Below are 142,818 nucleotides of genomic sequence, written 5' to 3'. Positions count from 1 at the left end.
TGAAGTGTTTTTAAGGTTAAGTTTTATCTACCTCTGCCACTCCATTTTGAGTTAATGCCTAAGGTAAGGGTTAAGATTTGGGATAGGTTTAAAAAACAAAATCTCAAAAACAACTTTGTGTCGCTGGATTTGAGCATGCAACCTTTAGCACCAGAGGTAGATGCTTACGTCTATCCAGCATCCCTCATCCCTGTCCACAATGCCTTGGCAACACCTAAACCTACTTGAACCCTAGTGGCCGGTTTCCACGTCATCTCCCGACGTCCTCAGACATGGATGGACGTCGAATTCTGGCTTGTATCACGGGTGACCTGGCTGTGGGTGAAATTGTACGTGTGTCATGCTCTTAAAATATGATTTACTGTCTATGTCTTATTGATATAATCTAAGAATGAACATATGAGGCCTCAGTAAATCAAACAAAATTTAAATGTTGATTGTGAAACAGCTGTGTGGTACAGAGTGTATGCCCCTAGCGGTGTCAGGGGTTGGAACTGACTCAGGAAGAGTTTAGAGAGATGTGCTGTTCTGGAGACATGACAGGAATCCAGGCTCTGCCCCCCTGCTGACAGAGCAGGACAGACTGGTTACACATACCTTCCCAATCACCCACACTGCTCTCACTTGCCCTGTTGTTTTCTGTTTCTCTGAGATTCTTCCCAAATTCAAAACTAAATGCCATGAAGTCTTTCAATTACACATTTTACTAATAGCAAAATCAACCTTTTTCTGGAAAGTTCTGGTGGTGCTAGAATGATCAGAATTTGTCAGGCGAACCAGAATTATAATTTTATTTGTGTCGGGTTTCTAACAGATGGACTCAACCCGGGTTATTTTGTGTCCATCCCTGTCAGCTCTAGCTCCCTGTCAGCTCTAGCTCCCTGTCAGCTCTAGCTCCCTGTCAGCTCTAGCTCCCTGTCAGCTCTAGCTCCCTGTCAGCTCTCATCCCCTATGTGAATGATGTGTGTTATTAGCTCATGTTTATCCAATAGTAGAACTGCTCTCTTATACATTCCTATCTTATCTGAGAGAACCAGGGCCTCCAGTTTCTCCTCTGTCACAAAGCATTAACACACACAGTGAAAGTAGAGATGTTTTTCTTTGTGATAGTCGTACTGTATGTAACCTTTCAAGTAATCCATTGATCTGTGTGTTCTCAGTGGGTACCAAAGACCAGAAAGTACAGCTCTGTGACCTGAAGTCTGGCTCACGCATCCAGGTTTTGCAGGGTGAGAGCCACACACACCCACCCCTATGTCTTACTATACTTGTGAAGACTTCAAAATCCTATTTTCCCTAAACCTAATTGAACCTTTATTTAACTAGGCAAGTCAGTTAAGAAACAGATTCTTATTTACAATGGCTCCCTACCCCGGCCAAACCCGGACGATACTGGGCCAATTGTGCGCCGCCCTATGGGACTCCCAATCATGGCCGGATGTGATACAGCCTGGATTTGAACCAGGGACTGTAGTGACGCCTCTTGCACTGAGATGCAGTGCCTCAGACCACTGTGCCACTCGGGAGCGTAAACCCAACCCCTAAGCCTAAAATAGCCTTTTACAAGTGAGGCCTGGCAAAATGTCCTCACTTCTGAGTTTTATTTGGTTTACTTTTCTTGTGAGGACTTCTGGTACTCACAAGTATAGTAAAACGTGTCTACACTGACACACACTTCCACTGACTGTCCTTTCTATCCCTCAGGTCACAGAGGTGAGGTCCTATCTGTTCGATGGTCGCCAAGATATGAGCACATTTTAGCTACAGCCAGGTAGGCCGACCTACACCAAACCTGGAGAGATACAACTACCTTGAAGGGCCATTAGATAAATGTCCCTCCCTCATTTCACGCCCAAGTATCATAGAAATTCCAATCTAGCTAATGAAAGGGATTCCACTTTCTATTACCATAACTAGACTGTATCAGTATGTCACCTGAACTCATTGGCACACAGAGAAACTGAACCAGCCTCTATTCCCTGGGAATAACAATGCAGCATATGGCAGGGAGAGAGTACTCCGCTGGTTTATGCCAAATTAGATCTGCTAATTAAACCATTGGGATCAAATCACTGTCCCTTTGGGCTGTAAGTGATTTGAAAAACAACTGAGCAGCATTTCAACTGCTACTGATAACATTGGACAGTGAAGCACACTGTCTTTGAACATTTAGTATGGACTGAGATTCTTTTTTTATATGGAGGACTGTTTTGAGGAAATTTGAGGCACTATTCTATAGCTGGATAATTTAAGGGATTGTGTTGAATTGTTGTAGTGTTACGTTGTTGATGCCCAGTGATGTGAACCTTCATCTGCAGACCAATTAGGGGACGTTTATGTAAGGTTCATTTATATATCCCTATAAGGCCCCAGGGCACTGACACATGTCCCCTGAGGGATGGAAGGCTGTTGATTTTGGCTTCTCATGCGCTCTCTCTGTTGCTCTGTCTCTCTATCTCAATCTCTCGCTCTCTCTCTCAGTACTGACAGCAGGGTGTTGGTGTGGGATGTGCGTCGGGCCTCAGGGAGCCTGTTCTCTCTGGATCAACACAACGGGGACAAGTCCAAGGCCTCGTCAGAGGCAGGTAGGAACACACTGTCACCCCTCCCCCTCTCCCTGACTCCCCCCACCCCTGATAACGGGGTCCTGAGAAGATGTCTACATGATAGTGAAAGCATTGTGATAACGGGGTAAAGAGAAGATGTCTACATGATAGTGAAAGCATTGTGATAATGGGGTAAAGAGAAGATGTCTACATGATAGTGAAAGCATTGTGATAATGGGGTAAAGAGATGATGTCTACATGATAGTGAAAGCATCGTGATAACGGGGTCAAGAGAAGAGATAAAGGGTTGAGTGTCCTTTCCCGTTAAACAATAGTTATATTATCTCATTGGCATTTAATGACGTGTGTGTGTGTTTGCCAGTGAACACAGCCCATAATGGAAGGGTAAATGGCCTCTGCTTCACGGTCGACGGCCTCTACCTTCTCACCACGGGAACAGACGACCGCATGAGGCTGTGGAACAGTGCCAATGGAAAAAACACACTGGTAGGTTCTGTCTGTGTGTGTGTGTGTGTGTATAAGAGAGTTACAGCGAGCGAGAGAGATGCAGAGAGTGAGAGAGGGTCAAAAATGTGTCTGGCGGGGATCCAATGGATGAGGGTGAGGACTAGGCTCTACCCCGAGGCCCTGTCCGAGTGTGCATATTTGTGTGTATGCACATTTCCTGCCCATCCCTGGAGTCCATGTCTGGAACACAATAACATAGCGTGTGTGACTCTTCCAGGCCTTACCCTAAATGATCAGTAGCCATCCCTCTCTGTGACAGCGGCCTCCAGCACTAAGGGACATCATTGTGCCTCTAGCCCCATTAACTTCCATACATAAACTTCCCCTCACTAACTGGGTCTGTAGGTGAAGGCCTCAAGCCTTCACATAATGGTCCTGTGCTGCTTTGGGTTAGGAGAAACAGTTTGCCTGCTTGATGACTTGAAGACATATATCCCTTTTATACACTAAAATCCCACATGTTGGTGTGTCTGAAGGGGGTAAGGAGTAAAAACATGGACAAATAAAAGCTAGCTAAAGACCAAGTCATGATTCATGCATTTTCAGACCCTGTAACCAAAATACAGGAATGAATGGTGATTGGTTCTCTGCTTTTTTGCAGGTAAATTCATGAACACTTCCATTGTTTAATATCGCCCTAATTTGAACTGCAAACAGATCCCATGGTTTAACAACACCCCCCACACCTCCCACTTATATTTATAAAAGGGGTATACCTGAAAATAAATGCTAAGGAAGGGGCTGTATGAAAGGGGGGTCATATAAACATTGCCTTATATTTTACAAGTAACATGCCACATCTTCTGCCTAAAATGAGTTATACAGTACATCTTTAAACAGTTAATCTCGACAAATCCGAGGGAAGCCCACTTTAGCTGGCGTGGTCCGTATCAGTACAACACATGTTGAGGTCTATATTTAACCTGGTTTCTGAATTCTTCCATGCTTATCACCACTCTACATAATGTTCTGTAGCAGGTTGATAGTTGAAGTGCTGTTCTACTGTTAGCTTGGTCATCCGTCCAACTGACCCACCCAACTCCTCTCTGTCTCTCAGGTGAATTATGGGAAGGTGAGTAACGAAAGCCGTAAGGGGTTAAAGATCACGGTGTCTCGTAGCTGCAGCCCGGAGTTTGTGTTTGTACCTTGTGGCAGCTCAGTGGCGGTGTACACTCTACACACCGGGGAACTCGTAACCATGCTAAGGGGACACTACAACAACGTGGACTGCTGCCAGTTCCACCCCGACTACCAGGTGACTGACTGACTGTCTCTGTCTGCCGTCTGTCTGTAGGTGCGTCCATCCTTTATGGCTATAGACTAATAAGAAATGACAGTGTTATTAACATCATTATGTTTGTTCATTATCAATACCTTACGTATGTTCATGTAAATCAGCTCATGTGACGTCATATTGTTCCTAAGTTGAACCAAGGTTTCAGAGACGTGGGTCCTATTCATTAGTGCACACTGTAGCAAACCATAGCAAAATGTTTTGCAATGGAAAACCCGGTAGGTCCCTCCCTGTTTTTTGACCCATTTGCTTCTGTTTGGTTCCCAATGAATATGACCCTAGCAGACCAGAGGCCTTGAAGGCCTTCTGTACATCACAGAGAATCATAACAAATTCCTATTCTACCCTCATTACCAGCGTCCTGCACGTAGATAGCTGACGCATTGTCAGTTTGTTATGGTACAGTTGGCACAGATATGACAACCTGCCTTGGGAGGTACGGAACACTGGCCTTTTACTAATGTTAATCGAAGAAGATACTGAATTGAGACAGCATCCCCTCTTTTGCATTTTCCTGTTAATGGTTAAGGTTAGTATTTGTGACGAATGATTGGATCTTTACATCTGTGTAGCGCAGGACGAGATCTGTGAGTTGCAGTGGGTGTGTATTTGAAGTAGGCTACAGTAGGTAATTTACCCTTGAATAGATTATATATTAAAGTCAACATCCTCATGTAAAGCCATTAGCCATGGCCTAGTCACAGCGGTATGAAAAACAATTGGGCCTTAATGATTATAAAGGTGAAGGCCAGAAATGAGTTTGTTCTCTTTTATGGAGAGTTTTGTTTACTTGTCAAAGTACTGCAATGGGAGGTTTGTTGAAGAACGGGGTAGTGCTATGTCATATAATCTACTTCTACGAAGGCGGGTCTTTCCTTTCTTCACTCCAACTGCTATACCACATAAAGGCTAATAAATTCCCTAATACATGATTATACAGTTTCCGTAGTATCTCATTGTAATGCATATCTTACTCATGCACATCGCCTTTCATACACAGTAGTATTTGTGTTAGACATACTCTAACAGCAGAACTAATATCTGTCTAATGTTCTACTTATTAATCCTGTACGAATGTGGCAGAGCAACTTTGAGTGTTTGTTTATTGGAAAGAACACATAGTTCTGGAATGTCTTTTTGCTTCTTGTCTTTTGAAGTAGGCTAATGCCACATTTGACATTTTAGTCATTTAGCAGACACGTTTATCCAGAGCGACTTGCAGGAGTAATTAGGGTTGAGTGCCTTGCTTAAGGGCACATCGACCGATTTTAATTTAATTTATTATAATATATTTTTTTCTTCTTCACCTAGTCGGCTTAGGGATTCAAGCCAGCGACCTTTCGGTTATTGGCCCAACACTCTTAAACGCTAAGCTACCTGCCACCCAAAAATACACCTCTTCAAATGATTGGCACGTTTGGACTTTATGAACTTCTATTGGTTGTTTTCCTGGATGATGATTGTCATTGTTTTCAGTCGAGTGTTTCATAAGGTAGACACTGCTGTAATAACTATGTACTTCCTCCCGCCATCAACACTGATACTTCGCCAACATGCTTCTTTCCACTTGACAAACTTAGCTATTTTAGGACCGAATGCTAACATGTGTATATGGGATTAGCTAACACAACGTGCCATTGGAACACAGGAGTGATGGTTGCTGATAATGGGCTTCTGTACGCCTATGTAAATATTCCATAAACATTTTGCAGTTTCCAGCTACAATAGTCATTTACAACATTAACAATGTCTACACTGTATTTCTGATCAATTTGATGTTATTATAATGGACAAAAAATGTGCCTTTCTTTCAAAATCAAAGACATTTCTAAGTGACCCCAAACTTTTGAACGGTAGTGTATATATAGATAAATATATGGCTCTGGCCAGGACGTAAAGAGTATTGAGACCCAGGCTAAATCACTCCTCTCTTCTGTGTGTTTCCAGGAGCTGTACAGCGGGGGTAAAGACTGTAACATCCTAGCCTGGGTTCCTGTTGTACGACCACCAGACGTGGAAGAAGAAGGGACAGCCGCCAAGGTAGGAGGCTGCACAGCAGGAACAATTTAAAGCACATTTGGGGGGTAGTAATTATACGCAGGTCCCTGTTCTTGTTCTAAAACGCTGTCACATTACCAAATCAAATCAAATCAAATCAAATTTATTTATATAGCCCTTCGTACATCAGCTGATATCTCAAAGTGCTGTACAGAAACCCAGCCTAAAACCCCAAACAGCAAGCAATGCAGGTGGAGAAGCACGGTGGCTAGGAAAAACTCCCTAGAAAGGCCAATACCTAGGAAGAAACCTAGAGAGGAACCAGGCTATGTGGGGTGGCCAGTCCTCTTCTGGCTGTGCCGGGTGGAGATTATAACAGAACATGGTCAAGATGTTCAATGTTCATAAATGACCAGCATGGTCGAATAATAATAAGGCAGAACAGTTGAAACTAGAGCAGCAGCACAGTCAGGTGGAAGTTGAAACTGGAGCAGCAGCATGGCCAGGTAGACTGGGGACAGCAAGGAGTCATCATGTCAGGTAGTCCTGGGGCATGGTCCTAGGGCTCAGGTCAGTTGAAACTGGAACAGCAGCATGGCCAGGTGGACTGGGGACAGCAAGGAGTCATCATGTCAGGTAGTCCTGGGGCATGGTCCTAGGGCTCAGGTCCTCCGAGAGAGAGAAAGAAAGAGAGAAGGAGAGAATTAGAGAACGCACACTTAGATTCACACAGGACACCGAATAGGACAGGAGAAGTACTCCAGATATAACAAACTGACCCCAGCCCCCCGACACATAAACTACTGCAGCATAAATACTGGAGGCTGAGACAGGAGGGGTCAGGAGACACTGTGGCCCCATCCGAGGACACCCCCGGACAGGGCCAAACAGGAAGGATATAACCCCACCCACTTTGCCAAAGCACAGCCCCCACACCACTAGAGGGATATCTTCAACCACCAACTTACCATCCTGAGACAAGGCTGAGTATAGCCCACAAAGATCTCCGCCACGGCACAACCCAAGGGGGGGGGGGGGCGCCAACCCAGACAGGATGACCACAACAGTGAATCAACCCACTCAGGTGACGCACCCCCTCCAGGGACAGCATGAGAGAGCCCCAGCAAGCCAGTGACTCAGCCCCTGTAATAGGGTTAGAGGCAGAGAATCCCAGTGGAAAGAGGGGAACCGGCCAGGCAGAGACAGCAAGGGCGGTTCGTTGCTCCAGAGCCTTTCCGTTCACCTTCCCACTCCTGGGCCAGACTACACTCAATCATATGACCCACTGAAGAGATGAGTCTTCAGTAAAGACTTAAAGGTTGAGACCGAGTTTGCGTCTCTGACATGGGTAGGCAGACCGTTCCATAAAAATGGAGCTCTATAGGAGAAAGCCCTGCCTCCAGCTGTTTGCTTAGAAATTCTAGGGACAATTAGGAGGCCTGCGTCTTGTGACCGTAGCGTACGTATAGGTATGTACGGCAGGACCAAATCAGAGAGATAGGTAGGAGCAAGCCCATGTAATGCTTTGTAGGTTAGCAGTAAAACCTTGAAATCAGCCCTTGCTTTGACAGGAAGCCAGTGTAGAGAGGCTAGCACTGGAGTAATATGATCAAATTTTTTGGTTCTAGTCAGGATTCTAGCAGCCGTATTTAGCACTAACTGAAGTTTATTTAGTGCTTTATCCGGGTAGCCGGAAAATAGAGCATTGCAGTAGTCTAACCTAGAAGTGACAAAAGCATGGATTAATTTTTCTGCATCATTTTTGGACAGAAAGTTTCTGATTTTTGCAATGTTACGTAGATGGAAAAAAGCTGTCCTCGAAATGGTCTTGATATGTTCTTCAAAAGAGAGATCAGGGTCCAGAGTAACGCCGAGGTCCTTCACAGTTTTATTTGAGACGACTGTACAACCATTAAGATTAATTGTCAGATTCAACAGAAGATCTCTTTGTTTCTTGGGACCTAGAACAAGCATCTCTGTTTTGTCCGAGTTTAATAGTAGAAAGTTTGCAGCCATCCACTTCCTTATGTCTGAAACACATGCTTCTAGCGAGGGCAATTTTGGGGCTTCACCATGTTTCATTGAAATGTACAGCTGTGTGTCATCCGCATAGCAGTGAAAGTTTACATTATGTTTTCGAATAACATCCCCAAGAGGTAAAATATATAGTGAAAACAATAGTGGTCCTAAAACGGAACCTTGAGGAACACCGAAATGTACAGTTGATTTGTCAGAGGACAAACCATTCACAGAGACAAACTGATATCTTTCCGACAGATAAGATCTAAACCAGGCCAGAACATGTCCGTGTAGACCAATTTGGGTTTCCAATCTCTCCAAAAGAATGTGGTGATCGATGGTATCAAAAGCAGCACTAAGGTCTAGGAGCACGAGGACAGATGCAGAGCCTCGGTCCGATGCCATTAAAATGTCATTTACCACCTTCACAAGTGCCGTCTCAGTGCTATGATGGGGTCTAAAACCAGACTGAAGCATTTCGTATACATTGTTTGTCTTCAGGAAGGCAGTATGTTGCTGCGCAACAGCCTTCTCTAAAATTTTTGAGAGGAATGGAAGATTCGATATAGGCCGATAGTTTTTTATATTTTCTGGGTCAAGGTTTGGCTTTTTCAAGAGAGGCTTTATTACTGCCACTTTTAGTGAGTTTGGTACACATCCAGTGGATAGAGAGCCGTTTATTATGTTCAACATAGGAGGGCCAAGCACAGGAAGCAGCTCTTTCAGTAGTTTAGTTGGAATAGGGTCCAGTATGCAGCTTGAAGGTTTAGAGGCCATGATTATTTTCATCATTGTGTCAAGAGATATAGTACTAAAACACTTGAGCGTCTCTCTTGATCCTAGGTCCTGGCAGAGTTGTGCAGACTCAGGACAACTGAGGTTTGGAGGAATACGCAGGTTTAAAGAGGAGTCCGTAATTTGCTTTCTAATAATCATAATCTTTTCCTCAAAGAAGTTCATGAATTTATCACTGCTAAAGTGAAAGTCATCCTCTCTTGGGGAATGCTGCTTTTTAGTTAGCTTTGCGACAGTATTAAAAAGGAATTTCGGATTGTTCTTATTTTCCTCAATTAAGTTAGAAAAATAGGATGATCGAGCAGCAGTAAGGGCTCTACGGTACTGCACGGTACCGTCCTTCCAAGCTAGTCGGAAGACTTCCAGTTTGGTGTGGCGCCATTTCCGTTCCAATTTTCTGGAAGCTTGCTTCAGAGCTCGGGTATTTTCTGTGTACCAGGGAGCTAGTTTCTTATGAGACATTTTTTTTGTTTTTAGGGGTGCAACTTCATCTAGGGTATTGCGCAAGGTTAGATTGAGATCCTCAGTTAGGTGGTTAACTGATTTTTGTCCTCTGGCGTCCTTGGGTAGGCAGAGGGAGTCTGGAAGGGCATCAAGGAATCTTTGTGTTGTCTGTGAATTTATAGCACGACTTTTGATGTTCCTTGGTTGGGGTCTAAGCAGATTATTTGTTGCAATTGCAAACGTAATAAAATGGTGGTCCGATAGTCCAGGATTATGAGGAAAAACATTAAGATCCACCACATTTATTCCATGGGACAAAACTAGGTCCAGCGTATGACTGTGACAGTGAGTGGGTCCAGAGACATGTTGGACAAAAGACTAATAGACAGGCATCTAGTAGGCCCTTTTTATTTGATACCAGTACATGTACATTTTAGACATTTAGCAGACGCTCTTATCCGGAGTGATCAATCAATAAAATGTATTTATAAAGCCCTTTTTACATCAGCCGATGTCACAAAGTGCTATACAGAAACCCAGCCTAAAACTCAATCCGCAAGGAATGCAGATGTAGAAGCACAGTGGCTAGGAAAATCTCCCTAGAAAGGCAGGAACCTAGAAAGAAACCTAGAGAGGAACCAGGCTCTGAGGGGTGGCCAGTTCTCTTCTGGCTGTGCCGGGTGGAGATTATAACAGTACATGGCCAAGATGTTCCAACGCTCATAGATAACCAGCAGGGTCAGATAATAATTACAGTGGTTGTAGAGGGTGCAACAGGTCAGCACCTCAAGAGTAAATGTCAGTTGGCTTTTCTTAGCCAATCATTCAAAGTTAGAGACAGCAGGTGCGGTAGCGAGCGAGTGTCGAAAACAGCAGCTCCGGGACAAGGTAGCACGTCTAGTGAATAGGTCAGGGTTGCATAGCCGCAGGAAGAACCGTTGAAACTGGAGCAGCAGCACGACCAGGTGGACTGGGACAGCAAGGGGTCATCAGGCCAGGTAGTCCTGAGGCAAGGTCCTAGGGCTCAGGTCCTCTGAGAGAAGAGAGAGAGAATTAGAGGGAGCATACTTAAATTCACACAGGACACCGGATAAGACAGGAGAAATACTCCAGATATAACAGAATGACCCTAGCCCCCCGACACAAACTATTGCAGCATAATTACTGAAGGCTGAGACAGGAGGGGTCAGGAGACGCTGTGGCCCTGTCTGGCTATACCCCCGATCAGGGCCAACCAGGCAGGATATAACCCCATCCATTTTGCCAAAGCACAGCCCGCACACCACTAGAGGGATATCTTCAACCACCAACTTACTACCCTGAGACGAGGCCGAGTATTGCCCAAGAAGATCTCCCCCACGGCACGAATCCGAGGGGGGCGCCAACCCAGACAGGAAGATCACATCAGAGACTCAACCCGCTCAAGTGGCGCGCCCCTCCTAGGGACGGCTTGGAAGAGCACCAGTAAGCCAGTGACTCAGCCCCCATAATAGGGTTAGAGGCAGAGAATCCCAGTGGAGAGAGGGGAACCGGCCAGGCAGAGACAGATGGTTCGTCGCTCCATTGCCTTTCCATTCACCTTCACACCACTGGGCCAGACTACACTCAATCATAGGACCTACTGAAGAGATGTCTTCAATAAAGACTTAAAGGTCGAGTCCGAGTCTGCGTTTCTCACATGGGTAGGCAGACCATTCCATAAAAATGGAGCTCTATAGGAGAAAGCCCTGTCTCCAGCTGTTTGCTTAAAAATTCTAGGGACAATAAGGAGGCCTGCATCTTGTGACCGTAGCGTACGTGTAGGTATGTACGGCAGGACCAAATCGGAAATGTACAGTGGGGCTAAAAAGTATTTAGTCAGCCACCAATTGTGCAAGTTCTCCCACTTAAAAAGATGAGAGAGGCCTGTAATTTTCATCATAGGTACACTTCAACTATGACAGACAAAATGAGAAAAAAAAATCCAGAAAATCACATTGTAGGATTTGTAATGAATTTATTTGCAAATTATGGTGGAAAATAAACTTTTGTTATTGACCAAATACTTATCTCAATACTTTGTTATATACCCTTTGTTGGCAATGACAGAGGTCAAACATTTCTGTAAGTCTTCACAAGGTTTTCACACACTGTTGCTGGTATTTTGGCCCATTCCTCCATGCAGATCTCCTCTAGAGCAGTGATGTTTTGGGGCTGTTGCTGGGCAACATGGACTTTCAACTCCCTCCAAAGATTTTCTATGGGGTTGAGATCTGGAGACTGGCTAGGCCACTCCAGGACCTTGAAATGCTTCTTACGAAGCCACTCCTTCGTTGCCCGGGCGGTGTGTTTGGGATCATTGTCATGCTGAAAGACCCAGCCACATTTCATCTTCAATGCCCTTGCTGATGGAAGGAGGTTTTCACTTAAAATCTCACGATACATGGCCCCATTCATTCTTTCCTTTACATGGATCAGTCGTCCTGGTCCCTTTGCAGAAAAACAGCCCCAAAGCATGATGTTTCCACCCCCATGCTTCGCAGTAGGTATGGTGTTCTTTGGATGCAACTCAACATTCTTTGTCCTCCAAACACGACGAGTTGAGTTTTTACCAAAAAGTTATATTTTGGTTTCATCTGACCATATGACATTCTCCCAATCTTCTTCTGGATCACCCAAATGCTCTCTAGCAAACTTCAGACGGGCCTGGACATGTACTGGCTTAAGCAGGGGGACACGTCTGGCACTGCAGGATTTGAGTCCCTGGTGGCGTAGTGTGTTACTGATGGTAGGCTTTGTTACTTTGGTCCCAGCTTTCTGCAGGTCATTCACTAGGTCCCCCCGTGTGGTTCTGGGATTTTTGCTCACTGTGATCATTTTGACCCCATGGTGTGAGATCTTGCGTGGAGCTCCAGATCGAGGGAGAATATTAGTGGTCTTGTATGTCTTCCATTTCCTAATAATTGCTCCCACAGTTGATTTCTTCAAACCAAGCTGCTTATCTATTGCAGATTCAGTCTTCCCAGCCTGGTGCAGGTCTACAATTTTGTTTCTGGTGTCCTTTAACAGCTCTTTGGTCTTGGCCATAGTGGAGTTTGGAGTGTGTCTGTTGAGGTTGTGGACAGGTGTCTTTTATACTGATAACAAGTTCAAACAGGTGCCATTAATACAGGTAACGAGTGGAGGACAGAGGAGCCTCTTAAAGAAGAAGTTACAGGTCTGTGAGAGCCAGAAATCTTGCTTGTTTGTAGGTGACCAAATACTTATTTTCCACCATAATTTTTTTCTTCTCATTTTGTCTGTCATAGTTGAAGTGTACCTATGATGAAAATTACAGGCCTCTCTCATCTTTTTAAGTGGGAGAACTTGCACAATTGGTGGCTGACTAAATCCTTTTTTGCCCCACTGTAGATAGGAGCAAACCCATGTAATGCTTTGTAGGTTAGCAGTAAAACATTGAAATCAGCCCTAGCCTTAACAGGAAGCCAGTGTAGAGAGGCTAGCACTGGAGTAATATGATCACAGTTTTTGGTTCTAGTCAAGATTCTAGCAGCCGTGTTTAGCACTAACTGAAGTTTATTTAGTGCTTTATCCAGATAGTCAGAAAGTAGAGCATTGCGGTTGTCTAATCTAGACGTGACAAAAGCATGGATTAATGTTTCTGCATAATCTTTGGACAGAAAGTTTCAGATTTTTACAATGTTACGTAGATGGAAAAAAGCTGTCCTTGAAACAGTCTTGATATGTTCATCAAAAGAGAGATCAGGGTCCAGAGTAACACAGAGGTCCTTCAGTTTTATTTGAGACGACTGTACAACCATCAAGATTAATTGTCAGATCCAACAGAATATCTCTTTGTTTCTTGGGACCTAGAACAAGCATCTCTGTTTTGTCCAAGTAAAATATTTGCCACCATCCACTTCCTAATGTCTGAAACACAGACTTCCAGGGAGGGCAATTTTGGGGCTTCACCATGTTTCATCAAAATTGTACAGCTGTGTATCGTTCGCATAGCAGTGAAAGTTAACATTATGTTTCTGAATGACATCACCAAGAGGTAAAATATATAGTGAAAAAAATAGTGGTCCTAAAACAGAACCTTGAGGAACACTGAAATTTACAGTTGATTTGTCAGAGGACAAACCATCCACAGAGACAAACTAATATATTTCCGACAGATAAGATCTAAACCAGGTCAGAACTTGTCCGTGTAGACCAATTTGGGTTTCCAATCTCTCCAAAAGAATTTGGTGATCGATGGTATCAAAAGCAGCACTAAGGTCTAGGAGCACGAGGACAGATACAGAGCCTTTGTCTGCCATTAAAAGGTCATTTACCACCTTCACGATTGCAGTCTAAGTGCGATGATGGGGTCTAAAACCTGACTGAAGCATTTCGTATATAATGTTCGTTTTTAGGAAGGCAGTGAGTTGCTGCGCAACAGCTTTTTCAAAAAAATCTTTTTAGAGGAATGGCAGACAGACTTCGCTTTTGTGCACACAGAAATTAGATCATAGGGGTTGTGGCTTGTGCTCCACCTTGCTAGGGTAACTCGGTACACACACAGTCAGGCTGGCTCAGCTTGGCTACATTCCCCAGGTGCTGATGAAATTATGTCTATAGGCATCTTCAGCCAGCTCCAAAAGCAGCTTCACCAGTTCTATTTAGTTTGGGAAACGGAATAATAATTGCTTGCTTGCACTTGGGAAATGTTTTTAATGCTTTCCTGATTACTCAATCGCTTTAACTCAAAACAACATGACAGCGAGAGAGTAAAGTGAGTTGAGAGTATTTTACTGAATGTATTTCTCCATCCCAGGGTGGGAGCCAGGCTACGGTGAATCCTGCTTTTGAAGACGCATGGAGCAGTGATGAGGACTGATGCATAAGCACAACTGTACAGCCCTACTCCATCGGACATAGCTTTAGGAATCTCATCATGGTGCTAGCTTTAGGAATCTCATCATGGTGCTATCTTTAGGAATCTCATCATGGTGCTAGCTTTAGGAATCTCATCATGGTGCTAGCTTTAGGAATCTCATCACGGTGCTAGCTTTAGGAATCTCATCATGGTGCTAGCTTTAGGAATCTCAACATGGTGCTAGCTTCAGGAATCTCATGTTGCATCTTAAGACTTAAAAAAAAAACTACAAATGCAGTTTAACATCTACTGTGGAGTTGGAGAATGAACCTTAATAGACTTTGAATCTCTGTTGTGATATCTGATTTATCTTTTATTTTATATACAAAATGGAAATCTACACTGAATGTATGAAACATTAGGAACACCTTCCTAACATTCATTTGCATCCCCTTTTGCCCTCAGAACAGCCTCAATTTGTCGGGGCAACTCTACAGGTGTCGAAAGCGTTTCACAGGGATGCTGGCTCATGTTGACTCCAACCAACAGTTGTGTTAATTTAGCTGGATGTCCTTTGGGTGTTGGACCATTCTTGATACACACGGGAAACTGTTACGTGTGAAAACCCATCTGCGTTGCAGTTATTGACACACTCAAACCGGTGTGCCTGGCACCTACTACCTCAGCAGCGTACTGTCAGCAGCATACTGTCAGCAGCATACTGCCAGCACAGCATACCACCCTGCATCCCACTGCTGCCTTGCCTCTGAAGCTAAGCAGGGTCGGTCCTGGTCAGTCCCTGGATGGGAGATCAGATGCTGCTGGAAGTGGTGTTGGAGGGCCAGTAGGGGGCACTCTTCCCTCTGGTCTATCTATCCCAATACCACAGGGTGATCACAGAGTGATTGGGGACATTGCCCTGTGTAGGGTGCTGTCCTTCGGATGGGACTTTAAATGGGTGTCCTGACTCTTTGTGGTCATTAAAAATCCCATGCACTTATCGTAAGAGTAGGGGTGTTAACCCTGTTGTCCTGACTAAATTCCCAACCTGGCCCCACCTAATCATCCCCCTCATTCCTAATTGGCAGATATCATTCCTCACCTCTCCAGCTGATGTGTGGTGCGCGTTCTGGCACAAAAATGGCCGCCGTGCATCACCCAGGTGGATTCTACACGTTGGTGGTAGATGAGGTGAGTTTCCCCATACTATGTGAAGAGCTTTGAGTAACTCTGTTTGTAGAAAAGCGCTATATAATTCCAATCAATTATTAATTACCATACCCCGTTCAAAGGCACTTAAATCTTTTGTCTCCCCCATTCACCCTCTGAATGGTAAACATACGCAACCCATGTCTCAATTGTCTCAAGGCTTAAAAATCCTTCTTTAACCTGTCTCCTTCCCTTCATCTACACTGGTTGAAGTGGATTTAACAGGTGACATCCATAAGGGCTCTTAGCTTTCAGCTGAATTTACCTGGTCAGTCTATGACATGGAAAGAGCAGGTGTCCCTAATGTTTTGTACACTCAGTGTATGGTGTTGATGATTCGTGCATTAAAACCTATGGATGGTTATCTGCACTGTACATTGGGCTGTATAATCTGTTTCTATTGTCTGCCTTTGATGCAACATGTACATTGTACTTTACATGGTGTTAAAATCAGCTTTCCATTATTCCAATGATGACCAGAGTAAAACCAGCTGAACTGGAGCCAAACCTTTCCTCATAGCGTCTTTGAACATGACGTTCAAGAGACCCACCTTTCCGTCATCACTTCACACAGAAATATTTGTCAGCCATGTCTCTCTGTCTCTCCCCTACATTTGCATTATTTATTCTGTTGTCATTGCTAAAACCAGCTCTGTATTGTTGTTGTTAGACGTGATACTGAAATCAGACTCACTTTCTCTCCTACTGGCAGCCTCATGTTTACATATGATTGGCTTGAAGGGCATTATTTCCCTATAACTCACGGCATATTTGCATGGTAGAATGTTCATGGTTCAATGGCCATAGTTCATTCTATGGCAAAAGTCGAATTGAAAACATTGATTTTGTTGTATTCCAAATGGCAAGCTAGGACAGATGATTTGGTTAGCTATAGTAAACTTGCCAGCTACTTCAGTGGATGTTGAACACATTTCTACCGGCAAATTAACACATTTCTAGTGAAAAATATGTTCAATTATAGCCATGGTATAATGGAGATAATCAACTCGGGGCTCTATGCGTTCTCTGGAAAATAACACCACTCTGTGGAAGGTCAGTTCCACTCTGCATGGAACACACCTTCCACGTCATTCATTATTTTCCATAGAACGCATAGCCTCACTTTGATTAAACCCTTACATACTTTTAACCTCTAGGAAACCCGACCTACAATTAATCCTATCAGTCCCGAGATTCCAGCAAAAATCTACTTTTCATTTATCTGACGTTAATTTATCTGTAGCCCTTATATTTAGCCTCACAATTAAGTGTTTTACAGTTTTCTTTTCAGGATAACCAGATCTACGGTTGCGTTCATGGGTTTTATTGACATGTCAATAAAAAATATTCCGCCAAAAACATTGAAATGAATTTAAAAATGAATTGATATGAATGCTGTAAGTACTGAAATTGTTTGCTCACTGAGAAATTAATATAAATATCCAACCAGTCAATGACAACTGTGGAGTTTGTGACAGCAATTATGTAAGCTTATTACAGTATTATAAACACTATGTCCAAGGATTTGGTATGCTCTTCTATGTAGAACATTTGACACTTTTACCTCATGCATGTATAATATAATTTCACTGCTTGAGACACCCAGAGGTGTTTGTTGTACACTATATGTACAAAGGTTTGTGGAGCCCTTCTATTTAGTGGATTCAGCTATTTCAGCCCCACCCGTTGCTGACAGTTGTTTGCATTGCTGTGTGCCAGATTTTAATCTCCATAGACAAACATTTGCAGTAGACTGGCCTTACTGAAGAGCTCAGTAACTTTCAATTTCAAAGTGGCACCATCATAGGATGCCACCTTTCCAACAAGTCAGTTCATAACATTTCTGCCCTGCTGGAGCTTCCCCGGTCAACTGTAAGTGCTGTTATTGGGAAGTGGAAACATCTAGGAGCAACAACAGCTCAGCCATGAAGTGGAAGGCCACACAACAGGACCGGCGAGTGCTGAAACGTGTCCTCGGTTACAACACTACCCAGGCCCTGCGTGTCCCAACTCATTTGTTGACTTCTGTGATCAAAAAAGCCTTGGTTTCATGCATGTTAACATCAGAAGCCTCCTCCCTAAGTTTGTTTTACTCACTGCTTTAGCACACTCTGCCAACCCTGATGTCCTTGCCGTCTCTGAATCCTGGCTTAGGAAGGCCACCAAAAATTCTGAGGTTTCCATACCCAACTTCAACATTTTCCGTCAAGACAGAACTGCCAAAGGGGGAGGAGTTGCAATCTACTGCAGAGAGAGCCTGCAAAGTTCTGTCATACTTTCCAGGTCTATGCCCAAACAGTTCGAACTTCTAATTGTAAAAATGAATCTCTCCAGAAATAAGTCTCTCACTGTTGCCACCTGTTATCGACCCCCCCCTCCCCCCCCTCAGCTGTGCCCTGGACACCATATGTGAATTAATCGCCCCCCATCTAGCTTCAGAGTTCGTTCTGTTGGGTGACCTAAACTGGGACATGCTTAACACCCCGGCAGTCCTACAATAAAAAAAGCTAGATGCCCTCAATCTCACACAAATCATCAAGGAACCCACCAGGTACAACCCTAAATCCGTAAACATGGGCACCCTCATAGACATTATCCTGACCAACTTGCCCTCCAAATACACCTCTGCTGTTTTCAATCAGGATCTCAGCGATCACTGCCTCATTGCCTGTATCCGCTATGGGTCTGCGGTCAAACGACCACCCCTCATCACTGTCAAACGCTCCCTAAAACACTTCAGCGAGCAGGCCTTTCTAATCGACCTGGCCCTGGTATCCTGGAAGGATATTGACCTCATCCCGTCAGTCGAGGATGCCTGGTCGTTCTTTAAAATAATTTCCTCACCATCTTAGATAAGCATGCCCCTTTCAAAAAATGCAGAACTAAGAACAGATATAGCCCTTGGTTCACTCCAGACCTGACGGCCCTTGACCAGCACAAAAACATCCTGTGGCGGACTGCAATGGCATCAAATGGTCCCCGTGATATGCAACTGTTCAGGGAAGTCAGGAACCAATACACGCAGTCAGCAAAGGCTAGCTTTTTTAAGCAGAAATTTGCATCCTGTAGCCCTAACTCCAAAACATTTTGGGACACTGCAAAGTCCATGGAGAACAAGAGCACCTCTTCCCAGCTGCCCACTGCACAGAGGCTAGGTAACACGGTCACCACCGATAAATCCACGATAAACAAACATTTCAACAAGCATTTCTCTACGGCTGGCCATGCCTTCCTCCTGGCTACTCCAACCCCGGCCAACAGCTCCACCCTCCCCCCGCAGCTACTCGCCCGAGCCTTAACGCAGACGACATCATTCTGTATACTTCTGGCCTTCCTTGGACACTGTGCTAACTAACCTCCAAACAAGCTTCAATGCCATACCACACTCCTTCTGTGGTCTCCAACTGCTCTTAAATGCATGCTTTTCAACCGTTCGGTGCCCGTACCCGCACGCCCGACTAGCATCATCACCCTGGACGGTTCTGACCTAGAATATGTGGACAACTATAAATACCTAGGTGTCTGGCTAGACTAAACTCTCCTTCCAGACTCATATTAAACATCTCCCATCCAAAATAAAATCTAGAATCGGCTTTCTATTTCGCAACAAAGCCTCCTTCTCATGCCGCCAAACTTACCCTCGTAAAATTGACTATCCTACCGATCCTCGACTTCGGCGATGTCATCTACAAAATAGCTTCCAATACTCTACTCAGCAAACTGGATGCAGTCTATCACCATCCGTTTTGTTACCAAAGCCCCTTATACCACCCACCACTGCAACCTGTATGCTCTAGTCGGCTGGCCCTCGCTACATATTCGTCGCCAGACCCACTGGTTCCAGGTCATCTATAAGTCTATGCTAGGATAAGCTCCGCCTTATCTCAGTTCACTGGTTACGAAAACAACACACACCCGTAGCACACGTTCCAGCAGGTATATCTCACTCATCATCCCCAAAGCCAACACCTCATTTGGCCGCCTTTCCTTCCAGTTCTCTGCTGCCAGTGACTGGAACGAATTGCAAAAATCTCTGAAGCTGGAGACTTATATTTCCCTCACTAACTTTAAACATCAGCTATCTGAGCAGCTAACCGATCACTGCAGCTGTACATAGTCCATCTGTAAATAGCCCACCCAATCTACCTACCTCATCCCCATATTGTTTTTATTTACTTCTCTGCTCTTTTGCACACCAGTATCTCTACTTGCACATCCTCATCTGCTCATTTATCACTCCAGTGTTAATCTTCTAAATTGTAATTCTTCACTACTATGGCCTATTTATTGCCTACCTCCTCATGCCTTTTGCACACACTGTATATAGACTTTATTTTTTTCTACTGTGTCATTGACTTGTTTATTGTGTTATTGGCTTGTTTATTGTTTATTCCATGTGTAACTCTGTTGTTTGTGTCACACTACTCTGCTTTATCTTGGCCAGGTCACAATTGTAAATGAGAACTTGTTCTCAACTAGCCTACCTGGTGAAAAAAAATATATATATAGATATATATATATATATATATATATATATATATATATATATTTTTTTTAAGAATGAAAAAAAAGCTACAGAGTTCCAATTTGCCTCTGGAAGCAACGTCAGCACAATAACTGTTCGTCGGGAATGCCACGTCTTGACATTAGTTCCTTTTTTATGTCTCTCTTTTAGTGTGGTCAGGGCGTGAGTTGGGGTGGGCTTTTGATGTTTTTGTTGTATGTTTTGTATTTCTGCTTTTGGCCTGGTATTGTTCCCAATCAGAGGTAGCTGTCAATCGTTGTCTCTGATTGAGAACCATACTTCCGGCGCCGACAGAGATGGCCGCCTCGCTTCGCGTTCCTAGGAAACTATGCAGTTTTTTGTTTTTTTACGTGTTATTTCTTACACTAGTACCCCAGGTCATCTTAGGTTTCATTACATACAGCCGAGAAGAACTACTGAATATAAGATCAGCGTCAACTCACCATCAGTACGACCAAGAATATGTTTTTCGCGATGCGGATCCTGTGTTCTGCCTTACAACCAGTGTAACGGAGTGGATTACATGCAGCGACCCAAAAAAACGACTCAGAAAAAGAGGGAAACGAAGCGGTCTTCTGGTCAGACTCCGGAGACGGGCACATCGTGCACCACTCCCTAGCATTCTTCTTACCAATGTCCAGTCTCTTGACAACAAGGTTGATGAAATCCGAGCAAGGGTAGCATTCCAGAGGGACATCAGAGACTGTAACGTTCTCTGCTTCACGGCTAACTGGAGTAACTGCTTCACGGCTAACTGGAGAGACGCAATCCGAAGCGGTGCAGCCAGCGGGTTTCTCCACGCATCGCGCCGACAGAAACGAACCTTTCTGGTAAGAAGAGGGGCGGGGGCGTATGCCTTATGGCCAACGTGACATGGTGTGATGAAAGAAACATACAGGAACTCAAATCCTTCTGTTCACCTGATTTAGAATTCCTCACAATCAAATGTAGACCGCATTATCTACCAAGAGAATTCTCTTCGATTATAATCACAGCCGTATATATCCCCCCCCAAGCAGACACATCGATGGCTCTGAACGAACTTTATTTAACTCTCTGCAAACTGGAAACGATTTATCCGGAGGCTGCATTCATTGTAGCTGGGGATTTTAACAAGGCTAATCTGAAAACAAGACTCCCTAAATTTTATCAGCATATCGTTTGCGCAACCAGGGGTGGAAAGACCCTGGATCATTGTTACTCTAACTTCCGCGACGCATATAAGGCCCTGCCCCGCCCCCCTTTCGGAAAAGCTGACCACGACTCCATTTTGTTGATCCCTGCCTACAGACAGAAACTAAAACAAGAAGCTCCCACGCTGAGGTCTGTCCAACGCTGGTCCGACCAAGCTGACTCCACACTCCAAGACTGCTTCCATCACGTGGACTGGGAGATGTTTCGTATTGCGTCAGATAACAACATCGACGAATACGCTGATTCGGTGTGCGAGTTCATTAGAACGTGCGTTGAAGATGTCGTTCCCATAGCAACGATTAAAACATTCCCTAACCAGAAACCGTGGATTGATGGCAGCATTCGTGTGGAACTGAAGGTGCGAACCACTGCTTTTAATCAGGGCAAAGTGTCTGGTGACATGACTGAATACAAACAGTGCAGCTATTCCCTCCGCAAGGCTATCAAACAAGCTAAGCGCCAGTACAGAGACAAAGTAGAATCTCAATTCAACGGCTCAGACACAAGAGGCATGTGGCAGGGTCTACAGTCAATCACGGACTACAGGAAGAAACCCAGCCCAGTCACGGACCAGGATGTCTTGCTCCCAGGCAGACGAAATAACTTTTTTGCCCGCTTTGAGGACAATACAGTGCCACTGACACGGCCTGCAACGAAAACATGCGGTCTCTCCTTCACTGCAGCCGAAGTGAGTAAGACATTTAGACGTGTTAACCCTCGCAAGGCTGCAGGCCCAGACGGCATCCCCAGCCGCGCCCTCAGAGCATGCGCAGACCAGCTGGCCGGTGTGTTTACGGACATATTCAATCAATCCCTATACCAGTCTGCTGTTCCCACATGCTTCAAGAGGGCCACCATTGTTCCTGTTCCCAAGAAAGCTAAGGTAACTGAGCTAAACGACTACCGCCCCGTAGCACTCACATCCGTCATCATGAAGTGCTTTGAGAGACTAGTCAAGGACCATATCACCTCCACCCTACCTGACACCCTTGACCCACTCCAATTTGCTTACCGCCCAAATAGGTCCACAGATGATGCAATCTCAACCACACTGCACACTGCCCTAACCCATCTGGACAAGAGGAATACCTATGTGAGAATGCTGTTCATCGACTACAGCTCGGCATTCAACACCATAGTACCCTCCAAGCTCGTCATCAAGCTCGAGACCCTGGGTCTCGACCCCGCCCTGTGCAACTGGGTACTGGACTTCCTGACGGGCCGCCCCCAGGTGGTGAGGGTAGGCAACAACATCTCCTCCCAGCTGATCCTCAACACTGGGGCCCCACAAGGGTGCGTTCTGAGCCCTCTCCTGTACTCCCTGTTCACCCACGACTGCGTGGCCACGCACGCCTCCAACTCAATCATCAAGTTTGCGGATGACACAACAGTGGTAGGCTTGATTACCAATAACGACGAGACGGCCTACAGGGAGGAGGTGAGGGCCCTCGGAGTGTGGTGTCAGGAAAATAACCTCACACTCAACGTCAACAAAACTAAGGAGATGATTGTGGACTTCAGGAAACAGCAGAGGGAACACCCCCCCCCCCATCCACATCGATGGAACAGTAGTGGAGAGGGTAGCAAGTTTTAAGTTCCTCGGCATACACATCACAGACAAACTGAATTGGTCCACTCACACAGACAGCATCGTGAGGAAGGCGCAGCAGCGCCTCTTCAACCTCAGGAGGCTGAAGAAATTCGGCTTGTCACCAAAAGCACTCACAAACTTCTACAGATGCACAATCGAGAGCATCCTGGCGGGCTGTATCACCGCCTGGTATGGCAACTGCACCGCCCTCAACCGTAAGGCTCTCCAGAGGGTAGTGAGGTCTGACAACGCATCACCGGGGGCAAACTACCTGCCCTCCAGGACACCTACACCACCCGATGCTACAGGAAGGCCATAAAGATCATCAAGGACATCAACCACCCGAGCCACTGCCTGTTCACCCCGCTGTCATCCAGAAGGCGAGGTCAGTACAGGTGCATCAAAGCTGGGACCGAGAGACTGAAAAACAGCTTCTATCTCAAGGCCATCAGACTGTTAAACAGCCACCACTAACATTGAGTGGCTACTGCCAACACACTGTCAATGACACTGACTCTACTCCAGCCACTTTAATCATGGGAATTGATGGGAAATGATGTAAATATATCACTAGCCACTTTAAACAATGCTACCTTATATAATGTTACTTACCCTACATTATTCATCTCATATGCGTACGTAGATACTGTACTCTATATCATCGACTGCATCCTTATGTAATACATGTATCACTAGCCACTTTAACTACGCCACTTGGTTTACATACTCATCTCATATGTATATACTGTACTCGATATCATCTACTGTATCTTGCCTATGCTGCTCTGTACCATCATTCATTCATATATCCTTATGTACATATTCTTTATCCCCTTACACTGTGTATAAGACAGTAGTTTTTTTGGAATTGTTAGTTAGATTACTTGTTCGTTATTACTGCATTGTCGGAACTAGAAGCACAAACATTTCGCTACACTCGCATTAACATCTGCTAACCATGTGTATGTGACAAATAAAATGTGATTTGATTTGATTACTTAGGTAGCCTGTGTTCCCACTTTGATTTGTGGGTAGTTGTTTTCTGTTTAGTGTATGTCACCTGACAGAACTGTTTCGTTTCTTCCTTTCACTTTGTTATTTTGTTTTGTGTGTTCAGTTTAATAAATTAACATGGACACTTACCACGCTGCATATTGGTCCGATCCTTCCTACTCCTCCTCAGACGACGAAGAGATTCGTTACAGGGAGCTTCATGAAATGGGTTTTCATGGCCGAGCAGCCTCCCACAAGCCTAAGGTCGCAATGCCGAGCATCGGCTGGAGGGGTGTAAAGCTCGCCACCATTGGAAATGCGTTCTAATCTGGGTTTGGCGGATGCCAGGAGAATGCTACCTGCCCGACTGCATAGTGCCAACTGTGAAGTTTGGTGGAAGAGGAATAATGGTCTGGGGCTGTTTTTCATGGTTAGGGCTAGGCCCCTTAGTTGCAGTGAAGGGAAATCTTAACACTACAGCATACAATGACCTCCTAGACGATTCTGTGCTTCAAACTTTGTGGCAACAGTTTGGGGAAGGCCCTAATGAGATGTTTGACGAGCAGGTGTCCACATACTTTTGGCCATTGTATGACTGGGATGTAAGTATGACTGATTGCAAAATATATATATATATATATATATGAACGGTAGTTCAAAAGTTTGGGGTTACTAAGAAATAAATAGTACCCACAAAACACCAGTCTCAACGTCAACAGTGAAGAGGCTACTCCGGGATCCTGGCCTTTTAGGCAGAGTTGCAAAGAAATAGCCATATCTCAGACTGGCCAATAAAAAGAAAAGATTAAGATAGGCAAAAGAACACAGACATTGGACAGAGGAACTCTGACTAGAAGGCCAGCATCCCAGAGTCGCCTCTTCACTGTTGATGTTGAGATTGGTGTTTTTTGTGGGTACTATTTAATGAAGCTGCCAGTTAAGGACTTGTGAGGTGTCTGTTTTTCAAACTAGACACACTAATGTACTTGTCCTCTTGCTCAGGTGTGCACCGGGGCCTACCACTCCTCTTTCTATTCTGGTTAGAGCCAGTTTGCGCTGTTCTGTGAAGGGAGTAGTACACAGCGTTGTATGAGATCTTCAGTTTCTTGGTAATTTTTTGCATGGAATAGCCTTCATTTCGCAGAACAAGAATAGACTGACGAGTTTCAGAAGAAAGTTATTTGTTTCTGGCCATTTTGAACCTGTAATCGAACCCACAAATGCTGATGTTCCAGATACTCAACTAGTCTAAAGAAGGACAGTTTTATTGCCTCTTTAATCAGGACAACAGTTTTCAGCTGTGCTAACATAATTGCAAAAGGGTTTTCTAATGATCAATTAGCCTTTTAAAATGATAAACTTGGATTAGCTAACACAATGTGCTATTGGAACACAGGAGTGATGATTGCTGATAATGGGCCTCTGTACGTCTATGTAGATATTCCATTAATAATAATCAGTTTCCAGCTACAATAGTCAGTTACAACATTAACAATGTCTATACCGTATTTCTGATCAATTTGATGTTAATAATGGACAAAAAATGTGCTGTTCTTTCAAAAACAAGGACATTTCTAAGTGACCCCGAACTTTTGAACAGTGTGTATATATTTTTCTAATAGCAATATATAAAGCAAATTGATGTGAGGTCATTGGAAATACTTTTTGCGGTTGATCAGCTTCTGTTCTGTGGGTGACAGTGTGCTCTTATCGAAGGATGGGTCCTGGCCTTTTGAGGGCCTAGGGATCTGGGGGGACGTGTGGTCTGCTGGTCACTGGGATGACAACCCAACTTGGGAGGGGCTTTGGTGGGTGGAGTAGAGGAGAACATTTGGAGGGTTACTTAGTATCATTGCAAATATCATTGTACAGCTATATGGATACTCCATCACTATGGTACTTTTTAATGGTACATTTACAAACATATATTATGATGAATAGATTTGAATCGTATATCTCATTATGGTGAAATAAGTCTAGCCAGTTATAGTAGTAATGGCTTAGCAGATAGTAAGAAAATAAAATCAATATTTACCTGGCTCAAAGAGAAGGAATATAATATATATTGTTTACAGGAAACTCATTCAACAATTTTAGATGGTGAGTGGAAAATGGACTGGGGGGGTGAAATATACTTCTCCCATGGGCAAAGAAACTCAAAAGGTGTGATGAAAATAATTAACAGTAAATTTGATCTGAATGTGCAAATTGTCCCAACAGGTCCGCAAGGTAGATGGATGATTTTAAATATGTTATTGGACCATAAACAGATATGGCTCATTAACCTTTACAGACCAAACAGTGATGATCCACACTTTTTTGAAAATATATATAATAATATATTAAATAAATGATCAACCCTGCAAGCAATACAAGACTATTATTATGGTGGGAGATTATAATACTGTTTTAAATACCTCAATGGACCGTAAAGGAAATCACACTACAAACTATCACCCTCATGCTCTTAAGGAAATCATTAATAAATGGCATGGATATATTGGAACTAGTGGATATTTGGAGGCTTAAATATCCTGACCAAGTGAGATATACAGTACATGGCTGAGGCTCAATCAAGCTAGTCGTCTTGACTTTTTTCTTATGTCATTCTCGTTGGCACCAAAAGTGAAAAAAGTGTTGATAGGGGATAAAATGCGGTCGGACCATCAGATAATTGGCATATACATTACTCTACCTGAATTTCTACATGGGCAGGGATATTGGAAATGTCATCAAAGCCTATTGGATGATAACTTGTTTTTAACTAGGACATAGGAATTTAAAACTGAATTGTTCTAACATAGGTACAGCAAATCCGCTTATTGTATGGGACACTTTTAAATGTGCATTTAGAGGTCATGCAATGTGCATTTAGAGGTCATGCAATTCAGTACTAATTCATTAATAACCAAAAGTAATTTAGGTCAAAGGAGTCCATACCAACACAGGAAATGGGTCTAATTGAACAGATAGATAGCAATAACAACTGTACCTTAGAGGCTAAGAATAAGTTAGAGGATAATAATAAATCAAACTGGATGGGATATGGGGAAAAACGCACCAAATTATTTTTTAAAATCTTTAACATAGAAATGCTACCAAAAATAATTTACTGAAACTTGTTACAAATGACGTAGTCACCTATGATCCACCAAATTATATTTTGAAAGTGGAAGTTAAAGTACTTTAACCATATGTTTTCATTTCAGTCTCCTCCATCTCCTCTAACCAAAACTATTTTTTCTATTAAATATGTCAAATGAACAGCCGTACAGAAAGACTCATTTGAAGGTGAAATTACAGAGGATGAACTTCTTGATGCAATTAAAGCCTTTAAGTCTGGGAAAACTCCAGGGCTGGATGGCATACCAGTTGAGGTGTGAGGACCGTTTTAAACACTCCTTTGTAAATGGTAGATTATCAGAGACTCAAGAAGGTCTGATATTCATTATTACTGAAACAGGATAGAAGTGGGAAATATTAAGAATCAGTCGACTTAAAAAATTGGAGTCCCCTTACACATCAGTGTTGAGATGCAAAATCTATAGTGCATAGAATTAAAAAGGTATTGTCAGACATTATTCATTCTAATCAAACCGTTTTTTTTACATGGACATACATTGTCACTATGAAAAATCTGGGAAACCAGGCCTGCTATTCATAGCAGACTTTGAAAAGGCTTTTGATAAAGTATCACTGGAGTTAGTATATAAATGCCTGGAACATTTCAATTTTGGAGAATCTCTTATAAAATGGGTTAAAATCATGTATAGTAACCCTAGGTATAAAATAGTAAATAATGGCTACTTCTCAGAAAGTTTTAAAGTGTTAAGAGGAGTAAAACAAGGTTGTCCACTATCGGCATATCTATTTATTATGGCCATCGAAATGTTAGCTTTTAAAATCAGATCCTACAATAATATCAAGGGATTAGAAATACAGGGCTTAAAAACAAAGGTGTCATTGAAAACTGATGATTTGTGTTCTTTTTAATCCACAATTTGGATCACTCCACAGCCTCATAGAGGATCTACAGTGAGGGCAAAAAAGTATTTGATCCCCTGATGATTTTGTATGTTTGCCCACTGACAAAGAAATGATCAGTCTATAATTTTAATGGTAGGTTTATTTGAACAGTGAGAGACAGAATAACAACAAAGTCCAGAAAAAAACGTATGTCAAAAATGTTACATTGATTTGCATTTTAATGAGGGAAATACATATTTGACCCCTCTGCAAAACATGACTTAGTACTTGGTGGCAAAACCCTTGTTGTCAATCACAGAGGTCAGACGTTTCTTGTAGTTAGCCACCAGGTTTGCACATCTCAGGAGGGATTTTGTCCCACTCCTCTTTGCAGATCTTCTCCAAGTCATTAAGGTTTTGAGGCTGACGTTTGTCAACTCGAACCTTCCACAGATTGTCTATGGCATTAAGGTCTGGAGACTGGCTAGGTCACTCCAGGACCTTAATGTGCTTCTTCTTGAGCCACACCTTTGTTGCCTTGGCCGTGTGTTTTGGGTCATTGTCATGCTGGAATACCCATCCACGACCCATTTTCAATGCCCTGGCTGAGGGAAGGAGGTTCTCACCCAAGATTTGACGGTACATGGCCCCGTCCATCGTCCCTTTGATGCGGTGAAGTTGTCCTGTCCCCTTAGCAGAAAAACACCCCAAAGCATAATGTTTCCACCTCCATGTTTGACGGTGTGGATGGTGTTCTTGGGGTCATGAGGTAGCATTCCTCCTCCTCCAAACATGGCGAGTTGAGTTGACGCCAAAGAGCTCCATTTTGGTCTCATCTGACCACAACACTTTCACTCAGTTGTCCTCTGAATCATTCAGATGTTCATTGGAAAACTTCAGACGGGCATGTATATGTGCTTTCTTGAGCAGGGGACCTTGCGGGCGCTGCAGGATTTCAGTCCTTCATGGAGTAGTGTTACCAACTGTTTTCTTGGTGACTATGGTCCCAGCTGCCTTGAGATCATTGACAAGATCCTCCCGTGTAGTTCTGGGCGATTCCTCACCGTTCTCATGATCATTCCAACTCCACGAGGTGAGATCTTGCATGGAGCCCCAGGCCGAGGCAGATTGACAATTCTTTTGTGTTTCTTCCATTTGTGAATAATCGCACCAACTGTTGTCACCTTCTCACCAAGCTGCTTGGCGATGGTCTTGTAGCCCATTCCATCCTTGTGTAGGTCTACAATCTTGTCCCTGACATCCTTGGAGAGCTCTTTGGTCTTGGCCATGGTGGAGAGTTTGGAATCTGATTGATTGCTTCTGTGGACAGGTGTCTTTTATACAGGTAACAAACTGAGATTAGGAGCACTCCCTTTAAGGGTGTGCTCCTAATCTCAGCTCGTTACCTGTATAAAAGACACCTGGGAGCCAGAAATCTTTCTGATTGAGAGGGTGTCAAATACTTATTTCCCTCATTAAAATGCAAGTCAATTTATAACATTTTTGACATGCGTTTTTCTGTTTTTGTTGTGTTATATTGTCTCTCTTACTGTTCAAATAAACCTACCATTAAAATTATAGACATTTCTTTGTCAGTGGGCAAACGTACAAAATCAACCTCTGGATTACAACCAAATTATGACAAATGTATTACATATTGGATCACAAAAAAATACTACTTTTACTTTACCATGTAGTTTACCAATAAAATGATCTGATGGTGATGTGGATATACTCAGTATACATATCCGGAAATAAATAAAGGATCTCACTCCAATACATTTTAATAGAAAGTTAGCAAAAATAGATAAGATCTTGCTACCATGGAAAGGTGAATACCTTTGTATTTGTGGAGAAATCACCCTGATTAACTCTTTAGTCATATCCCAGTTGACCTATTTGCTTATGGTCTTGCCTACACCTGTGAACTGTTTTTTTTTTCATTATATAAGAAAAAAGATTACATTTGATTTGGAATGGCAAGCCAGACAAAATGAAATGGGCCTGTTTATAATAAATATGAATTCGGAGGGCAGAAATTATTAAAGCATTAGACCTCTCACTTAAAGGGTACAGTCATAGAAAAGTGGTACTTCAATCCAAACTGGTTCTCTAGCAAATTAATAAGAATGTTTCACCCTATGTTCACAAAATGTATTTTTCCTTTTATTCAGATTACACCTACTCACTTTCAGTTATTTGAAAAGAAAATAATCTACCAAATATCGCTATTTTTAAAACAAGCCATAGAAAGTTGATTGCAATTTCAATTTAATCCACCAGAAAAACAAATAATACAACAAATACTGTGGTTAAACTCAAATATACTAATTGATTATTTTTTTTTTTTTTTATCGTAAATGATGTTATAAATACGACTGGTGGAGTTATGTCATCCATGCAGCTAACTAAAACATGGAAATGTCTGCCCTAAAATGGAAGAGGAAAGTGGAAGGGGAAAAAATTATTATACAAATCAAATTGACTTATAAAGCCCTTCTTACATCAGCTGATATCTCAAAGTGCTGTACAGAAACCCAGCCTACAACCCCAAACAGCAAGCAATGCAGGTGTAGAAGCACGGTGGCTAGGAAAAACTCCCTAGAAAGGCCAAAACCTAGGAAGAAACCTAGAGAGGAACCAGGCTATGAGGGGTGGCCAGTCCTCTTCTGGCTGTGCCGGGTGGAGATTATAACAGAACATGGCCAAGATGTTCAAATGTTCATAGATGACCAGCAGGGTCAAATTATAATATACAGAATTATTGCAACCAAAAGAATGTTATTTATATGGGGGATACAACCTTCCCAGCTCTGCAGTATTTGCTGCGAAGAGGCAGAATCATTAGATTGTTTGTTTTGGTACTGTCCCATATGTAGCTTGTTTTTGGTCACAAGTCCAGGAAGGGCTGAAGAATTGCAATATTTATCTGGTGCTAACCCTTCAGATAGCATTACTGGGCGATCTGAAAAGTCATAGTCAATCGATCAATAATAAAATAATACTTTTAGCAAAAATGTATATTTTCAATTTACAATCTTTAGAAACAATGAGAATGGAAAGGTTCAGAGCTTTTGTGAAACAGCACAGTTGAAAAATATATGGCAAGTAGAAATCCAATATGGATGGTGTTAAGAGATAGATGGGAGGGGCTGATGGAGCTGAAGGTTGAGACTAATAACAAGATAACTAATATAAAACATACGGTGCCTGTAAAACGTATATAGGTTAGGAACTTTTTAGAAAGAGTACAGTTTGGAAGATGTGGAAAATGGAAATCAAATCGGATGGACATCATACATATATGGGAGAGGTTGAGGGTAGAGGAAGGACAATAGTTCAAATAAAACTACTTTAAAAAACTATTGTAAAATAGACTGTGACCATAAAAATGTATGTATAAACTGGAAATACAGGCCTAAGTGTTGTTGTTCACTAGTTTGTTCCAATTGGGGGAGGGTAATAAAGGAAATATATATATTTTTAAATGTGTATGTGTGTGTCTATGTATGTATATATCTAAATGTGTGTGTGTGTATCTATATGTGCGTGTATGTATGTATGTATGTATGTATGTATGTATGTATGTATGTATGTATGTATGTATGTATGTATATATATATATATGTGTGTGTGTGTTTTCACATACAAAAGTGATTGCTTTTGATGAACACGCTTTATCTGCCTCCCAATGAAAACGAATTAGAGAAGATATGTTTTATGTTTCTGGACGATATGTACTACGCTGCCATCTTGACAACATGACCGAGCGGCGCTCCTCCCTCACCGATTTTGCCGGTTCATGTCAAGGGCCAAAGACCGGTGCCCCACGCTTCAAGTTAATATAACTCACTCATTCGACGGCAGTTGCACAGTAGGGAAGCGACTCCCTGGAAATTACATTTGACACACCTGTCGTCAATTGCTTACAGCTGAGCCGGAGTAGTAACACAAGACCGAGTAGGATACTTCTCTCACAATATTGGAGGTTTGTGAATTATGTTCCGGTAGCCTATACCATATTGTGTTGCTACATTATTCATACACTGAATAATAACTTCTGCCTTGTGTACGCAGTCTCAGCAGGATGAAGGTGTCATATTAACTTAGGCTATATACAGTAGGCTAAACGCCTCACTTATTTTTTGCCTTTGTCACACATTGTCCGGCATTTTCTCTTAAGTGTAAACTGAGGTTGAAGGGATTTGCTTGAAGTCCGTGTTATGCGGCATCCATCTTTGCACCTGTTTCGATGCCTGTTCTGTGCTGCTGCAGCCCTTATCGATTCCTGTTTTTATCAGGTATCGTGCCTTTGAATCGGCTGTTGAATCTAACCTGGTCTTCAGGGGTGGCGATAAGGGAGGAAACATTTATTTTACTCAATTAAATACTTTTGTAATCTTGCTTCCCTAATTGATTTGAGATGTAATGTCGACAGTGTGACGCATAATTCATCACAACCCATTGCTGTGGGAAATTAGGAGTTTGATAAACGTTGTGGCAATATTCCAAATGATCAGCGGTGGTTTTATTGGTATTTTCTCCTCGAGCCTTCAGGTCAATTTTATAATTCAGGTGTTGCGCATGCTGTTAGTTTTACCTTATCTTGTCTAGAAAGACTAGGCCTATGATAAAAATACTGAGCTATATTGTTTTCTCCAAACAATGATAATCATTATTTTAGATTTACTAATACAATTGTTCAGAAAGATATTTACGTAATACTTTTCTCCCAAAAAGATGAGTGTCAATTCTTTGTACCTGTTTTTTTTTCAATATTTGGTGCACCCTCTCCTTGCAAGGAAAATGGCACTATATAAATATTGGCGAACACATTTGGGTGGGTCATAATGCCATTCCTCCATACAGAATCTTCCCAGATTATTGACATCCTTCAGTCAGTGTTTATGGATTAGATTACCCCCAAAATACCTCTATTTTAGTTTCATAAAATTATGTCCATAGCGCCTGGTTCCAGTCTAAGTGCCAATACTGTTTAACAAGCTACAGGTGTTTACCTTTGTTGGTTCCTCTCAATATCTTTTGTTTTCTGGCAACCCTTCCAAAGAGCCTATTGGCAGGTGGCATCTAATTATGGCTTAACAAACTTGGTGACCCCAAGATGTGACCAAGTACTGTGATTCTCCAACTATCCGATATACTGCGGAGTGTCTGGATACAGCATGGCCAAAAGTATGTGGGCACCCTTTCAAATTAGTGGATTTGGCTAATTCAACCACACCCATGCTGAGAGGTATATTAAATCTAGCATACAGCCATGCAATCACCACAGACAGACATTGTCAGTAGAATGGCCTGTACTGAAGAGCTCAGTGACTCAACGTGGTACCGTCATAGCATGCCACCTTTCCAACAAGTCAGTTGGTCAAATGTCTGCCCTGCTAGAGCTGCCCCACTCAACTGTTAGTGCTGTTATTGTGAAGTGGAAATGTCTAGAAGCAACAACGGCTCGGCCATGAAGTGGTAGGCCACACAAGCTCACAGAACGGGACCGCCAAGTACTGAATCGCTTGGTTGTAACACTAACTAGTTCCAAACTGCCTCCGGACGTAACGTCAGCACAATAAATGTTGTCCGGGAGCTTCGTGAAATGGGTTTCCATGGCCGAGCAGCCACACAAGCCTAAGATCACCATGCACAATGCCAAGCGTCGGCTAGAGGTGTAAAGCTCGCTGCCATTAGACTTAGGAGCAGTGGAAACGCTTTCTCTGGAGTGATAAAATCACACTTCACCATCTGACAGACAAATCTGGGGTTAGCGGATGCCAGGAAAATGCTACCTGTCCCAATGTATAGTGCCAACTGTAAAGATTGGTGGAGGAGGAATAATGGTCTGGGGCTGTTCTTCATGGTTTGGGCTAGAACCCCTAGCTCCAGTAAAGGGAAACCTTAATGCTACAGCATACATTCTAGACAATTACGTGCTTCCAACTTTGTGGCAACAGTTTGGGAAGGCCATTACCTGTTTCAGCATGACAATACCCCTGTGCACAAAGCGAGGTACAGAAATTGTTTGTCGAGATCGGTGTGGAAGAACTTGACTGGCCTGCACAGAGCCCTGACCTCAACCCCATCGAACACCTTTGGGATGAATTGGAACGCAGACTGCGAGACAGCCTTAATCAACATCAATGCCCTACCTTACTAATGCTCTTGTGGCTGAAAAGAAGCAAGTCCCCACATAAATGTTCCAACAGCTAACGTAAACTCACCCCATTCCGTACAAATGTGCTCACCCACGACATTCAAACGATGCTGCAAAGAAAACTAATTGGACTGTAGCGACTGTGTTGACTTCAAAATCTGGGGTGTGAACTACGTTTCTATTCAAGCGTTGATTGACATGGTAATGGCTCTATAGTATTGGAGAAAAGTTGAAAAAACGGACCCTCCGTTACATCGTGACGTGTCATGCTGTAACGTACAGCATGCATAAAGCAACTATTTCTGTCTTACAATCTCTCTCCACCAGGTGTAGCACTTCTCTCAACCTTTAAAAACAAGAAATGGACAGTGACGGGGGTAAGGGGGATACCTAGTTATTTTTGCGAGCGATCACGAATCTCAAAGCCGCTGTTTACTTCTGAAGATCACTTTAGCACCGCCCTAAAAACCAGATTCAAATTCGACACAAACCTTCAAATATGTATGTAATGACACATTATATAAACTCTTTATAGTGTTTTATTTACATTTTAAAGGTGATAAGTTGGACAGATCAAGTGGGGGGAAAAAGTTTTCCCACACAACATTTCTCCTCACTATCACGCATTAGTTTCGCTTCCCCACCCACCATTTTTAAAAAGACCCAACGGAGCTCATTGCCTTCTTGAATCATACAGAAATGGACAGCGTAGAGGTCATGTAATTGATTATGTTGGATAGGGGAGAAACTGCTTTACAATGGTATTGACATTACAGGTGATCTGGAAGTATTCCGTTTTTGGGGCGCTAAAATAAGGTCAATTGTACGGACCAAGGCGATGTCCAAAAGTGAGTGAGTTTACGTTAGTAGAAAGCCTTCCCAGAATAGTGGAGGCGGTTATAGCAGCAAAGGAGTGGACCAACTCCATATTAATTCTCATGATGTTGGAATGAGATGTTCGACGAGCAGGTATCCACATACTTTTGGTCGTGTAGTTTGAGTGGTATTTTCCTATAAACTGAGAAGAGCAAGTGGGGTGGGGGGGGGTGATGATGAGTTACTTCCGGGATGACTGACTGAAATCCTCTCTGTTTAGCATGATTGATGGGGTCTTCAAGGCCCATTGGACTACTTTAAAAAATGCATTCCCCCTTGAGGTAATCACTTATTTTACATGTCTGGAGAGTTGAACGTAACGCTTCCTCATTTCACCAACCCAGTCCTGTATTTAAACTGTAGTCAGAGCTCTCACTCATGGTCAATCTGTTCTGAGTAGTCTTCAACTTCTTCCCTCAGTAGAACTCAAGGTGTTTCCTCTGGTGTTCTTCGGCCATGACGTAGTCATTTGTGTATTTGGAGTACTGTAGTTTAATTGGGTATGTTTGATGGCTTCATCAGTGGGAGCTGTCAGACAGGAAAGGTGTGTCAGTTTCATAAACTGAAACAAACATGTCAACGCGTGCGTAAGTGCGTCTAATGGGGTCACCATGTCACCCACATTTCTGAATGACTCCGACTAGAGTGCTATCCTCTTGTGTGTAGTCAAGACACCATGCCTTATTGGTCAAAAGAGAAACTTGCATGATCTGACCTTTTAAAGTGCCATGTGTAGATCCATGTAGTGTATTATCTCAAGTAATCACCTACTACACTATACACTGCATCCGGAAATTATTCAGACCCCTTGACTTTTCCACATTTTGTTACGTTACAGCCTTATTCTAAAACTGATTGAATAAAACATTTTCAATCCACACACAAAACATAATGACTAAGTGAAAACTGTTGTTAAAAAAAAATATATTGTAAATGTATAAAAAATAAGTATTCAGACCCTTTGCTTTGAGACCTGAAGTTGCGCCTGTTTCCATTCATCATCCTTGATGTTTCTACAATTTGGTTGGACATGATTTGGAAAGGCACACACATGTCCTATATAAGTTCACAGTGCATGTCAGAGCAAAAACCAAGCCATGAGGTCAAAGGAATTGGCCGTAGAGCTCTGAGACAGGATTGTGTTGAGACACAGAGCTGAGGAAGGGTACCAAAACATTTCTGCAGCATTGTTGGTCCCCAAGAACACAGTGGCCTCCATCATTCTTAAATGGATCAAGTTTGGAACCAGCAAGACTCTTCCTAGAGCTGGCCTCCCGGCCAAACTGAGCAATCGGTGGAGAAAGGGCCCTGGTCAGGGAGGTGACCAAGAACCCGATGGTAAATCTGACAGCGCTCCTCAGTGGAGATGGGAGAACTTTCCAGAAGGACAACCATCTCTGCAGCACTCCACCAATCAGGCCTTTATGGTAGAGTGGCCAGACAGAAGCCACTCCTCAGTAAAAGGCACATGACAATCCGCTTGGTGTTTGCCTAAAGTCACCTAAAGCACTCAGACCCTGAGAAACAAGATTCTCTGGTCTAATGAAACCAAGATTGAACTCTTTAGCCTGAATGCCAAGCGTCACATCTGGAGGAAACCAGGCACCATCCCTACGGTGAAGCATGGTGGTAGCAGCATCATGCCGTGGGGATGTTATTCAGTGGCAGGGACTGGGAGACTAGTCAGGATTGAGGGAAAGATGAATGGAGTCAAGTACAGAGAGATCCTTGCTCCAGAGTGTTCAGGACCTCCGACTGGGGGCAAACGTTCACCTTACAACAGGACAACAACCCTAACCACACAGCCAAGACAACGCTAGGGTTGCATTTCTGAATGTCCTTGAGTGGCCCAGCCAGAGCCCAGACTTGAACCCTATCGAACATCTCGGGAGAGACCTGAAAATAGCTGTGTAGTGACGCTCCCCATCCAACCTGACAGAGCTTGAGAGGATCTGCAGAGAAGAATGGGAGAAACTCCCCCTCAAGAAGACTTGAGGCTGTAATCGCAGCCAAAGGTTCTTCTGCAAAGTATTGAGTAAAGGGTCTGAATAGGGCCTTTTGGTAGGCCGTTATTGTAAATAAGAATTTGTTATTAACTGACTTGCCTAGTTAAATAAAAAATAAACATTATTTTCCCTCTGCTCAACTCATATGATTTGAGTTTTATACAGGGCAACTCTGTGCTTGAACACTTAATGCCAGTTCAGGCATATCCTGTAGACTTACTAGTACTCTGATCTATGTTTTATATAGGGAAGTCTAGTTTTGAATGTTCCATGCATCCCCTTGCTTGGGTGAGAAGGCCCTGGATAGGGTTGAGGTTTGTGCTGAAATGGTAGCTGCTCCCTTTCCCCTCTTACTGTATACTGTTCCCTTAAACCAGTCAGACAGCATTTGATTGTTAAAGCTTACGTTCTTATCTTAAGGTAGTTTCACGCGGTAGGCTTTGTCAGATAACACTGTGTATCCAATACTCTGGAACTTTACACGGGTCTGTTAGATTTCATAACCACCTTGTATACTGTGATGTTGATTTACACGTTTGAGTCTCTTCTATACACAATACTGTATTCAGTAAATGTATTGGGTGTTTTTTTTTGTGTTTTGGAATACTTTAAAGTCAAATACTTCCAAAGGACAATGTGTAGTTTTCAGGCAGATTTGATCTTTCATTGTGTGGATCTTTAGAATTGTTAAGTTTCTTGGTGTCCCCAGTGATGGGTTCTGTTTGTCGTCTCTTATTGATGCCCCTCACAAATCAGACCTTTAACTCAATTATTCAGTTAATTTGAATGGCCTGGGAGGAATTTCGCGTACTTGTGAATATCAAGAACTGAAGTTCCTATTCAAAAAGCCCTACCCCTCTAGGAATTTTAAAGCGACTGCTTCACGTGGTTTGTCTAAATGCAGGCTTGTTGTACTAGTCATTACTTGGGCCTACATGTTATGCTGAATCTTGAAGAGCATTTATAAAATTAACCATCCTCTCCTGCTTGAGATGTATGGCATGATGGCGTAGATATCTACTGGTTTAGTATGCAGGAAACAGTTTGAAAGGAAATCTGACTTGGACATGGTGAACATGTCAGACAGCAATCCAGTTGTGTTGAGTGTTGGCCTAATTGTTATATAATGCAGCTTTGTTCCATGGCTTGGCATTCTGTGTCTTCGGGCTGTGGTATTATTGAATAGAGAGATGATGACAGGATGGTAATGCTCGCCGCATGTAGCTGTTCTCTCTGTAAATGCATGGCATTTATCCTTACCCATTAACAGGGAGGGAGCTATCCTTGATTTACCCACTTCATATGTATATACTGTATTCTAGTCTAGGCTCATCCTATATAACTACTGCTGTATACACCTTCTCCTATTACAATACTGTCTATACAGACCATTTGTGTGTATTATTGCACTGTTGGAGCTAGGAACATAAGCATTTTGCGTTACACCCACGTAGGGCTAGGTGATATGGCCAAAATATCATGTATGGTATTTTTCAAGTTTGACAGTATTTTATGTTTTTGATTTAATAAAAGTTCTACGTGTGACCCTAGGGTGGCAACACATATATTCTAAATTATTTCCATGGGTCTTTCTCCATTTGATTGTTTTATACTGTTCAATTCAATTTCAACCTAAAATAAAATAATTTCCTGCATTTCCTGCACTCATTTGAGATCATTAACACACAGCCACGATATGGGCAAAACAACGAGGCATTATTTTTAACCAAATGTTGCAATTGCGATTTAGATCAAAACACTTAGGTGAACTTTTGGAAGCATGGAAATATAACGTTTATTACAATTCTATAGTTAGAATATAAATAATAGTGGGCACGTTGAATACAGTGTTGTTTGACATGACAATGAATGAAAATGCCATGAATGCGTTACTGTGACAGGGTAGGAACCAAATTGATGTTCAGTGTTTCCTAGGGAACCCTATAATCTTTGGCTACATTAAATATTTATTCATATAGCCAACATATGCATGCTTCGCCTATTCCTCTTTGACTTAGAAGATACTGTTGCACAAACAACATGCTGATTTAAGCCTCCACCAGCACTGGTATCAGGCTGTATTAGCTAGCTACGTTTGCTCTGACTCAGTGCTTTTATTAGCCAGTTAGCTAGTCAGCGGCTAACACGATTTAGCGTAACTTGCTAAGGAAATACAAATTAGCGGTTTGCAGATGTAAGAAACACAAACTAATATTTGTAATTATAGAATGCTGGGGATATATATTAAAATCAAAGTGGAAACATCGGTGTCATCAAGATGGTTCCATGTGCTGCATTTACCTTGCAGACTGAATGAAAGTGTATCGTGGTCAAGCAACAACAACATGCGCTCCTTGAGTGACGGGTGGGACTGGGTCTGTGTGGAAAGCGGCATGGAGAGAGAGAGCGGAGAGGGATGACTCAAGTAGCGGAGTAAACTATAAAAATTGACTTTACACACGGCATATCACATTTACCAAACATTCAAATACCGTTATAGAAGCTAAAGTAAAAACAAACCTGTCCGTGCATAAATACCGGTGTGTGTATAGCCCTACACCCGCGATAATATCTGCAAAATATTTTTAGGCAACCAAAACAATTTTCTTTGACCGATTTCAGTTGTGGTCTTTATCGTCTGTAGCCTAGTGGTTAAGAGCATGGAGCCAGTAGCCAAAAATAATCCCCTAGCCGACTGCGTGAAAAATCGGTCTGTACCCAAGAGCAAGGCAATTAACCCTAATTGCTTCGGTAAATCGCTCTGGATAAGAGCAACTGCTGAATTACTCTAAATTACCCCCCCCCCCCCCCCCCCCCCCCCCCCCCGCTAGCAACAGGTATGTTGTCTTGGGAATGGAATACTTGAGCAATAAGGCCAAAGGAGGTGTGGTATATGGCCAATATACCACAGCTAAGGGCTGTTCTTAGGCACAACGCAGAGTGGTATATTGGCCATATACTACAAACCCCCAAGGAGCCTTATTGCTATTATAAATGGGTTACCAATGTAATTAGAGCAGTTTAACTAAATGTTTTATCATACCCGTGGTATATGGTCTGATATACCATGGCCTTCAGCCAATAAGAATTCATGGCTCAAACCACCCAGTTTTATAATGATATTTATAAAGAAGAGAGATTTTTATTTATTTATTCCCCCCCCCCCCCCCCCCCCCCCCTTTTCTCCCCAATTACATGGTGTCCAATTGTTGTAGTAGTAAAGAGAGAAATGTTGAGTAGAATACATGGGTGATACTGATACTCAACTGAGTTGTATAACATAATTATTATATTCTCTTAATTGAGTGACGCTTGCGTGTGTGAAACTGACTTTGTCCCAATGTGAACATGTGCCACACACTCCAGTCAATGAGTGTTTTGCTGCTCCCTGCATGCTGACCATGTCTGCGTTTCCAAATGGCACCCTATTCCCTATTTAGTGCACTACTTTTGACCAGAGCCCTATGTGTGCGGAACCCTGACTGATGGCCATTGTACTATCAACACTCCTTCCCTAGTTTCCCTCTGAGCTACTGACAGAAGCAGAGAAATGCTGATCCGATTCTTTTCACTTCAACAATAGTCTTTCGCGCATGGCTGATATATTGTGTTATATGACCCGTCCACTTTGGGTCACCATATTTGAATATGTATATTTATTAGAGGCAAATGGGTTATCTAGGACACTATGGCAGTTTTAAAGGGATCCTTCGGGATTTTGGCAATCGGGCCCTTTATCTACTTCCCCAGAGTCAGATGAACTCATGGATACCATTTTTATGTATATGTGTGGATTGAAGGAAGTTGCTGATTAGCATTAGCACAATGACTGGAGGTCTATGGGTATCTGCTAGCATATACCTATAGACTTATAGTCATTGTGCTAACGCTAGTTAGCATTGGCTCTCAAAACTACCTCCAAGTGATATCCACAAGTTAATCTGACTCAGGGGAAGTAGATAAAAGCCTCTGTGTCAAAATCCCGAAGTATCCCTTTAAGAAAAGGGTGTAAGATTGAGATTAAGGGATGTTACTTCACGTGGATCATCCCTGTAGGACTGCCTAAAATGTGTAACTCTGTATTACCTCTGTTGAAAATGTTTTTTTTTTTTCTTCCCCCCCCCCAGTGTTTTATATCTATTTCCACAATTACAAGGTTGGAATAATACTGTGAAAATTCTGGTCTTTTTAGTGTAAGAATGGTTTGAAAAGACTGCCTGAAACTTCAGCCTGTTTGGTGTGATGGAGTTTTGGCCTGCCTGCTTGACACCAGGCGGTAAATAGACCAATAAGAAAGAGTTTTCCAAACCTCTCTGCCAATAACAGCTAATTTTTGGTTTCCCCTCCCCGCTCAAACCACTCCCAGACAATCCAAGCAAAACAATTCTTGCTTGAGAAATTGCCCTTTGCTAAGAAGCCATTTTAGTTTATTTTTGACAATTTTAATTGAAAACACAGTAAGTTAACGGTTTACCTTAATGTGTTTTCTGTTAGCCATAATTATTTGATTATTGAGATGTAAAAAAAACAGCTGTATTGGGCCTTTAACCTATGACCCCAGTGTTTCCTCCAGGACAGCTAAAGGAGCTCCGGGAGACATGGAGTTCAAGGATCTAACGACCAGGGTCGGACTCTGGTATGGGAACTTCATGAATAATGCAGGTGAGGATCCATCACTAACTGCTGTCCAACAACAATGAATCGATTGAGTTTTGGTATTAAAAAGGCAAATTCCTTTTAGGCTACACGTTTCAGGCAAATGGGTCTCCCGAGTGCCGCTGCGGTCCAAGCCACTGCATCTCAGTGCAAGAGGTGTCACTACAGTCCCTGGTTTTAATCCAGGCTGTATCACATCCGGCCATGATTGGGAGTCCCATAGGGCGGCGCACAATTGGCCCAGCGTCGTCCGGGTTTGGCCGGGGTAGGCCATCATTGTAAATAAGAAATTGTTCTTAACTGACTTGCCTGGTTTAATAAATAAAAAATCTATATATTTTTGTATGTTTTCAGTAGAAGCCAGAGTATAACGAATGAAAGCATTATGCAACATTCTCTTCCTATGTTTTCCTTGGTGGAAGTAGACAGATCTTGGCTGTGTATCTAGCTGAGGTTGGTCTTCTGGGGTTGATGAAATAGCGCTGATCATCACAAGCCATGAGAATCAGCTGTAACCTACCCTCTTAAACATATTGTTGGTGCATCACAGTTGAATGCTTGGCTAGATGGCATGATGTGCTTATTTTATTGAATCATATACTCAACCCTTCTCTGTTGTCAAGACCCCAGGACAGAAGACTGGTTTCTCATGTCATCGCCGCTCCCCCAGACCGTAGTAATCGTGGCGTACATCTACTTTGTGAAGCGGCTGGGGCCCAGGCTCATGGAGAAACGCAAGGCCTTCCACCTCAAAGAAGTTCTCATCATCTACAACTTCAGCGTCGTTGCCTTGTCCCTCTACATGTGCTATGAGGTGGGTCTCTTTCTCAATGGACTTCTGACAGGCTCTAGTGTTTTATACTGCCTCATCAAGCAGGACAGTCTGAGGCGAACGGCAAAAAAATGAAGCAGTTGGGATTTCTCAAGTTTAATATGAAGAAGGCTATGCTTCAGGATCACAATGATGCATCATTTCATACTTAATTACTTTCTTCTGATCATTACATTGTCAGCGGCAAGACAAACTTAATCTCAAAATAGTTGGAGCCTTTTTTATTTGCAAGGTGTTTTTATACCAATGGTTCAAACTCAAATCACATACGGTACACATATTTAGCAGTCGTTATTGCGGGTGTAGCGAAATGCTTGTGTTCAAATATCATTGTATTGGTCACATACACATAGTTAGCAGATGTTAATAGGAGTGTAGCTAAATGCTTGTGCTTCTAGTTCCGACAATGCAGTAATAACCAACAAGTAATCTAACAACAACTACCTTATACACACAAGTGTAAAGGGATGAAGAATATGTACATAAAGATATGTGTCCTGGAGGGCAGGTAGTTTGCCCCCGGTGATGCGCTGGGCAGACTGCACCACCCTCTGGGTTCATATAACACATGCGTGAAACGGAAGTAGATTGAGGGTTTTCCCATTGACACTAGTTCATTGTAGGGGCACAGATCAGTGATTTACCTCAAGGAAACAGGAAAGGATGCCTTTTGGGGACAAATTCCTCCCTGTTGACTGGTGTGCAGAACCTGTCTTGAGCAGGAAATGCAGGTCATGATCCATAGGCCATATAGTGAAATGTCTTTTTTGTTCCACTCTTTTGTCAGACTGTCAAGGTTTAATGGTTGTCACCAAACACCAACTTGTACTTGGTATTAAGAAACGTGTGTGGAGGAGGGGGGTGTCGTCATACTTTCTTTAGTTTCAGTGTGAAGACGATACATTTTGATGTCTAATCTTTGCATAAAGGAGAGCCATGCAACAACTAGTGTGCTGTGATTTGGAGTATGTTTTTAATTCATTGCCTCTCCTTCCTGTAGTATGTGATGTCGGGCTGGGGGACGGGCTACACGTTCCACTGTGACCTAGTGGACTACTCGGACTCGCCGCAGGCAGTGAGGGTAAGAGCTGTGGAATGTGACTCTACCTGCAACAGACAGGCAGAGAACTACTACTGGTCGTTCCTCTCTTCTTATGAGCACCCATTCACCTGTGGAATCCCCCACTGACTCTAGCATGCCAACAAGCTGTTGGAACAAAGAAGCATTGAGAGCAGGTCATTCCATAGGAGTGATTCACATCACGTTTCCTGTGTTGCATAATATCATTAGTTGTGTGGTGAGGCCTGTTAGGCCGCCACCATCCTACCAAAGCAGGCGGACTATTCCGGCAGTCTTTTCAAACAGCTCTTACACTGAAAGGGCATTATAATTTTCACAGTATTATTCTAACCTCATATTGTGTAAATGCAATAAAAACAGGAAACTCATATTATTTACTTTAAAAGTTCAGTGCTGTGACAGGTACACGTTTTGCTTATCTGTAAGTAATGTAATTATACTTGTCACTAATAACCTCTCTCTCCTTAGATGGCAGGGACGTGTTGGCTCTACTACTTCTCAAAGTTCATAGAGATGTTGGATACGGTAAGTTGGTTCTTTTTAGAACAGCTTTCTGACTGTCTGTGTCTCACTTGTTCAGAGGGTTTGGGTTAAATGCGGAAGACATATTTTGGTTGACTGCATTCAGTTGTACAACTGACTAGGTTTCCCCTTTTCCCTTCTGTCATTTTCACTCTTGTTCTGTTCTAAATGGCTGAATTCTCCCTCCTGTCAGATCTTTTTTGTTCTGAGGAAGAAGAACAGCCAGATTACGTTCCTCCATGTCTACCATCACTCCATAATGCCCTTTACCTGGTGGTTTGGTGTCCGCTTCGCTGCAGGTACAGTAGACAAGAACTTGAGTTACTCCCATGACTGTATTAAACTACTTACAAATGGGCATACTACCAGATGTACAGTGCCTTGCGAAAGTATTCGGCCCCCTTGAACTTTGCGACCTTTTGCCACATTTCAGGCTTCAAACATAAAGATATAAAACTGTATTTTTTTGTGAAGAATCAACAACAAGTGGGACACAATCATGAAGTGGAACGACATTTATTGGATATTTCAAACTTTTTTAACAAATCAAAAACTGAAAAATTGGGCGTGCAAAATTATTCAGCCCCCTTAAGTTAATACTTTGTAGCGCCACCTTTTGCTGCGAATACAGCTGTAAGTCGCTTGGGGTATGTCTCTATCAGTTTTGCACATCGAGAGACTGACATTTTTTCTCATTCCTCCTTGCAAAACAGCTCGAGCTCAGTGAGGTTGGATGGAGAGCATTTGTGAACAGCAGTTTTCAGTTCTTTCCACAGATTCTCGATTGGATTCAGGTCTGGACTTTGACTTGGCCATTCTAACACCTGGATATGTTTATTTTTGAACCATTCCATTGTAGATTTTGCTTTATGTTTTGGATCATTGTCTTGTTGGAAGACAAATCTCCGTCCCAGTCTCAGGTCTTTTGCAGACTCCATCAGGTTTTTTCCAGAATGGTCCTGTATTTGGCTCCATCCATCTTCCCATCAATTTTAACCATCTTCCCTATCCCTGCTGAAGAAAAGCAGGCCCAAACCATGATGCTGCCACCACCATGTTTGACAGTGGGGATGATGTGTTCAGGGTGATGAGCTGTGTTTCTTTTACGCCAAACATAACGTTTTGCATTGTTGCCAAAAAGTTCAATTTTGGTTTCATCTGACCAGAGCACATTCTTCCACATGTTTGGTGTGTCTCCCAGGTGGCTTGTGGCAAACTTTAAACAACACTTTTTATGGATATCTTTAAGAAATGGCTTTCTTCTTGCCACTCTTCCATAAAGGCCAGATTTGTGCAATATACGACTGATTGTTGTCCTAAGGACAGAGTCTCCCACCTCAGCTGTAGATCTCTGCAGTTCATCCAGAGTGATCATGGGCCTCTTGGCTGCATCTCTGATCAGTCTTCTCCTTGTATGAGCTGAAAGTTGAGGGACGGCCAGGTCTTGGTAGATTTGCAGTGGTCTGATACTCCTTCCATTTCAATATTATCGCTTGCACAGTGCTCCTTGGGATGTTTAAAGCTTGGGAAATCTTTTTGTATCCAAATCCGGCTTTAAACTTCTTCACAACAGTTTCTCGGACCTGCCTGGTGTGTTCCTTGTTCTTCATGATGCTCTCTGCGCTTTTAACGGACCTCTGAGACTATCACAGTGCAGGTGCATTTATACGGAGACTTGATTACACACAGGTGGATTGTATTTATCATCATTAGTCATTTAGGTCAACATTGGATCATTCAGAGATCCTCACTGAACTTCTGGAGAGAGTTTGCTGCACTGAAAATAAAGGGGCTGAATAATTTTGCACGCCCAATTTTTCAGTTTTTGATTTGTTAAAAAAGTTTGAAATATCCACTAAATGTCGTTCCACTTCATGATTGTGTCCCACTTGTTGTTGATTCTTCACAAAAAAATACAGTTTTATATCTTTATGTTTGAAGCCTGAAATGTGGCAAAAGGTCGCAAAGTTCAAGGGGGCCGAATACTTTCGCAAGGCACTGTATATAGTGATGGACTGTCCCAGAAAAATGTCAGTATTCAGCAGGTCATCTTCCTTAGGAGCTGTTGTAGGAAGTGGAACCTGGAAACCTGTCCATCTAGGGTTAGCATTGCCCAATAGAACAGCAAACCATGACTGCTAATTGCTGGTGTCGTCCTCCAGGTGGCCAGGGGACGTTCCATGCCCTGTTGAACTGTGTGGTCCATGTCATCATGTACTCTTACTACGGCCTGTCTGCCCTGGGCCCCGCCTACCAGAAGTACCTCTGGTGGAAGAAGTATCTCACCACCATTCAGCTGGTACGTACTGCACTTCACTACTACACTAGTGGGGGAGTTGAATTTGAACCAATACGAGAGAGCCACCCATAAGTTTTTATGGACAAGGATATTCTGTTGGGCCTCTTGGGATGGTCTCCTTATGTTCAAAACAAGTAATATATAACCTTCCTGTCTGTCCTCAGATCCAGTTTGTGATCGTGACCACCCACATCTGGCAGTATTTCTTCATGAAGGACTGTCCCTACCAGTTCCCCATCTTCATCTACATAATAGGCCTCTACGGCCTGGTCTTTCTCCTCCTCTTCCTCAACTTCTGGTACCACGCCTACACCAAGGGTAAGAGGCTGCCCAAGGTGCTTCAAGCCAAAACTTGGGCCCACCCCTACAATAAAACTAATGGCCAATACAATAGTGAAATAACCAACGGGAATGGTTTCCATCACGACAAGAATGAGTGACAGGGTGTCCAGCAGATCAGGCTAAGGATTGGGGGTTGAATGCATTTGAATATCAGCCTATTCAGCAACTGAAATTAGACATGGATTTCCAATATAAAAGTCAGCACACCTTTGATTTCAAAGAGAATTGACACCAACCCTCTGGACCTTCTGATCTCTTCTGTTCTCTCTGCTAAGGCGCAATCTCTTCTGTTCTCTCTGCCAAGGCGCAATCTCTTCTGTTCTCTCTGCTAAGGCAATCTCTTCTGTTCTCTCTGCTAAGGCAATCTCTTCTGTTCTCTCTGCTAAGGCGCAATCTCTTCTGTTCTCTCTGCTAAGGCGCAATCTCTTCTGTTCTCTCTGCTAAGGCGCAATCTCTTCTGTTCTCTCTGCTAAGGCGCAATCTCTTCTGTTCTCTCTGCTAAGGCGCAATCTCTTCTGTTCTCTCTGCTAAGGCGCAATCTCTTCTGTTCTCTCTGCTAAGGCGCAATCTCTTCTGTTCTCTCTGCTAAGGCGCAATCTCTTCTGTTCTCTCTGCTAAGGCGCAATCTCTTCTGTTCTCTCTGCTAAGGCGCAATCTCTTCTGTTCTCTCTGCTAAGGCGCAATCTCTTCTGTTCTCTCTGCTAAGGCGCAATCTCTTCTGTTCTCTCTGCTAAGGCAATCTCTTCTGTTCTCTCTGCTAAGGCGCAATCTCTTCTGTTCTCTCTGCTAAGGCGCAATCTCTTCTGTTCTCTCTGCTAAGGCGCAATCTCTCAAAGCTTTGACCCAATGCTGTACTGTACTTTTGTATTACATATTTTCAATTTTTATACCTGTGCATTCCTTTCCTGTTCAGGGTGAGTCTGTGTTTTTAATAAACAGATTTTGAATGTTAGATAAGTGTTAGGTTAGCCAATGGTGAGACCGTTCAGTAGCTTTGTCTAGTTCTGTCAAACCAGCCTGAATAACCCACACTTCCTATGACCTGTTCTCCTCTGCTGTTTAGAATTGGTGCTGAAGCTCTCTAGTTTTGGCTGCAGGATTCAGCTTTGTGACCTTGCGTTCAGCTGTTTTTTATTTTTCAATACCTGTAGTTTTTATACATTTGTTTGTACATTTAATTATAAACATTTATGTATTATGTTATTGGAGTCTAGCCTTGAGGATGATTTTGTCTATCGGCCATCTCCCAGTAATGGCCTGAATTATTTCCTGGGCCTGTTCTCATGGATGGGAAAAACTCTGGGCCCTACCCATAGTACACCTGTAATGGTGGAGGGGTATAGGAAAACCATTGTGCCAGTAAGAACTGATGTTTACATGTATACTGAGTGGAGCATATTCGTGGTGACCCCCTCTTTTGTAAATTCCTCACCCACTTCTCTGGTTTGAGCCACAGCCTCTACTGGTGCTGAGAAATGTTCAACGCCAACCTGCTCCTGATGACAGTTGTTGGCCTACTTTAAAAACTGTATTTATGTCCAACAGAAATGACGGTGTGTATTTGAAGCCAGATAGGAAGGAGGTAGTGCAGTACTGTTCTTGCAGGATCCGGAGCAGAGCACAAGTTTAGCTTTAGCTCTGTCACAAGCATGGCACAATATTTGAAAAACAGTAGCCGTTGTTTACCACTACATGCATATTCGTTAAATCTTCTGTTCCAAATTGAGTTCAGTTCAGTTATGACTTGCTATGCCATGCTTATGACAGTTTAAAGTGGACTTTCTCATTGAGTGTTCATATTTGGTGCTCTCCTGGTGATTGAGGACACCGCATTAGCTGAGTGTAGGATGGGCCTCCACAGGTGTAGTAAAACACCAGTGCCTTGGGTGCAGGCTGAGTCCAATAAGCAACAGCGATCTAGCTGATCTGCAAATGATTTGCTGATGTTACCCATGTGGGTTACGTACCATTCAGTGCCTTTGTCAGAGCCCCTCCAGCTCCTTGATGTAGTTATGAGTGTCCTCCAGACATGATGCCACAATCATTCTGTATAAAAAGTCATTTGTAAATGTAATATTTGTATTTATGATAAAAATAAATGCTCTTTATACTGTTATTATACATCACCTGTGTGATTTTTCTATTCCTGGGGCTTAATTCCTAGCAAGGATAGAAATTCCCTTCAAGGCTTTGCTTGAGCATATTTAACTGTCTAATAAGCGGGACAGATATTAGTGGTAGTAAGAACTTTAAAATGGGTGAATCTTGACCTTTTACAAGGCAGCATTATCAACGTGACATTCTACCTGACACACCAGATGCCAGCCATTGAGCATTAAACCTTGGTGATCCTTGAGTTTGGACGCTGCCATTGGATGTGACGCAATGCGGGCAGTACCGCAGCTTTTCACTGATTTCAAAAGGAGTGTTCCCTCAATGGCTGAAGCACAGAACAATGAGACCGATCATTCACCGGATGTATAAAGTTGGCGTTTCCACTCACTACCAAAGATGGTGGTGAGAGGAAGCTGGTGGCCTGCAGTGGGAGAATGAATCACATTCTGCTAATCTTCTCATCGATGAAACATTTGATCTCAATACAGTTTTGTTTCTAAAATGAAAATCTGTTACGAACAGAGTGGACACATTTTTGTAGACTTTACCCTTTGCACTTCCCAGAGTAGACATTCCCTAACGCAAATACATGCTAGAATGCTCCAATAGGCTCGTGTTTGTCTCTGCCCACAACAGGAGGTTGGTGGCAACTTAATTGGAGAGGTCTGGTTGTAATGGCTGTTGCGGAATGGTATCAAATACATCAAACACATGGTTTCATTACCTCCCTTGCAGCATGAACTAACATGTTGTCCACCCAATCAAAGGACCAGAGAATTAATATAGTACTGAAAGCATAAGGTACTGCATAAAAAGTGGTGAGTAGTTGACATGGCGAGAGAACAGTTTTGAACAAAAAATTAAGAGCGAGAGCTATATTTAGTTGTATTTCTTTTAAACTTTCAATTACCTAGCTTAGCCTACTCAAACAAAATCAAATCAAATTGTATTCGTCACATGCGCCGAATACAACCGGTGTAGTAGACCTTACAGTGAAATGCTTACTTACGAGCCCCTAACCAACACTCCAGTTTTAAAAAATACAGATAAGAATAAGAAATAAAAGCAACAAGTAATTAAAGAGCTGCAGTAAAATAACAATAGCGAGACAATATACAGGGGGGTACCGATACAGAGTCAATGTGCTTCCGGTTAGTTGAGGTAGTATGTACATGTAGGTAGAGTTATTAAAGTGACTATGCGTAGATGATAACAGAGTAGCAGCGGTGTAAAAGGGGGAGGGCAATGCAAATAATCTGGGTAGTCATTTGAGTAGGTGTTCAGCCTCTTGGACCTAGACTTGGAGCTCCGGTACCACTTGCCATGCGATAGCAGAGAGAACAGAGAGTCTTTGACAATTTTTAGGGCCTTCTTCTGACACTGCTAAGTATAGAGGTCCTGGATGGCAGGGAGCTTGGTCCCAGTGATGTACTGGGCCATATGCAGAGGAAAGGAGTATGGTATGGACTTGTACACATCAATATCATAGGGATGTTACTAGATGACATCTCATGCATAGATGAATATTAACAATTTACCTTAGTGAAATATGTAGTGCCTTGCGATCGGAGGCCGAGCAGTTGCCATACCAGGCAGTGATGCAACCAGTCTTGATGGTGCAGCTGCAGAACCTTTTGATGATCTGAGGACCCATGTAAAATCTTTTCAGTCTCCTGAGGGGGAATAGGTTTTGTCGTGCCTTGCAGGCTTTTATTTTGAAACAAATAGTATTCCCAGGGCCACCTGCACCTGTCGGGTGAGGGTGGGAAAAAACAAACAAACAAAAGGCGCAGAGTGAGGGATGGTATGTTACCTAGCTGGCTATAGCTATCCAACACTGGAACTCTTGCTGACTGTACTGCATGATTATAGCTGGTTTACTAACGTGTCAGTTCTAGCAGCTATTTTAACCCTTATTTCTTGTTGAAGGTATTTAACACTATCTCCACCGGAGGACTTGTGGGTTCGACAGAAACAAATAAAACGTGTTTTAATTTTTTTTTTTTACTCTGTGCCTTTTGTTTGTTTGTTTATTTTTTCCCACCATAACACGAGAGGTGCAGGTGGCCCTGGGAATACTACTGCTTTTAAAATAAAAGTCTGTGTACCATGACATAGTGATACACATCCAATTCCAAGATCCAATGTCCTGTCCTTCCTGTGGGGTCACTATCCACTGGACATTTCTTGAGGCTGAGTAAAGGCTTGTGGTCTGTTATAACTGAATGAACTGCCGGACAGGAAATGCATAACATTTCGGACAGTCCACACAACAGCCCATAACTCACGGTCATAGGTGGCCAAATTTCTGATGATGAGAGGGTGTGACTGGCATATGCTATGACACACTCCCGGTTGTCTTGGCAATGTGCAAGAACTGCCCCAACGGCAGCCTGTGATGTGTCAGCGTAGAGTAGGAATGGCTCTGTAAACACTGGGTGTGCCACAATGGGGGGGTTAGTGAGAGTGTTTATAAGTGTGTGAAATGCTTCCTCACACTCAGAGTTCCAGTGGAATCTAACCCCTTTCTGTGTCAGAGCATTCGATGGAAGCACAACAGAAAGCAAAGTTCTTAACAAACCTTGTGTAGTAGGAGCAGAAACCTGTGAAGGCTTGCACTTCAGAAGACGTTCTGGGTGTGGGCCAGTCTTTGAACTTGTCCAGGTTCTTTCAGTCAGGCTGCAAGCCATCCACATATTTTTTTTTGTTACCTTTATTTAACTAGGCAAGTCAGTTAAGAACAAATTCTTATTCTCAATGACGGCCTAGGAACAGTGGGTTAACTGCCTGTTCAGAACGACAGATTTGTACCTTGCTACCCTGCCGCCCCCACATCAAGGTAGATGAGACACACGTTCCAATGTAGGCCACGGAGTACAAGCTCCATTAATCTCTGAAAAGTGGGAGGAGCAACCGTGAAGCCCACCGGCATGACCTTAAAATGGTACAAGGAGCTGCCAGTCGTAAAGGCAGTCTTCGGTCTTCCTTAGCTAGTTCAACTTGCCAGTTACCACTAGATAAGTCCATTATACTGAACCAGCATGCACCTGATAAGCTGTCCAAAGCATCTGATGTCCGTGGCAGGGGATGATGTCCGTGGCAGCTTCCTGAAATCAAGGCATTTGCACAACAGGAGAAGCCCAGGGGCTGTTGCTCTCCTAAATAAGGTCTGGAACTAACAGCTTTCAGCTTGCCTGTACAGTTCTTTTCTCACTTTGGGCGACGTCCTGTATGCACACTGAAGGATGGGCTGTGTTCTCCTGTGTTGATAGTGTGTTTGATGAGATCTTTGTGTCCATGGTCCTGATCATGAGCACTGAAGACAGAGTATTTGTGCACCAAGCTGTCCAGCTGCTGGCGCTGCTAACTGTCCACTGGTGAGTGCTGGAGGTCAAGTTTAAGAAGAACCTGTGGTTTTGCCTGCACATTGTTAAAGGCGGTCTCAACTACAATGTATTCCTAACAAGGTGTCACTTGGGATACGACGTTCCTCATTGGTGGGGTTCATTACACAGATGAATGTGACACCTTTTTTGACTTGGGACAAAGTATGTGCCACATACAGATCTGGGAAGCTGCTAAGTTCAGGTTCAAGTAGACCAACGTAGTTGGAGGACATTGACTGATGCTCAGTTGGGGGTCGTACTTTAGCTAAAATGTTCATCTGGAACATGGTGGGGATGTACAGGGGAGCTAAAGTAACAGCATTGCATCTGAGTGGGGCATTGTGTCTAGAACACAGCATGGGACCAGTCCAATTCCACAGCCGTAACTGTTTCTCTCCCAGATCTATTACAGCGTGATGTGAGCAAAAAGTCCCATCCCAGGATGAATGACTGACTAGTTTCTGACTACTTGTACATTAAGGGTGAACATTTCTTCTCCTATTCTAACAGCAATGGAGAGGGTACCTAGGGTATCAAGACACTCGCCAGTCACTGACTGTGCTAACACATGGGATTTTTGGAGTGGTTTCTTCCTACGTGAGGGGATTGACATGCGGAGGCTCTCACTAATAAGGGAGATTTCTGAGCCTGTATCAAGGAATGCTTGTACTGCAGCGTCCTCAATAACAGCAAAAACATAGGATGTAAGCTTGTCAGGCTTATTTTCTTCAACAGCAGACTCGATGCTCCTGCTCCCTGGTGGGTTGTCACTGGTGTGAAGTCTCCTCTGCGTTGAAGCAGACTCGATGTTCCTGCTTCCTGGTGGGTCGTCACTGGTGTGAAGTCTCCTCTGCGTTGAAGCAGACTCGATGCTCCTGCTTCCTGGTGGGTCGTCACTGGTGTGAAGTCTCCTCTGCGTTGAAGCAGACTCCATGCTCCTGCTTCCTGGTGGGTCGTCACTGGTGTGAAGTCTCCTCTGCGTTGAAGCAGACTCGATGCTCCTGCTCTTGTGGGTCGTCACTGCCTGGAGGAGGGGCTGGATGATCGGTGAGTGTCCTCAGCTGATTGAGAGTATCCGGCACATTCACACCGCTCCGGGTACATGGAGTAGCGTCGGTGGTCAGGACTGTAATGTCTACAGTCATTGTAGTTGGAAGAACTTTTCCCCTCCCTCGGTCTCTTGAAGTGTAGCGGCTGTGAGGAGAGCCGTCCTGGCGAGGGGGGACTCTGCCCCTCTCTGAACGGAACCAGTCAGGAGAGTGACGTCTCACTCGTTCTGGTGACTGGGTGCAGAGGGCAGTTGTTACTGTGTTTGTTTCAGATGACTCCCATCAAGTCAGTGCTTTAACGTCAGCTGTGAGATCCTGAATGGCCTGCATTATTCCAGGGGATTGGTCAGTGTGAGCTGTGGAGGACACCAGGGTAGACAGCGGTTGTGAATAGTCAGGCAATGTCTCTAGTGTGAGTAGTGTTGTGGGGCTGGCCTGATTGACTGGGGCCATTTTCAGTGGCTCTTGAGCACATTCACACTTACATGCCACTGCCAAGGCCAGCTCTAAGGTAGCAGCTCCATGTTCATAACATTTTGATTGCAACACTTGGTCAAGACTTACTAAGAACCTTCTGAAAAGTTCTGTTTCCCTTGTTGACTGGCCATGGTCAGGGAATGCCTCTAGCACAAGACTAGTTATTTATGCTGCATATACCTCTAGGAGTTCTCTGGGCTGACGCTGCCAGGCATTGATGAATATTTTAAAGTGATGAAAAAATTCCTTTCTTCCAGAAACCCCATTCAGTTTAGTTACAGCCACTTTGTAGTCACCCTGCGTATCTGGGGGTAGTGAGAGCCAATAGCATCCCCACTCTGCACAGAGAAAAACTTTCCTTATATTTGCCATCTCCATGAAAACTAGAGGGGAGTGGAACCCAGGGGTTGTAAGGGCTTGTAAGTAAGCAATTCACGGTTGTTGTATTCCGCACATGTAACAAATATAATTTGATTTGATTACCCGTGTGGTATTATCAAGTGGAGCCAGAGGCACATGTCCCTCCACATGCAGATCGCCATCCCCACCTTGTGGTTGATTGTCATTCTCGGCTTCTTCCATGGTTAAAATAGTGCTGGTGTTCACTACTTGACAACTAAATTCTTGCCTTGAAACAAACACTCTGGGTGATGTATTTCCAATGTCCACTCACCACTAGCTAACGGAGTCGGTCAGATAATGCAATCAGTGTTGATGCTGCCTTGGTTGGAGAGAATGCTAACTTAGCCTAGCCAAGTACCGCTGTCACCAGTCTGTAAACCTTATTTCTTGTTGAAGGTATTTAACACAATCTCCACCCGAGGAATTGTGGCTTCGAAGGAAACAAATAAAACACGAGTTACAACGGAAAACTATTACTTGTGGTTGTATTTCACCTGGACAAAGAGTTACAGCCAAGCAGTCTCGGTGATAGTCTTTTGTTTTGTTCCCACCCTCTCTCGACAGGCGCAGGTGGCCCTGTGAATACTATTGCTTTCAAAGGAGAAGTCCCCAGGAACAAAAGAAGTGCCTCAATACATTACGCCAAAATAAGTCATAACAAAAGGCTACACAATGATGTAGGCTGTATGCAGCGGTTAGCGTTTATGATATGAAAGTTTGACTTGGAAAGATTATTTTTCGACTGGTCACAAAAAGTTGATCCACAAGCGAAGGGAAAATGTTCGTGGAGGAGAGCTTGTAGATGTGTGAAGGAATACAACGATCAAAGGGATCATGCTTTTATGTGGCTGCTGTGAAAGTGAACTTTTGGCATGTGATCAGGGGTGGATTCATTCCGACTTTTCTGTTAACGGAAGCAAACAGGACTAAACGGAGTTAAACATACCTGAATTTTTCCAATAGAAACTCTAGTTTGCAACTGTGGGACTAATGATTACACCCTAGATCAGCTAGATGCAGGCAAAGTAGAATTGAATGTGTCAATGTCTCTTACCTTGATTACTCAAATTTCTCTTTCGACTGGTCACAAAAAGTTGATCCACAAGCGAAGGGAAAATGTTCATGGAGGAGAGCTTGTAGATGTGTGAAGGAATACAACGATCAAAGGGATCATGCTTTTATGTGGCTGCTGTGAAAGTGAACTTTTGGCATGTGATCAGGGGTGGATTCATTCCGACTTTTCTGTTAACGGAAGCAAACAGGACGAAACGGGGTTAAACATACCTGAATTTTTCCAATAGAAACTCTAGTTTGCAACTGTGGGACTAATGATTACACCCTAGATCAGCTAGATGCAGGCAAAGCAGAATTGAATGTGTCAATGTCTCTTACCTTGATTACTCAAATTTCTCTCGACCTGTGCACCTACTTTGTAGCAACCTCATGATGGGTACAGGGAAAATTCAAGTGTCATGTTGTAGCCTAAAGCTATCGATGTTACATTGAACTGGGTGAATGGAATATGAGTCATCCAATATGCTGTAATAGACATATGGCCATGTTCACAAAAATAACGATCATCCTCCCTCATCACCTACCGCCACTGATTTGTATCTGCAACGTTCAGCGTGCCACGGATTTGAAGTGTGTGACGTTAACTCATATAGGGTCTACTCAAACAACAAAATCATTCCTGAAAATAAGTAGACCTAGGACATCAACTTTGAATATATTCTCAATTTTCCTTAGTAGTCTATCAGCTAGGCTACTTTAAGTGTGCATTGAGGATATATGTATAACCCATCATAAGTGAGTATCAGTGAGATCTCTAGAATGGTCTGAATGTTGGAGCTGTCCTTCAGCACCAATAAGTTCACCATGACAACTGCCATGTCTATACATGTCGTTTAGCGGCGCTGTCCTTTCAGCACCCCACATACTCATACTGAGGATACACACGATATGAACAGAATTGTTTGAGAAAAATGTGTATGTAAAAGCTGATTCAAATGTATAATATCTTTCAACATTTACAACTTGTTCCTCACATCTTAAATGACAGTCCAAACCAAGACTGTTACAGACAACAAATAAAACAGACCACCACTCCATTTGGATTGTTCATGAATTTAGTTTTCATGAACAATGCATCCCTTTGATAGAGTGTATGCTTCTATAGAAATACCCAAAAACACACGACCCACATTACACAAGGAAAACCACGATTCAGGTAACAAAAACATTTGAAATTATTAACACAGTATCAAGGAAAAAATACATTTTTTCTTCTCTCATCTCTCTCTGCTACTGTACAAATATATAATAAATAGATCTCACATCACTCAGCCAATCTATAAATCATCCATATGAGTCCACATGTGTAGCAGCATAATAGCAAAACAAACTAATAGAAAATGAAACTTTTCCCATGAAAATCTTATGCCAATCCATAAATGATCACATCTACCTGTCCCTCTCATCTCAGCCAATGATAGACAGCAATGTTGCATTGTGAAAATAACTTAGGGACCGTTACTTTCCCCAGTTTGTAAAGCAGTGATGACAACCTATCATGATTTAAGACAATCAAAGTATTAGAGCATTTGGAAGAAATACATGAATAATTTCCAGAAGAAAAGTGACAATGATGATGTAATATTTCAATATGCTGTTTGCACATGCAGTGAGAACAAAGCACAGAGGTAGGGTTTGGGAAGGGCAACTAGGTACTGTAGCTTCTCTCTCTTTGAATATGTACAATCAATGAAACAATAATAAACTACACATCACGTACCAGCATATTTCATGGCTGTTTACCATAAAAATAACCAATGAAAGATGAGAGAAAACGGCTGTTGGGATTGTCAGAAGCAGTGTGTTTCCAGACCAGGGTCAGACAGAGGAATTACACAAGGCTTGACAGACAGCAAGGCACATAAGTTATGTTTTATGTGTCCGGATGGGAAGAGAGTGATGTTTAAATCATTAAAAAAAACACACTACTGATGTTTGATTGTCTGTAGAAATGAATAGAAAAACAGTTGTTTGAACTAGTATGAGTCTTTTGAGCAGAGTTGAAATTGATAAACTCATGGGGACACAGCAGAAACAGACTGAGGGTGGCTCCTGGAACCTTCTGTAGTGTTGCCATATGGAGGGAGAAGAGGATGGGACCAGCACTGACTGGGATGGACTTAACATCCCCTTTTCGTATCAGCATGCACCAGAGCAAAGGTACACTGAAAACACAGACAGACTTCGTCATGATTCATCCAATGTGTGTTTAGGTCAATGGGATGTGGTAAGTAGTCTATTGCTCAGGGTTGTGTCACCGGGTTGAGCGTCGTCGGATTGAGCTTCTGAAAATACTATTTTGGGAAAACTGCTCCCCCTGTTGGAGATGGGCAGGAACAGGACTAGGTGTGTCAGGTTTCATTTGTTCTCAGACAGTCCATCTCTTTGTCAAGCGATGGGAGGGAGACAACCCTTTTCCTCTTTCTCGTTCTTTAACTTCCATGATCCTCCACTCCTCTCATCCATGCTCCCTCCATCCTAAACTTCAGCAACCTACTCTGGGTATCCCATCCTGTTTTAGCCCCGTCCCCCATACTCTTCATCCCTTTTTTTAATTTAACCTTTATTTAACTAGGCAAGTCAGTTAAGAACAAATTCCTATTTTCAATGATGGCCTAAGAACAGTGGGTTAACTGCCTTGTTCAGGGGCAGAAAGACAGATTTCTACCTTGTCAGCTCGGGGATTCAAACTAGCAACCTTTCGGTTAATAGTCCAATGCTCTAACCACCAGGCTACCTGCCGCTCCCTCTATTCTCCCACCCCATTGCTGTCGTTATCTCTATGTGAAGGTTGGAGGGAGGGGGGTCGTCTAAACAGGGAGAGGGGGAAGAGGATGGGGACAATGATCAGGATTCCGTGGGACGGTCTATATCCACTCCGACTGGCTTTGGTTGCATCGACAGGATCGCTTCTGCTTCCTCGTACATCTAAGGGGGCAGGATGTGACATCAGCATGAGGTCGGTCAGAGGTCATATGAGATACATATTTCTGATGTAATCACAAGTGTGGCAGAGGTGAGACAGTTGCTCCTCGACCCTTACGCTACGAACACACCGACAGCGTCATTGCATTTCAGTACACCAGAATTACATTCATTTCCAATGAAACGCTGCTTTTGCCTTGCAGCATTGCGTTGCAGAGGCAGTTGCAGTACGTTCTGTGTGATGGATACGTTGGATTTATCGAACTTATGCATCAAACTGTATAGGTAGACGGCTTGACAAATGGTAGCAGAACGTAAATGTTGAACTTCTGTTGCATACATATCCAGGATGATGCTGCGTACTATTTTGCTCAATGACGCTATAGGTGTGTTTGAAGCGTTAATCGACGTATACACTATGAAAGTCCAGCCTACTTCCTGGTTCAAGTCCTGTACTGTTTTTAGAATGGCTTCAAGCTTATATCAAAAAGAAAGAGTTCCTGTATGAAGCGTCGAGATGGCAGGCGGAACATACAGTGGGCCAGAAGTGAGACACCTCAGAGTACAAACACATATCATCAAACGCATAGGGAAACTTCTCCTTTAACAGAGTAAGGCCGTGTGTTGCCAGGGACATTACGATACAACCACGACACTTACAGTAGGTGCCGATAATACAGTGCCTTCTGAAAGTATTCAGACCCCTTTAAATTTTCCAAATGTTACAGCCTTAGTCTAAAATTGATTAGTTTTTCCCCCCTCATCAATACACACACAATACCCCATAATCACAAAGCAAAAACAGTTTCGATTTTTTGCAAAATAAAAAACGGAAATATCACATTTACATAAGTATTCAGACCCTTTAATCAGTGCCTTGTTGAAGAACCTTTGGCAGCGATTACAGCCTTGAGTCTTCTTGGATATGACGCTACAAGCTTGGCACACCTATATTTGGGAAGTTTCTCTCATTCTTCTCAGCAGATCCTCTCAAGCTCTGTCAGATTGGATGGGGAGCGTCGCTGCACAGCTATTTTCAGGTCTCTCCAGAGATTTTAGATCGGGTTCAAATCTGGGTTATGGCTGGGCATTCAATCAATCAAATGTATTTCTAAAGCCTTTTTACAGCAGCAGAGACTTTACATTCAGAGACTTGTCCCGAAGCCACTCCTGGGTTGTGTTGGCTGTTTGCTTAGGGTCGTTATCCTTTTGGAAGGTGAACCTTTGCCCCAGTCTGAGGTTCTGAGCGCTCTGGATCAAGGAACTCTGTACTTTGCGCCGTTCATCTTTCCCTCGATCCTGACTAGTCTCCCAGTCCCTGCCACTGAAAAACATTCCCACAGCATGCTGCTGCCACCACCATGCTTCACCGTAGGGATGGTGCCAGGTTTCCTCCAGACGTGACGCCTGACATTCAGGCCAAAGAGTTCAATCTTGGTTTCATCAGACCAGAGAATCTTGTTTCTCATGGTCTGAGTCTTCTTTAGGTGCCTTTTGGCAAACTCCAAGCGGCCTATCATGTGCCTTTTACTGAAGAGTGGCTTCAGTCTGGCTACTCTACCATAAAGGCTTGATTGGTGGAGTACTGCAGAGATGGTTGTCCCTCTGGAAGGTTCTCCCATCACCACAGAGGAACTCTGGAGCTCTGTCAGAGTGACCATTGGGTTCTTGGTCACCTCCCTGACCAAGGCCCTTCTCCCCGATTGCTCACTTTGGTCGGGCGGCCAGCTCTAGGAAGAGTCTTGGTTGGTTCCAAACTTCTTCCATTTAAGAATGATGGAGGCCACTGAGTTCTTGGCGACCTTCAATGCTGCAGACATTTTTTGGTACCCTTCCCCAGATCTGTGCCTCGACACAATCTTGTCTCAGAGATCGATGGACAATTCCTTCGACCTCATGGCTTGGTTTTTGCTCTGACATGCACTGTCAACTGTGGGACCTTGTATAGACAGGTGTGGGCCTTTCTAAATCATGTCCAATCAATAGAATTTACCACAGTTGGACTCCAATCAAGTTGTAGAAACATCTCAAGGATGATCAATGGAAACAGGATGCACCTGAGCTCAATTTAGAATCTCATAGCAAAGGGTTTGAATACTTATGTAAACAAGGTATTTGTTTTCATTTTTAATACATTTGCACACACAAAAAAACATTTCTCACTGTCATTATGGGGTATTGTGTGTAGATTGATGAGGAAAAAAGTTATTTTTTAAAGGCTGTAACATAACAAAATGTGGAAAAAGTCAAGGGGTCTGAACACTGGAGAGAAACTGCTCTACAAATGGGTTGGAGAGGTGCTCTATAAGCACAGGGGTTAAATGTATCTACGAGGGGGTCCGCCCACCAAGGCATAGAGATGGACATCCTGCGGTGTGGCTGGACAGCTGACCCTCTTAGCAGACAACCTGAGAGACCAACACACACACACACAGCTATTATTGCTCTGAACCAGAAGAGACACACCGTTGCTGCTAAAGAGGACTAATAACCGGTGGCGATACAATGCACAACACACACACCAGTGCTGCTACTAGAGACTACAGCTAACCCTTTCTCAGACAAGCTGACAGCACCATCACATCCAGGTATCTAAATGTGGGGTGGGTGGAGAGGTCCACCCACCGAGGGACGTAGACTTTGGATGGCCTGCGGTGTGCATCAGCGAGGCTGGAGCCTGGACAGCTCACTCTCTTAGCAGACAACCTGAGGTACTCCACCTCAGTCTGCTTCTCTCTGTCTACCAACCAAGATTGGGCTGTAGGGAAGAACCCCTCAGGAGCCCAATCTGAGCTAGAACGATCAATGTCTTCACAAACACACACACCTGGCCACAATAAAGACACACAGATGAAAAGGAGAGTGGAGAATGATTAAACAGAGCAGGAGAACATTGATTTGACCAGACACAGAGACAGACAATCATGTACGATTGAGAAAAGCATCTGAGCTGACAGCTAGCAGCCAAGACGGCAGCTAGCAGCCAAGACGACAGCTAGCAGCCAAGACGACAGCTAGCAGCCAAGACGACAGCTAGCAGCCAAGACGACAGCTAGCAGCCAAGACGACAGCTAGCAGCCAAGACGACAGCTAGCAGCCAAGACGACAGCTAGCAGCCAAGACGACAGCTAGCAGCCAAGACGACAGCTAGCAGCCAAGACGACAGCTAGCAGCCAAGATGACAGCTAGCAGCCAAGATGACAGCTAGCAGCCAAGATGACATTGAAAACCCAACAGGAGAAGCTGTGTATTACCTGTCTATGTTAATGTGTGTGTTTGTGCGCATATATTGCATTACCCATACATGTATGTGTGTGTGCAGCACGAGTTACCCTATGTGCATTAGTGTGTGTGTGTGTGTGTGTGCAGCATGAGTTACCCTATGTGCATTAGTGTGTGTGTGTGTGTGTGTGTGTGTGTGTGTGTGTGTGTGTGTGAGAGACCGAACTGACCTGCGCACCATCAGCCTCGAGTCCAGACTACCAGTCTTCATAGTGATAGCGTCAGTGAACAGTACGTCTTTAGCAGGCGACGCTAACACCTCGCTATGAGACAGAGACGGGTGGATCCTCTGCTGCTGCAGCTTCCTCAGAGTAGCATAGCCTAGTGCATCCCGCGGGCTGGTGTACATGAAACTGCAGTCCGCCAGGCTATTAATAGCCGCCATGGAGGGAGACTTGAGACTCTGGGCTCTACGGGGGAGGGTATGTGAGTAGCTAGTGGGGAACAGGGAGACAGAGTTAGAATTGGAAAGGGGCAGGTGGTTAGTCTGGGCCTGGGTTGGGCTGAGGGAGTACAGCGTTTTTACGGTCTTGGCCGAGACCACTGTGTAAAGGCTGACGCAGTCCGAGGAGTCTGGTTCGGGCTCAGGGTTTCCAGTGGTCTCACGGGAGGGGCTGGAGCTCATGGAGCTGATGCCGCTAGTGGTGGTGTACGTGTTGAAGCTCTGACTGCGGCTTTTAAACTGAGTCCCCCCCCCCCCCCCCGGAGGAAGAGGAACCACCATTTCCTCCCGCTAGACATTCCCGGCTACTCTGATCCCTGGAGGGAGGCTCTCCAGGACCCCCCAGCCCAGTACCCCCTCCACCAGCCTGGTCTAGCCTCCTCTCTACCAGCTGCTCCTCTGACCCCTCCACAGAGCCGCTGGTCACCACAAAGGAGGTTTCCAGGCTGACTGTGGGACTCTTGGGTAAGCCTCTCCCATTGAATACAGACGTAAACACATCTCCCTGCGACGAGGAGTAGATAGAGGGCTCTGTGACCATCCTGTTCCTTCTCAGCCCCCCCAGTTTGGGCTCGTGGGGGTGCAGCTGCACTTGGTCACTGGTGGAGCGCAGCTTCTTGCTGGGGAGGGTCAGGGAGTTGAGGAAGCGGTTGTGTACGAAGCGGGTGGAGGCCAGGATGGTGAAGGGGCTGCGGTCCTTCCCGGGTTTGGAGTGCAGGTAGGCATCGTTTGATTGGTCCAACATGTCACACTTGTAAGGTACATGTCTGAGGACACACACACACAGCAATGCTTTTTCTGCCTAAGAACACATATCCATAGTATATAAAAGTAGAATAAAAAACTAGGAAAGAAAGAGCTGCTGAGTACTTGAAGGAAAACTATCCTTTGGTATTTGTGTCATTAGTCCATTGCTCATGTGATGCTGTGTTTTGTATCATACGATGTATTTTAGGTCATATTATGCAGTGTTTTGTATCATACGATGTATTTTAGGTCATATAACGCAGTGTTTTGTATCATACAATGTATTTTAGGTCATATAATGCAGTGTTTTGTATCATACGATGTATTTCAGGTCATATAATGCAGTGTTTTGTATCATACGATGTATTTTAGGTCATATAACACAGTGTTTTGTATCATATGATGTATTTTAGGTCATATAACACAGTGTTTTGTATCATACGATGTATTTTAGGTCATATAACGCAGTGTTTTGTATCATACGATGTATTTTAGGTCATATAACACAGTGTTTTGTATCATATGATGTATTTTAGGTCATATAACGATGTGTCTTGTATCAGCAGCAGTAGTGGCAGTAATTAGTAGTAGTGATAATAGTAGTAGTATCAGCAGCAGTAGTGGCAGTAATAGTAGGAGTCGTGATAATAGTAGTAGTAGCAGCAGCAGTAGTGGCAGTAATAGTAGGAGTAGTGGTAATAGTAGTAGTAGTTGTAATAGTAGCAGCAGTAATAGTAGGAGTAGTGGTAATAGTGGTAGTAGTAGTGGTAATAGTAGTAATAGCAGCAGCAGTACTGGCAGTAATAGTAGGAGTAGTGGTAATAGTGGTAGTAGTAGTAGCAGCAGCAGTAGTTGCAGTAATAGTAGGAGTAGTGGTAATAGTGGTAGTAGTAGTGGTAATAGTAGTAATAGCAGCAGCAGTAGTGGCAGTAATAGTAGGAGTAGTGGTAATAGTGGTAGTAGTAGTGGTAATAGTAGTAGCAGTGGCAGTAATAGTAGGAGTAGTGGTAATAGTGGTAGTAGTAGTGGTAATAGTAGTAGTAGCAGCAGCAGTAGTGGCAGTAATAGTAGGAGTAGTGGTAATAGTGGTAGTAGTAGTGGTAATAGTAGTAGTAGCAGCAGCAGTAGTGGCAGTAATAGTAGGAGTAGTGGTAATAGTGGTAGTAGTAGTGGTAATAGTAGTAGTAGCAGCAGCAGTAGTGGCAGTAATAGTAGGAGTAGTGGTAATAGTGGTAGTAGTAGTGGTAATAGTAGTAATAGCAGCAGCAGTAGTGGCAGCAATGTCCGACAGATCTCAACTCATTAAAAGGAGGAAATGGCCACCGCTCGACCTCACTGATTTCTCTCCCCCAACTAAATCTAATGCAGCCATTGTATGCGTCCACAAATCAACGCAAGTCCGCTGAATCTTTCATCTGAATTATTTGTTGCGCTCGGGAGAGCAGGCCATCAGTTACTGTTTATAGTTCTAGTTATTTTGGTAAATGTTACCCCTTTTTCTCTCCAATTTCGTGATATCCAATTGATAGTTAGTCTTGTCCCATCGCTGCAACTCTGATGGACTCAGGAGAGGCGAAGGTTGAGAGCCATGCGTCCTCTAAAATACGACCCTGCCAAGCCGCACTGCTTCTTGACACACTGCTTGCTTAACCTGGAAGCCAGCCGCACCAACGTGTCGGAGGAAACACCGTCCAGCTGGCTACCGAAATAGGCGCCCGGCCCCCCACAAGGAGTCACCAGAGCGCAATGGGACAAGAAATTCCCAGCCAGCCAAACCCTCCCCTAACCCGGACGATGCTGGGCCAATTGTGTGCCGCCTTATGGGTCTCCCGGTTACGGCCGCCTGTGACATAGCCTGGGATCGAACCCTGGGCTGTAGTTACGTCTCAAGCACTGAGATGCATTGTGCCTTAGACCGCAGCCTGTTAGGACTGATTTATTACTGGAGTGGCACTGCTACAGGTATGAAGGAAGGGGGAGGAGTATCAGTTTGCACAGACAGGATGTGTTGGAGAGAGAGGCTTTAGAGAGCTGATGAAACTGATCACTGTAATCTGCCTGGGAAAGAGAAAGACAACCCAAGGGTGAATCTTGACTGGCATGGCTCACAGCCTAGTGGCTGTCTCTCAATGGTCTACACCGACTTCCTCTCCTTTCCTCAGCCTGCACTCATGGGAAAAAACTGGACAGGTGAAAGCCAATTCCCCAAGAGGTATCTTCCCACAGAAATGACTACGAATGCACCATATTGCTTTCACCTATCCTGGAGACGGTGAAAGAAAGCCACCGTAGACTGACAAAGTGTGATGTGTTGGGTGTGAACCTCGAGCTCGATGCCTGTGTGTAGATATTGGCACATGACTGGGTGTGTGTGTGTGTGTGTGTGTCTCTCTCTCTCTCTCTGTATTAGGGCTGTTACAGTGACCATAATACCACCACACCGGCGGTCAACGAATCATGACCAGAGTTAAATTACACGTGACCGTTTACTCACTGTAATTAGGCTTCTCCAAAACTGTGCTCTCATGCCAAATGGTCATCAGTAACCTACCAAACATTCTAACTGCCTGATGCTCAGCACTCCATTGTCCCTCTAATCACTCTGACATCAATGCAAATGTATTCAAAAATCATATCCAACACTTCATGAGAACCCATGAGCTCATGTTGCGTAACCTTTCTATGGGCTATGCAATTGCATGAAAAAGAGTATTGATGGCCTCTATTAAAAAGAGTAGGATCCCATCAGCTTTCTATAGGCTAGGCATAGTATATTTATTTTTCAACTTTCCTAAATATTAAGCACATTGCTTCGCTTTACAACAGGAGTATAGCCTACTTGGCTGGCATGAAAATGAACCACGGAAAAAGCGTCCTCCATTCGCTATTTAAGTGCATAGATGACATATATTTTTTCCCCAGCCCCTGATCCGAGACAGGTGCATGATATTGGTCCATTCTAAATCAAAACTCATTTCACAAATGTATTATTTAGAATATGTAAAGACAAAATAAAATTAAGACTGAAAATATTATCACTTTTGAATGATGTCTTTATTATCACTTGTGAATGATGCCCAGGGTGTGAAGTCAAGAAACAGCGCATGCCTTTTTTTAAGCAACTTTTCAAATCATAGTCGCACATGTTTTGATAAGGTTTGTATCACAACTGAAGTGGCCAAATAACTTCTTAAAAATAAACAAATGAATCTTCTTTACAACCGGTGTAGAGCCTAACTGGCATTCATAGGCTGCGAGTGTGTTTTAAGTTTGGGGAATGCACCTTTATAATAAAGCATTACATGCATGACTGCATTTCTGATCACTTTTGAGAACTGTGTTTTTTCCACTAATTGATTTTGCAAAATGAGTGTTTATAGCCTATGTGTGTGATGTGCGGTTTGCTGCACTTATGTGAATAGCCTAATATTTTATCAACATTTTAAGCTAAATGTTCTGATCTGATGCATCAGCTTCATTGCTTTTAAATAATGTGAGTTGTATTAATTTGGGATCTTTCACATCCCACAACTGTCCCAGACTATGTTTGGAATATTTCTCTCACACACAGAAGGAGAAGTTGACCAATAGAATGTCTATGGGGGACTATGATAGTAGGTTTACATAGGCTAGTGGTTTTGCTGTTTGTTAGGCCTACTCATCTTGTTGGCTGATGAAAACTAAAATGTGGACAGTTCTTCACTTGTAGCCTACTTTGGAGCTGAGATGCCGGTGATAAGGACCCAATCACATGACGGGCATTGGCTAATAAGAATTAAGATATCTGAGAGAGCCATGCTTCAGATAATTTTTTTATTTTTTAAAATCTTTATTTAACTAGGCAGGTCAGTTAAGAACAAATGCTTATTTTCAATGACGGCCTAGGAACAGTGGGTTAACTGCCTGTTCAGGGGCAGAACGACAGATTTGTACCTTGTCAGCTCGGGGGTTTGAACTTGCAACCTTCCGGTTACTAGTCCAACGCTCTAAACACTAGGCTACCCTGCCCAATTTGCCATTTTGACAACTCAAGAGGTTATGGTTGGATATAGCTGACCATGAGTATTTACTAGCATCCATACTCTCATATTGTCCCTGATGCCACTTCCTCTCCCACTCTGAAGGCACCAGACTGTGTCTGTGTAACATAACTTTAGTCCGTCCCAAACTCTCTCTTGTCATCCAAAAAGTTGGCCCAACTTTGACGTCATCGCCCCCACCCTTCCCAAGCACCTACGGTCCTGGGAACACTTCCTATGCCTTCAGCGCGGTGTCCGCTTTCAATGGGGCTTCTCATTGTGTGATTCGCGCGCTCACGAGATTAATGATGTACCGAAACCTTTCGGTCGCGCGAGAATACAGGTTACTCTCACGCGCAATCTGCGCCTGTGCTATCTTCCTTTCAAGATTGATTAAACGATGCGTGTGTTTCTCTTTGTCCTGAGAATTGCGGTGAAGCTATATAGCATGCTAACGCTGTGTTCTGAACCAAGTTTGACAAGTTTAGTCGACATATAATATGAATTTCGACGTTTTGGTGCGAACTAACTTTACTTTTTGGCTGCATTTCAAACGAAATATGTCGTGTTTGATAACCGAAAGACACAGACTTCAAAACTAAAGCTGTTTTTGGTAAGTATAAACCCTTCCAGGTCTTCTGATGGAAGAACAGCAAAGGTAAGGGAACATTTATGTGTTAAATTTGGGTTTCTGTGGAGGAGCCAAAATGCTAATTCCTGAGCGCCGACTCACATTATAGCCTAGTGAACGAAATCTGTAAAGTTAAAAATAAATGTAACACAGCTGTTTTATTAAGAAGAAGTGTATCTTTCTAAGTATATGTAGAACATGTATATTTAGTCAACGTTTATGATGTGTATTTCTGTTATCTGGCAGAGTTACCATAATTTCTCCAGGCATTGTTGTAGCATTTTTTTAGCCATGACCTTCTATGTAAACCGTGATTTATGGATATAATTAGCATATTATTGAAAAAAACAAATGTACTGTATAACATGTCCTATTCCTGTCATCTGATGAAGACTTTCAAAAGGTTAGTGAATTATTTTACTTTTAATCCTGCTTTTGTGATAGCCATTTTGTAGAACAATAGATGCAATGTAAATTAGCCTATCTTTGGTGGTGGTTTGACATAAATATGTGCTATGTTTTCGCCGTAAAACATTTTAGAAATCTGACTCGGTGGCTAGATGAACAAGGTGTTTATCTTTCATTTGAGCTATTGGACTTGTTAATGTGTGGAGGTTAAATATTTCTAAGAATATTTTTTGCGTTCTGTGTGCTACTGTGTCAGTTGAGCAGTGGGGGGAGGTGCCCTAGCGGGACGTGTGGTGCTAAGAAGTTTAACGTTAGGCTGCGCCTCTTTGGTGCTTGCGACTCGGAAAGCTGGTTATCAAAGAATTCAGCAACCAATAATCAGTAGAATGCATTTTAATAGATTTCCCAGCCTCATCATCACCATAAGTTGCTGCAAACAATATCCATTATTACAATAATAGCGTTCACTCCGTATGAACCCCTAACGTTAAAACGACTTAACGTTACCTCTTGTCAGATCTCTTCCCCGCTGTCATTCCGACCTGTCCAAGACAACCGGGACATTGTAAGGCTACCCACCTGGGTCATCAGAAAGAAAAGCAAATAGTGGCATAGAATTTCAAGTTCATAAAGCTTATGTCGGGGTGATATTTCAGGCTTACCTCGCATCCGAAGACTTCGGATAGAGCGGCCACGGATGCGTGCCGCCATGTTTCCAGAAATATACACAACAGCGGAAACTTGGTGAATTCTCGTGAGAGAATAGGGGATTGGGTTTATCGCGCCGACACTACTTTCGTGCCGCATATCTCTTGTGCCTCCGGTCTGGTCAGTGGTGGAAAAAGCACCCAATTATCCTACTTGATTAAAAGTAAAGATACCTTATAGAAAGTGACTAAAGTAAAAGTCACCCAGTAAAATACCACTTGAGTAAAAGTTTAAAAGTATTTGGTTTTAAATATACTTAAGATCCAAAGTAAATGTGATTGCTAAAATATACTGGAGTATCAAAAGTAAAATTATAAATAATTTCATATTCCTTATATTTATCAAACAAGACGGCCCAATTGTATTTTTTTATGGATAGCCAGGTGCACACTCCAACACTCAGACACAATTTACAAAGAACCATTTATGTTAAGTGAGTCCTGAGTCTGCCAGATCAGAGGCAGTAGGGATGACCAGGGATGTTCTCTATATAAGTGCGTGAATTGGACCATTTTCCTGTCCTACTAAGCTTTCGAAATGTACTTTTGGGTGTCAGGGAAAATGTATTGAGTACAAAGTACATTCTTTTCTTTCGGAATTTAGTGGAGTAAAATATGTCAAAAATGTAAAGAGTAAAGTCCAGATATCGCCAAAAACTACTTAAATAGTACTTTAAAGTATTTTTACTTCAGTACTTTACACTACTAGGTCTGGTGAATGGTCTGAGAGCTTATTTGAATTGAAATACCAACTAAAATACATAGTGAATGTTTCACATTCAAAGAGATATCCATTCATTCACATTGCAATCCAGGTTAAATAAACAAAACAACCATTGTATAGTCAAGGCACATTTATCTATAGTTATTTCAAGACAATCAATTAAACAGTTGAAGTAATGTGTTTTTTCACCAGATAAAATAAAGAAAAGAAAAGCAATGCATTGCAGATTCAGTGCTGGTTGTCTCAGTACATTCTGACACAGAAGTCTCAGTCATTGTCATAAATGCAGCCTGTAAGAAAATAAACAAGTAGAACCATGTTTGAAAAATGCATTGCATTCCAAACAAATACAATAAAAAATAAATGTATGAAGGCCTACAGTTGAAGTCAGAAGATTACATACACCTTAACCAAATACATTTAAACTCAGTTTTTCACAATTCTTGACATTGAATCCTAGTAAAAATTCCCTGTTTTAGGTCAGTCAGTCACCACTTTAAGAATGTGAAATGTCAGAATAATAGGAGAGAGAATTATTTATTTCAGCTTTTAATTCTTTCATCACATTCTCAGTGGGTCAGAAGTTTACATACACTCAATTAGTACATACACTCAATCTGCCATGCTTCTCCACCTGCATTGCTTGCTGTTTGGGGTTTTAGGCTGGGTTTCTGTACAGCACTTTGAGATATCAGCTGATGTACGAAGGGCTATATAAATAAATTTGATTTGATTTGATTTAGTATTTGGTAGCATTGCCTTTAAATTGTTTAACTTGGGTCAAATGAATTTGGCCCATTCCTCCAGACAGAGCTGGTGTAACTGAGTCAGGTTTGTAGGCCTCCTTGCTCGCACACACTTTCAGTTCTGCCCACAAACTTTCTATAGGATTGCGGTCAGGGCTTTGTGATGGCCACTCCAATATCTTGACTTTGTTGTCCTTAAGCCATTTTGCCACAACTTTGGAAGTATGCTTGGGGTCATTGTCCATTTGGGAGACCCATTTGCGACCAAGCTTTAACTTCCTGATTGATGTCTTGAGATGTTGCTTCAATATATCCACATAATTTCCCTTCCTCATTATGCCATCTATTTTGTGAAGTGCACCAGTCCCTCCTGCAGCAAAGCAGCCCCACAACTTGATGCTGCCACCCCCATGCTTCACGGTTGGGATGGTGTTCTTCGGCTTGCAAACCTCACCCTTTTTCCTCCAAACATAACAATGGTCATTATGGCCAAACAGTTCTATTTTTGTTTCAGAGGACATTTCTACAAAAAGTACAATCTTTGTCCCCATGTGCAGTTGCAAACCATAGTCTGTCTTTTTTATGGCGGTTTTGGAGCAGTGGCTTCTTCCTTGCTGAGCGGACTTTCAGGTTAAGTCGATACAGGACTCGTTTTACTGTGGACATAGATACTTATGTACCTGTTTCCTCCAGCATCTTCACAAGATCCTTTGCCGTTGTTCTGGGATTGATTTGCACTTTTCGCACCAAAGTACATTCATCTCTAGGAGACAGAACGCTTCTCCTTCCTGAGCGGTATGACGGCTGCGTGGTCCCGTGGTGTTTATACTTGCGTACTATTGTTTGTACAGATGAACGTGGTACCTTCAGGCATTTGGAAATTGCCCCCAATGATGAACCAGACTTGTGGAGGTCTACAATTCTTTTTCTGAGGTCTCAAAGAGGCACTGAGTTTGAAGGTTGGCCTTGAAATACATCCACAGGTACACTTACAATTGACTCAAATTATGTCAATTAGCCTATCAGAAGCTTTTAAAGCCATGTCACAATTTTCTGGAAGTTTCCAAGCTGTTTAAAGGCACAGTCAACTTAGTGTACGTAAACTTCTGACCCACTGGAATTGTGATACAGTGAATTATTTGTTAAATAATCTGTCTGTAAACAATTGTTGGAAAAATTATTTGTTCATGCACAAAGTAGATGTCCTAACAAACTTGCCAAAAACTATAGTTTGTTAACAAGACATTTGTGGAGTGGTTGAAAAACAAGTTTTAATGACTCCAACCTAAGTGTATGTAAACTTCCGACTTCAACTGTATATTATTTCATCAGCCTACTTCTGTAAGTAGGCCTGTCTTGTCTGCAAACTAATATCTTCAAAGCAGTCCGTACAGCTGACAATGTCATTGTTTAAACAAAGTGTTAGTCACAAATAATAGTAAAGCTTTATTTGGATAGTCTGTAGAGCATCTGCAGGTGGACCATCTACAGATTATCAGTAACATTTAAACTATCTACTAACCCTAGCTCTAACCTTTATCCTAACCCTAACCCTTATTCTAACCCTTATCCTAATCCTACATTTAACCCTAACCCTTATTCTAACCCAAACCTTAACCCTTACCCTAACCTTAACCCTTATCCTAATCCTAAATTTAACCCTAACCCTTATTCTAACCCTAACCTTAACCCTTACCCTAACCTTAACCCTTATCCTAATCCTAAATTTAACTCTTATTCTAACCCTAACCTTAACCCTTACCCTAACCTTAACCCTTATCCTAATCCTAAATTTAACCCTAACCCTAGCCTTAACCCTTATCTTAACCCTAAATTTAACCCTAACCCTTATTCTAACCCTAACCTTAACGCTTACACTAACCTTAACCCTTATCCTAATCCTAAATTTAACCTTAACCCTTATTCTAACCTTAACCCTTATCCTAATCCTAAATTTAACCCTAACCCTTATTCTAACCCTAACCTTAACCCTTATCCTAATCCTAAATTTAACCATAACTCTTATTCTAACCCTAGCCTTAACCCTTACCCTAACCTTAACCCTTATCCTAACCCTAAATTTAACCCTAACCCTTATTCTAACCCTAGCTTTAACCCTAACCCTTATCCTAATCCTAAATTTAACCCTAACCCTTATCCTAATCCTAAATTTAACCCTAACCCTGATCCTAACCCTAAATTGAACCCTAACCCTTATTCTAACCCTAACCTTAACCCTTATCCTAACCCTACACTTAACCATTACCCCAACCCTCATTTTTAACCTAACCGTAACCTTAGCAAGCAGTTTCTTATCAAGTTTGTTGATAGTATGATAATCTGTAGATCATATACAGATGGAAAATCTGGACTATCCAAATAAAGTAGGACCCAGATCATTTCTAGAATGGTTTTAAAACATACTTTCTCCTATGTCGTCATAAACATCTCCACCATCCCTGTTGAAGTAAAATCATATGTCAAAATATTAGTTTTGTGTTTGTGTGCACACATGTGCATGAACGTGTGAATATTTTGAGTGAGCGCATGAGTATTTTAACAATCAGAAATAACTTGTGAACTTACTGTGCAACATTGACCATGGACACATAACCAACTAGAAAAGAGGAATACAGATTGCAATTAATTGTTCATGTTTGATTGTGAATAATTCATCCATAACAACTGATGCCAACTTACACTTCCCGTCTCTATTCCTGCCAATCAGTTTGCCGTCTGTTGGCTTCACAATGACATCGATCACCTCTCCTGGCTTCAACTGTAGGTCTTTATTCCCCCATTTCTTACTGTCCAAGGTAGGATCTATGGTAACATCATATAACACCTGGATCTCCCCTTCAAACTGACAGTGGAAGATTTCAACACAGTTACTACTACTCAAATCATGTAAGTAAGTACAATATAAATCTGACCATATAAAAAAGATACATTCATTGATTATCAATATTTTAGAATGTTATCTGGGAATAACTGTGATTTTAAAATGTTTTTTAATTGTATTTAGGTTTTCTACTTTATTCAGATATGGATAGTTTGAAACGAGACGGGAGACAGTAATGTGCCCGGCTCAACTAAATTATGTCATTGTGCTTTCTCCTGTCACAATTAAACATTTTACCTTGAATTTTTTCCTGAATTCCTTTTCCTCTTTCTCAAACTTTTTTTTCTTCTTGGGGTCCATCACCTCTTGCTTTCCCGTAGGTGTCAGCTGAGGGAGACTGAAATGAAGAAACACAAAATGATTTAACTTAGGTATTGATTTCAAGCTCATTTATGTCTGAACTGACTATTCAAGAGTATAGCTGAACGGACTATTCAAGAGTATAGCTGACCCAACTCTGGCACTGTGACCCTCTTCTCACCTGTTGGGAGGAGGAGGAGGGGCAGTGAAGCTCTGGGACTCCACGTCATCATAAATCTCGTCTATGGACATAAAGACAGACAAATGAAGCAACACACTTCTTTAACTTGATTACACAGTACACACCATTCAGTACAATCAATAGAATGGTGATTTTATTTAAAGAATACAGGGAAATAATTTGACTGGGAAATAACTGGGAAGACTGTTGTTCTCTTTCCCAGTGAACAAGTGACCATATCATTACCTCCCTCTTTAGGTAGTGGAGGGGGAAATCTGAGAATGAAAATCAAACAGTTATTGAACAAAAAGATCAAGCTGGTGTATTCACTGTATTGACAGTATACATGCAAAAGGTTTCAGGTGTCATTCATAAAGGTAAAGCAAAGAAGGGATGAAAAACTATGTGTCAATGTAGCTCTGTTCCAGCATCACTTTTGCAATAATACTTCTGACCACTAGATGTTGCCAGTCAAATACTAAGCAACGATCGATTGCATATACCTGTTTTGATTGGATCCATCCACATCATCATAGATATCACCATCTTCAGCTGTCATAAGAAGAAAACAATGACATGGCAAAAGGCTTGTTATTGCTATGCGACTGGCTGAGTAACAATCCATGCTTTGAACGCTGCATATGCTGCAGTCTAGTTGTTTTTTGTCATTTGCTATTTTACTGGTCTGTTATAAGTTCTGATGAATTATAGATAATATCAATGTGAGACTTACCTTGTTGGACCTTGACCCCACTGAAAAACAAAAATCTAGACTATTGAAGCATAGACACCAATGGGTCACAATGACACATCACATAGACAACAAAGTAAACAACATTTCAAAGCTCTAACATTTAACATTTAGTTTCTTTTTTATTTTACCTGCAGGCATTGTCCAGGATGCCTACATCATCGTAAACCTCAGGCTTTTCCTCAGACTGGTTAGGTAGGGGTCCTTTCTTCTGCTCCTTTATAAGGTCATAGTCAATGCCCACTGCCTCAGTCCTTACATAGCCATCTACAACACAGCAAGGAGGAGGAGGCCGTGAGAACAGGAAGAGAGAGGGTGGTGTGTGTGTATGTGTATGTATGCGTGTATTTACTGTATGTGTATACACCCACAGTTTCCCTCATTGTTCCTGGCCAGCCAACGTCCCTCTGGGTTGTCAGTGATGCGTATGATATCTATAGTCTCTCCCTGTGTTAGTGGCAGGTCAGTCTTTCCTCCTTTACATTCCACCTGAGCCTTGGCTTTGTGAATCACCTGAATCGGCCCTGAGAGCTACAAACAGGGATAGGTGTTACTCCACTACACATGGCTGTAATAGATATAACTCCAGATATATGCATATCCTGCTTACCTTGTACTTTTTCTTTGCCTCTTGCTCCTTCTTCTCTCTGGATTTCTGCATTTTCTTCTCCTGCTCTAGTCGTTTCTTCTCCTCTTTGTCGCTCTTCTTCTCTTGCCCTTTCACTTCGTTGGTTTCTTTCAATCCTTTAGCCTCCTGTTCAATCCTGTCGTGAGAGAGAAAGAGAGTAATTGTTGGATAAATAATTATACTGGGGTTGAGAATCAAACATATAAACTCAGCAAAAAAAGAAACATCCCTTTTTCAGGACCCTGTCTTTCAAAGATAATTCGTAAAAATCCAAAGATCGAAAATTGTCCGGGAACTTGCAGGTGTCTTGGTGGAAGACTGGGGTAACATCTCACAGCAAAAATGGGCAAATCTGGTGCAGTCCATGAGGAGGAGATGCACCGCAGTACTTAATGCAGCTGGTGGCCACACCAGATACTGACTGTTACTTTTGATTTTGACCCCCCTTTTGTTCAGGGACACATTATTCCATTTCTGTTAGTCACATGTCTGTGGAACTTGTTCAGTTTATGTCTCAGTTGTTGAATCTTGTTATGTTCATACACATATTTACTCATGTTAAGTTTGCTGAAAATAAACGCAGTTGACAGTGAGAGGGCGTTTCTTTTATTGCTGAGTTTAGATGATAATACTACAGAGGTGTCACTATTATATATAACATCGTTTTACATTCTATTCATTATTTTTCTGTGATAAAGATTCCTCTCACCATCTCTCCTCTAAGTCTTCATACATCTCTTCATCACTCAACTCTGCCTATTAGAGGATGGGACATACAATATTACAATCAAGCATTAAAGTGAAGCTGCAAACTAACAGAAATTATTGTTATCAAAGACGGATTAAACTTGTTGTAGAGATTTGGACTGTAAACATACTGTATCTAAATATGTAAATGACATTCAAACACATTTTCAGTCAGAAGTGGCTTACTGAAGCTACATACTGCAAGGGTCTAGATATCACTCTTAACCACTTCCTCTTTTCTCCCAGCATGTTATTTCTACAACTATATGTGTCACACTTACTTTAACACCAATCATGTGCCCTGTCTAAATGCATGCTATGTACAGTGCAGTAACTAGTTGTACAGTTTCGAAGGCTCCATATTACCGTCATCAGGCAAATCAGATATTATACCTCAATTTTTAGGTTGGGATGTCCTGTAATGAAAACCAAACAAACATATAAGTCATTTTCAGTTCTATGTTGATTATTGACATCATTTCTTATGTCTTAGCTTGTATCCACAACATTGAGTATTAAACACATTTTTATTTCTTAATTTGAAACAATCATCTTTGTTCCACCAAATGATTTAGGGCCTAGCTACACATATTATTCACAATGCCACGTAGCGCTCGTATAGGTGAGGTTGTGTAAGAATGGAAGCGGCACCTCCAGGGGGAAGGGGTGAAGGGAGATTCATGACCCCAATGTCGTCATAGCTATCCTCCTGGTTGGGCTGGATTCTGATCATCATTCATGGTTAGAAAGACACACACACACACACATACACACACGGTCATTCATGTTATTATCACAACACCAAAGACTTTAGAACAGGGATGGGCTACTTTGATGAGGGTGGGGGCCACAAAAAAAACTGAATTTAAGAATAACCAGTGTTGTGTTCGAGACCACCTCAAGCAAGACCGATTCAAGACCAACACCGGAGCGAATCGAGCCCAAGTCAAGACCAAGACCGGAGGGGGAGCGAGACTGAGTGAAGACTGGGAGGGGGACAAGAGGTCTGAGATTGAGTCCATGACTGTAATATTGTTAAATCGTCACTATAATAAGAGTTCAACATTTCCAGTATTTCTGTAATAATATTTCAGAAGAACATATGGATTCTTTATACATTCAGAATGGTAAAAATAAATGCATGCAGAGGGCAAATAGAGACGCTCTGCAAATGTTTACTAGCACAAACACAGCAGGGAACAATGAGGACCTTCTATGCTTTCAGAGAAAGGCTAAGGATTTATAGCATAACTATATTATTTTAAATGATGTTCTGATTTAGTCTCTTCAATTTTTGTTAGAAAGGAAAAGGTTAAAACTGAAAAGAAAAAAATATCCAATCAATATTTTTCTAGCTAGCTAAGTTAGCCACTGGCTAGGCCATCTGAAACTTGATAGAATGCATCTGCCATTCAACTATATTAGGGCAACATTTTAGAATGACAGTGGAATCAACCAATCCCATTGACTTGTAATTGACCCAACAGGTCAAAGGTTTTCCCACGGTTTAACTAGCTAGCTTAAGCTATAAGCTAGTTTGCAGCGGCTGCAGTGGGTGTTATCGAAGTGGATGTTGTTGCTCATTTTTTAGCTTCTCCCCTTCTCCCCAAGAATAACTTTCAACAAGTAGTTAAGTTTCAAATGATCCTCATCTGGTGGAACTGTGTTTTTTTTTATTGCAGCTCACATACTGTTGATAACCATCTCTTTGAAAATAACATATGTGTGTTTAACACATTGTTGCATTTAAACTTTAGATCAGGGGTTACTTGGGGTGCTAAATGTGTTTTTTTTTTTGCAATGGGAAGTAATAGTTGTACATTTCGATTGGGAAATGCTTACCCAATGGTTGTGTTTTTGTATTCTTATGATTGGGACCTACTGGCTTATTATGTCTCAGTGAATGGACTGCTGTCTTTCCATCAAGCCTATGCAGTGGTGTAGTTGTGCCTGGAAAAGTGGGTCCTGTGTGAAGCAAAGGCGCCCTTGGGAAAAATCCTATGTTTTCCTATTGGATTTTTCAGGTTTTCACTCTCAAAATCACACTTTTTTTAAATAACGCCAAAAATGTGATGTTGTAAGTCAACAACAATGCTTAAACCACACCAGGAGACCACTGTTAATGTCTGGGAAAAATCGAGAATTTTTAGGGAAGAGGATATAGTTGCCCTTTAATTCAATTGAGCAAAACAAATGCCTTCCCCATAGATACAAATCAGCATTATATCATTCTGTCAGGTAGGCCTACATTGCAGTCAACATTTAATTGGGAAGTTTTTTTGTGAAAGCCTTTAGAAATGTTCATGCAAACAGCACATGATGACTGGATTACACATCGCAAATAGCCAACTGACCAAGACTGAGGACCAAATGGGGGGGGGGGGGGGGGCTATAGGGGTGTGTGGTATGCTAGTGAGTTAGCCTACGGTGGTTAACGTTTGTATGCTAAGGAGTTTCTTCTTGAATCGATGATTTTCATAAGCAAAGTATTGTACTTACATAGCTGCAGGGGAGTTAGAGAGGAGGCAGGGAGTCAGAGGTGCAGGGAAACTGCTGGTGTGGGGAGGAGGAGGAGGCCCCGCTGCGCTCAACTCAGGACCTGTCACACAACAACAAAGCAATAGAACCATGCTTGTGTGCATGTTTTCTCCTAATGGTTAAGGGTAGAATTTGAGGAGGGTAAGCTGATTCTAGATCTGTGCCTTAGCTTCTACCTCTGGGTCTGTCATTCTCTTTATGAGACATGATGACATATTTAAGGAAGAGGACTGGGTCTTGTGACATATCAACTAGACCCAATAATGAGGTTTTAATGTATTTTGGGTGTACATAGAGGAAAGGAGAAGAGATCTCACCTTCAGTCCTAAACATCTGTAAGGTAACATGGGGAGGCCTGTTGGGTTTCAGAGGAGGGTCCCCCAGAGAAAACACATTAGGCAGGGGTTTCTTCTTAGGGGCAGAGGGATCATCATTCTCTTCATGAGGGACCAGTTCATCCCTCGCTCCAGCTTGCGCTGTCAGGAAGTTGGGTTTCAGAGTGAGAGGAGGTTGGGGAGGCATACATTTGCTAGAGTTCAAAGTTGGGAGGCTTGCTTCACTTTCCTGTCTAGAGAGGGAGTTCTGCTGGGTGTGGGGTGGAAGGAATTTGGACATGGAGATCGGGCGCAATTTGGGGGTGGATGGTGTTGGATGTTCCGTCGGGGTCTCTTGGTCAAGGTTGGACTGCAGTGATGCGATGGAGATCTTTGGTTTGAGGGCTAAGGGCAGTTTAGGGAGTGTAGGGGTGTTTTCTGACTCACTGTCCTTTACCCACGGAGGTTTGGCTGAGCCTGAGGCCGGAGCCAGTTTGACCTTGTTGTCCGGAAAGGCTGTGTTGACAGGTCTTTTCAGAGGAGGTATAGTGAAAGAGGACGCAGGCCCTGAAGACTCTGTGTCCCTGATGGTCTCCACAGGCCTGGGTTTGAAGGACTGGGGTTTGGGGAACAAGGTTCCTACATCTTCTCTGGCTGTGGTCTCAAATTTCTTCTGAAACACAGGCTTAGTTGCAGGGGAGTTAGTGGTGGTCAGGGCTCCTCCTGATCGGCTCTTCTCCAGGGCAGCTAGCTTGGCTAAGAGAGGGGAACTAGTGGAGAGGCTGGAGTGGGATGCCAGTTTAGGGTGAACCCCTCCCTCCATGGGGCTGCCTCCTCCTGTGTTGAAGCGAGCCATAAGAGCCCTGACGTCTGATCTTTCCTCCTGGGTAGAAATATGGTGAGATAATTACATACATTGTGTCATTTGGGCGTAACTTTGATTGTAAATAAGAATAAATGTTTCTGAACAATTCTACATGAATGTGGATGCTACCATGATTACGGACAATCATGAATTCATCATAAATAATGATGGTCACACCCTCAAAAATCATGAATAAAGATCGTACCTCCCAAAAAAGCTAACCTCTCACCATTACCAATAAATGGGGAGGTTAGCATCTTTTCAGGGGTATGATCTTTGTGCCTCTGTACCTTTCTCACTCATCATTATTTACCATTCATTCATGATTATCCATAATCATGGTAGCATCCACATTAATTTAGAATTGTTCAGAAACATCTATTCTTATTTACAATAGAAGTGACTCCAAAATTAGACAATACAATTATTCACCATTCCATACTTTTTGGGCACAAAATCATCTGAAACACAACCAAAACAAACAGCAAATGATTCCAACAAGTGTGTAGTCACAAGCTTGATGTAGTCATTGCATGCTAGGAATATCAGACCAAATACTCAACTTTTGACTACTTTAATACACTATGAGTGAATTTGTCAGAGTACTCATGATGACTTCTTCAAATGGGGGGTGCAGAAACATAAAGTCCTTTCACTTCCCAACGATAAAATAGATATGTATGAATTCATGAAAATACACTCAACTAAAAGGTAACATTCTGTACTGTCGCCTCCTATGAGACATTTTAGCTTCACTGTCCAAATAAATACGGAAGTGCATACTGTATTACATTTATCTCAATGGCTTCCTCTCCTTTAATTGCACTGATCTGAAAACCAAGGACAGGACAGATGAAACCACGAAGGTGATGTTGATTTTGCCTGTGCAGTTCTTTCCAATCAGTGAGGAGACTAGATGATTCCTCTGTAGACCATTGGGATACAGATGCAACCATATTTTACCCATACCTTTAATTCACGGCAAAATGAATAATACATGTGACTCAATGACTGTTCTAACAGACCTTAAAAAGGTTTCCTTTCAGCTTTAGTTGGCAGGCAAATGTCTGTAAGAGACGTCCACAACCATGGTACATCAGAAATAATATAAATAACTAAAAGGTAACTTCAAATAAACCAGAACGTTCTTTGGGAAAGTAATTCTGAAGACTTTGTAGATATACACTCTCACAACACTCACAAATCAATTTCCTCCCATGGCATCCACCCTGACACAATCACTCACCTAATCTGTCCAAGTCTCTGCATACACTGTATAGCCCTGGCCTTGTGTGGGTCTGGAGACAATGTAATACTATCCTGTACAAAGACCCATGGTTTTATACATACACAGGAAGTGTACGGGCTATTACTATTCTGATCAAGGGAGGTGAGAAATGAGAAGTGCTATCAGCAGTCTGTACAGTTTATATGAACACAACCACTGTCATACCAGTGCTAAGCAACTGACATATATTGGCATTTTAGCTACCAAACCGTAGCTGCTTTGAGCCAACTGGTACAGTGGCTTGTGAAAGTATTCACCTTCCTTTGCCTTTTTCCTATTTTCTTGCCTTACAACCTGGAATTAAAATATTTTTTTTGGGAGGGGGTTGTATCATTTGATTTTCACAAGCCTACCACTTTGAAGATGCAATTTGTATTATTGATTGTGAAACAAGAAATAAGACAATAAACGTGCATACCTCTTCACCCCCCAAAGTCAATACTTTGTAGAGCCACCTTTTGCAGCAATTACAGCTACAGCACCCCACCATACCCCTGTCTGCACATTATGCCCTGAATATATTCTACCATGCCCAGAAATCTGCTCCTTTTATTCTCTGTCCCCAACGCTCTAGGCGACCAGTTTTGATAGCCTTTAGCCGCACCCTCATACTACTCCTCCTCTGCTCCACGGGTGATGTGGAGGTAAACCCAGGCCCTGCATGTCCCCAGGCACCCTCATTTGTTGACTTCTGTGATCGTAAAAGCCTTGGTTTCATGCATGTCAACATCAGAAGCATCCTCCCTAAGTTTGTTTTACTCACTGCTTTAGCACACTCTGCTAACCCTGATGTCCTTGCCGTGTCTGAATCCTGGCTCAGGAAGGCCACCAAAAATTTGGAGATTTCCATACCCAACTATAACATTTTCCGTCAAGATAGAACTGCCAAAGGGGGAGGAGTTGCAGTCTACTGCAGAGATAGCCTGCAAAGTAATGTCATACTTTCCAGGTCCATACCCAAACAGTTCGAACTACTAATTTTAAAAATTACTCCCTCCAGAAATAAGTCTCTCACTGTTGCCGCCTGCTACCGACCCCCCTCAGCTCCCAGCTGTGCCCTGGACACCATTTGTGAATTGATCGCCCCCCATCTAGCTTCAGAGTTTGTTCTGTTAGGTGACCTAAACTGGGATATGCTTAACACCCCGGCAGTCCTACAATCTAAGCTAGATGCCCTCAATCTCACACAAATCATCAAGGAACCCACCAGGTACAACCCTAAATCTGTAAACAAGGGCACCCTCATAGATGTCATCCTGACCAACTGGCCCTCCAAATACACCTCCGCTGTCTTCAACCAGGATCTCAGCGATCACTGCCTCATTGCCTGTATCCGCTACAGAGCCGCAGTCAAACGACCACCCCTCATCACTGTCAAACGCTCCCTAAAACACTTCTGTGAGCAGGCCTTTCTAATCGACCTCCCACCGTACCTTCTCCGCTGTGCAATCTGGTTTCCGAGCCGGTCACGGGTGCACCTCAGCCATGCTCAAGGTACTAAACGATATCATAACCGCCATCGATAAAAGACAGTACTGTGCAGCCGTCTTCATCGACCTTGCCAAGGCTTTCGACTCTGTCAATCACCATATTCTTATCGGCAGACTCAGTAGCCTCGGTTTTTCTGATGACTGCCGTGCCTGGTTCACCAACTACTTTGCAGACAGAGTTCAGTGTGTCAAATCGGAGGGCATGCTGTCCGGTCCTCTGGCAGTCTCTATGGGGGTGCCACAGGGTTCAATTCTCGGGCCGACTCTTTTCTCTTTATATATCAATGATGTTGCTCTTGCTGCGGGCGATTCCCTGATCCACCTCTACGCAGACGACACCATTCTATATACTTCCGGCCCGTCCTTGGACACTGTGCTATCTAACCTCCAAACGAGCTTCAATGCCATACAACACTCCTTCCATGGCCTCCAACTGCTCTTAAACGCTAGTAAAACCAAATACATGCTTTTCAACCATTCGCTGCCTGCACCCGCACGCCTGACCAGCATCACCACCCTGGATGGTTCCGACCTTGAATATGTGGACATCTATAAGTACCTAGGTGTCTGGCTAGACTGTAAACTCTCCTTCCAGACTCATATCAAACATCTCCAATCGAAAATCAAATCTAGAGTCGGCTTTCTATTCCGCAACAAAGCCTCCTTCACTCACGCCGCCAAACTTACCCTAGTAAAACTGACTATCCTACCGATCCTCGACTTCGGCGATGTCATCTACAAAATAGCTTCCAACACTCTACTCAGCAAACTGGATGCAGTTTATCACAGTGCCATCCGTTTTGTCACTAAAGCACCTTATACCACCCACCACTGCGACCTGTATGCTCTAGTCGGCTGGCCCTCGCTACATATTCGTCGCCAGACCCACTGGCTCCAGGTCATCTACAAGTCCATGCTAGGTAAAGCTCCGCCTTATCTCAGTTCACTGGTCACGATGGCAACACCCACCCGTAGCACGCGCTCCAGCAGGTGTATCTCACTGATCATCCCTAAAGCCAACATCTCATTTGGCCGCCTTTCGTTCCAGTTCTCTGCTGCCTGTGACTGGAACGAATGGCAAAAATCGCTGAAGTTGGAGACTTTTATCTCCCTCACCAACTTCAAACATCTGCTATCTGAGCAGCTAACCGATCGCTGCAGCTGTACATAGTCTATCGGTAAATAGCCCACCCATTTTTACCTACCTCATCCCCATACTGTATTTATTTACTTTTCTGCTCTTTTGCACACCAATATCTCTACCTGTACATGACCATCTGATAATTTATCACTCCAGTGTTAATCTGCAAAATTGTAGTTATTCGCCTACCTCCTCATGCCTTTTGCACACAATGTATATAGACTCTCTTTTTTTTCTACTGTGTTATTGACTTGTTAATTGTTTACTCCATGTTTAACTCTGTGTTGTCTGTTCACACTGCTATGCTTTATCTTGGCCAGGTCGCAGTTGCAAATGAGAACTTGTTCTCAACTAGCCTATCTGGTTAAATAAAGGTGAAATAAAAAATAAAACAAGTCTCTTGGGGTATGTCTCTATAAGCTTGGCACATCTAGCCACTGGGATTTTTGCCCATTCTTCAAGGCAAAACGTCTCCAGCTCCTTCAAGATGAATGGGTTCTGCTGGTGTACAGCAATCTAAGTCACACCACAGATTCTCAATTGGATTGAGGTCTGGGCTTTGACTAGGCCATTCCAAGACATTTAAATGTTTCCCCTTAAACCACTCGAGTGTTGATTTAGCAGTATGCTTAGAGTCATTGTCCTGCTGGAAGGTGAACCTCCGTCCCAGTCTCAAATCTCTGGAAGACAAACAGGTTTCCCTCAAGAATTTCTGTGTATTTAGTACCATTCCTTTAATTCTGACCAGTTTCCCAGTCTCTGCCGATGAAAACAACCCCACAGCACAATGCTGCCACCAACATGCTTTACTGTGGGGATGGTATTCTCGGGGTGAAAGAGGTGTTGGGTTTGCGCCAGACATAGCGTTTTCATTGATGGCCAAAAAGCTCAATTTTAGGCTCATCTGACCAGAGTACCTTCTTCCATGTTTGGGGAGTCTCCCACATGCTTTTTGGCGAATACCAACCGTGTTTACTTATTTTTTTTCTTGAAGCAATGGCTATTTTCTGGCCACTCTTCCGTAAAGCCCAGCTCTGTGGAGTGTATGGCTTAAAGTGGTCCTATGGACAGACTCCAATCTCCACTGAGCTTTGCAGCTCCTTCAGGGTTATCTTTGGTCTCGTTATTGCTTCTCTGACTAATGCCCTCCTTGCCTGGTCCGTGAGTTTTGGTGGGTGGCCCTCTATTGGCAGGTTTGTTGTGGTGCCATATTCTTTCCATTTTTTAATAATGGATTTAAATGGTGCTCTGTGGAATGTTCAACGTTTCGGATAATTTTTTATAATGCAACCCTGATCTGTACTTCTCCACACCTTGGTCCCTGATCTGTTTGGCGAGCTCCTTGGTCTTCATGTGACAGATCAGAACAGGCATAAATATACTGAGATCATGTGACAGATCATGTAACACTTAGATTGCACACAGGTGGACTTTATTTAACTAATTATGTGACTTCTGAAGGTAATTGGTTGCACCAGATCTTATTTAGGGGCTTCATAGCAAAGGGGTTGAATACATACGCATGCACCACTTTTCCATTTGGAATTTTTTCCATTTCACTTCACCAATTTGGACTATTTTGTGTATGTCCTTTACATAAAGTCCAAATAAAAATCTATTTAAATTACAGGTTGTAATGCAACAAAATAGGAAAAACACCAAAGGGGATGAATACTTTTTCCTTTTCTATGTATAAGCAATCCATAGGCTTGTAGGAAAATAATTGGGTTGATGTGGTCTGGCCATCATTTTTGTCACTTAATAATTTAAGTGACATGAGAAAGTGTGACCTCCATGATTCTCTGAGGAGAAAGCAGTAATACAAGTTTTTCATCACAGCTCTCTAGTTTCTACAGTTCCTCCCATTGCTGGTGGTAGACATTCAATAGCATTTTCCTCAGTGCTAAACACTCACATCATCAGCAGTACAAAAACACAACTAGCCTATTCTACTGTAAGACATTCTGAACAGTTTGGCTTTATTCATGAACATACACTAACAATACAAAACATCCTTCCATGACATAGACTGGCCAGGTGAACCAGATGAAAGCTATGGTCCCTAATTGATGACACTTGTTAAACCCACTTCAATCAGTGTAGATGAAGGGGAGGGTTAAAAAATGATTTTTAATCCTTGAGACAATTGAGACATGGACTGTGTGTGTGTGCCATTCAGAGGGTGAATGGACAAGACAAAATATTGAAGTCCCTTTGAATAGGGTATGGTAGTAGGTGCCAGGTGCACCGTTTGTGTCAAGAACTGCAACGCTGCTGGGGTTTTCAAGAATGTCCACCACCCAAAAGACATCCAGCCAACTTAACTGTGGATTGGAGTCAACATGTACCAGAATCGCTGTGGAACGCTTTCAACACCTTGTAGAGTATAAATGACACACATCCTGTATAGCACAACACAAAACATTAGTCATTTCCAGCCACTTCCTTCAGAGTTCTTCTTTCCAGTCCTACTGAAGTGAGACCACCATGAACTGATGAGTGATTCAAAATGGGGAATCATGGCACTTATTAAACTGTACACTTCGAAAAGCACTGACAACAAGGTGAAATGTACACGACAGATGACTTAAAATCGTTATTACTTGTGATTGTCACTGTACAATACGCCTCATGATATCAGATGAAGACAGTACAGGAATTGCAATAAGATGGACTAAGTATTTTTCAACAAACTATTGCCTAGCTTCAACACACCACAACCATCATCTTTCAGAGTCTGGTCTAACCACTATGTCTAACCACACATGGGTTGAGGCTGTTGCTGAGCTGGAGGACAGTGTTAGACACCTTGACCTATATCTGAGCCTCACAATAATAGAAAACTATTTTCTTTTTCCTGCAGTCTGTACTTCAACTGTAAGTAAAGCAATGAAACTGCCACTAGACAATGCTTACTTAGTGATCCTGAAACCAATGAATAATTCTGACTGCTTCACATGTTCCTCATTTGCAATAAGTATTTTCTGACAGCAAACCCGACATCACACATCACGCAGGACTGTAATTATCCGCTGCCCTGCATGACAGTGTCTCTAGAAAGTAGGAGGTTGTCGATATCCTGGATGGTTTTGGAGGTTCTCTGGAGGGCCTCCGCAATGCTCTCGTTGACCGGCTCACAGTGGGCCACGTGCTCTTTAGAACCACAGCCCACCACTGTAGAACCCCTCTGGGCTTTAAGAAGATGACTGTTTTCCAATAGAACTGGGTAGAGCTGGTTAAAGAACACACATCATCCACTGATTAGCCTATTGTTAATCAAGGACAGGTGCAGTGCCTTAAAATATTCATACCCCTTGACTTATTTTACATTGTGTAACAACCTGTATTTAAAATGGATTAAAATTGTTATTTTCCCCCCTCACCCATCAACACACACACAACCTCTCAATGACAAAGTGAAAACATTCTCATAGAAATCTTCACTAATGTATTGGAAATTAAAAACATAAATATCTCATTTACATAAGTATTCAAACCCCGAAGTTAATACTTTGTAGAAGCACCTTTGGCAGTGATTTCTGGTTAAATCTCTAAGCGCTTTCCACACCTGGATTGTGCAACATTTACCCATTATTCTTTTATAAATTATTCAAGCTCTGTCATATTGGTTGTTGATCATTGCTAGACAACCATTTTCAGATCTTGCCATAGTTTTTACTTATATCTACAAATCTAACTCAGCCACTCAGGAACATTCACTGTCTTCTTGATAAGCAACTCCAGTGTATATTTGGCCTTGTGATTTAGGTTATTCTCCTGGTGAAAAGTGAATTAATCTCCCAGTGTCTGTTGGAAAGCAGACAACCAGATTTTCCTCTGGATTTAGCTCCATTCTGTTTATTTTTTTTATCCTGAAAATCTCCCCAGTGCTTAACTATTACAAGCATACCCATAACATAATGCAGCCACCACTATGCTTGAAAATATGGAGAGTGGTACTTAGTAATGCGTTGTATTGGATTTGCCCTAAACATAACATGTTGTATTCAGGAAAAATAGTTAATTGCTTTGCCACATTTTCTGCAGTATTACTTTAGTGCAGAAAATGTTGCAAACAGGATGTACAGTGCATTCGGAAAGTATTTAGACCCTTTCCATTTTTCCACATTTTGTTACATTACACCCCTATTCTAAAATTGATTAAATACACCTTATTTCCATAAGAATTCAGACCCTTTGCTTTGAGACTCGAAATTGAGCTCAGGGCAATCCTGTTTCCATTGATCATCCTTGAGATGTTTCTACAACTTGATTGGAGTCCACCTGTAGTAAATTCAATTTATTTGAAAAAGGCACACACACCTGTTTATGTGAGGTCCCACAGTTGACAGTGCATGTCAGAGCAAAAACCATGCCATGAGGTCAAAGGAATTGTCCGTAGTTTTCCAAGACAGAATTGTGTCAAGGCACAGAAAAATGTCTGCAGCATTGAAGGTCCCCAAGAACAGAGTGGCCTCCATCATTCTTAAAATGGAAGAAGTTTGGAACCACCAAGACTCTTCCTAGAGCTGGCCGCCCGGCAAAACTCAGAAATCAGGGGAGAAGGGCCTTGGTCAGGGAGGTGACCAAGAAACCGATGGTCACTCTGACAGAGCTCCAGAGTTCCTCTGTGGTGATGGGAGAACCTTCCAGAAGGACAACCATCTCTGCAGCACTTCACCAATCAGGCCTGTATGGTAGAGTGGCCAGTCGGAAGTCACTCCTCAGTAAAAGACACGACAGCCCACTTGTAGTTTGCCACAAGGCACCTATGAGAAACAAGATTCTCTGGTCTGATGAAACCAAGATTGAACTCTTTGGCCTGAATGCCAAGCATCACGTCTGGAGGAAACCTGGCACCATCCCTAAGGTGAAGCATGGAGGTGGCAGCAGCATGTTTTTCAGTGGCAGTGACTGGGAGACTAGTCAGGATCGAAGGAAATATGAACGGAGCAAAATACAGAGAGATCCTTGATGAAAACCTGCTCCAGAGCGCTCAGGACCTCAGACTGGGGCAAAGGTTCACCTTCCAACAGGACAACAACCCTAACCACACAGCCAAGACAACGCAGGAGTGGCTTCGGGACACGTCAGAGCCCGGACTTGAACCTGATTGAACATCTCTGGAGTGACCTGAAAATAACTGTTCAGCGATGCTCCCCATCCAACCTGATAGAGCTTGGGAGGATCTGCAGAGAGAGAGAGAAACTCCCCAAATGACCAGGTGTGTCAAGCTTGTAGCATCATACAAGGCTGTAATCACTGCCAAAGGTGTTTCAAACAAAGTACTGAGTAAAGGGTCTGAATACTTATGCAAATGTAATATTTCCGTTTTATATTTTTAATACATTTGCAAAAAATTCTAATAACCTGTTGTTGCTTTGTCATTATGGGGTATTGTGTGTAGATTAATGGGGGTGAAAAAACAATTTAATACATTTTAGAATAAAGCTGCGATTAGGGATGCACGATATATCAGTGAGAATATTGGAAATCTGCCGATATTAGCTAAAAATACCAACATCGGCCCGATGTCTAGTTTAAGGCCGATGTGCAAAACCGGTGTCAAAGCTGACATGGATACGTATATGACGAAGCAGATGACGTAATGACGCCACAAAAAATACAGCGCTACACAGTAAGAACACACTTCCAACAACTAAACAAGTTCAAGTCGAGCAGTCATCTGAAAGAGTAAGAACATTTCAGCGAGACAACTCAAAGGCGAAATCCATTAACTCCAAGATAATGGAATTCATTGCCCTTGACAATCAACCGTTCTCTGTCGTGGGTGATGTTGGCTTTCGCAGACCAGTCGAACAACGGTACACACTAGCAAGTAACCGTGGGGTTAAAACGTAAAAAAGTACTCCAGGCTGTGAACAAGCGATTCGGTGGCATTTTCTCTGAGCCTCTTTACTGTGTCGCCACCATGCTTGATGCAGGCATGGTGGCGAAATGCTACATACACATCTGGATGGAAACGGACCCGGCGACAGTGGAAACAGACCCGGCGACAGTGGAAACAGACCCGGCGACAGTGCAAACAGACACAGTGACAGTGGAAACAGACAGTGACAGTGGAAACAGACACAGTGACAGTGGAAACAGACAGTGACAGTGGAAACAGACACAGTGGAAACACACAGTGACAGTGGAAACAGACACAGTGACAGTGGAAACAGACACAGTGACAGTGGAAACAGACACAGTGACAGTGGAAACAGACACAGTGACAGTGGAAACAGACACAGTGACAGTGGAAACAGACACAGTGACAGTGGAAACAGACACAGTGACAGTGGAAACAGACACAGTGACAGTGGAAACAGACACAGTGACAGTGGAAACAGACACAGTGACAGTGCGCGCCGAGGAAGAGAGGCCACGGACAGACAGAGCTGAATCCTAGTATTGACTGAACAATTGAAGAACGAAACAGCACAGCAAGTGAAATAAATCGGTTTTGATTATGATTTACTGGTAATGGCGATGTATGTAAATGCTAACAAAATAACTTTTTGGTCAGTGTGGTGTGTGTAACCTTTATTTAACTAGGCAAGTCAGTTAAGAACAAATTCTTATTTACAATGACAGCCAAACCCAGACGACGCCACCCTATGGGACTCCCAATCACAGCCGGATGTGATACAGCCTGGATGCGAACCAGGGACTGTAGTGACGCCTCTTGCACTGAGATGCAGTGCCTTAGACCGCTGCGTCCATGTGTGTGTGTTTAACTATTTAACTGTACTAGAATGCTGAAAAGCCGTAAAATGTTAAATATCGGTTATCGGCCAAAAATGTGATATCGGTGCATCCCTAGCTGTGACGTAACAACATTTTGAAAAAGTCGGAATAAATCAAATATTCCAAAACATTCAGGAAATTATGTACAGGCTTCCTTCTTTTCACCTTGTCAATTAGGTTAGTATTGTGGAGTAACTACAATGTTGTTGAACCATCCTCAGTCTTCTACTATCACAGCCATTAAACTCTGTAACTGTTTTAAAGTCCCCATTGACCTCATGGTGAAATCCCTGAGCGGTTTCCTTCCTCTCCGGCAACTGAGTTAGGAAGGATGCCTGTAGGCAGTCACTGTAAATAAGAATTTGTTCTTAACTGACTTGCCCAGTTAAATAAAGGTTAAATGTATCTTTGTAGTGACTGGGTGTATTGATACACCATCCAAAGTGTAATGAATAACCATGCTCAAAGGGATATTCAATGTCTCCCCCCATCTACAGTACCAATAGGTCCCCTTCTTTGTGAGGCATTGGAAAACCTACCTGGTCTTTGTGGTTGAATCTGTGTTTGAAATTCACTGCTCGACTGAGGGACCTTACAGATAATTGTATGTGTGGGATACAGAGATAGAGGTAGTCATTCAAAAATCATGTTAAACACTATTATTGCACAGAGTGAGTCCATGCAACTTATTATGTAACTTGTTAAGCACAATTTTACTCCTGAACTTATTTAGGCTAGTGATAACAAAGGGGCCAAATACTTGTTTCGAAAAACCTGATTCCACTTTGAGATTATGGGGTATTGTGTGTAGGCCAGTGACAAAAAAATCTAAATGTAATCCATTTTAAATTCAGGCTGTAACACACAAAGTGTGGGGTCTGAATACTTTCTGAAGGCACTGTAGCTGTTAGCCTGGATGCATTAGCCTAGTCTGTTTCTTCCTAAGCCAATGTGGTCTTGTCTTGCTAAAGACAACGATGTAGATAGTGTTGTAGAATTCAGAAACAGTTATGTACCCTACCCTGGCTTATTACCCATAAAAGCCACCCAGAATAGTGACACTAAGGATACAGTTGAAGCGTTTGATCTTCTCCAGCTCTTCAGCAACACAGTTAGGCCTGAAACAGAAAACAAATAACATTTTACTAAGCAAAAAATTGCTATGCTAGTAAGCACAACACTTACAGTTCCACCATTTAAAAAGACATTTCACTCAATACAACATAGCTGAGCATTAATGTCTAAACTTTGATGATTTTGGTACATAGACCTGCTTTATCTTACCTGCTTTGTCTTGTTTCAGTGGTATTAATGTAACCAGACTCAGAAATGTGGACTTCCTGTATAAAGGGCTCTGAACTGGTCTCCTGCACAGAGAGAGAAATACAATGCATCTCAATGCAGCAATACACAAATGACTAACACACACACAACTGTATGGATGGATGAAACATGTGCATGGTCTAACCTGGTTGTAGCAGCTCTGTGTAGCAGGGAGCTTTAGAGAGTGTCTAACCTGGTTGTAGCAGCTCTGTGTAGCAGGGAGCTTTAGAGAGTGTCTAACCTGGTTGTAGCAGCTCTGTGTAGCAGGGAGCTTTAGAGAGTGTCTAACCTGGTTGTAGCAGCTCTGTGTAGCAGGGAGCTTTAGAGAGTGTCTAACCTGGTTGTAGCAGCTCTGTGTAGCAGGGAGCTTTAGAGAGTGTCTAACCTGGTTGAGGCAGCTCTGTGTAGCAGGGAGCTTTAGAGAGTGTCTAACCTGGTTGTAGCAGCTCTGTGTAGCAGGGAGCTTTAGAGAGTGTCTAACCTGGTTGTAGCAGCTCTGTGTAGCAGGGAGCTTTAGAGAGTGTCTAACCTGGTTGTAGCAGCTCTGTGTAGCAGGGAGCTTTAGAGAGTGTCTAACCTGGTTGTAGCAGCTCTGTGTAACAGGGAGCTTTAGAGAGTGTCTAACCTGGTTGTAGCAGCTCTGTGTAGCAGGGAGCTTTAGAGAGTGTCTAACCTGGTTGTAGCAGCTCTGTGTAGCAGGGAGCTTTAGAGAGTGTCTAACCTGGTTGTAGCAGCTCTGTGTAGCAGGGAGCTTTAGAGAGTGTCTAACCTGGTTGTAGCAGCTCTGTGTAGCAGGGAGCTTTAGAGAGTGTCTAACCTGGTTGTAGCAGCTCTGTGTAGCAGGGAGCTTTAGAGAGTGTCTAACCTGGTTGTGGCAGCTCTGTGTAGCAGGGAGCTTTAGAGAGTGTCTAACCTGGTTGTAGCAGCTCTGTGTAGCAGGGAGCTTTAGAGAGTGTCTAACTTGGTTGTAGCAGTTCAGGATCCTGTCAAAACAATGTTTCACTTTCAACTTTTAATGTTACATGCACAATTACAGTCAAATGCCTTTCTTGCAAACTCAAAAAAACTCAAAAGGCAATAATATTGGAGGGTACGCATGAATAGAATTTGAAGTTAAAATAGAATTGGCCACAACCATGAACAGTTTTGTTGATTTACAGTAATTAATCATTCAAATGTTTCTGATGATTAATAACAAGGTAGTAGCACTGTCTGAAGTCTAGAGGTGTGCAACACTATCTACATCGTTGTCTTTAGCAAGACAACACCACATTGGCTGTAGTCTACGGCAGTACCTCACCTGCTGGCTCGAGTCACCATAGAGCACACAGAGTAGACCTGCCCAGGTGTGTCAGGGGGGAGGCTGCTTAGGTGGTACGTCACATCCTTTACCTGAGGGAAACACCAGAACATAAGCAATGCTATCAGTCGGTCCTAAAACATAACTACACACATACTATTAGATGTGTGTCAGCATCCCAAAACTGTTTACGATTCCACAATTAATCATGGAAGCATCTGTAAGTCTGTACTGCCATAAAATCAGTATGATATGGTAATAACAAAATATGGCTTTCTACTGCATGTAAGCACATGACAGGATATAGCCAGCATAAATGACATGACAGACTGCTACTCTGTGCAGGGTTCAAATGACAGGGTGAACACTGGGTAGCACAAGTCTTAAGGAAATATCAACAGCTATTGTACGGGCACGCTCAAGAGTAAATATGTCATTTTAAAGTGTGATTAGGTCAGGGTTTCTGGAGCAGGACATTTATCGGCCCCATATGCATTGAATGGATAACCTGATTAGAATGTCCACTCACGGTGCTCAAAATGACAGAAATCACATTTAGATAATTATTCATTCATATTAACAGAACACGTAAGTCTAGGATGCATCGATGTGCGGCCTTTAACGAATTCTGATTTGCACTTTGAAGATGTGAGAATAACTGTCCACATTTACTTTACCTCAGGAAACAAGACAAGCACCGAACCGCAAAATCACTAGCCTGTCAATCTACTATCCCCATAGTAGAAAAGTTAACCTGTTCTATTGGTCAGCTTGTCGAGAAAGAAGTAGCCTATTTCAAAACAGACTCTGGGACAGTTGTAGGACGATAGATCCTAAATTCATACAACCAATAGGACTTGGCTACATAGATTTTTTTTAAAGCTATTGAGTCATGCAACAGATTAGAACATTTAAATTAAAATGCTGATATAATGTTAAGAAATAATAGTTTAAGAGATAGCAATGCGCACAAGGCAGTAGACTACGTGCAAATGTTCGTTCCATAATGCAATTAGTGGGAAAACACTGTTGTCAAAAGGGCACCGCACAGGAGCGCTTATATGTGACTGAGATTAAAATAGTCGTTGGAACATGTAGAAAGAGGGTAGATCTAACATGGATCATCTAACATGGTTTTCTAATATGACTAGGATTGTGCTTTTGGCTACTGGACAATAAACAAAAGTTATATATAAATTAGCTCCACGGATATGGTCTGATTTTGGCGAGGCTACTTTGAAGCAGGGTAAGACATGCCTCATACTACATATTAAAACATTCAGGTTTCAAACAATGAAGTATATGTTTTCAAAATGCAAACAGCTCATTGCAAAGTGACCTGTGACACACTGATGAAGCCTGCCTTCCGTTGTCTATGTTTGAGATGCTGCAGCATCTGACAGATTTTCCACTCAAAGGCTCTGTATCTGTATGCGTGTGATAAATAACATACATAATGAAAATGCTGAAAACACACGCCAATTATATTCCACTAAATTAGGCAAATTAACTTAAAGACCGATAAGCATGACAAGTCAAATGTATTGACATCAACTGGTACAGTTGAAGTCGGAAGTTTACATACACTTAGGTTGGAGTCATTAAAACTAGTTTTTCAGCCACTCCACAATTTTTTTGTGAACAAACTATAGTTTTGGCAAGTCAGTTAGGACATCTACTTTGTGCTTGACAAGTATTTTTCCAACAATTGTTTACAGACAGATTATGTCACTTATAATTCACTGCATCACAATTCCAGTGGGTCAGAAGTTTACATACACTAAGTTGACTGTGCCTTTAAACAGCTTAGAAAATTCCAGAAAATTATGTCATGGCTTTAGAAATTTCTGATAGGCTAAATGACATGATTTGAGTCAATTGGAGGTGTACCTGTGGATGTATTTCAAGGTCTACCTTAAAACTCAGTGCCTCTTTGCTTGACATCATGGGAAAATCAAAAGCCGCCATACCGCTCAGGAAAGAGAAGCGTTCTGTCTCCTAGAGATGAACGTACTGTGGTGCGAAAAGTGCCAAACAATCCCAGAACAACAGCAAAGGACCTTGTGAAGATGCTGGAGGTAACAGGTACAAAAGTATCTATATCCACAGTAAAACGAGACCTATATATCGACATAACCTGAAAGGCCGCTCAGCAAGGAAGAAGCCACCGCTCCAAAACCGCCATAAAAAAGCCAGACTATGGTTTGCAACAGCACAGATGGTACTTTTTGGAGAAATGTCCGCTGGTCTGATGAAACAAAAATAGGACTGTTTGGCCATAATGACCATTGTTCTGTTTGGAGGAAAAAGGGGGAGGCTTGCAAGCCGTGAAGCCCGGGGGTGGCAGCATCATGTTGTGGGGGTGCTCTGCTGCAGGAGGGACTGGTGCACTTCACAAAATAGATGGCATAATGAGGAAGGGAAATTATGTGGATATATTGAAGCAACATCTCAAGACATCAGTCAGGAAGTTAAAGCTTGGTCGCAAATGGGTCTTCCAAATGGACAATGATCCCAAGCATACTTCCAAAGTTGTGGCAAAATGGCTTAAAGACAACAAAGTCAAGGTATTGGAATGGCCATAACAAAGCCTTGACCTCAATCCTATAGAAAGTTTGTGGGCAGAACTGAAAGTGTGTGCGAGCAAGGAGGCCTACAAACCTGACTCAGTTACACCCGCTCTGTCTGGGGGAATGTACCAAAATTCACCCAACTTACTATGGGAAGCTTGTGGAAGGCTCCCCAAAACGTTTGACCCAAGTTAAACTATTTTAAAGGCAATGCTACCAAATACTAATTGAGTGTATGTAAACTTCTGACCCACTGGAAATGTGATGACAGAAATAAAAGCTGAAATAAATAACTCTACTATTATTCTGACATTTCATATTCTTAAAATAAAGTTGTGATCCTAACTGACCTAAGACAGGGAATTTTTACTAGAATTAAATGTCCGGAATTGTGAAAAAACATTGTTTAAATGTATTTGGCTATGTATGCAAACTTCCGACTTCAAATGTATTTCCATCAATTAATAGGCTAAAAAGCATTTTTCACAATGCGATTTTTTCTTCTCCCGGACAATTGGCCGGTGCCAATTTTATTAAATCGTCTTTTCTATTATAATTGGGGGTTTTTATTGGCCAAAAGCCGGCTATTACCGGCTAACAGAAACCCTGGATTAGGTGACGTATTGTACCTCCCCAGGGCCAGGGCCAGCTCTGTGGTGGGTGAAGTAGCTCGCCAGCACTCCGTTAGACCTGATGACTGAACCATCCCCTGGAGAAACCTCCACAACTGGGATGGCTCCATCCACTATCCTGGACAGGAGAAACACAGACAGACAGGATGTAATGGTTAGACAGAAGAAAATAACTGGACACAAGGTTGGTCAACCACCCTTTTTTAAACAGTGAGATGTCACATGCTTTCTATGATTTATGAATATAGTATCTCATTTACTAATCATCTATATAACAGTAGCCTGTTCAAATAAAGTCATGTGAATTCGTATCATCCTGCAGAAAGGTACCTGTACAGCACCCCTTGGCACCACACCACTTTAACCAACTCTGTAGGGAGGTCTTGGTCTGCCTCCTGTTCATCTTGGACCAGAGAGTACATGGACTTCCACCTACAGTAAAAATACATGTATCTCTACAGTTTACTGCTAGATGTTTACATGCAGATAATTATACACTACCAGTTTTGGCAGTAATATCTTTGTCTATTTTCATATCATAAAATAAAATGAATCAATCAATCAACCTGTGCTGATGAGGGGAAGGGCATCTGAGAGGCAGGGCTTGGGGCAGGTGAGACCTCCTCTCTCCTCTAGATGTGCCTGTCACTGCTCTCTCAGTCTGGTCTCTCCCCCTGGCTGTCTCTTCTTCTGTCTCCCCCCTGTTCCTCTCTCCAGAGGGCTGGGACTGGGCGCGCCAGAGGTGAAGGGCCAGAGACAGAGGGTAGCGCCACACCAGAGGAACACAGGAGACAGAGTGGTGCTGGACCACTCTGGTGGACAGGTATACCTCTCCTTGCTTTGAATATACAAGTTTGTCAGAATAATAAAGAAACGTACCATTGGCTTCACACAACCACATTGACATTGTAATTAAAAATAAACAACATTCAAGAATCCGGAGCACTTTGAGCATTGCAAGCCTTACCTGTTGCTCAGCACAGGCGCCACTCTGTTGAGATGGAGTCTTTGGCCTACAGGTTTGGTTGTCTTGCTGTATGTGTTCAGTGACAGACCTATTTGGGTCTCGGCTCCGAGGCCTGTGGTGTTGGTTGTGACTAAGTCTGCAGGTGAAGTTTACAGAGAACTCCTCTCCAGAGGAAGAAAGCAGCAGACTGGCACTCCGCTCCACTGAACTGACGACGATCTCTCGGTTCAATCCCACCTCGGCAGTACAGGAATAACATGCAGGCCACTCCACCTCAGGGTCAATGCTGAAGACCTGCTGTAGACGAGGTGAAAAGCACAATCTCAATGGTGACAGGTAACTAGGTAGTTTCCTGTGGTAAGTGGACAACTGTGGGCAAAATAATGTCCTGTTAGACAGGGGAAATTGTGTGATGTGTATTAAAAATGTCCCAATTACACACAAATTAAGTGTAGGCATAATGTGGTAATTAATTTCTTTCTTCTGAAAAAAACCCGAATAGTTAGCAAAACTGTGTTTAGCTAGCTACCTTTCTGTGGTCGTCCGAGATGAGTTCTTCAGGCAGGTAAGGTCGTGTTGCATACTCGTTCCTGAACTCCAAAGCACCAATCATCAGGTCCTAGAATATTGACAAATCAGGATTGGCAAACATATAGGTTGTTTTTATTATGAGATTGGGTTCTGTTGATGTTAGCTACCTTGTAGCTGCTGGTGGCGAACCTGGTCCTCTGTCGAATCTTCTCATTAGACTGAAGAGGATGTGCAGATCGTGTAGGGGCTTTCTCCAACATGAACTCCGAGCCACAGGGCGACAAGTGCAAACGGGAATCATCTACGTAACGGACGTCCACCGACTCATCCTTGTACATGATTATCAAACCGATATTAGTTTTGCTGCTGGTCATCATAAATGTTATTTTATATATTCCAGCTAGCTAGATAGTAAACCAAATCACGTTTAGCAGCGTTGTTGTCAACAACAAAATTTGCGCTACATGAAAGGTGTGCTCCTATTGGCTGCTGCTGCTTCTTCTACTGCACATACTTTGACCAAAATGAGCATAGCGCCACCTACTGAGCTTTTCAGGTAACGCGTATATTGAAAGAAGCCACACACTGCTAGACAAAAAATAAAAGTCCATCTGTAAGTTATGCATTTCACAGGGTGGTGAAAGTGCACGGCGATCTTGATGCTCCTTTCAAATAAATATCGAGGGTCTTATTCTGGTGACATGATGATCGATGCTTGACTGCCATTTGACAAATATTCTTGCTCTAATCCATAATGTCATCATGTAGACTAGCCTACCAGCACTGTATCAGCGAGCTGTTGGCTAGAGCGCACATGCCAAGGCCAGAGTAGGCACAACTGCATGTGTGACAAAACTATCGGTAGAGTTGAAAATGTGAAGAAACACATTAAACTTTAGATTTTATTTGGTACTTGAAAATTTCAGAAAAAAAGTACATTTTGTGTACACCGTGTCATCACGCACTGACTTTTATCAGCAACAAGTCTGTTTGCGGCAAACACTAGTGGGAAAATGTGCATATTGTTTTAATGCAGATCTTAGAATATTCGCATGAACATCTGTCGCCAATATGATGGATGTCTAGCTAGACTAGTGTGTGAAATATTCATATTATGAAGAATTTATTGCAGACAAACAATACTATGAATATTATTTACAAACTTATAAAACAAACATTCCTTTGTATGGGGTTCATCAATTGATGATGATACAAACTAAGAATATATTGTGGAATCCGTCCTGAGAGATTTCTGTTGAAGCAGTCTCTTAATCAGTTCCAAACTGCCGACTGCAAAGGTGTTAAAGCCTTGTTCAACAGACAAATTGGATTCAAAATGACCCCGTTCCCACTTCCCAGCAAGAGACAGAACTGTACTACTCAACAATTCTGTGAAATAACTTCACATTCTAAAAACGCTACTTTGAACCTGTAAAAGGGAGAACAAAAACACCCCTAAAGTCAAAGTAACTTTTGTGTTCTCTTTTATGGCCAGTTTGCTGCCACTTGCCTGTATTCAGTACTTTAAACTCCTTTGTTAGTTGCACAAATCCACCACCTTAAAATGCATAGACTGATAATGGGTGGTTGACCATCAAACTGAAATAAATGGCCAACTCCTCACAGATGTATAATTAACAAAATGGCCCTGGAGTCCAGTAGTGCAACATTCTATACACTGAAAGCTGATGTACTATAGAGAACATACAATTCTCTTGAATACTGTATTTATTTACCCTGTTGTACCCTGTAGCAACATCCGATGCAGTGCAGTGTCCGTTCTATACATCACATTTGTATCTGCAAGTCTGAGTGTCGCCTCCAACTGAATAAGCCCTTGCAGTATTCCTGGAGCTGACCCTATCAGATTATACAGTTAGTTTTCTACTCTGCTGTTGAGATAAGTTTACATAAGAAGCCCATTCAGATTGTCAATTACTTGCTCATCTGATACCCATCTGCTATTTTCCCTAATGTGTAAACACCACAAAACCCCATGGAATCTGGTCTTTCAACTTCAGATTAATAACACATCCATATGTGGACCTCAACCTGATACCATCTGGATTATCTATGTGCCCTCATTCTGGATGCTCTTATCAGATTTTTTTGCTCTGAAGTGGGGTTTTTTGCCAATTGCCTGCAGTTATCAGGACAACCACCCCAAAATGGAAAGTAACAGGAAATGAGCATTGCATCTGTGTGCTACTTCAGAGGCTACATCAATGTGAACGCGCAAATATGATATGGGTCACTGAGTGTGGACAGGAAGAAAAAAATATTTTCTTTCTATATCTAGAGTTGGGTTTTTATGGTGGCTGTGTAAACAGTGTTTCAAATCCACAGCACACATTTTCCCTGTGGTGTTAAGACGAAGACCAAGGGAAATAAGTGTTTCTGAAAGAAGCAAAAGCAGAGAAGGAACTCCACCCACCCCCCAAAAAATACAAACTCGGAACAGTCTGTATAACTCAGCGGATTATTGATGCAGTTGATTGTCCCCATCTTCCAACCAACACAAATCCAGAAGAAAATCTGTGAACTGCCAGGAAGAGCAAACTGTATTAAAAAAAAAAAAAAAGGCTAGTTCTTAGATTTTTTCCAGTCGCAAACATTCCAGCATGTCGAACACGAAAGTTATGTGCCAGCTCAGTCTGTCGCTGCGCTCTCATCGTCGTCTCCTCTCTGACTCTAGGCAGAACTTCTCAAAAGCTTCCTCGATCTCAGGGTCCATCTCATCCTCGTCATTGAACGACCTGGAACACAAAACAATGTATATTCATTAAGAATTAACTGAATAAAGTGCAGGCAAATTCATGAAGGTTATATACAGGTTTGTTTCAAAGTCACAGTCCTTCAAAGGAAAAGACAAACAAACAGTGGAAAGGCCAAATAATTGTCAAAGACTCAAGTCATAGACTGTTCTCTCTGCTACCGCACGGCAAGCAGTAACAGATTGCCAAGTCTAGGTCCAAAAGGCTCCTTAACAGCTTCTACCCTCAACCCATAAGACACCTGAACAATAAGACTGCTGAACAATTAATTAAATGTTCACCCGGACTATTTACATTGACCCCCCCTTTCTTTTTACACTGCTGCCACTCACTGTTTATTATCTATGCATAGTCACTTTACACCTACCTACATGTACAAATGACCTGGACTAACCTGTACCCTTGCACATTGACTCAGTACCAGTACCCCTGTATATAGCCTCGTTATTGTTTTGTGTTACTTTATACTTTAGTTTATTTAGTAAATATTTTCTTAACTATTTCTTGAACTGCATTGGTGGTTAAGGGATTGAAAGTAAGAATTTCACGGTAAGGTCTACACCTGTTGTATTCAGCGCATGTGACAAATAACATTTGAGTTGAGTGAGGGGTAGAGAGGGGTCAGCTAAGCCCCCTTTCTGGTCCATCTGCTGACTAGTCGGAATCAGAGGCTCTGGCTTCCCCTGTTGCATTGTGGGCAAGACAATCACACTGACCCCACAAGTGAACGACCTCACGCTGCTCTCAGGTCATGTGACCTTGGCATTTGGACACATGATATGGGCGAGGGAAAAAGGTCACAAGACCAATCCTACAGTGTATTAGTAACTACGGCCCTGGATTGTCTGACCTATTTGGTGTGTTTGACTGGCTCCCACAAACAATTCTAGGACTGCAGAGAGATATTCAAGAACTACACAATAGCATTCTAGAACTAGAGGAATATTCTAGATCCACAGATACATATATTTTACGGATTCAGTATCACAATGACTCACATGAGAAACCAACCGAGTCCACTGAAAAAGCTAATATCATGACCACAACTAATCACAGTATAGACAATTAACACATGTACATTTGTCATTTAGCTATACTCACGATTCATTTCCATTCTCTTCACAGTCTTCTGGGAAACAGTCATCTTCCCGATCCAGGATATCCTGGTATTTTTCTGAATACTCTGTAACACAAAAACATACCTTTAGGGACAATGCAAAGCTTTTGCAGGGTTTTACCTTGATGAATAATGTCGATATACTCACCAGGGTCGGCTGCTGTGAAGGGAGTGCCGTCTGCAGTGTAGAACGTAGGCTCATTCTGAGAGGAGAAACGCACAAAGACACAAAGAACAGCGGTGAAAAGGTTAGTAGGCATGAAATTAAAATGTGAACATCTAAACCAGTTTCCCAAAATGGTAGATCGGTGCCAATTCCTTTTGGATCACGGGTTAAAGCTGGGAGCTGGCTTGAAACTTGAGAAGTTTAGAAGATTAGATGGAGGGAGTAGTGTTGTTTTCTAGCCCCAACTCCTCACCATAAAGTAGTTGGGGTCATTGTCAGGTGTAGCGTCAGAAGCAGCAGCAGCATGGACTCTGCCCCAGTTACTAGACCTCAGCTCCACCAGCCGCAATAACATCTGCTTCACATCTCTGATGGACACACAGACAGTCCTATATTCATTGGACCAATCACTCACTCAGCATCAATAACATCTCCTTCACACAGACAGTCAGTCATTCATTCATTCATTCATACAACCAGCTTTGATCTAATCCAATCTAAGAAGCATTCATTTGGCAGAGGTAGTTTTGACAAGTGTTTCTACTAAACAGTCTCTTTATTCATCTCACATGCACACCTGCTGCACTGGGCATCCAGTACAATGTTCTCAATCCTCTGGACTAGCTGGTCCATGTCAGACTTCCCTTTCTCTTTCCACACATCCTCCAGAACCGAGCCGGTCAACTACAGAAGACATCACAGATAAACAATGCAACAAAGGGGAATTTGTCTTTCGCATTATAACAAACTTAACAATAAACATTATTACATTGTAATACAATACAATATTTTCCATTCACTTGGGATGATGGCCTGCAGATTTCTCTTGAAACACAGTAAATAACTGTACCACAGATGACGTGGAACCTTGAGTCAGCTTGAATTTAGAGATCAGAAAACGAAATCACCTTAAGCAGTTTGACAGCACAGATGAGGTTTCCATCCACTGGGTTAGAAAAGAGGGCATTCATCAGCTCCCTCAGGGCGATTAGCAGGATCTCAGCTCGGGACGGAGGCCCCTTTGCACTCTTTACCTGAGACAACCAAGAGGTCAGGTTCTGTCATTCTCTAGGGTTTATTATCAACTCAAAATGGATCTAGGGGAGGGGTTATGGAAGGAGGTTGGGTTATGGGAGGCAAGTGTCAAAGTTGTGAGGGGCTGAAATGGAAAGTTTTTAAAATCGAGTGTCACTTGGGAAATAAGTGTTTTAATGGATACTTTAAGTGCTTTTGTTCTGGAATACAATGTACATTTTGCTGTATATGTTTTTACCAAATTAAATTCAGCTCAATTCAACAGATGCATAAATACCCCCAAAATCCTGGGACAGGACAACGGTGCTCCTGCTCACCTCCAGTCTGAGATAGAGCTCCCCCAGAAAGAGCACATAGGCCTGGAACTTCTTCTGTGTCTCCTGGTCTCCTCGCACCGCTACGTCCCTCTGTTCATACTCTGTCCGACACCTACAGCACCCAGATACAGAGCAAGAGAGGGGGTTTCTGTATAAATGGCTACAAGGGTTTCTTGTGGTGAAGCAACAGGATTAAGATGGTGATGAAATTATACTAACAAAGCTCACCGTTTTAGTAAAAGCTGACGAAAGTTTCCACTTGCTGGGCTGAGTACGAGGTTATGAGACAGGAAGTTACAGAGCCTTGCCCCAGTGTATGCGAAATTGGGGATAGCAGTAGACTGCAAAAATAAACAAAATGAACAGAACACTTTTTTTAAACGCCACTAAATACAGTAACTACAGTATAGACGTCGCTCGTAGATGACCGAACCGTGTGTGTGTGTTGATACACATACTTGTGTATAGATGAGTTCCACCAGTTCTTGCAACGTCTCCTCAGTAGTAACCCAGCTGTTCAGCATGTTTACCATGTGCTCAATGTCCGTCTCAAAGGACCCCGGCGAGGAGTTTAGGTAGCTGAGAAACTCCTCAACCAATTCAGCCAATGTCATCTCAGTATAATAGCCATCACTGCCATCCTCCGAAACGGATTCCTTTAAAATGGAGAACACTGGTAATAGAAGATACGTGAAAAACATAGAAACTAGCTAGTAGCTACAGCCAGTACCTCCAGCTCAGAGCTACTCATTAGTTGTGGATGAGGTGATTGATTAGTTTGGTCCTTATAATGTAAAGTGCAGACACTAGGCAACACTAGGCAACCCAATCTGTCATTATCTATTATTACAGGGGGTGCAGACTTTATTCCAACCCAGCACCACCACACCAGATGTAATTTAATAAGGGGCTTAGTGATTACCCTAGTTGAACCAGGTGTGTTAGGAGTACTGGACTGCAACAAAAGCCTGCACCCTGGGTGGGTTTCCAGGACCACTGCTTTCATACCTCATAGGGGGAGAAGCTAGCAGGGTAGAACTCCGGTGCATTGGCTGACAGAATGGAGGTATTCACTGGAGAGTCCACACTTTTCACTTTGGAGGCAGGAGTGCTGTGGCTGTGAATGAATTGGTGGGGTTTGCTTGGGATTCTGCTTTCTGAGGAAGCAAATTAAGATTTATTTTAAGAACATGTAACTAGCAATAAAGGTCTGGGTGGCACATGAAGTAATGTGCTTGCCCTGTAACAGGGACACTCAGTGGCAGGGACCTAGCTTGTCATGTGACGTGATTTGGCCGCCGTCCTTGAGCTTCATTTAGCAGCTAAGTCACTGACTTTTAAATTTAGTGACAGGTGCAACTAGTTAGTTAGCTATTTAGGTAAGTGTTCGAGGGGCGTTTTAAACGACGACAGTTTGGGCGCTCTAGCACCAAGGTAAAGACAGTTTCAAGTTGGATATTCAACAGATATTAGTGCTTTCAAACCTCAATAGCTTTCAAACCACTTGAGCTACAGACTCCAAATAAGTGTCGTAATGTTGGACAGGTCTTATTTTCACAATTTGGACATTAATACACTTTCCAAAGCCAATAAACATGTGGAAATTTGAGCAGCATTTTGTACTCCTAGTTGAATTAGTTAGGGAGCGTAAACAAAGTCAATTTCTCTACATTTAAGATGTAGCTCCTTGGTCATGTGACCTAATGACTTCAAACAAGGTTCAGTTTGTCCACTGACTACCCTTCTATAGTGCACATGCTTAAGTTTGTCCATTTTCATCTCATATGATTTTACATGAATTTTTCTAAATTTTGAATTTCAATAGCTCCTTGGTCATGTGACCTACTGACCTCAAACAAGGTTCAGAATGTCCACTGACTATACCTTCAGAATCAGACACTCTGATGTTAGTCTACTTTCATCTCATGCTATTAGACTTAAATCTGTAAGCTTTGCAGGCCTTCATTTTACATGGTTGTCAAAAAAAATGTTAAAGTTAACAGCCTCGCAATAACCATCTTTCACATGGACACTGAAAAGAGCCGCAACTGGCTGCATGTGCTATGCATCAAGGACAGGAGAGGTGTTCGAACAGAGGTGCTTAAAGGAAGGCACACAGGTAGGCCTCATGAAAAACAATGTTTCATATGCTCTTTTTAATCACAGTAAAAGGCAGGGATTTGTCAGAGTGAGCTTGATAATGTGAAAAAGTCATTTTCATAGCATCACTTTCATATACTGCACATTAAGACAAATCCTTCTACGTTGAGTATTAGAACGCAGTTTACATAACCTGATAATGACTTGATATTTGAGTGCATTCACAACAAGCCACCTGCAGACAACTTACAAAATGCAATAGCGCATTTGACAGTTCACTTTTCTGATGAAAATAGTTATTTGATGCATGGCCTACTATTTCTAAATAGGAAAATAAATTCCTACATCTTTTGTGAGTAAAATCCTTTTTCCAAAATTGATTTAGGTACATTTTTGTGAAGAGGGATAAAGGTTGTGATATGGGTCATTTAATAGTAAAATCATTTAAGGGATCAATTTCTATATTGCTTCCCCAGCATCTGCATGAACCATCAGGCCAAGTGTTTTTGGTTGACCCTGCTGGACAGCCCTCAATCTCACACAAATTATCATGGAATTTACCAGGTACAATCCTAAATCCGTAAACTTGGGCACCCTCATAGATATCATCCTGACCAACATCTAAATACACCTCTTCTGTCTTCAACCAGGATCTCAGCGATCACTGCCTCATTGCCTGCGTCCGTAATGGGTCCGCAGTCAAACGACCATCCCGAATCACAGTCAAACGCTCCCTTAAACACTTCAGCGAGCAGGCCCCTCTATTCGACCTGGCCCGGGTATCCTGGAAGGATATTGACCTCATCCCGTCAGTAGAGGATGCCTGGGTATTCTTTAAAAGTGCTTTCCTCACCATCATAAATAAGCATGCCCCATTCAAAAAATGTAGAACCAGGAACAGATATAGCCCTTGGTTCTCTCCAGACCTGACTGCCCTTGACCAGCACAAATACATCCAGGACAACACCTGCCTGGTTGAAATGTATTTTTCATGCTTTTGTACGCACGGCGCTGTCCTCAAATAATAGCATGGTGTGCTTTCACCGTAAAGCCTTTTTGAAATCTGACACAGCGGCTGGATTAACAAGAAGTTAATACATCAAAATTAAGCTTAATTTGTGATTTTATTTAAGTAAAATATTTATAATTCTGTAGTTTGTATTTCGCACTCTGCAATTTCACCGGATGTTGGCCAGGTGGGATGCTACTGTCCCACCTGCCCATAAGAGGTTAACTAACCTCCAGACGAGCTTCAAAGCCATACAACTCTAAAACTAAATGCATGCTCTTCAACCGATCGCTGACCACACCTGCCTGCCTGCCTAGCATCACTACCATGGACGGTTCTGACTTAGAATATGTGGACAACTACCTAGGTGTCTGGTTAGACTGTAAACTCTCCTTCCAGACCCATATTAAGCATCTCCAATACAAAAGTACATCTAGAATCGGCTTCCTACTTCACAACAAAGCATCCTTCACTCATGATAACAAAAATACCCTCGTAAAACTGACCATCCTACCGATCTTTGACTTCGGCGATGTAATTTACAAAATAGTCTCCAACACTCTACTCAGCAAATTGGATGCAGTCTATCACAGTGCCATCCGTTTCATCACCAAAACCCCCAAAATACCCACCACTGCAACCTATATGCTCTCGTTGGCTGGCCCTTGCTTCATAATCGTCGTCAAACCCACTGGCTCCAGGTCATCTATAAGTCCTTGCTAGGTAAAGCCCTGCCTTATCTCAGCTCACTGGTCACCATTGCAGCACCCACCCGTAGCACGCGCTCCAGCAGGTATATTTCACTGGTCACCCCCAAAGCCAATTCCTCCTTTGGCCACCTTTCCTTCCAGTTCTCTGCTGCCAATGAGTGGAATGAATGGCAAAAATCACCAAAGCTGAAAATTCATATCTCCCTCACTATCTTTAAGCATCAGCTATCAGAGCAGCTTACATATCATTGCACCTGTACATAGCCCATCTGTAAATAGCCCATCCAACTACCTCATCATCATATTGTTATCTCTTTTTTTTGCTCCTTTGCACCCCAGTATCTCTACTTGCACATTCAACTTCTGCACATCTATGACTCCAGTGTTTAATTGCGAAATTGTAATTATTTTGCCACTACGGCCTTACCTCAATAATCTTACTTCATTTGCACACACTGTATATAGACTTTCCTATTGTGTTATTGACTGTCTTTGTTTATCCCATGTGTAACTCTTGTTTGTGTCGCACTGCTTGGCTTTATTTTGGCCAGATCGCAGTTGTAAATGAGAACGTGTTCTCAACTGGCTTACCTTGTTGAATAAAGGTTAAATCAAATTGTTTAAAAAATACTGTATGTGGGAATGTCTAGTACATGTAGTGTTGGTACATTGAATATTCCTCAACTGCATATAGCAAACTGTCTTTACCTCGGTCGCGACAATGTTAGCCTAGTACCATTAGTTGTTCGGGCTAGTTACCTAGCTAACTTGTTAACACACATAGCCAGCTAAAGCAAATGGGTAAATGCAAAGTTGATCCGGCAGAAAATATTACCTTCGCCGATAGCTTCACTATTGTTTGGGTTGTTCTCAGTCAAAGGTGGAGAAGTCCGAGGTTGCCGAAGAGGCTCACGCTGGTTGAAAACAGATGTGGCGTCCCCGTCTCCTACATCTGCAAGGCCGGGGCTTCTTGGCTTTATATGGGCTCTACCAGCGCCTGGAGCTCGGTCGAAATTCTCAGTCATCTCTGTTGCTTTTTTTGTGTTATGACCTTTTCGGTGAGGCGCAAAATAAAAAACGTAGGCGGTTTGGCAATTCCAATCACTTGTTACGGAATTTTTTAGTTTGGCCTCACTCACCCTCCCTCATTTCCATATTTACTACCAAGCCAGCTACTTTATGTTCTCGAACGGATATTGCAACATATTTCTGTAAGGGCTACTTCCTTCAACAAATCCGATATCGGCTGAGTTGATCTATAACCGTGTGAACGTGTTGTCGCCCTCTACGGGAGGGGAGCGGTAGAGCACCAACAGTGCAGAGCCTCATTGAGTGTACTCAGTAGCCTGGAAAAAAGTCACAGGAAGCCTACTTTGATCTGTCTGAAGCAAGAAAGTATGTTTAACTAGCTAATACACAACATGATGTTAGATGTGACGCAGTTTCTTCAGCAATGAAAGCGAGTGGGGTGTTCAAGTAATAAACACATACCTCCCATTCTACAATAAAACTACAGATGCATCAGAGAGCGGAATCAGAATCCTGTGGATCAAACCAACCCTCACATGTGCCGCTCTCCCCCTGCTCTCTCAGTAGCTGCCCACGATAGCCATGTGTGTTACACCAGAACTCAGAAGAGGCATTCATTAATTGTTTAGCCTCCAGTCATTTTCCACTTGTTTCCCAAAGCTGGATCAAATTATGTCAAAGATCATACCCCTTGCAGAAATGTGGAGACCCACTTTGATAAAAGATTACGGCCCCTATTTTCTGTTATTGCAAAATGGGTGTCTTGGAGGGAGTTCAAACATTCACAAGTCAAGTCCTGGGAATGCGTACAAGATGAAAGATGACAATACCTTTAGGAATCCACGAAGGAGTAATAGACTAGCTACAGTTGGTATAGCCAACAGCAGCACTGTGTGTGTTCAGTGCAATTAGTTTAAAGGAAAAGCCGCACACACTAGTAGCTCCGATAGGGGTTCATTTTGGACTGGGCAGGAATACATTTGTTAGTATTCTTGCAAATGGTGGGGCAGGTAAGCAAACCCCGAGGGGCAGGTAAGCAAACCCCAAGGGGCAGGGAAGCAAACCCCAAGGGGCAGGGAAGCAAACCCCAAGGGGCAGGGAAGCAAACCCCGAGGGGCAGGGAAGCAAACCCTGAGGGGCAGGGAAGCAAACCCTGAGGGGCAGGGAAGCAAACCCTGAGGGGCAGGGAAGCAAACCCTGAGGGGCAGGGAAGCAAACCCTGAGGGGCAGGGAAGCAAACACCCTACGCATTGCACCAATACCATGATAGTTGGGAATTGTAATATGACTCATATAGCGAGCGATGCTACAATACCCTATGTTGGATTGCATTGCAACATTCAAAAGCGTTGATAATTCGTTGTGAGCCCTTAAACCATAATTACAGGGACAATATGAGCAGTTCAAGCTCAAAGCAAATACCATCATGATCCCTGGCCTCCTGCAGTAGCTCCAAGCATCTTCACAGTAGCTCCAGACCAGGAATCACGGTCTCTAGTTAAATGGGATAAATCTGGGAATTTTGGAAACGGTCTGTCTTTCATGTTAGTTTTGCACGCACTTTGTGCTCTTTTCCCAATTGCACACCCTTACATAGATACAATTAGATGTTCAAAAACAGGATGAGAGAGGCACGGGACTTTCGTGGTGTTAACATTCTCCCCTTAGTCTTTTGTTCTGACATCTGACAGCTGTCACTGATTAGACTATTTGATGACAATTAAAGGAGGAAGTAATAATAATAATACAGGTGAAGTCGGAAGTTTACATACACTTAGGTTGGAGTCATTGAAACTTGTTTTTCAACCACTCCACACATTTCTTGTTAACAAACTATAGTTTTGGCAAGTCGGTTAGGACATCTACTTTGTGCATGACACAAGTAATGTTTCCAACAATTGTTTACAGACAGATTATTTAACATATAATTCACAATTCCAGTGGATCAGAAGTTTACACAAAGTTGACTGTGCCTTTAAACAGCTTGGAAAATTCCAGAAAATGATGTCATGGCTCTAGAAACTTCTGATAGGCTAATTGACATCATTTGAGTAAATTGGAGGTGTACCTGTGGATGTATTTCAAGGCCTACCTTCAAACTCAGTGCCTCTTTGCTTGACGTCATGGGAAAATCAAAAGAAGCCAAGACCTCAGAAAAAAAAATGTAGACCTCCACAAGTCTGGTTCATCCTTGGGAGCAATTTCCAAACGCCTGAAGGTACCATTCATCTGTAAAAACAATAGTACGCAAGTATAAACACCATGGGACCACGCAGCCGTCATACTGCTCAGGAAGGAGAAGCGTTCTGTCTCCTAGATATTTATTAACTTACTTTGGTGTGAAAAGTGCAAAACAACAGCAAATGACCCTGTGAAGATGCTGGAGGAAATAGGTGCAAAAGTATCTATATCCACAGTAAAAACGAGTCCTATATCGACATAACCTGAATGGCCGCTCAGCAAGGAAGAAGCCACCGCTCCAAAACCGCCATAAAAAAGCAGCCAGACTATGGTTTGCAACTGCACATGGGGACAAAGATCATACTTTTTGGAGAAATGTCCTCTGGTCTGATGAAACAAAAATATAACTGTTTGGCCACAATGACCATCGTTATGTTCGGAGGAAAAAGGGGGAGGCTTGCAAGCCGGAGAACACCACTCTAACGCCATCATGATGTTTGGGTGTTTTGCTGCAGGAGGGACTGGTGCACTTCACAAAATAGATGGCATAATGACGAAGGGAAATTATGTGGATATATTGAAGCAACATCTCAAGACATCAATCAGGAAGTTAAAGCTTGGTCGCAAATGGGTCTTCTAATTGAACAATGACCCCAAGCATAATTCCAAAGTTGTGGCAAAATGGCTGAAGGACAACAAAGTCAAAGTATTGGAGTGGCCATCACAAAGCTCTGACCTCAATCCTATAGAAAATGTGTGGGCAGACCTGAAAAATCATGTGCAAGCAAGGAGGCCTACAAACCTGACTCCTTTACACCAGCTCTGTCAGGAGGAATGGGCCACAATTCACCCAACTTATTGTGGGAAGCTTGTGGAAGGCTACCCAAAACGTTTGAGCCAAGTTAAACAGTTTAAAGGCAATGCTACCAAATTCTAACTGAGTGTATGTAAACTTCTGACCCACTGGGAATGTGATGAAAGAAATAAAAGCTGAAATAAATCATTCTCTCCTATTATTCTGACATTTCACATTTTAAAATAAATGGTGTTCCTAACTGACACAAGACAGGCAATTTTTACTAAGTTTAAATGTCAAGAATTGTGAAAATCTGAGTTTAAATATATTTGGCTAAGGTGTATGTTAACTTCTGACTTCAACTGTATGATTTATTGTCAAATACGCCAAATAGATGCAGTGAAATGTGGTGTTTTACAGGGTCAGGCATAATAGTACGGCGCCCATGGAGCATATTAAGGTTAAGTGCCTTGCTCAAGGGCACATCGGCATATTTTTCACCTTGTCTGCTCTGGTATTCAAATACACACACACACACTTCCTACCCCACATACCCTGCAACAGATGTTGTTAAATAGTGCTTGATGTTGGATATTACAATGCAGAAATGTGAGATCTACAGGCTATTACATTTCTTTCACGTTACTTACTGTCTGAAACAAGTGATTCTTGCTTGTTCAGTATCCATGTGACCCAAGGTCTCCTGCCATTTGGGAAATTTGCATGGAATCCCATACCAGTGTAGCTATCTCCCTTCCATTTTCATGTGGTTTCCAGTTTGTTTGGGAACTCTAATCATTAGTGCAACGGTTGCCACATGGAATATGTGGTGGGCCTGTAATGGTTGCCTTTTGTCATTACCTACCTCAGTCAGCCTGATAAGAATAGTTCCTCAGCGCGACCTGAAAACCACACGGGGTCTCTGTGCTATGGGTTTTCATCCTTTTACCATAACCTGTCACCTTAGAATATATCTACTTTAACTGTAGTTGAGACACCAAGCATTCTGATTGTTCTTTCAGTGTTATTGTATTAACAGGATCTCATTTATTGGGTCACATTCTCAATCATATGTGTATTTGTCAGATTTGTCAACCAGTTTTAAGTTGCAAACTTTATTGATGAACATGAGAACATTTGGATACCGAGGAGGAAATAGCAAATGTATGTTATTTACTTCACAGACATAAGGTGTAAAGAATGCAATGAAATGTTCACCTTCTTTCCACCTTCAGTTAAATATTACACAAAATAAATAATTGACTTCAACACAGTCAAACCTCAGTGGTTAAATATCATACATTAGTGTTTCCTTTCACTGTATTCACTTTTGATATGGTTCCAAGATCTCATGACCACGAGGATCTTGCTCAATTATATACATTTTTCCTGCATTTACCGATCTGTTAGGCTTCTTCTTCATTTAAGAATGTTCAGATCATTGAAATGAGAATGAGGACCATGAACAACAGTTCAATTGTTTTTTTGTATACACAGAGCCAGTGCTTCCTCACTTCATCCACGCGGTGCGTGAAACAGCGTCCTACTTTGTTCCCACATGTCACGCCCTCCTTCAGTCCACATCTTTCCAATGTTTTGGCACAGAATATGATTCAAATTTCACCCTGTGCCACAGAAAGCACTGCACATCTTCAAACCAATAAACCATCTCAACGAAAGTCAAAAGCAGGGAGTATATGCGCAGTTAATTACCTTCCTTAGAGAAAATATGTCTTTTAGAAATGGTATAGTTCAGATGCTCTCTGTCTAGATTAGAGTACATTTTAAAAACTCTTTATCTGAAAGATTGTTCAATGCTGAATAGCTCTCCCACAGGGTATGTTTAGTACAGTGAAATGCTCTTCTTCATCACACCATGATGGGGAGGAAGTGGGTGGCCATTTTCCTCCTCCTTGTTTTCTTCCCTCTCAGTGGCCTCCCGTGGACACTCAGCCCCACAAACATCTGTCTCTTCTTGTTCCTCCACTCGGCTGAGGCGTAGGTGTTATAGCCGTTCTCCTCAATACGCTCCTTCAGTGTGCAGTCAATGCCAAACTCTCTCTGGAAGAACAAAGGACATTACTGGGATACATTCTCATATGTATTCGGATACTGACTCAATACATTTCATACGGAGTCAACTATTTCCATTTGTGAAGTGCTTACACTAGCAAAGGATGTGAGAATACTATATTTATAGTTAATGTACTGTTCATACAAGAGTCAAAATATTAAATATATCAATGTTGAAATGTTTCCAGGTATTTATTCAACCTTTCTACAGTGCATGCAGACCCCTTGACGTTTTTTTACATTTTGTTACATTACAGCCTTATTCTTAAATTGATTTAAAAAAAATCCCACTCAATCTAACTGAAATCAATCAAAATCAAATCACATTTACTTATGTAAATATTACATTTACATAAGTATTCAGACTATTTACTCAGTACTTTGTTGAAGCACCTTTGGCAGTGATTACAGCCTTGAGTCTTCTAGGGTATGACACTACGAGCTTGGCACACCTGTATTTGGGGAGTTTCTCCCATTCTTCTCTGCAGATCCTTGCAAGCTCTGTCAGGTTGGATGGGAAACGTCGATGCACATTTCTTTTCAGGCCTCTCCAGAGATGTTCGCTCAGGTTCAAGTCCGGGCTCTGGCTGGGCCACTCAAGGACATTCAGCGACTTGTCCCGAAGCCACTCCTGCGTTGTCTCAGCCACTCCTGCGTTGGCTGTGTGCTTAGGGTTGTTATCCTGTTGGAAGGTGAACATTTGCCCCAGTCTGAGGTCCTGAGCGCTCTGGAGCAGGTTTTCATTAAGGATCTCTCTGTACATGGCTCCGTTCATCTTGCCCTCAATCCTGACTTGTCTCCCAGTCACTGCTGCTGAAAAACATGCCTACAGCATGATGCTGCCACCACCATGCTTTACCTTAGGGATGGTGCCAGGTTTCCTCCAGATGTGACACTTGGCATTCAGGCCAAAGAGTTCAATCTTGGTTTCATCAGACCAGAGAATCTTGTTTCTCATGGTCTGAGAGTCCTTTTAGGTTCCTTTTGGCAAACTCCAAGCGGGCTGTCATGCGTCTTTTACTGAGGAGTGACTTCTGTCTGGCCACTGTCCCATAAAGGCCTGATTGGTGGAGTGCTGCAGAGATGGTTGTCCTTCTGAAAGGTTCCTCCATCACCACAGAGGAACTCTGGAGCTCTGTCAGAGTGAACATCGGGTTCTTGGCCACCTCCCTGACCAGGGCCCTTCTCCCCCGATTGCTGAGTTGGGCCGGGCGGCCAGCTCTAGGAAGAGTGTTGGTGGTTCCAAACGTCTTCCATTTAAGAATGATTCAGGCCACTATGTTCTTGGGGACCTTCAATGCTGCAGAAAAGTTTTGGTACCCTTCCCCAGATCTTTGCATCGACACAATCCTGTCTCTGAGCTCTACGGAGAATTCCTTTGACCTCATGGCTTGTTTTTTGCTCTGACATGCACGGTGAACTGAGGGACCTCAAATAGACAATCGTGTGCCTTTCCAAATCATGTCTAATCAATAGAATTTACCACAGGTGGACTCAAACCAAGTTGTAGAAACATCTCAAGGATGATCAATGGAAACAGGATGCACCTGAGCTCATAGCAAATGGTCTGAAGACTTATTTTTAATACATTTTCAACTATTTCTAAAAACCTTTTTTTGCTTTGTGTAGATTGATGAGGGAAAAAAGTAATTTTAGAATAAGGCTGTAACGTAATAAAATGTGGAAAAAGTCAAGGGGTCTCAATACTTTTCGAATGCACCGTACACTGTATTTATTTATCTGCATTTTGCAGGATTAAATCTCTTGACATGCACCATCGCATTCAAGTGTCCAAATGTAAAAACAAAATAAACAAACAATACTTAGTGACAAGAATAATATGGCAACTACTGTCTAACAACAACCCAATTCAACTTAGTCAAGATGTACCATGTACTAGAGGGGTACATTCAATAGAAATAGTTAGTTATGTAAATCGGTTACAGTGATAGATGTGATGTATTCTAATGTCTGTGTCACTTAGCACTATAGTCATTACTTGCTGACCTCCAATTTCCTCTTTGAATCATATGCACTTGGTTTGGATGGGGTGCTCTTTGAACTTCTGATAGTTTCCACTGCACCATTAGTTAAAAGTGAACCCAGCTCCAAAGATAAGAACTCTTGTGATAAAGTTGAAGGAATCTAAGTGTCTGTCTTTGAGGCTGGTTAAATGACCTCTGACTCGGATACTGACCGCTCCGTACAGCACACCCTTCCTGCTGATAGCCAGGTAATAGTTACTGCCCAGGCCTTTGATAGCCACCACCCCCACATCCACCGACGTGATCTCCAGAATACCTGAGAACACACAAAATAACATGTATAATCATTTAGAAACAAGTGATAAACCTTTTATAAATCATTTATATTCATCATAGGGGAGGATTTAGGGGAAATGTGTAACCGTTCAGGCAGGGAATTTTAGGGCAGACCGCAGACATAACGTTGGCCCAGATCAGAACACAGAGGCAGAGTACATAGAAGCTATGTGCTCTGGATCTGCTGTAGTCATTAAGATAAGAGCTTGTCGAACTATCAGGAGTGTCTGCCTGTCCCTCCTTACATGAAATATTAGTTTGTATTTGTGTTGTTTATTAAGTTTAACCAAAGGGGAAAAGTAAGTTAAATGTGTTGAAAATAAGTATTGCAACTTAAAATATAGGTTTGTTTATAATAAAATATAACAGTTGGCATTGAATCATGTATTTGGTTTCATCAAATATATACATTTTGTTTTAAATTGAGAAAACCTAACTGATTTACTTGTAACCAGCTGAAGTAAAAAATAATGACATTGATCCGAAGAGTAATTGTGTTGATAGTGTAGAGCCTTTCTCAAGACAAAATAATCTAGATGTGTTTTAGAAAGCCTCTAGCTGAAATCCTGTGGGTTCATAGCCAACTGTCATGCTGTCAGTCATATGTTTGTCCCTCTAATACTTTAGTTGATTTTCAGAGAAAAGCCTGAAGAATCTCTTAAAACTGTAGGGTAGAGTTTTCATCCATCCATCCAGCCATCCTTCATATCACCCATATAAGCGTGCTTCATCTATGTAGGGCCACAGTCTACACAGAAGAACAGACTTCAGCTTAATAACTAATTTGTCATGAGGATTATAATGAAAGCAGGTAGGATTTATTTGTGAATAGTTTGGCTCATTTGGAATATAAGCCACCAATTCCCAGTGTAAATATACATACACACTCTCACACGCACGCATGCACGTACACACACATGTATCTAATCTGACGCTGGTGTGTGTTAATGGCCCCTCTCTGGTTCCTATGGTACGTTTGACTTCCTGACACCCTCCTTCACTTCCTCTCCACACTTCCTGTGTGGTGTTGTTATCCTATCCTGACACACACACACACACACACACACACACACACACACACACACACACACACACACAACACACACACACACACACACACACACACACACACACACACACACACACACACACACACACACACACACACACACACACACACGCTGCAGGGAGTTGTCGTGATGATGGCCTTTGATCAGACTGCCACAGCAGTTCCCCTCCTTCGTCCCTGATGAGTATGTGAAGCCGCCTGTGTCACTGTCAAGCTCCCTTGCTTGTGGTCAGACCGTCCAAAGGTGCCGTGTGAACTTGAAGGGGCAGGTGTCCTGGAAAAAGTGCCCTTCGAAATATACTGTGACCTACATCCCTGTATCCACATCAGTGAGGTAGCCTCTGCATTAGTTTCCAGTTCAAACAGGTTCACACCGGCAGGTGAAGTGGTGGTGGGGACCATGACACAACGGCCATTGAAGATCTGAGAGTTGCTTCTGTAAGGGATTAGGTGTCAGGTATCGAGTGAGGATGCAAGACTATCTAAGGCTGTTTCTGGGCCCTCTGTAAACATGCCGGGATGAAAGGAGAGAGAACAGAGGAGGACAGATGAGCCATGACAGAGAAACAGGGAGGGGAGGATTAGAAAGACCTTAATGACCACTGATCAAACACACACACCGGAGGCTGGGGCGAGATGATTTATATGGGCAGCAGGTAGCCTAGTGGTTTGAGCGTTGGGCCAGTAACTGAAAGGTTGCTAGATTGAATCCCTGAGCTGACAAGGTAAAAATCTGTTGTTCTGCCCCTGAACAAGGTAGTTAACCTACTATTCCCTGGGAGGCCGTCATTGTAAATAAGAACTTGTCCTTAACTGACTTGCCTAGTTAAATAAAGGTTCAATAAAAAATACAAATACAATTTAAAAAATCAAGTGTGTGTCTGGGACACAGAGACACACACACACACATAGGTGTGCATATTGTTGTGAACAAGCATTGTGCACACATATACACAGTCTCTACAGCATTTCTCTATAGAGAAAAGCCACCCGTATCCACTCAGTCTTTGATGATTAATGTTCAGCACTACTGTCTACTTGCTCACTCAGGAATGATATCTACAACAGAAAAAAACGAACCGAAGCCAACCGAAGCCGTTCAACATATTACGTCTCACAACATTCAACACCAAATGTATGTGACACTGTGTGTTATGTAGTGGTGATTCTGATACACCACACATTAAATCATGGCCGTGGGTCAACCACACATTTCCAATTGTTTATTTAGTGGAAAATGAGTTGCATGCTGGACACTTTCTCCTAATGTGTGGCTCATTTGATATGCTCTGTTTTGTAGTTACTGCAGTAAATGGTGTGTTAGGGTGGAGTAGGTGCAGACAATGCCAATGTGAATTGAAGGTGGATTTTCCACAGTGGGTTGCCAGTTAAAAGCGAATTTTCCACAGTGGGTTGCCAGTTAAAAGGTCGATTTTCCACAGTTTGTTGCAAGTTAAAAGCAAATTTTCCACAGTGGGTTGCCAGGTAAAGGTAGATTTTCCACAGTTTGTTGCAAGTTAAAAGCAAATTTTCCACAGTGGGTTGCCAGGTAAAGGTAGATTTTGCCGTTTTACATGGCTATTTAGGGTAACTGGAAGTTACCTCTTCTAAAAAATGGGACAGAGTTTACAGTACAGATACACTGTAGCCAACTTGATTTAAGAATAAGGAAAACATTTACTTAGATATCTGAAACCATTCCAACTGTATCGTCATGTTGAAATATGGGAATGATGGAAACAAATCATCTGTAATGTAGAAGAGGACCACATTGAACGTAATTAGTTTGTTCATACCCTGCCCCTCTCCACGTCCATAAACATCTTCTAATTCGTCCGCCGCCACACATCTGTTAGAGCCTCAGAACTGGTCGAGTCCACCATTACTGTTCTCAGTAAATGAGTATTAGAAATATTTTTGGCTTTTCAAATGTGATGAGATGCAACAATATAGCAAACCAGGTTATTGATAAACACAGTTTTGTCTAGTTGGTTTTTTAAGCTGATGTCGTTTAAATGTGTAGCTTTAGTTAAATGCGCTTATTTTCGCAAAGCTTCTTATTGCCCGGGAATCACTTCCAGCCCTCTCTCTCTGTAAGCTCCCAGCAGAATCCCAGCACGATGGAGCGACATGTGGGAAAGTTTTTCACAGGCATCCCCATAAATCTGTGGGAGGTTGGATACATGCTCTTAAACAGCCCCCAAAACCACCACCTCTACATCTGTTGAGATCTTTGCTAGCAAGGTTGGTAGTTCAAGCACAATACCAGTTGTCCCCCTCAATCGTTATATTGCTGTAACTAGGTTTCAAAGCTCAGGTCTCAGCCTTGGACAAAAACAAACTGAACCTAAACCATATCTACAAAAAGGAGGAGTAATAAGAATGAAATATTGAAGCTGTTTTTAATCAAAACTGCTAACTTGGTCTCCAGATATGCTTCAGTGCAAAGAATCAGTGCATGATTTTACATTATCTATGAAAAGATTGCCACATGCTTGCTGATAGCAAGAACAAACAAACATATATTTTTAGGAAATGTCCTTTTCTAGTTTTATTCATACAGTATATCCATTATTATGTTATTATTTTCTATCAACCCAGAGTTTTTAACTGGACATTGCCACAGAATCAATGCCATAAACCTGATGCTGTGTCATCCCAGGGATCATGTCTAGGCCCTGGGCCAGAGCAGAGACTGGAGCTGCTCTCCTGTAGTATCTCTTGCCCTGTGAACCGGATAGTGTGCCAGATAATCCACACTGTCCCCAGTCCCCCCCAGGAAATGACTTTGTGGCAGCACCATTGATACTGAACACTAGCAGCTTTGATGTGACCACAATGATGTTCAACCATGTCATTCATGAATTAGTACCCCTCCCCTGCTACTGCAGTCAAACCCAACCCAAAGATAAACTTGGTCACTTTATGCAAAAGATTAGTATTATATACAGCAGTATATTACTAATACAGTGGGGAGAACAAGTATTTGATACACTGCCGATTTTGCAGGTTTTGCAGGTTTTCCTACTTACAAAGGATGTAGAGGTCTGTCATTTTTTTATCATAGTTACACTTCAACTGTGAGAGAAGGAATCTAAAACAAAAATCCAGAAAATCACATTGTATGATTTTTAAGTACTTAATTAGCATTTTATTGCATGACATAAGTATTTGATCACCTACCAACCAGTAAGAATTCGGCTCTCACAGACATGTTAGTTTTTCTTTAAGAAGCCCTCATGTTCTCCACTCATTACCTGTATTAACTGCACCTGTTTGAACTCGTTACCTGTATAAAAGACACCTGTTCACACACTCAATCAAACAGACTCTAACCTCTTCACAATGGCCAAGACCAGAGAGCTGTGTAAGGACATCAGGGATAAAATTGTAGACCTGCACAAGGCTGGGATGGGCTACAGGACAATAGGCAAGCAGCTTGGTGAGAATGCAACAACTGTTGGTGCAATTATTAGAAAATGGAAGAAGTTCAAGATGACGGTCAATCACCCTCGGTCTGGGGCTCCAGTCAAGATCTCACCTCGTGGGGCATCAATGATGATGAGGAAGGTGAGGTATCAGCCCAGAACTACACGGCAGGACCTGGTCAATGACCTGAAGAGAGCTGGGACCACAGTCTCAAAGAACCATTAGTCACACACTACGCCGTCATGGATTAAAATCCTGCAGCGCACGCAAGGTCCCCCTGCTCAATCCAGCGCATGTACAGGCCCGTCTGAAGTTTGCCAATGACCATCTGGATGACCCAGAGGAGGAATGGGAGAAGGTCATGTGGTCTGATGAGACAAAAATAGAGCTTTTTGGTCTAAACTCCACTCGCCATGTTTGGAGGAAGAAGAATGATGAGTACAACCCCAAGAACACCATCCCAACCGTGAGGCATGGAGGTGGAAACATCATTCTTTGGGGATGCTTTTCTGCAAAAGGGACAGGACGACTGCACCATATTGAGGGGAGGATGGATGGGGCCATGTATCGCGAGATCTTGGCCAACAACTTCCTTCCCTCAGTAAGAGCATTGAAGATGGGTCGTGGCTGGGTCTTCCAGCATGACAATGACCCGAAACACACAGCCAGGGCAACTAAGGAGTGGCTCTGTAAGAAGCATCTTAAGGTCCTGGAGTGGCCTAGCCAGTCTCCAGACTTGAACCCAATAGAAAATCTTTGGAGGGAGCTGAAAGTCCGTATTGCCCAGCGACAGCCCCGAAACCTGAAGGATCTGGAGAAGGTCTGTACGGAGGAGTGGGCCAAAATCCCTGCTGCAGTGTGTGCAAATCTGGTCAAGAACTACAGGAAACGTATGATCTCTGTAATTGCAAACACAGGTTTGTGTACCAAATATTAAGTTCTGCTCTTCTGATGTATCAAATACTTATGTCATGCAATAAAATGCAAATTAATTACTTAAAAATAATACAATGTGATTTTCTGGATTTTTGTTTTAGATTCCGTCTCACAGTTGAAGTGTACCTACGATAAAAAATGACAGACCTCTACATGCTTTGTAAGTAGGAAACACTGCAGACTTAGCAGGTTATCAAATACTTGTTCTCCCCACTATGTGCTAGTATAACTATTGCCTGTAGTATAAAGAATTGTGAGGAGTAATGAGAGACAATAGAAGGGTTCAATAAGTAAACACCTACTAGCGTCAAGTTGAACCCTCCGATCATTTTAGAACAACAGTCGGTCTAGCAATGTCTTCACTATGTCATAAACACCCAAAAGAGGCATTTTGAAATTCATTGCATTTTTGCCTCAGTGTCAAATAAAGACAGTGTAAAATCTATAAAGACATGTATACAAGTGTAGGTCTCTAAAGACATGTACAGTTGAAGTTGTAAGTTTACATACACCTTAGCCAAATACATTTAAACTAAATTTCACAATTCCTGACATTTAATCCCAGTAAGAATTCCCTGTTAGGTCAGTTAGGATCACAACTTTATTTTAAGAAGGTGAAATGTCAATAATAGTAGAGAGAATGATTTATTTAAACTTGTATTTATTTCATCACACTCCCAGTGGGTCAGAAGTTTAAATACACTCAATTGATATTTGGTAGCATTGCCTTAATTGTTTAACTTGGGTCAAACGTTTCGGGTAGCCTTCCACAAGCTTCCCACAATAAGTTGGGTAAATTTTGGTCCATTCCTCCAGACAGAGCGGGTGTAACGGGTGTAACTGAGTCAGGTTTGTAGGCCTCTGTCACGTTTGTATAAACGGATCAAGGCACAGCGTATGTTGAGTTCCACATAATATAACAGTAAAACTTAGCCAAACAAAATAACAAACCGTGACAACAGAGGTGCTACATACACTTACTCAAAACAATATCCCATAACAAAGGTGGAGAAATGCTACTTAAGTATGATCCCCAATTAGAGACAACGATAGCCAGCTGCCTCTAATTGGGAATCATACCAAAACCCCAACAAAGAAGAAAAAAAACTAGAACCCCACATAGAAAATATAAACTAGACTAAATCCCAAGTCACAGCCTGACCTACTCTACCATAGAAAAAAGGCTTCCTATGGTCAGGAGAGCCTCCTTGCTCACACACGCTTTTTCAGTTCTGCCCACCAATGATCTATGGGATTGTGGTCAGGGCTTTGTGACAGCCACTCCAATACCTTGACTTTGTTGTCCTTAAGCCATTTTGCCACAACTTTGGAAGTATGCTTGGGGTCATTGTCCATTTGGAAGACCCATTTGCAACCAAGCTTTAACTTCCTGACTGATGTCTTAAGACGTTTCTTCAATATATCCACAATTTCCCTTCCTCATGATGCCATTTACTTTGTGAAGTGCACCAGTCCCTTGTGCAGTTGTAAACCGTAGTCTGGCTTTTTATGGCGGTTTTGGAGCAGTGGCTTCTTCCTTGCTGAGAGGCCTTTCAGGTTGTCGATATAGGACTCGTTTTACTGTGGATATAGATATTTTTGAACCTGTTTCCTCCAGCATCTTCACAAGGTCCTTTGCTGTTATGGGATTGATTGGCACTTTTCGCACCCCAGTATGTTCATCTCTAGGAGACAGAACGCGTCTCCTTCGTGAGCGGTATGACAGCTGCTTGGTCCCATGTTTATACTTTGGTACTGTTGTTTGTACAGATGAACTTGGTACCTTCAGGCCTTTGAAAATTGCTCCCAATGATGAACTAGACTTGTGGAGGTCAACAATTGTTTTTCTGAGGTCTTGGCTGATTTCTTTTGATTTTCCCATGACGTCAAGCAAAAAGGCAATACATTCACAGGTACACCTCCAATTTACTCAAATTATGTCAATTAGCCTATCAGAAAGCTTCTAAAGCCATGACATCATTTTCTGGAATTTTCTAAGCTGTTTAAAGGCAGTCAATTTAGTGAATGTAAACTTCTGAGCCACTGGAATTGTGATACAGTGAATTGTAAATTAAATAATCTGTCTGTAAACAATTGTTGGGAAAATTACTTGTGTCATGCACAAAGTAGATGTCCTAACCGTCTTGCCAAAACTATAGTTTGTTAACAAGAAATGTGTGGAGTGATTGAAAAACGAGTTTTAATGACTCCAACCTAAGTGTATGTAAACTTCTGACTTCAACTGTATATAGAAATGAAGGGTCTCTAAAGACATGTATATACAAGTGTAGGGTCTATAATGACATGTATATACAAGTGTAGGGTCTATAATGACATGTATATACACGTGTAGGGTCTCTAATGACATGTATATACACGTGTAGGTCTCTAAAGACATGTACATACAAGTGTAGGGTCTATAATGACATGTACATACAAGTGTAGGTCTATAAAGACATGTACATACAAGTGTAGGTCTCTAAAGACATGTATATACAAGTGTAGGGTCTATAATGACATGTACATACAAGTGTAGGGTCTATAATGACATGTACATACAAGTGTAGGTCTATAAAGACATGTATATACAAGTGTAGGTCTATAAAGACATGTACATACAAGTGTAGGTCTCTAAAGACATGTACATACAAGTGTAGGGTCTATAATGACATGTACATACAAGTGTAGGTCTCTAAAGACATGTATATACAAGTGTAGGTCTATAATGACATGTACATACAAGTCTAGGGTCTATAATGACATGTACATACAAGTGTAGGTCTATAAAGACATGTACATACAAGTGTAGGTCTCTAAAGACATGTACATACAAGTGTAGGTCTCTAAAGACATGTACATACAAGTGTAGGTCTCTAAAGACATGTACATACAAGTGTAGGTCTCTAAAGACATGTACATACAAGTGTAGGTCTCTAAAGACATGTACATACAAGTGTAGGTCTCTAAAGACATGTACATACAAGTGTAGGTCTCTAAAGACATGTACATACAAGTGTAGGTCTCTAAAGACATGTACATACAAGTGTAGGTCTCTAAAGACATGTACATACAAGTGTAGGTCTCTAAAGACATGTACATACAAGTGTAGGTCTCTAATGACATGTATATACAAGTGTAGGTCTCTAAAGACATGTACATACAAGTGTAGGTCTCTAAAGACATGTACATACAAGTGTAGGGTCTATAATGACATGTATATACAAGTGTAGGTCTCTAAAGACATGTATATACAAGTGTAGGTCTCTAAAGACATGTATATACAAGTGTAGGTCTCTAAAGACATGTACATACAAGTGTAGGTCTCTAATGACATGTATATACAAGTGTAGGTCTCTAAAGACATGTACATACAAGTGTAGGTCTCTAAAGACATGTACATACAAGTGTAGGGTCTCTAAAGACATGTATATACAAGTGTAGGTCTCTAAAGACATGTATATACAAGTGTAGGGTCTCTAAAGACATGTATATACAAGTGTAGGTCTCTAAAGACATGTATATACAAGTGTAGGGTCTCTAAAGACATGTATATACAAGTGTAGGTCTCTAAAGACATGTACATACAAGTGTAGGTCTATAAAGACATTTCTGTCATATTCTTGTCAAAACAAACACCAATGGTGCCTTTCCTTACTCTTTCCCATAAGCCTCTTTGATTCATTTTGTGGTTTAGAACACCTAGGAGAAACGTTGAAGACTTCCATATACATGGGATGGGGGGTGGTGTGTGTAGGTGGGGGGGGGGGTAGTTTAAGTGAGCACATGTGTCTCTGGTGGTGGTTGCTTGGTTTGCTACATCCGAACACACACACACACACACACACTTGAGCATGTGAATGCCCGCACACAGATAGGCTCACACGCGTATCTCACTGGAATAACTGTACTGTGAGAATAGGGCATGAGTACTAAACATATCCATTCATGTTTCTGTACCTCTGTAAATTAATCACATTTACATTATACTCTATTAATCATAAACCACACGGCATCAGCATTATGTACAACATGTGTGGACTTAAACGAAGCGGACTGGTTGTGTGTGAGAGCATGTTAGTGATTGACGTATCCTCTCCCATCCCCTGTCCTGCTCCTGTCTAGCTGTTATCAGTACTGTTGACCCTGGGCTGTGAATACGGACAGATAACAGGTTGGTAATCTACCCCTCCTGTTTTAATCATCTTAGAGCTACCATCATTGTACGGAATGTTACGACAGGACAGATATCACAGGGACTTCTGGTAGATACAGAAAGAAGCTTCTTGCCAGGAATGTGTCGCCTAGCTCTAAGAATGTCCATGTACTGCTGGGAGACAGATCTTGCCACAATTTAGATTCAACATGCCGTATTGATGATCAATTCAAAAGAATTCTGCTGGAAACCTGTCTTTCCAAACATAACAGTAAAGTTATTCAACACAAGTCAATCATTTGAAATTGTTTCCCTTTTTCTGTAATTTGTATGATATTCTGTAGTGAAGAGTGAGGAAAGCCCTGACAACACAATGGTTTATTTTCAATACACTATGGTGGAACCTCTGTTTTGCCTCTTTTACTCTCCTACTAATTGAGAAACACACTCGTGGTTACTTACTGAGGGGGTCCTCTCTGCTCTTGGTCCCATTAACTCTGCCATTTGTATCGATCCGCAGGAAGAACTTCTGGAAGGAGAAGAGCTTCCTCTGCCGCACATCTCCCTGCAGGTGGTTGTAGCTGCGTACGTGCCTCCCCAGCGGAACCCTAATACCTTCAAAGGGACCTCCAGTTTCCCCAGTCTCTCCAACCCTGGATGCAGCCAGGGAACTGTTCACTGGCACCCTAAAATGGCTGCTGGGGCTGGGGGGCTGGGGGCTGGGGGGCTGGAGACTGAGGAACTGGAGACTGGGGCTGGTTGGCTGGAGCCTGCCTCTGTAGAGAGGTTGATGGCAGACAACTACGGGGAGGGAAAGGGCGAGCAGCAGTGCTAGCAGCAGAGACAGAGACAGGCTGGAAAAGAAGGACCTAGAGATAAAGCTAGAGCCAGACCTAAACCTGGACCCAGAGCCAGACCTAAACCTGGACCCAGAGCCAGACCTAAACCTGGACCCAGAGCCAGACCTAAACCTGGACCCAGAGCCAGACCTAAACCTGGACCCAGAGGTGGCCCAGGCAGTGACAGCCGTACTCCCTCCAGCAGCCCATGTGGTCATGGTAGAATGGTGTGGGGAGGACTGGAAGCAACCTCACAGCCTGGGACATGCTGCTGGGGACAACGGGAGGCTGGGAGGGAGGGGAGGGGAGCCCTCCTGGAAAATGGGCCTCTCTGGTACCTAGTCTACCAGGTCTATATGCAAAAGAGATTTCCTCCTCAAATATACCTATCTGGGTTGAAAATCAATGTCTCCTTGCCTTTCTTTTGGTAGCTAGAGCAATTATTGTACTGAACGTCCATGTGTTCCAATGTTTTCTTTCACTTTTGTTCCTATAACTGATGTCCTGGTAGATCAGTTAAGACAAATACAAATCGATAAATAAAACAGCCTATTGTTCCACTCGTCTTATTGTTGCCAGTGTAATTGCCGTCAGTGTATTCCAATGACAAACCAGGCAGACTTCATATGTTCCACTTTTGAAACTGTTCTTCTGTCCTTAGCTGTTCCTGGTGCTGAATTTAATTCCAATCCAGAAATCGTTAGATGGCTACTCCCACAATGAAAGGTCCACTGGCATAGGGACATTCTACTATAACACTTTCTCCAGGCTCATCCCTCTGTCCCCTAAGGCCCAAACATTCAACAGCTCACTGCTGCCAGACACCCTCCACACGTTTCCAGATTTCACTAAAAAGAGATGGTCAAACAAAATGTGGTGCTAAGTCCTGGTTGGCCAGTGGGTGCCTGTGAGACATGTCCTCCTCTCTTTCTCTCTCCATGAATGAGTGTGGAGTGGACTCCTCTCCCTCTCAATTACAGTGGCTCCACCTTCACTGAGGTAACAGGCTGAGGGGTGTGTGTGTTTGTGTGTGTGTGTGAATATGAGACTGTCAGCTGATCTGCCCCCTCTCTTTAACTCCCACCCTCTCCTTCTCTCATTCTTTCTCTCCACCACCCACCTCTCTCCTTCTCTTCCTCTCTCTCACCACCCACCTCTCTTTCTCTCTCCCTCCCCCTCCACCTCTCTCACCCCCTTCTACAATCTCTCTATACCCACCACCTCTTTCTCTCCCACCCTCTTTCTCTCCCACCCTCTTTCTCTCCCCTCCACCTCTCTCTCTCCCCTCCACCTCTCTCTCTCCCCTCCACCTCTCTCCCCTCCACCTCTCTCTCTTCCACCTCTCTCTCTCTTCCACCTCTCTCTCTCTTCCACCTCTCTCTCTCTTCCACCTCTCTCTCTCTTCCACCTCTCTCTCTCTTCCACCTCTCTCTCTCTTCCACCTCTCTCTCTCCTCCACCTCTCTCTCTCTTCCACCTCTCTCTCTCCTCCACCTCTCTCTCTCCTCCACCTCTCTCTCTCTCTTCCACCTCTCTCTCTCCTCCACCTCTCTCTCTCTTCCACCTCTCTCTCTCTTCCACCTCTCTCTCTCCTCCACCTCTCTCTCTCTCCTCCACCTCTCTCTCTCTCCTCCACCTCTCTCTCTCTCCTCCACCTCTCTCTCTCTCCTCCACCTCTCTCTCTCTCCTCCACCTCTCTCTCTCTCCTCCACCTCTCTCTCTCTCCTCCACCTCTCTCTCTCTCCTCCACCTCTCTCTCCTCCACCTCTCTCTCCTCCACCTCTCTCTCCTCCACCTCTCTCTCCTCCACCTCTCTCTCCTCCACCTCTCTCTCTCTCTCTCTCTCTCTCTCTCCTCCACCTCTCTCCCCCCTCCACCTCCATCTCCCCTCCACTCCCTCTCCACCTCTCTCCATTCTTTCTCATTCTCTCTCCTTCCACCTCTCTCCCCCAACTCCACCTCTCTCTCTCTCTTTTTCATTCCCAAACCAATGCCTCCCAATACACTTACCCTGCTCTCATTTCCCATCAACCCTCTCACATATGGGAGTGAGTCGGGTGCGTGCATGAGTGAGAATATGGGGCAGGGGTGGAGGTGTGAAGACCAGGGTAGTATAGGATTTATCTGGGTTGATAGTACAGGGGTGGAGGTGTGAATGGAGACCAGGGTGGGATAGGATTTATCTGGGTTGATAGTACAGGCGTGGAGGTGTGCATGGAGACTAGGGTATGATAGGATTTATCTGGGTTGATAGTACAGGTTTGGAGTTGTGAATGGAGAGGATGTAGTGGGAGTGTTTTTTTTTTATAGCTCTGTGTGTGTGTGTGTGTGTGACACCCTGACCTTAGAGCCTTGTTTATTCTCTATTTGGTTAGGTCAGGGTGTGACTCGGATGGGCAAATCTATGTTTCTATTTCTTTGTTGGCCTAGTATGGTTCCCAATCAGAGGCAGCTGTTTATCGTTGTCTCTGATTGGGGATCATATTTAGGCAGCCTTTTTTCCCCACCTTAGATTGTGGGATCTTGTTTGTGTGTAGTTGCTTTCGGCACTGCATGTAGCGTTACGTTCGTTTTTGTATTTTGTTTTTTCGGTGTCATTTAAAATAAAAATGTACTCCTACCACGCTGCACCTTGGTCTAACCCATCTTTAAACAATTGTGTGTGTGTGTGTGTAATTTGAAGTGCAACTACTTGGTACTGGTACCATCAAGATATGAGAAATCAGACCTGGTGCCATTTCCCATCCAACTACTGCTAGTTCCAATCCAATGGCAACTCTAAGAGGATCTCAGTCAGGCCTCTCATCTCGCCACCTTCCTCTGAGACTCAAGTGTCACATGGCCAATTAGAAGATCTTATACTCCTCTACTCGAGTTGAGACACGTCCTCACATTTTCAGTAATCAAATTCAGTTGGAGAATTTTTAAAAACTTAATCAATATAACTTAATTAAACTACATTTCCAATCTGGGAATTGGTGGTAACATCTAACATGTTGACTAAACCAGGTGCGCGCTTGTGTCCGTATGCACTATCGCACGCATGTTGATTTTGTCCACCCACACTAGACGCGATCAGGACACACAAGTTGAAATATCAAAACAAACTCTGAACCAACTATATTAATTTTGGGACAGGTCGAAATGTATTAAACAATCATGGTAATTTAGCAAGCTAGCTTGCTGTTGCTAGCTAATTTGTCCTGGGATATAAACATTGAGTTATTTTACCTGAAATGCACAAGGTCCTCTACTCCGACAATGAATCCACAGATAAAAGGGTAAACCGAGTTAGTTTCTAGTAATCTCTTCTCCTTCTTCCAGCTTCTTCTTCTTTGGACTTTATATGGCGGTTGGCAACCAACTTTAAGGTGCATGTCCACCACCAACTGGACTGGAGTGTGGACCTCAGTTCATCGTTTAATCACCCACGTGGGTATATGCTCCTAAAAACCAATGAGGAGATGGGAGAGGCGGACTTGCACCGCGTCAAGTGTCAAAAATAAAACCAAGTTCTAGTTTAGAGCCTGGCTACACAGAAGCTTGTTGACGTGCGCGAGCAGTTTGGATGCAATGATTGAATAACATGTACGTGTACATTTATTTTGCAATGCTTGCACACGTAACGCGAGCAGTGTGGTCAGCATGTACTGTAAGAACTGAAAGGTACACTCAGCAAGATAACATCATCATACACAGGGGAGCAACTTCCTACTTACAGAATTTTTAAAAACTAATATCTGCAAAGATTGCCAGTATTAGATCTTAACAATGAGGGCGTCATCAAGGAGGAATTTGTTAGCCATGCTGAGTGCAACTGGGTCATTCCACAAAAAGAGGAACCTTTTGCTTCCCTTTGATATTTTAAGTAGAAATTGTGCACCAATATTGAATTTGAAACGCCTGTTATATTAAATGAAGTGAACTTTAAAGTTTAGACCACATGTAGAAATCAATAAATCCGATTAGTTTTATACGAAGAAAGGCTTTGCCAAAGGGCCAAAATTCAGCATTTTGACATGTCCCTCCATCAACCCTGTGTCACCTCTAGGAACATTTTAACCCACTTTAATTGACAATTTCTCAAAGTTTCCTAGTTTCTCAAAGTTTCCCTAGTTATTTTGTTGCTTTGACAAAGACATTTCTGAAGATAATTATTTACTTTATGTGATTAGTGATTCATTTACAGCTGTTCCTCATTTTAAGGTCAACCCTGTTAAGTGAACTGAATTTTGTTTTAATATGGTGAATCTATTCCTTTTTAAAATATATTTTTTTCCAAAGAAACATTTAACTTCTAATAGTCAAATCATAGTATAAAAGTAGGTGAGCTGGATCTACTCTTTATGGCCATTTTCTAGTGTTTTGTGATGGAAAACTGAGTGGGTCAAGCATTACATGTCAAACCAGATTACCCGTAGATACACATGCTAGAAATTGTTAAAACAAAGTATGAATTGTATTGAATTGCCACTCCCTGTTGCAAGCTTAGATTCTCCCTGTCACAAGGGGATTTATGGCTGATTTAAGATGAAATCATCAACCCTGTTACAGTCAACCCTGTTAAAGTCAACTCTGTTACTTTAATTGGCACTTAATAGGCACTTACTATAGTCATTTTTTAAATTTAATCTCTTGAGATAGGAAAACATTTTTTTTAGGAAGATAGAACGTGCTCTTTATGACAGAATGTAAAATTTAGGTGAAATCCAACGAAGTTACACTTCTCAAAAGGCATGGAATTAGTGGAATGACCCAACTGTAAATGATGGTTCAGAAACGGCCCTTTTCGTATCTCCTCCTCTCACCCCTTGATGACATGTCTTGCCTTCTGCTTCTCTCCTAAGGCCCCTGCCAGCTTTAATGTCTGTCAACAACCTGCGGACAGAGGATGGGTCTGGTCCTAATAAATCTGGTCTTAATCTGTCTGCTTTTATCAGGTACCCCACAGACAAAGTAATCTTATCAGTAGGCTACTTCCTTTGTTCTGTCCCTTCCCACCGTGGTAGCCTTAATCAGCACTGAAGGAAACAGAACTGGAGGAACAGGGACAAGTTGAATTGATTATTGACCCAATCATAATGGACATCCATAGGATTCCCATGGAACTTATACACTGAGTGCACAAAACATTAGGAATACCTTCCTAATATGAGCTGCACCCCCCTTTGCCCTCAAAATAGACTCAATTTGTCAGGGCATGGACAAATGGTACCAAAAGCATTCCACAGGGATGCTGGCCCATGTTGACTCCAATACTTACCACAGTTGTGTTAAGTTGGCTGGATGTCCTTTGGGTGGTGGACCATTCTTGATACACACAGGAAACTGTTGAGTGTGAAAAACCCAGCATTGTTGCAGTTCTTGACACACAAACCCTTTCAAAGGCACTTCAATATTTTGTCGTAAACAATCCATGTCTCAACTGATTCAAGACTTAAAAATCCTTCTTTAACCTGTCCTCCTCCCTTTTATCTACAGTGATTGAAGTGGATTTGTCAAGTGGCATCAACAAGGGATCATAGCTTTTACCTGGATTCACCTGGTCAGTCTGTCATGGAAAGAGCAGGTATTTCTAATATTTTGTAAACTCAGTTTATTACTGGACGTTTCTTTTAACCCCGACCCATTTGAGGCCTTTCCTTACCCTATATGTTTTTAATGATAGTTACTGTGTATTTTTCACTTTTTGATTATCACTATCAATTGCTAAACAGCAGCCTGTGTTCCTCTGGTGGAAAATGTGAGAGCAAATATCACATTTTCTCGCTGACAGACTGAATGCCCCATCTATAGTTACCACCCCATTAGACACAGCAGGAATGTCTTTGAAAACCTTTATCCAGCTATCATAAATCCATATCTCCTTATATAACTCTCTCTCTGAGGGGTAAATCTATTCTTCTGGGTAAAAGTTCACTATTGAGTTGTTTTGCTTTCCCTTCAAACAGAGGATATTGTTCTTTGCAGGTTCCGCCTAGAAAGATGGATTTGTTGTAGAGTTGAGATGTGGTAAAGATTTGCAGGATTTCTTTAGAAGCCGAAGAGAAAATGATTTGTAAATGCAACCATTCCTGTGTTTTTTTCCTCCTAAACGTAATATAAGTGAGCTTTGGAGGTACAACAGGGTGGCCTGGGTCTCATCTTCCTCTGTCCTCCCTGGGTTTAGTGTTTACCATATCTTTATTGATCTATCTTAGAGCTTTGTCATCAAAGTTCAAAAAGCAAAGACAATTACCACAGGCCAATGTTTTTCTGATGTCTAGCTGCAAGCTGCAAATCAAATCAAATGTTAATCGCCACATGCTTTGCAAGCAACTGGTGTGGACTAACAGTGAAACGCTTACTTTACGGGCCCTTTCCCATCAACACAGGAGCTGGCTTTGTACCGTGCACATCATTACATGTCAGTAATTTGACAGGTGGGATTTATATTCTCTCTACCTCTATTTCTCTATGAGAAAATAGGGTTTCTTTTAAGAATCAATATAAATCATACGTCACGTTATATGTAGTATTTCAAATATGTCTGTAATTCAGCTTGTGTTCATCAGGTTACAATGTAGCAAAATGAATAGAAATGGAAAACTAAATGTGACTACAAAAAATGACCCTAGTAGGTGCAAATATAGTGTTCAACAAAACAAAACTACTATTTCAACTTGGATATGTAGCAACAGTTAAGTAGCATACTCTATGGAATGCTCACTCTTTAAAGCAATGAGTGATACTGACATTGAATTAATTGTTACACTACTTAGGTGAAGCTAAGGCAAATCTCATTCTCCTGGAAAGTTGCATTCTAGAATATTCCATCAGTGAGAGCCAACCGTAGATTTGATGTCTGGGCCCCAGGCCTGCTGTACTCTGTGTGTGCTGCCTGGGTCAGATTTGGCTGTGGTGGAGACTTTAATAAAGGAACAGGGCTGGTACAGTACAGTACAGACAGGGATGCCTGTGTTACTGCCTGAGGACACACAGTCTGATGGGGCCCAGATAGGTGGGACTGGGCCCCGCCTCGGCCGACCAACACATCCATTCCTATTCTCACTACACCTTGATAGGGGATGAAACGGCCACTGAAATTGGTTACTGATTGTTTTCCATTCATTTGTTAACAGAAAGCATTGTCTTTTCTTCACATTCATCATGTTGTTGAACTAGTCACGTTCAACAGTACGCAGAGACACCTTCCTTGGCAACTGTTGTTCTAGTCTTATAGGTGACCTGAGGCCTTTTTAGCCAGCCAGCCAGCCATCAAATGTCAATATTTGATGAGTGTCCCAGGCCGGTGTGTGGTGGTGGAGTGTCTGGTAACCCAGATGAGGTTGCTGTTTCCTGTTTTACGCTGAGCGATAGATGTATGCCATGTTATCTCCCATTAGGGATGGGCGGTCACATCATCAGCCTGGCTGCAGCCCGCGGGTCGGTTACAGCAGGCTAGAGGAGTTTATTTACAGGTCATAGAATGGAGTGACTCACCTGTATCGAGCAGTGGTTGTCATTACTTTGATAACAAAGCAGTAACATTAACACAGACCCCAAACATTCATTTCATCATCAGAACTAAAATGGACAGACCAAGATAGAATAATATTATTGCCTTCTAATACGGTATGATGTCAAGTGAAAATGTACTAAAGATTATTTGTATTTTTTTATCTATGAACTAAAGACATCTAAACATATTAAGCTTAGTCCTGACTTGAGCCTAGTTCTGTGTAGCTCAGTTGGTAGAGGATGGTGCTTGCTCTGCCAGGGTTATGGGTTTGATTCCAGGGGCCAACCATACGTGAAATGTATGCATGCATGACAGGAAGTTGCTTTGGATCAAAGCATCTGCTAAATGGCACATTTTATTGTTTTAAATGACTGAATATTTTTGCAGGTCAGGACGAGTCTTTAGAAAGGGAAAGGGGGATACCTAGTCAGTTACTGAATGCATTCAACTGAAATGTGTTTTCCGCATTTAACCCAGCCCCTCTGAATCAGAGAGATTGGAGTGCAGTGTGGAGTGCAGTCACTAGGAAAGAAGGAAACCAAGATTTTTTCCATTGTGCAGTTACTACAGACTCAACCCAATACACTATGACATCACAGCAGTAAGAGAGATGGGGTTTGGTAATAGGTCTACAGTTGGATGGAGACAGCTCCGTTATAAACACACTCACACACATACACACATACACACACACGCGCGTACACACACTGACTGTATCTATGACACTGTGCTCCACATTGGGCCGGTGTACCGTTACTGCTGACTAGCTTCTGGCATAGTCTCAGGTTATCTGGGACAGAGGAGTTCAACATGATTCCTGAAACAGAACCTGGTGCTATGGTTCTAGGAGTTATACAGCTACAGATGTAGCATGTTAATTTGGTAGCAAGAGAACTTCTGGTTGCAAGAGAACTTTCCTGTATTGCAGGATATGTAAAAGTTGTAGTGTATTTGAGGTTAAAAAATATTGAGGCTTCTTAATATTGTAATTTATATTGTAATTTCCACTTTGAAATTTCAGACTTGATTTTACCAAAAATGGATTAGCCCCTACAAAAATGTACATTAAATATAATCCACATAATAATTCTAACGTCTTGTTGCTGCAGGATTTTTTTACCCGCTGTAGCAAACTGGCTCAAATTAAGATCCTACATCTGTAGCTAATCACTGACTGTTTTCAACTGAGAATATTCCCCCTCACCTTTCCGCTGTGATAGCCCATGTCTGCTGTGGGCTGAGCTGGGTATGTGCTCTACATTGGTGGTGTATGTGTTCCTTTTCCCTAAAGACATACGCGGTGAACAGTCCAATTTCATATTAAAGGATGTGGACCAAGCAGGAGGTACTTACATAGTGCACATATTATTACAGTGGAAGCTGCTGAGGGGAGGATGGCTCATAATAATGTCTGGAACGGAACAAATGGCATAGCATCAAACACATGGAAACCATGGAAACCATGCGTTTGATGTATTTGATACCATTCCACTTATTCCGCTCCAGTCATTGCCACGAGCCTTTCCTCCCCAATTAGGGTGACACCAACCACCTGTGATACTATATACAGTACCCTTCAAACTCAACTCTGGACCTTGAAGTTAAAGCTTTGCTATTTGAAGAGTATTACCACCGATAACTGTGTTTTTCATTGTTCCTCTCTGAACATGGACTGGTTAAGACCTGGAACACCAGGTGGGTGCCATTAAATATGAGTTAAAACACAAAAGCACCAGGCTCCGGACTTCGCAGCGTAAGAGTTGATTAGCCCAGATCCTAACAAGTGCACTTATTCAGTTGAATGTTAACTCCAATCCAAATTCCATTACATGAATTAGTCCCGTTTAGCATGAGCAATCATGCCAGTAAACTGTACTAGAACATGTACAATGCCATGAAACACCTTGAGGAGCATAATGTTATAGAATGTATCCTGTTTACCTTGCCAACTATAAAACCAGTTGTGGTTGATGAGAGAAGCTGGGATCCCCTGACGTCATGAGCCTGAGGCCAGTGTTAAAACTTTGCTGTTTGAAGAGTATTACCACCAATAACATCCTCCTCTTCATTTCCTCCTAGATCGACCACATGGCTCGTATCTCACCGATACTGTCAGGACAACATAGACAACCAGGGGCACCATGGGCCAGGCAGGACTCGGACAACATAACATCATCCAGTCAAAACACACCACAATCACAATCACAAGAAGGCTGCAGACTTCAAACTATTACCTGATGGTGGGGTACTGCAGGGAAATAACAGTGAAAAGGAATGATATAATCTTGATGGACATTGAAAGCAAAAAGCAGTCACACCAAACGCTTATTTCATCATTGCATTTATTGCTGAAGGTTTGTATAAAGATAATAGCACCTGTACAATATCATATAAACACATCGGCAATCTTAACTGAGGCCTGAGAGGGATGACCTGCAACAACTCATTCTCATTGGCCAGCCTAATAAAGGGGAGGGGCACCACAGGATAGATATACAGCACTAGAGTAGTATGACGTTACCCAGAGACACTAATCTAGGGTGAGTTTAATGTTTTCCCCTCATGGTTAAAGTTAGGATTTGGGGAGCGTAAGCTGATCCCAGATCTATGCCTCAGGTAAATCACTTTTCAGAGCCACAGTACACCGGAGAGCTCTTAGAACAAGAGAAATAACACTGAAAAACCCACAATAACACAATAAAAAAAACACTAGACAAAAACATTCATCTTTATTGTATAGTCTATTATTTACCCAGTATTTTCTTAGAAGCAGAGATGTGAAGTATTTAAAATACTTCTGAGTATTGTGTAATTTGTATTACACTGGACTGAAATACACTCCAATCTGTTTTTAACAAGATCCTTTTGAAAGCTGGCATTTGTATTTTCAAAATATTTTGCTGTTGTTGTTATAGCGGTTCACCGTTGTGGCCCCGTATCACTTTGTATTGGAATCAGAAGTCTGATGGCACTATGGGGTGATAAGAGCATCTGCTAAATTAGCTAAATATAAATGTGTATGTAAAAATGGACAATTGCAAAGCAAGCTGAGTGTTATGTGAATAAGCTCCGCCCCAAAACAAGGTTTGTCTAGAAGGGATACAACTTTTGTCAAAATTGACATTTGTAGAAGGTTTAGGAGAATTTACGCAAGCAGGTTAGGAGAATTAACGTAGCAGGTTAGGAGAATTAGGCTAAACTGTATGCCATCTAGACGTGACCCTGAAACAAGGCCAATAATAATACCTAGTGTGCTTTGCAGTTCATTTTGGTATGTTCATTTTCACATATACATTTACATTTTGGTTATGTAGCAGACACTCTTATCCAGAGTGACATACAGTCAGTGCAAATGAACAACAACATATCACAGTTTTAGCAAGTAAAACATTTCTGCAACCGTTACTGAGAATGTTGTTGCTGTTCGGGCCAGCTAAGTGCTTCTGTATTCTAAAATACAAAATACATGTATTTGAATTAAATACATTTCAAAATTCAAGTATTTTGTGGTTTATTTTGATACATTGATCTTTATGGTACTTTGTTATTGTATTTTGTCATTTTTGCCAATCCCTGCTCAGAAGTGACATGGAAAATGTTGATGACATAATAGTTATCTTATCATTACTCATTTGTTTGGGGGATTAATTAAGTATCAGAAAATACCTAATGTCTTTGTAAATATGAGGCAAGGGGATTGTTGAAAGGGGATTGTAAATACAGTGTTATCGGATGTCATCATCATTTCTGTGGTGGGGGAACGTTGAATAGAAAACGACATGGCAGCCGATTACACAGGTATACATTCTGAGGGACATTCATCAGTATTGGAAAGCAGGTGGGATATTGGAGAGAAGTTGACATAACTCATTCTTTAGAGGCAGCTGGAGGCCTGATACCCTGGAAGAGCTGGGAAGGTGCAAGACTGGCTAAGACAAACTGCACACAGCAGCAGTACACAGTACCATAGCTCCATGAATTTCTGCCCAATGAAGATAACGACAGTTTGTGTGGGTTATTATGATGATGATGGTGAAAAGGCTGCTGTCGGCTGATTGCACTAGAGATGAAATCCACCAATAGGATCGCAGTGTGGAAGCCCTGTACGTGTGCATTTTGTATGAGAGGGGTCCATGTGGTGGGTGTAGTGCGGGTCAGAGTTTACCCTCTACAGGTGACACAGCACTGTTTCTGGATGGACCTGAGGGAGCAGCGACCCAGCAGCTTCAACTTGTCACAGAACCGAGACGACATGCTGTTCTTCCTACACAGCAGACCTATACAACCAATACCAAGGACAGAACAGAACACGGATTTATGTCAACCGCAATAAATAAAAGCATCCAGTGCAACTACAGTTTAGTACCTTGCTTAAGGGCACATCGACACATGTTTCACCTAGCTGGCTTGGGGGTTTAAACGAGCAACCTTTCAGTTACCGGCCTAGCGCTCTTAACGGCTAGGCTACCTGCTGTACTGTATGTCCATCAACAGTATATACAGCTCTGGAAAAATGAAGAGACCACTGCAAAATGATCCGTTTCTCAGGTTTTACTATTTATAGATATGTGTTTGGGTCAAATTAACATTTTGTTTTATTCTATAAGCTACTGACAACATTTCTCCCAAATTCCAAATCAAAAATTGTAATTTAGAGCTTTTGTTCGCAGAAAATGACAACTGGTCATAATAACAAAAAATATGCAGTGTTGTCAGACCTCGAATAATGCAAAGAACAATAATAAAAAATTTAAATTTTCAATCACAGCTTTCATGCGTCTTGGCATGCTCTAAACCCTGAGTGTTTGACGGTAATTAAGTTGTCTGTGGTTTTTCGTTCTCACTGATACATTTTCACTATTATAATTTGCATGACTTATGTTACGGGTCTCGTTACCATCCCCCCTAGACTGTTACGGGTCTCGTTACCATCCCCCCTAGACTGTTACGGGTCTCGTTACCATCCCCCCTAGACTGTTACGGGTCTCGTTACCATCCCCCCTAGACTGTTACGGGTCTCGTTACCATCCCCCCTAGACTGTTACGGGTCTCGTTACCATCCCCCCAGACTGTTACGGGTCTCGTTACCATCCCCCCTAGACTGTTACGGGTCTCGTTACCATCCCCCCTAGACTGTTACGGGTCTCGTTACCATCCCCCCTAGACTGTTACGGGTTTCGTTACCATCCCCCCTAGACTGTTACGGGTCTCGTTACCATCCCCCCTAGACTGTTACGGGTCTCATTACCATCTCCCCTAGACTGTTACGGGTCTCGTTACCATCCCCCCTAGACTGTTACGGGTCTCGTTACCATCCCCCCTAGACTGTTACGGGTCTCGTTACCATCCCCCCTAGACTGTTACGGGTCTCGTTACCATCCCCCCTAGGCTGTTACGGGTTTCGTTACCATCCCCCCTAGACTGTTACGGGTCTCATTACCATCTCCCCTAGACTGTTACGGGTCTCGTTACCATCCCCCCTAGACTGTTACAGGTCTCGTTACCATCTCCCCTAGACTGTTACGGGTCTCGTTACCATCCCCCCTAGACTGTTACGGGTCTCGTTACCATCCCCCCTAGACTGTTACGGGTCTCGTTACCATCCCCCATAGACTGTTACGGGTTTCGTTACCATCCCCCCTAGACTGTTACGGGTCTCATTACCATCTCCCCTAGACTGTTAAGGGTCTCGTTACCATCCCCCTAGACTGTTACGGGTCTCGTTACCATCCCCCCTAGACTGTTACGGGTTTCGTTACCATCCCCCTAGACTGTTACGGGTCTCGTTACCATCCCCCCTAGACTGTTACGGGTCTCGTTACCATCCCCCCTAGACTGTTACAGGTCTCGTTACCATCCCCCTAGACTGTTACGGGTCTCATTACCATCTCCCCTAGACTGTTACGGGTCTCGTTACCATCCCCCCTAGACTGTTACGGGTCTCGTTACCATCCCCCCTAGACTGTTACGGGTCTCGTTACCATCCCCCCTAGACTGTTACGGGTCTCGTTACCATCCCCCCTAGACTGTTACGGGTCTCGTTACCATCCCCCCTAGACTGTTACGGGTCTCGTTACCATCTCCCCTAGACTGTTACGGGTCTCGTTACCATCTCCCCTAGACTGTTACGGGTCTCGTTACCATCTCCCCTAGACTGTTACGGGTCTCGTTACCATCTCCCCTAGACTGCCGGGCCAAAGGGATTCCTAACAGTTAGTCTTACGTGTGTTAGTGGTACCTGTGTTAGTGGTACCTGTGTTACTGGTACCTGTGTTAGTGGTATCTGTGTTAGTGGTACCTGTGTTAGTGGTACCTGTGTTAGTGGTACCTGTGTTACTGGTACCTGTGTTAGTGGTACCTGTGTTAGTGGTATCTGTGTTAGTGGTACCTGTGTTAGTGGTACCTGTGCTAGTGGTACCTGTGTTAGTGGTACCTGTGTTAGTGGTATCTGTGTTAGTGGTACCTGTGTTAGTGGTATCTTTGTTAGTGGTACCTGTGTTAGTGGTATCTGTGTTAGTGGTACTTCTGTGTTAGTGGTACCTGTGTTAGTCGTACCTATGTTTGTCGTACCTGTGTTTGTCTTACCTGTGTTAGTCTTACACTCCTGCAAGTTGCATGTCCTGATTGTGTCAGGCCTGTTGCTCTGGTCACAGAGACTGTTCTCCACAGAGCTAGAGTCCTCAACGACACACGGCACCACGCGATGCTGCATCCCCCCACCACAACTCACAGAGCACTGACACACACAGAAGAAAACAGATATTACTCACACACACTAGTCCCCACTGACACACCGTACCATGCAATGCACACTCTGAACATGTAACAGGTGCAAACTGTAAGTATGTTCCCCTGTGCCATTACCTTCTCCCAGTCCTGCGGGTCCCAGTAGCTGCAGCGCTGCAGGTTGCAGGTCTCTGTGTCGTTTGGTCTCTGGGTGGCGCTACAGCGCTGCGGCTCAGGGCAGTACACCAGCCGCTCCCACAATCCACCACCACAGCTACGAGAACACTGGGGATGAAAGGAGTTTATATTAACCATCATATTGTAATTCATATGAACCAAGCCAGTCAACATGTGATAACGTGTGTGTGTACCTGTCCCCAGGGGGAAGTTCTCCAGGGCTGGCAGGGTTGGGGATGACAGGACAGGGTGCTGGGGGGTCTGGAGGAAAGAGCTTGGCAGTGGAATGGTCTCAGTGGATGTCCCTTCTGCCCATCCACACACTGCACCTCACGCTGCCTCCTTCCCACCACCTCACATCGCTCTGGACACTACGGAGAGAGAGGGTGGGAGAGAATGAGAGAGAGGGTGGGAGGAGAGAGAGAATGAGAGAGAGAGGGTGGGAGGAGAGAGAGAATGAGAGAGAGAGGGTGGGAGAGAGAGGGGGAGAGAATGAGAGAGAGAGGGGGGAGAGAATGAGAGAGAGGGTGGGAGGAGAGAGAAAATGAGAGAGAGGGTGGGAGGAGAGAGAGAATGAGAGAGAGAGGGTGGGAGAGAGAGAGAGAATAAGAGAGAGAGGGTCGGAGAGAGAGAATGAGAGAGAGAGGGTGGGAGAGAGAGAATGAGAGAGAGAGGGTGGGAGGAGAGAGAGAATGAGAGAGGGTGGGAGGGAGGAGAGAAAGAATGAGAGAGAGAGGGTGGGAGAGAGAGAGAATGAGAGAGGGTGGGAGGGAGGAGAGAGAGAATGAGAGAGAGAGGGTGGGAGAGAGAGAATGAGAGAGAGGGGTGGGAGAGAGAGAATGAGAGAGAGAGGGTGGGAGGAGAGAGAGAATGAGAGAGGGTGGGAGGAGAGAGAGAATGAGAGAGGGTGGGAGGGAGGAGAGAGAGAATGAGAGAGATTGGGTGGGAGAGAGAGAATGAGAGAGAGAGGGTGGGAGAGAGAGAATGAGAGAGAGGGGTGGGAGAGAGGGAATGAGAGAGAGAGGGTGGGAGGAGAGAGAGAATGAGAGAGGGTGGGAGGAGAGAGAGAATGAGAGAGGGTGGGAGGGAGGAGAGAGAGAATGAGAGAGATTGGGTGGGAGAGAGAGAATGAGAGAGAGAGGGTGGGAGAGAGATAATGAGAGAGAGAGGGTGGGAGAGAGTGGAGCAAAGAAAAGAGTCCCCTCATCCAGCAGGTCCTGGGGCTGAGTTCACAGACCTGGTCCACTAACACACTGAAGCCTCAGGACCAGAACATCCAATCAATCAGAATAAACCAAATTACAACACTGTCAAAACAAAACATAAGCACAAGCACAAACTAAAATACAGTGCTATCTGGCCCTAAATCGACAGTATACCATGGCAAACTATTTGACCATGGTTATTGATAAAAAATCTTGTGGGTTGGCAACGTGTGAGTTGGCAGATGTGGGTTGGCAGCGCACTACATTGCTGCCTGCCATAAGATGAGGGACAGTGTCTGACAGACCAACCAACCAACCTGTACTATGCTTATTGTTATGGTTCAATGTTGAATAAAGGTTAAATAAATAAATATATAATAAATGTATGGTTATTTTGACCCTTGATTATTGTTGATACTGTTGTCCCATTGATATTATGGATTATTATTATTTTAATTATGTTAATATTGTAAATCTCCAAAGTAAGCTCTGGCAATATGTACATTGTAACATTATGCCAATAAAGCAAATTGAATTGAATTGAGAGAGAGAGAGAGAAAGGTATAGTATAAACAGCTCACCATAAGTGACGTGTTGCTGTCTTGCGTAGTTTACCCAGGATACTGACCTTGCTCCAGTTGCCACTCAGCCAGGTGGCACAGGGGCGCAGGTGGCAGGTGCGAGCTGGTTCCGGTCTCTCCAGGTTGGCACAGTCTGATTCCTGCTGGGAGCTACACAGCACTGGCCTCCACACTGCCCCCAGGCCACATGATGTGGAACACTGACACAGACAACAGGTGAGAAGAGAGAGAGAGGAAGACGGAACGTCAGTAACAGGGTCAAGGGAGATTTGGTTTATTTGATTTCATTCTGATGTAAAACCCTCGTTCATCAAAAGGAAGTATGTTGTAAGTAGGTATAGACGTGTGTCTTCTCCATGACTATACACCGCTATAAGAGGGTTCATTCTTACATTTGGGATTCTAATAAACAAAAGGCATTGTATCTTTATAGGGTCATCATCACTAAGCTCATCAACAGAGGGTTACAGTTTCCTGAACTCACCTCGCTCCAGTTGCCCACCACCCAGAACACATCCATGCTGATTGGCTCCTGGGCGTTCAGGGACCCATAGTCATTGGTGAAGGTCACTACGGTACTTTCTGGTTTCTGCTTCTGACCTTTGCATTTTGAACAAAGGGAGGGTCCTTTAAAACGTGAGGCAGGCTTCTTAGCCAGTGGGACTGGCTTTTTAGAACGGGGGGCAGAGCTGACATTTTCTGGGATCTCATTGGGCTTCTTCAGCTTAATGATCCTCGCAGTGGGGTGGGGGGCATCTGTTGATGGGCTAGTAGAGTAGAGGGCATCTCTAGTGTGGAAAGTGCCTTCTGTTGTGGGGTACAGTGCTTGTTTACTGTGGTAAGGGACTTTGGGTGTACTCCTCACCCCTGCTGTGTGTGCCAGGGGTGTAGGGGTGGTGTGGGGCACTGTGGTTGCCCGTTGGGTGGAAGGGGTGGTTTTGGGGCGAGTGAGGGGGTAGTGGCGGGTGGTCACGGGCCAGCGTCCAGTGCCGGTTTGAGAGGCTGAGGGGGAGGTAGTGCGAAGTACTCTGGTTGCGAGTGGGGTTGTATGTGATGTTGTTTGGACACTTGTGTGCGGTGTAATTGTAGGGTGTAACCTGGTGGTGGTCAGGGTGGCTGGTGATTGTTTGGGAGTCCTGAGAGAGGTTGCTGTGGTAAAAATGTCCAAATCTATATGCCCCTCCTTGCCTGTTGTCATGACGTCCTCCACTACATAGTCATACCCCGGGGTGTACCTCACCCCAGAGTCTGGAAACACAAAACCAGATGTACTCCCCTCCTCCTTTATCTCTTCTTCCTCTTTTTCTCTCATGTCCCTCTCTCTGTTCTCCTCTTCAGGAGGACTGGTCGTAATATAAAACACTTTCTTATCCTCTACACTCCCATTCTTCAACTCATAGCCATCTACGTCGATGATGTCAGAAGCTGTGGAGGATGGTGGAAGGGGCCTGGTGGTAGAGGTGGTGATGGGGGTTGTAGTTCTCTCAGTCACAGTGATGGT

General features: G+C 42.8%; 8 protein-coding genes across 16 annotated transcripts in view; 2 read left to right on the top strand and 6 right to left on the bottom strand.

The window, feature by feature from the left end:
• Window positions 1-17,127, top strand: part of ercc8 (excision repair cross-complementation group 8) — a 22,062-nt gene extending 4,935 nt beyond the window's left edge. Inside the window, exons 6-12 of one of the 2 annotated variants that reach the window (XR_004210747.1) lie at window positions 1,161-1,229; window positions 1,705-1,771; window positions 2,482-2,585; window positions 2,929-3,053; window positions 4,132-4,368; window positions 6,316-6,408; window positions 14,423-17,127. Coding sequence is in view for 1 of the 2 variants with exons in the window: in XM_020490381.2 (XP_020345970.1) it covers window positions 1,161-1,229; window positions 1,705-1,771; window positions 2,482-2,585; window positions 2,929-3,053; window positions 4,132-4,329; window positions 6,316-6,408; window positions 14,423-14,485 (719 nt within the window). In the remaining variant the exon portion in view is untranslated. The remainder of the gene's footprint in view (window positions 1-1,160; window positions 1,230-1,704; window positions 1,772-2,481; window positions 2,586-2,928; window positions 3,054-4,131; window positions 4,369-6,315; window positions 6,409-14,422) is intronic. The other variant, XM_020490381.2, reaches the window with a different exon arrangement.
• Window positions 17,128-31,729: 14,602 nt separating this feature from the next.
• LOC109895153 (elongation of very long chain fatty acids protein 7) lies at window positions 31,730-48,838 on the top strand. 2 transcript variants are annotated; one of them, XM_020488812.2, is made up of 8 exons: window positions 31,730-31,930; window positions 41,569-41,652; window positions 42,270-42,460; window positions 43,479-43,559; window positions 44,028-44,084; window positions 44,275-44,380; window positions 46,244-46,380; window positions 46,545-48,838. In XM_020488812.2, exons 2-8 carry the CDS (start codon window positions 41,589-41,591, stop codon window positions 46,818-46,820), a joined length of 912 nt encoding a protein of 303 aa, XP_020344401.1. In that variant the 5' UTR covers window positions 31,730-31,930; window positions 41,569-41,588; the 3' UTR covers window positions 46,821-48,838. The 2 variants fall into 2 exon arrangements, with proteins under 2 accessions (XP_020344401.1, XP_020344400.1); XM_020488811.2 differs by having other exon boundaries at window positions 31,731-31,930; window positions 41,564-41,652.
• A 7,307-nt stretch (window positions 48,839-56,145) lies between these two features.
• Window positions 56,146-68,557, bottom strand: LOC109896124 (rapamycin-insensitive companion of mTOR-like). Of its 4 annotated transcripts, none has more exons than XM_020490384.2 (4): window positions 68,342-68,557; window positions 68,187-68,221; window positions 61,603-62,641; window positions 56,146-58,153 (listed from the first exon to the last, which is right to left on the bottom strand). In XM_020490384.2, exons 2-3 carry the CDS (start codon window positions 68,213-68,215, stop codon window positions 62,110-62,112), a joined length of 561 nt encoding a protein of 186 aa, XP_020345973.2. In that variant the 5' UTR covers window positions 68,216-68,221; window positions 68,342-68,557; the 3' UTR covers window positions 56,146-58,153; window positions 61,603-62,109. The 4 variants fall into 4 exon arrangements, with proteins under 4 accessions (XP_020345973.2, XP_031685602.1, XP_031685604.1 ...); XM_031829742.1 differs by having other exon boundaries at window positions 68,187-68,258; window positions 68,342-68,555; XM_031829744.1 differs by having other exon boundaries at window positions 61,603-61,866; window positions 68,342-68,495.
• Window positions 68,558-69,225: 668 nt separating this feature from the next.
• LOC109896125 (FYN-binding protein 1) lies at window positions 69,226-80,632 on the bottom strand. The gene is made up of 18 exons (XM_020490385.2): window positions 80,329-80,632; window positions 78,221-79,100; window positions 77,865-77,964; window positions 76,017-76,090; window positions 75,759-75,781; window positions 75,328-75,374; window positions 74,601-74,754; window positions 74,362-74,521; window positions 74,122-74,257; window positions 73,973-73,992; window positions 73,743-73,791; window positions 73,486-73,514; window positions 73,240-73,300; window positions 72,996-73,095; window positions 72,557-72,719; window positions 72,443-72,473; window positions 72,281-72,315; window positions 69,226-69,400 (listed from the first exon to the last, which is right to left on the bottom strand). The coding sequence occupies exons 2-18, from the start codon at window positions 79,071-79,073 to the stop codon at window positions 69,378-69,380; spliced, it is 2,058 nt and encodes a 685-aa protein (XP_020345974.1). The 5' UTR covers window positions 79,074-79,100; window positions 80,329-80,632; the 3' UTR covers window positions 69,226-69,377.
• Window positions 80,633-84,951: 4,319 nt separating this feature from the next.
• On the bottom strand, window positions 84,952-97,558 carry lg8h5orf34 (linkage group 8 C5orf34 homolog). Of its 3 annotated transcripts, none has more exons than XM_020490386.2 (11): window positions 97,242-97,558; window positions 97,073-97,162; window positions 96,544-96,840; window positions 96,143-96,414; window positions 95,907-96,008; window positions 95,574-95,694; window positions 92,375-92,466; window positions 91,988-92,057; window positions 91,036-91,118; window positions 90,823-90,869; window positions 84,952-86,223 (listed from the first exon to the last, which is right to left on the bottom strand). In XM_020490386.2, exons 1-11 carry the CDS (start codon window positions 97,449-97,451, stop codon window positions 86,027-86,029), a joined length of 1,581 nt encoding a protein of 526 aa, XP_020345975.1. In that variant the 5' UTR covers window positions 97,452-97,558; the 3' UTR covers window positions 84,952-86,026. The 3 variants fall into 3 exon arrangements, with proteins under 3 accessions (XP_020345975.1, XP_031685601.1, XP_031685600.1); XM_031829741.1 differs by having other exon boundaries at window positions 96,544-96,837; XM_031829740.1 differs by having other exon boundaries at window positions 96,143-96,840; window positions 97,242-97,554.
• A 404-nt stretch (window positions 97,559-97,962) lies between these two features.
• Window positions 97,963-107,534, bottom strand: LOC109896127 (polyadenylate-binding protein-interacting protein 1). 2 transcript variants are annotated; one of them, XR_002256068.2, is made up of 12 exons: window positions 107,138-107,496; window positions 103,492-103,640; window positions 102,942-103,139; window positions 102,712-102,824; window positions 102,484-102,595; window positions 102,040-102,165; window positions 101,709-101,815; window positions 101,385-101,499; window positions 101,114-101,168; window positions 100,950-101,031; window positions 99,687-99,830; window positions 97,963-99,633 (listed from the first exon to the last, which is right to left on the bottom strand). XR_002256068.2 is itself a non-coding variant. In XM_020490387.2 (11 exons), the coding sequence occupies exons 1-11, from the start codon at window positions 107,325-107,327 to the stop codon at window positions 99,743-99,745; spliced, it is 1,335 nt and encodes a 444-aa protein (XP_020345976.1). In that variant the 5' UTR covers window positions 107,328-107,534; the 3' UTR covers window positions 97,963-99,742. The 2 variants fall into 2 exon arrangements, 1 of the variants encoding a protein (XP_020345976.1); XM_020490387.2 differs by having other exon boundaries at window positions 97,963-99,830; window positions 107,138-107,534.
• A 4,505-nt stretch (window positions 107,535-112,039) lies between these two features.
• LOC109894938 (fibroblast growth factor 10) lies at window positions 112,040-126,046 on the bottom strand. The gene is made up of 4 exons (XM_031829739.1): window positions 125,033-126,046; window positions 124,752-124,897; window positions 114,579-114,682; window positions 112,040-112,369 (listed from the first exon to the last, which is right to left on the bottom strand). The coding sequence occupies exons 1-4, from the start codon at window positions 125,344-125,346 to the stop codon at window positions 112,178-112,180; spliced, it is 756 nt and encodes a 251-aa protein (XP_031685599.1). The 5' UTR covers window positions 125,347-126,046; the 3' UTR covers window positions 112,040-112,177.
• Window positions 126,047-134,952: 8,906 nt separating this feature from the next.
• The window catches only part of adamts12 (ADAM metallopeptidase with thrombospondin type 1 motif, 12), a 41,194-nt gene continuing 33,328 nt past the window's right edge, over window positions 134,953-142,818 (bottom strand). Inside the window, exons 20-25 of the mRNA XM_031829738.1 lie at window positions 141,802-142,818; window positions 141,365-141,517; window positions 139,726-139,902; window positions 139,493-139,639; window positions 139,214-139,364; window positions 134,953-136,905 (exon numbers count right to left, since the gene is read on the bottom strand). The exon at window positions 141,802-142,818 is cut by the window's right edge and continues 261 nt beyond it. Coding sequence (XP_031685598.1) covers window positions 136,790-136,905; window positions 139,214-139,364; window positions 139,493-139,639; window positions 139,726-139,902; window positions 141,365-141,517; window positions 141,802-142,818 — 1,761 coding nt within the window. The 3' untranslated portion in view covers window positions 134,953-136,789. The remainder of the gene's footprint in view (window positions 136,906-139,213; window positions 139,365-139,492; window positions 139,640-139,725; window positions 139,903-141,364; window positions 141,518-141,801) is intronic.

The sequence above is a fragment of the Oncorhynchus kisutch genome, linkage group LG8 (assembly GCF_002021735.2).
Source record: "Oncorhynchus kisutch isolate 150728-3 linkage group LG8, Okis_V2, whole genome shotgun sequence".
Lineage (NCBI taxonomy): Eukaryota > Metazoa > Chordata > Actinopteri > Salmoniformes > Salmonidae > Oncorhynchus > Oncorhynchus kisutch.
The sequence above is the reverse complement of the archived record's forward strand: the minus strand, read 5'-3'. Positions and strand labels throughout refer to the sequence as shown.

What these genes read in the sequence shown, in the direction of transcription:
- LOC109895153 (XM_020488812.2), top strand. Translation starts at nt 41,589, where the DNA reads ATGGAGTTCAAGGATCTAACGACCAGGGTCGGACTCTGGTATGGGAAC. An exon ending in GAACTTCATGAATAATGCAG is followed by an intron (nt 41,653 to 42,269) that starts GTGAGGATCCAT and finishes TCTGTTGTCAAG; the next exon opens with ACCCCAGGACAGAAGACTGG. An exon ending in CCCTCTACATGTGCTATGAG is followed by an intron (nt 42,461 to 43,478) that starts GTGGGTCTCTTT and finishes TCCTTCCTGTAG; the next exon opens with TATGTGATGTCGGGCTGGGG.
- LOC109896124 (XM_020490384.2), bottom strand. Translation starts at nt 68,215, where the DNA reads ATGACAGCGGGGAAGAGATCTGACAAGAG. An exon ending in GGGAAGAGATCTGACAAGAG is followed by an intron (nt 62,642 to 68,186) that starts GTAACGTTAAGT and finishes GTGTGTCCTCAG; the next exon opens with ACATGTACCTTACAAGTGTG.
- LOC109896125 (XM_020490385.2), bottom strand. Translation starts at nt 79,073, where the DNA reads ATGGCTCGCTTCAACACAGGAGGAGGCAGCCCCATGGAGGGAGGGGTT. An exon ending in AGGCAAAGAAAAAGTACAAG is followed by an intron (nt 74,522 to 74,600) that starts GTAAGCAGGATA and finishes CCCTGTTTGTAG; the next exon opens with CTCTCAGGGCCGATTCAGGT. An exon ending in TCCACTACCTAAAGAGGGAG is followed by an intron (nt 73,301 to 73,485) that starts GTAATGATATGG and finishes TTATGTCCATAG; the next exon opens with ACGAGATTTATGATGACGTG.
- lg8h5orf34 (XM_031829740.1), bottom strand. Translation starts at nt 97,451, where the DNA reads ATGATGACCAGCAGCAAAACTAATATCGGTTTGATAATCATGTACAAG. An exon ending in ATGGTGACTCGAGCCAGCAG is followed by an intron (nt 92,058 to 92,374) that starts GTGAGGTACTGC and finishes TTGTTTTGACAG; the next exon opens with GATCCTGAACTGCTACAACC. An exon ending in CACAGAGCTGCTACAACCAG is followed by an intron (nt 91,119 to 91,987) that starts GTTAGACACTCT and finishes CTCTCTGTGCAG; the next exon opens with GAGACCAGTTCAGAGCCCTT.
- LOC109896127 (XM_020490387.2), bottom strand. Translation starts at nt 107,327, where the DNA reads ATGACTGAGAATTTCGACCGAGCTCCAGGCGCTGGTAGAGCCCATATA. An exon ending in CGTCAGCTTTTACTAAAACG is followed by an intron (nt 102,596 to 102,711) that starts GTGAGCTTTGTT and finishes TGGGTGCTGTAG; the next exon opens with GTGTCGGACAGAGTATGAAC. An exon ending in GTGCTGTCAAACTGCTTAAG is followed by an intron (nt 101,816 to 102,039) that starts GTGATTTCGTTT and finishes TGTCTTCTGTAG; the next exon opens with TTGACCGGCTCGGTTCTGGA.
- LOC109894938 (XM_031829739.1), bottom strand. Translation starts at nt 125,346, where the DNA reads ATGACCACATGGGCTGCTGGAGGGAGTACGGCTGTCACTGCCTGGGCC. An exon ending in GAGCAGAGAGGACCCCCTCA is followed by an intron (nt 114,683 to 124,751) that starts GTAAGTAACCAC and finishes GTGTGTTCTCAG; the next exon opens with GTATTCTGGAGATCACGTCG. An exon ending in AGGGTGTGCTGTACGGAGCG is followed by an intron (nt 112,370 to 114,578) that starts GTCAGTATCCGA and finishes TTGTTCTTCCAG; the next exon opens with AGAGAGTTTGGCATTGACTG.